At 46.1% G+C, this 144,179-nt stretch overlaps 2 long non-coding RNA genes and 1 pseudogene across 4 annotated transcripts; all 3 read left to right on the top strand.

The window, feature by feature from the left end:
• Window positions 1-81,815: 81,815 nt before the first annotated feature.
• On the top strand, window positions 81,816-83,057 carry LOC101101449 (annotated as a pseudogene).
• Window positions 83,058-87,131: 4,074 nt separating this feature from the next.
• Window positions 87,132-121,775, top strand: LOC123383398. Of its 2 annotated transcripts, XR_006593088.1 has the most exons (6): window positions 87,132-87,313; window positions 111,600-111,684; window positions 115,920-116,060; window positions 119,230-119,501; window positions 119,958-120,121; window positions 121,718-121,775. It is a non-coding gene; the product is annotated as an uncharacterized LOC123383398 (long non-coding RNA). The 2 variants fall into 2 exon arrangements; XR_006593087.1 differs by having other exon boundaries at window positions 115,920-119,501.
• Window positions 121,776-121,786: 11 nt separating this feature from the next.
• LOC123383397 lies at window positions 121,787-143,965 on the top strand. Of its 2 annotated transcripts, none has more exons than XR_006593086.1 (3): window positions 121,787-121,973; window positions 134,792-135,732; window positions 137,316-143,965. It is a non-coding gene; the product is annotated as an uncharacterized LOC123383397 (long non-coding RNA). The 2 variants fall into 2 exon arrangements; XR_006593085.1 differs by lacking the exon at window positions 121,787-121,973 and having other exon boundaries at window positions 133,066-135,055; window positions 135,626-135,732.
• The last annotated feature ends 214 nt before the right edge of the window (window positions 143,966-144,179 follow it).

Below are 144,179 nucleotides of genomic sequence, written 5' to 3'. Positions count from 1 at the left end.
ATTTTGTTGGTATTTTTGTTTTTCCTTTTGCTGCACAGAAGCTTTGTAGTTTGCTGTGGTCCCACTTGTTGATTTTTGTTTTCGTTGTTTGTGCTTTTGGTGTCAAATCCAAAACTCATTGTCGAGACAAATGTCAAGAAGCTTTCTCCCCAATGCTTTCTTGTAGGAGTTTTATAGTTCAGGTCTTATGTGGGAGTCCTTTATCCATTTCTAGTCAATGTGAGTGGCGTAAGATAGGGACCCAATTTCATTCTTTTCCACCACGTTATGTTTCTATTAGACGCTGCTGTCCTAGAGACCTGGGTAGGGACTTAGTCATAGCTGAATCCCCAGCACCGTGCGCTCCAGCACGCAGTGCTAAATTGCTAAATGGAGATGAAAACTCCCAAGCTCTCCAGTCAAAGCGGATTTCTCTTATTTTCCTGAATCCTCACGTAACTTAATATGTTCACTTCCTTATGCCTGATTACACGCAATTTAGAACTTGCTTGGCATAAATTCACGTTATTAATTATGTCATATGTATAAGTGCTGTTGCTACCATTGCACATCCTGTTATTCCTGTTATGCCTAGCACAACGGTACGTACACAGTAGGACCAGATTTAAGTTCCTGTGAAACTGGTGGTGTTTCTAATCCTCTGCCTGTGAACTTTGCTACCACCATAATAAAAGCTCAGTCTATATATGACATGTGAGGCTGACTTACTCGAAGACTATCTTTGACAGAAATGTGGCCCCATGATATTAAATTACCCCATTGAGGGGTGACTGGGTGGCTCCGTTGGTTAAGTGTCTGACTCTGGATTTTGGCTCAGGTCATGATCCTAGGATCATGGGACCGAGCCCCACATCGGGCTCCACACCGAGCATGGAACCTGGTTAAGACTCTCTCTCCTTCTCTCTCTCTCTCTCTCTCTCTCTCTCTCTCTCTCTCTCTCCCCCTATCCTTCTGCTCCTCATGCGTGCTCTCTCTCTCACAAGATGAATTAGCCCATCAAGATATTAATGCATTCAACAAATGTTTGACATCTACTGTGTTCCAGGATTAAGCCCTCATTTACAACCACTAACCCAATTACATTCTTTTTCATGTCTGTTAAAAAACAATGAATAGGGGCGCCTGGGTGGCGCAGTCGGTTAAGCGTCCGACTTCAGCCAGGTCACGATCTCGCGGTCCGGGAGTTCGAGCCCCGCGTCGGGCTCTGGGCTGATGGCTCAGAGCCTGGAGCCTGTTTCCGATTCTGTGTCTCCCTCTCTCTCTGCCCCTCCCCCGTTCATGCTCTGTCTCTCTCTGTCCCAAAAATAAATAAACGTTGAAAAAAAAATTTAAAAATTAAAAAAAAACTCTCTTAAAAAAAATGAATAAAAACATGATAATCCTGAACTCTCATGCTTTTTGTTTTTAGAACCACATACAGTTTTTATTTCCTAAAATGTGCATGTTTCTTTTTTTTTAAGTTTATTTATTTATTTTGTGAGAGAGAGAAAGAGAGAGAGAGAGAGAATGAGTGGGAGAGGGGCAGAGAGAGAGGGGGACAGAGGACCCAAAGTGAGCTCTGTGCTGACAGCAGAGAGCCCGATGCGGGGCTTGAACTCCCCAACCGTGAGATAATGACCCGAGCCAAAGCTGAACGCTTAATCGACTGAGCCACCCAGGAGCCCCAAAATGTGCGTGTTTCTATATTCCTTCTATTCAGAGTTACTTTTTACAAATATATTCATTTTATTCCGTTGTCTTGATTCCCAGTAACATAGATTGGCTCAAAGGAGAAAAGAAGAAATGGGTTGAAGAGCCTTTCTTAAGAGCAAGTCAGAGCTTGGTGGAGGGGATTTAAATGGACTTCATGATCAATAATTTGTCTCAAAGTTTCTCCATTTCTCACTTTCCCCTTAAAAAATGAAAGAGCTACAGTTTGATCTCCACCTTTGACATACAGTAATTTAAACATCAAGGAGAGATTTTAGTAATGGGTTTCACACTTTTGAGGGGGGAAAAAAGGTCAAAGCACTGAATCAAAATAACCTAGATAAACTGCCCGTGGAGTTTACCCGTGAGGTCCAGGGTCTTTGCTCAAAATAAGACTTTACTTAGGTCAACGTATTTCTTTAGAGAGATAATAACCTGATTCGTCGGTTAAGTTGACCAACAAAAAGCCCGTATGTAGACTTTTAAACTTCCCCCAAAGCCCAACATGGCTGAAGTCCTATCTGTTCATCCACAGTCTTCATAGCAAATGCTCTGTGGGGAAAACTTTCTCTGTCCTCTTGTATGTCATGCTCAACTGTCATGTGGTGACTCCCTCAAAGCTTTCATCTACTGTCTGGCTTCAGGGTAGAGACACATATATTTCTGTCCGTTGCGGGTGGCCAACTTGGGACTTGAGAAATCTTTCAATTCTGATTTATTCTTTCTCTATACAACACACACAAAGATGGATGTATACATATTTAATATGGGTATGTAATTCCTAATATGGGTTGGATCTCTGAGAGGCCAGCTTTTTTTTAAGGTTTTTCTTTTTTTAATGAATTAATGAATTTTTTATTTTTTTAGAGAGTGCAAACAGGGGATGGGGGCGGGGGAGAGAGAGAGACAGAGAGAAAGAAAGAGAGAGAGACAGAGAGAGGGGGAGAGAGAATCCCAAGTAAGCTCCATGCTTAGGGTGGAGCCCAACACAGGACTCGATCCCACAGTTGTGAGATCACTACCTGAGCCGAAATCAGGAATCGGATGCTCAACCGACGAAGCCATCCAGACACCCCAAGAGGCCAGCTGAAGACCTACATGACCCTGCGTGATCTGCCTTGGAACTCCTTGCTTCTAGAACTTCAGTTCTTAGCTCTCTTTACTTCCAGGTCATTGCTTCTTGCTACCCTTCAAACATGTCCAACATAGTCATGCTTGTGGTCTTTGCACTTGCTCTCCCTTCTGCTTGGCACGGATACATGGTCCTCCCTATGTCCATAGGATCCCATCCCTCACTTGCTGTAGGTCTCTGGTCGGCTGTCACCTGATTAGTGAGGCTTTCCCCAAATGGCCCCTAGAAAACAGCAACACTGTGCAAACACTCCCCACCCACTTCCCCATTTTGTTATTTTTTTCCAAAGTGCTTAATATTATTTACATGTTCATTTATTACATTTCCCCCCAGGATGCTATAAGGTGCATGAGGACAAACATTTTTTTCACTGTTGTATCTCAAAAACCTAGAATATAGGAGGCACCCAACGATTTTTGCAGAATTACTGAATTTGTAAGTGAACAGATACTATTTAAAGACTTGATTAAACACCTGGGATTAACATTGAAAAAAAAATAATGAGACTGAACTCCAGGCCCTGGATCAAATTTTCAAAAAACATTTTTTTCCTGGGGCACCTGGGTGGCTCAGTTGGTTAAGCACTGGACTTCAGCTCAGGTCACGATCTCACGGTTGATGGGTTTGACCCCCGGGTCGAGCTCTGTGCTAACAACACAGAGCCTGGAGCCTGCTTCGGATTCTGTGTCTCCCCCTCTCTTTCTCTGCCCCTCCCCACTCGTACTCTGTCTCTCTCTCTCTCTCTCAAAGGTACATAAACATTAAAAAATAAAAACAAAAATAATTTTTTTTCCTGACTTCTTCTTCTGCCCCTTCTGCTGTGGACTCAGACTATTTCCTCATACAAAAAAAAAAGAAAGATTTTTAATGACTCAGCCGTGGTCACAATAGCAAGACGGATGTATCTGGGAGGTGTCAAACACCAGGCCAAGCTTAGAGGCACGTTACCTGGAAATTTCCTCATGGAATCAATAGGAACCCAATGAAGAGCCAGAAATGAAGACAGAAGTCACAGGCTGAAAGAAAGAAAATGGCGTCACAAGCCAGAGGGCGGAGGAGGAGATACAAGAAATCATTTGGCAAACGGAACAGTGAAGTGAACGACACAGGTGCTAGGTGCTGGATGAACTAAGCCAGATGGCCCAGGTCCTCTGAATCGAGCAGCCAGAGGAGAAATCACGGGCAACGTATCAAGAACACATCAGTAGGCTAGGACCGGATTACAGAAAGCCAGAATAGACGGGGCATCGTAGGCAGAAACAGACCCCAAACGGAAGCAGAGTTTGACATCTGAGCCTCGTGTGGGGGAATGCTTTAATAAGTAGAGACCTTGCACATGGAGAGACAAAACTCAGATTTGTGGTTACCTAATGTAAGTGGACAGGTCTGCACAACCAAGCACGTATCACAAGACTCCTGCTCCCAGGTGAGAAGCTATCTGTCCTCTGGCTAAGCCTGAAGCTCCCATCTGCTGTGCCCAGGCAGACAAGGCCTGCTCCCCACGAGGTGACAAATGCTCTTGACAGAGAAAATGCAAACTACAGACGAAAACTCCCACATCTTTCCAACACCGTTTCCTAACCTGGCATCCTCATTGTGTGCATAACCACATATCCTCCCTTCCCTCCAATTACAAAAGAAGCAGCACCCGCGCTTTTATCAGAAATCAATCCTGGGGTGCCTGGGTGGCCCCGTCGCTCAGGTGTCCGACTTCGGCCCAGGTCACGATCTCACGGTTTGTGGGTTCGAGCCCCGCGTCGGGCTCTGTGCTGACGGCTCGGAGCCTGGAGCCTGCTTCGGATTCTGTGTCTCCCCCTCTCCCTGCCCCTCTCCCGCTCACGTTCTGTCTCTCTGTCTCTCTCAAAAATGAATAAACATTTTAAAATTTTTTTAAAAAAAGAAATCAATCCTCGTGCACATCTCGTTTCTCCTCTGCAAGGACTTTCACTTTCTCCTTTCCACGATCGGCAGAATTCTAAGATGGCCCCCAAGATTCCTGCCTCCCGGGTGCAAGTGCCCTGTACAATCCCCATCCCTTGAATGTAAGCGAGGCCTGTTAATATGGCAAGTGGTGCTAGGGCAGCTACATTCCGGAAGACTCTTTGATCACCTTACATTACGGAAGACTCCCTTGCAGCAGACTGGAGAGAAGTTCTCCTGTCGCCTTTGAAGAAGTTGGCTGCCATGTTCTGTAAAGGCCACCGGGCTAAGATCTGAGAATGGCCTCTGGTGACTGAGAGCTAACCCCGGCGAACAGCCAGTAAGAAAACGGACACGGCAGTCCTACAACTTCTAGGAACCGAATTCTGCCAAGAATCTGAAGGAGCCTGGAAGCAGATGAGATCACAGCCTCCTCAGACAAGGAGCAGAGGATGGACCCAGCCCGGATTCCTGACGCTTTGGAATTGGACGGTGGGAAGAGTCTGGAAGAAGGTTGAAAAGCATGGCGGAGAAAACCAGAATCACCTTCAATAGCCTGTGAGGAGAAATCTGGACCCCAGGGTCTGCTGCCGGCGAGGGCTCAGAAGGAAGTAAGGAAGACGTAACTGGAAGCTGGTGGAGAGGAGCCGTGGTTACGGAGCGACAGAAAGTTTAGCTAAATTGTGACCAATAGTCGTGTCGAAAGCAGAACTTGTACGTGATAAGCTTGGATGTTTAGCTAAGGAGATTTTTACCTCACATTTTCCTCCCTACATACTTCACGGGTTTCTGCCCCCCTCGCTCCATCAAAACGGCTCTCACTGAGGATATCAGCAACCTTCATGTTTTAGGCTACTCATTTTATTTATTTATTTTGAGAGAGAGAGAATCCCAAGCAGGCTCCGGGCTGCCGGAGCAGAGCCCGACAAGGGGCTCCATCCCGCGAACCATGAGATCGTGACCTGAGCCAAAATGACAAGTAGGATGCTCACCCAACTGAGCCACCCGGGTGCCCCCTGTCCTTTTCTGTTTCTATGCCATGACACTCTTCTGGTTAACACTCTACCTCACCGACCACTGCTTTTTTTTTTTTTTTTTTTTTTTTTAATTACTCCATTACTGTGCCAATGTTCTGTGATTTTGCCCTGGGCCCTTTTCTCCAACTAAACTCTCCAGGTGATTCTTCCATTTTCATAACTTTAAAACCACACCTTGCAACTGAATTCCATTCTCTAACTATCTTCTTGATAGCTCCATGGATGTCTCATAAACGTCCCTAAGTAAACGTCCAAAAGAGAATTCGTAATCTCCCTCAAAGTTGCTCCTGATCCAATCAACAGCGCCTCTACTCGCTGGCCGAAGCCAGTGACCTTCGCGTCGTCCTTGACGGTTCTGTCTCCTACAGTCCCCACCTCCAATCACCTGCCAGCTACTGCAGACTATCCCACAGAGCACATCTCAAGTCTTGCCATCTGTACTACGACTATAGTTCCATTTTCACGCACGCTCTCCCTCCATTCTCCAGAACGGGTCTTCTCACATCTAAATCGGAGGTCACCCCGTGGCTCAGAACATTTGGGAGGCTCCCAATCGCACCTAGGAAAACACCGCAAGGCCTCTGAGACCCTGGAACGGTGTGGCTCCTAACTGCCACTGTGCACTCACTGTGCCGGTCCTCTCTTTGCTCCTCCCACGGCAGCCACGCTAGAACTCCCTTGCTTCGTGGAATGCGTGAAGTTCCTGCTTCTGGGCTATCCACTCTGTGAGACGCCATCTTCCACACCCCTCTTCACCTGCCTCTCTCCTAATCACGTTGTGGAGCTCAGCCAAAATGTCACCGCCCCAGAAAGGCCTTCACCAGATTCCACCTGCCTGTTATCACTTGAGATGGTTCCAAATATATTTTATCAGTAGCACCTTTTCGTGGTTTATTAATTGAGCTGGGGGGAGACCTGATTAATGTCTATCTCCACCACTAGGCCATAAACTAGGGAAGGCTGGGCCTGCCTCTGTCTCACTCATCACCATATCTCTGGTGTCTTCCAGTACCCAATACATAATAGGTGCTCAGGAAATGTGTATGTTTTTAATGTTTATTTTTTTGAAAGAGAGACAGAGCATGAGCAGCAGAGAAGCAGAGAGAGAGGGAGACACAGAATCTGAAGCAGGCTCTGGGCTCTGAGCTGTCAGCACAGAGCCCGAAGCAGGGCTCGAACCCTCGAACTGTGAGATCATGACCTGAGCCAAAGTCAGATGCCTCACTGACTGAGCCACCCAGGCACCCCAGTAAATGTGTATTAAATGAGGCATGGGTAGAGATGTCCAGAAAAGCAAAGGGCCAGACCCTGTGAGCAGTTCTAATAATCCTCACAAATCCTGTGGAGGATTTTCTACCCTTCCAAGTCCCTAAACCCTAGATGAGTTGTTAGTCACTGTTACTTAATTAAAACAGGTCTTGTCCTCATCAAAAATGACACATAAGCGGGGCACCTGGCTGGCTCAGTCGGTGGAGCATATGCAGCCCTTGATCTCAGGGTTGTGAATTCAAGCCACGCGTTGGGTGTAAAGATCACTTAAAAATAAAATCTTTCTGGGGCGCCTGGGTGGCTCAGTCGGTGAAGCGTCCAGCTTTGGCTCAGGTCACGATCTCGCGGTCAGTGAGTTCAAGCCCCGTATCGGGCTCTGGGCTGACGGCTCGGAGCCCAGAGCCTGCTTCGGATTCTGTGTCTCCCTCTCTCTCTGCCCCTAACCCACTCACGCTCCGTCTCTGTCTCTCAAAAATGAACAGCCCTCTTCTGGCAACCTAAATCTTAACATTTTTACCACCATGCGTTTCCCAGAATACATTTAGCACGCATTAACGGTAGGCAGACATATCCACCCTGAGTTGTCCCAATATATCGTGTATCTATGCCTAGGTCTGCAAGGCATAGCAGGAAAGGGCCAATAACATAGTTGAACTCTACAATAGTTTTAGTTACAATTCCCACTCACTGAGCCCCTTCTTCTACAGGAATGTACCTAAGTGTGTGTGCATGTGTGTATGTTTAGAAACGAATATTCCTTTACGATATGTATGTATCTCCCATCATCATCCAGCCCCCTTTCCACTGATGTTGTAGACTGCAAGAATAAGAAGAGAAAGGGGATGTCTCCTCTGAGCCCAGGATGACATTGTCGCTGGCTCAGCCTTAAGAGGTGTACACGCTGGTAAAACCCGAATACACAGATCTATAAAACGGGAAGAATAAATGTAACTGTATCTCTTGTATTTCGTGACCCCGATAATTCTGTTAGTGATGCGGCCGTCACAGTTTGATTAGTATTAAGTAAACAACTTGAAATAAAAGGCAAAGGCGTGTTTTCTAACAATTGCACCAAGGTGAGGTGGCAACCTTTTGTACAATGACAATAACGCTATAGCGAATCTGGCTTTTTTTTTTTTTTTTTTTTCCTGATGCCGCAAGCCCTCGCAGCCAGGCTCTGGAAGGCTATTCGAATAGGTAATTAAGTGCAATCTGTGCACTGACTGGCACGCAAGGTGAGGAGAGAAGGAGCCATACCTGCCAGCGATGTCCTCAGTTGCTGTGACAACAAGATCTGACAGACTGGATGAAACAAGCACAGAGTCCCCGGGCCCCGGCTGCCCACGGTCACAGTCCCAGGTATCTGTGAATGACCCTGGCTCACTTCGCGCTGGGGAACGTCCACCGCAGTTGCCGGACAAACCGCTGCCCCTTTGGACATCGGTAACGTCCTCGTCGCCCCTAAATCAGTGCCAGAAAGTTCCCCGCCCTCTGCCACTCGGCCCGATACCTCCCAGATGCTGGCGATCTTGTTCTGCGCCCAGCGTCGTCCTGCGTTCTCTCACTGGAATATAATCTGCCGGAAGGAAGCCACGAGAATATGCCTACGATCCACACCTAGAAGATACGGAAAATAAGGATTGTGTGCGGTTGTCGGGTGCTAGATGATTTGGTCCCTTTTTACAACGCGTGTTCCATGACGTCATGACGCTGCTTTCCTAAGAAAATAAATACCAGGGGATTTCTCGGTTGGCCCCTATGATGGCAGAGAAAATGCTGTATGTCCATCAGCCCCGAGAAACGCCATTGGAAATGCCCTGTCCGGTCACCCCGTTAGCGCTGTGACCCAGCACATCACAGCCCGCCAAGGGCCTCTAAGAGCTCCGTGCGTGACCATCGCGTGAGCGCTCAGTTTCCTGGGCTGCGGTGGCAGAGAAAGGAAAACAAAACCAGAGTGGGTTGCTGAGGGAGGCCAGGGCTTTATGTCAGCCACCGGCCCCTCCGCTCACACTTCTTCCAAGAATGTTTTCTTGGTAGCACCTCAAAATCATGCACATCGACCTCTCCCCCGCCCATCAAAGCCTTGCCACGTACGCTCAGGGTTCCAGTCATCACAAGGGGACATCAGGTAGTAGCGGGCTGAATACAGAAGTTGATCCCTCGTGCGATCTCCATAGTGCTGTAAGTCGAGCCAAACCCCTTTCAGTAGTGACCACTGAGTGTCCCTAGAAGAGACGGGTTTGTCCGTACGACCTATACGTTTCGTAGCACAGCCTGACACAGCCACTGAGCACACCTGTGCTGAAGGGTAAACTCGCCCGAGAACTTCAGCACCCTTTGTCACCAGGTGATCCGAGAAACGTTCCTGTCCTTCATCCTCCTCTGCGTTAGAGCATCTCTAAACGATGACGCAAGTGGCCAGAGGCTATCAATAGGCCGGAGAGGGCGTCGAGAACTTTTCCGACGCCCCTCCCACTAGGCCCGAGCTGTCGTTTCTACTTCCGCAGCTAGTGGGCTGAACCGACTTGAACTTCTCCGAGCCCCACTTCCCTTAAGCAGGAAAGGCTTGTTGTGATGATTAGAAATGATGTATGCAAACTAGCTAATTACAGACCTGGCTTTCAGTAGGCAATCAATAAATTGTGACTATTTTTATTTTGCTCCTAAGCTAGAATTCCTACTGGGGTGGTACATGCTATGAAAAAGTGGCATAGTCTAGACAAGAGACAAATATCCAACCTTGATTCAAGCCACAACCAGACTCTCGAACGAGGAGCAGACCATCAGCAAATGTTCACAAACGTGTTCTAAGGTGCACGTGGCACCAGTGACCGGAGGAGGTAGGGCTTCTTCAGGGCCTGGTGGAGGGTAAGGCAAGTGACGCGAGATCATGACCTGAGCCAAGGTCAGACGCTTAACCGGCTGAGCCACCCAGGCACCCGGAGAGTGGGTACTTCTTTAAACGGTGTGGCCCAAACACTTCGCCTGCTTCAGCCTTAGTCCAACCCCTGCCCCACCTTCGACCCCGTTTCAGAGCGGGTAGGGGAGAGTGTGCTATGCTGTACGGACTGGCATGGGGGGGAGGTAGACCAGACGAGAGAACACTCTGGCCTGGGTTGTCAGTACTCTGCCTCACAAGAAAAAAAAAAGGAGCATGGAGACGATCAGGGAAGAGAAAGGGTGCAAGTCAAGTGCGCTTAGCAGCGTGCCCATGTAAAAAGACGTCAGGGGAGCCCGGGCCAAGGGAGATGGTCTAAGACCTGTACTCTATCCGTTGCCTCTAGCAGAAAAGGCATGAAAGCAATACCCCAAAAGAGGTGAATAATATAAAGGTATCTGGTTCACAGGTCTCCTGAGATGAATCTATGAGTTTCACTTTACGTTTTATAAAAAACTTGGAACTTCATCGTCTTATCTGTTCATGACAACTCAGACCGGCAGCATCCTACGTACTATTAACGTTTTATAAAAAACTTGGAACTTCATCGTCTTATCTGTTCATGACAACTCAGACCGGCAGCATCCTACGTACTATTATTTTACAGACGAAGCCGGGGCAGAGAGGGGGCTGACACCTCAGTAATGCGACTTTTTAGGAGGGATCACGGTGGAGCGGCGAGGGTTTGTCCTGGAGAAGCTTACTTTTGAGTCCGACGTTCCTTGGGATCCCGGATCCGCAACTATTAGCTCTGTGGCCTCAGGTGGCTGATTGCCCCCTTCCTGTTTCCTTTTCCATAACATCTCGGATGCACAGTACCGAGCTGGCTTGGCTGCAGAGAGCGCTGAATCGGTACAAACTGCCCAGAACCACATCGAGTACACAGCAAGTCCTCAGCCAACACTCTTCTCCTTTTCCTCCTTGGACTCGGTAGCGTACTGATTCCCTGTCTCCCTGCTGATTTGGTCATGAGCCCTTTTCGAGACGACTTGCCCTCCGAATGCAACGGTCAGCTTCTCCAGCCCAAAGACGAATGACAAAAAGAGTCCTCTGTTCGTGAAACCAAATGAGCTAAATGAGAGGGGGGCCCCGGGAGCAGAGCCGCGATGAAGACGAAGCAGACCGTCACGTTCATTGGAAATAAATCAATGCATGAATCAGAGCAATGCAGCTCAGGGACCAGGGTGGGAAGCATTTTTAGAACTGTCACTTTAAAATTATGTTCCCTCCTGCCTTGCGGCTCTCTCAGTGGGCAGATTTTAAAATAGAAACAAGTAACTTTAATTAGGCTCTAATTAGCCCCATAAGTTTGGTGAGCTAGGATAGTTTATTTTAGAAAAAAAATTATAATAACAGACGGAGGATTTTCCAGGCGCCACAACTTTAATTACAATCGCAAACACCTCCAGCGTGCTTACTGGGCCAATTAAATCAGCAGGGCGAAGGCAAAGCTAATGTGCTCTACGCCAGACCCAAGCTATGATGATGGTCTCCACTTGAGTTTGCTTCCAAAGTAATTTGAAAAGCAGATAACTTACAATGCTTACTTAAACAGAAGCAGGGGGTCTTTAAACCGTTGTTAATGCACGATTAACTGGGACCTCGGAGACGGGGGCTCTCCAGATCAATGTTGCTCAAGTGCAGGTGCACGGGCACGCTCCTCTCGTCTTGTTTGCTTCAGCCCACCCACCCCACCCCACCCCACCCTGTGATGGAGCTGCTGGGGCCTTCTTTCTCCCACTGACCCTTGAGCCTTGGTAGGAAATCCAATAATTGACCGGTCCCCAGACAGAAGGAGACCAGAGAGAAACACGGCTCTAGATGCCTTCTGGCACCTTCTGATGCATCCGGGAGCCAGCCTGCAGTGGATTTCCTCCGAACTCAGGGCCATGAGGCCTAGGCCAAGGAAAAATAGTGCCTCTTCCGGTTCCAGTTACGTAGCTAGAAAGGGAAAGAAGGTGAAAGGGGCCGTGCGTTTTCCTGACCAGGTTTGGGAGAATGACAAGGGTCGACATCCGTGTCCAAACTGGCGATTTGACTCCTACCAGGGGTTGAAATGAGAGGTTTACGCAGGTGGGAAAGCGCGTTAGATACGTCCTCAGAAAATGCACCTTCCATAGCATGTGGGAGAAATACATTTGTGGCCTACAAGTATGGGCCTTGGATGTGACGTCAGGAGAGCCTTCCAGTGCCTTCCTTTCACCTCTGCAGAGTTATACTGAAAAAGGGCCACTCCGGCAAGTTACTGATATCATCTGAAATGACCATTTTGACGGGAATAACATAGCAATCAACATGTGGGTGGCCCTGTACACACTGGCCACTGAACACGGGAACGTGTACAATGTCGGGGAGACACCACACGGCGAATGACTCCTTCTATTTTGTTTTTAGTTTTTTCTTGTTTTCCATGGCCTCGCTCATTGATCCGAACCCGGTGCTCCCTGTGATTCACTTATTCATCTAACAAAGAGTTACTTCGGCCCCACCCGGGCGTCTGGCACAGGGCTAGCTTCTGAAGGAACGAAAAGGGATAAGGAAAGGCTCCTCCCCTCGAGGAGCAGGCTACCTGGCCAGAGCGGGATGCAAGGCCTTGGTATCAGGGAAGGAAAAAGAACGGCGGGGGGCACTCGCCAAAGGTCAAAGCTCTGGAAATCAGCACCCCGGTTTAACGAAGAACCAACACCCTGCTCTTTGAAACCATCAGGTCTATCAGGTTCCATGTGAGATCGACAAAATAAAACCACCCTTGGATAAACAGGGGGGAAAAACAAAAAAAGTAACCTGCTCTACCTTTCGAGTCACCAAAGGAAAGAGCCCCAAGGAGCGTAACCTCACCACTGACTGTCACCACTGCTTCTCAGGCCTCCCCTGACTGCGGGAAGAATGACAGCCTCAAAATGGTCTTTCTCTGGTTCCAGGCAACCTCTCATTCCTTCCAAATAATTACAGGAATCCTCGGGAAAGGTCTTACTCTCTTGCACATACTCGGACTACTGAGAGGCCCGCCAGGTTTTCTTTTCGGTTCTCTGGCTCAGGTCATTTCTGCGTCTGGCCCCTGACAACACCAGAAGTGGCCGTGACATTAGTGCGCAAACTTGATATGAATAATCTGAGCAAGAAAAGCATACGGGCAACATTTAAATAAGCGCGTGTCGTGTGCCAGGCGCCGTGCTGAGTGATGTGCACTTGACTCTGAGTCTGGAGCTTATCGAATCCTCACGACAACCCTCTGAAATGGACACTGTTGTTTTCTCCTCTCTCCATGTGAAGAAACTGAGGGTCGGAGAAATAATCTCGCCCAGAATAGGAAGCGGTGGAGCCAAGATCCTAACTCAGAGAATCTAAATCTAGAGCGAGCATTCTGCTGTCAGCAGGTGCTGCTCTTGGCGCACAGACTCCTGAGGACTGACGGTCACCGCTGCTGACGTCGGCGTCGGGAGCCCCGGTGCCCAGCGTTACGGACTGAAGGCGATGACGTCACGACTGCTACCGTTGCCATCACCGTCTGGGCCATCAACATCTGCAGTGAAACACCACCGCTGTCGTCACCGTCACTGAACCAGGTGAAGCCCTTCCGACAGCTTCGTCCTCCCAGAAGAATTAGCCACGAAGTCACAGCAGGAGGACAATGGGAACGACGCACGCCACACTGCTCTTGAAATCGCTGTCCTCTGGGGCAACTGACCTATTGTCTCTGAATCCACGACCTCGTCTCAAATCTTCCTTCTCCCAACAGTTCTTTCCCAGGGAGCTTCTCAACCCCCCACCCCCCAACAGAAAGGCTCCCTAGTGGACCCGCATGACCCTCCTCTAGACGGTACAGATGCTCAGGGGAAGGGGGAGCGGTGGGATTGGAATGCCGTCAGCACTCGGACAGAGACGTTCGAATCTTAGGATCACGTGGAGTTCAGGTTCAAGTCAGAAAAACCCTTCTACCCGACATCGTGTGGTGATTTTGCTGACCGAAATCTGCAAGACCGTACCTCCACCGATGCGGTTTCAAAAGTCCTACCTACGAAAAGGTGCAACTGGATGTGTTTATCATAAAGATCATCTATATTTGAGGTGCTTGGGAGCCACGGCATCTACTTCATGTCGTTTTCTGTGCTTTGACTCCAGGGTTATGCTAAAAGTTAAAAGATAAATTAACAGCACTCACCCTATTATTCGGAAGTCAGTGTTATAAGGTATTGAACCAAACCACATGCCATGATGACATAGTCTTCTTAGCAATTCCTACGTCTTGACCATTGTCACACTCAAAAAAAAAAAAATTCACATAGATTTTCCTTTCTTTTTTTTTTTTTAAATGTTTATCTATTTATTTTGAGGAGGGGCACAGACAGAAAGGGAGAGACGGAATCCCAAGCAGGCTCCGCGTTGTCAGCCTGGAGCCCAACGCAGGGCTCGATCTCACAAACGCTGAGACCATGACCTGAGCCAAGCGATCAAGAGCCAGATGCCTAACGGAGCGTCTGACAACAGTCAGCCACTTAACTGGGTGACTTAGCCACAGTTTAACTCGTTTCATAATGGTACAACGCCTGTCATTTTATTTTTTGTTTCTGTTGTTTCTGGACTTGATGATGTCCTTTCCTTTTTTCTTGTTGGGAAAGTAAATTACATATAGTACCTTCTTTACCCCGTCCCCAATGCCTTGCAATTTCTTGCTCATTCCTTCTATTCGCTGAAATGTATTCATCTCTTTTTTCTTGAAACTCACTAACCACCTGAACTGGTTGCTTCATGCTTGGAACATAGCTTCTTCTACAACATTTTTTAACCTAGATTTTGAAATTATCTTTCTATTTGTATTCTGGGTTTTTCTTTTCTTGTTTGCCTTAATCACATCCTCTTATTCTTTCTTTATCTCCCTCTCTAAGGAATCCTTATTTTCCCTAAAATCCTTCTTCCCAAATTCCCCTGAGCCTATGTGCACTGACTGCCCTAAAGATACACCGCAGAGTCTAAATCCCGGGACTTCTATTCACTCCTCTCAAGAGTTAGAATCACTTTTTTGTTCTGGATCCGTCATCTTCCTTGGTTTACTTCCCTGGTTTGATGGCTTAACTCCCTAAACCTGCCCAGGAAAGAGAGCAGGAGAAGTGAATTTCCCAAGCCCTCGCATATCTGAAAAGTGTCTATATTCGGATTTCACGCTATACTAAAACCTTGGCTGGTGTGACAAAAACCATTAGTAGTCTCTTCTCCCATAATAATAAAATACTGAGCTGGCCACATGGCTGCCTCCCACGTAAGCCAGTATGGACAATGAATGTGAGAAGTATCATATGGCAGCTTCCGGCAATCATCCACGAGAGGCAGTTCACATGAACCATTGGTTCTCTTCTTTGTCAACCCTTCTTTCAGACTGCTGCTGCCCGGGACATGAACGCTATCATCATGTACCATGGAATCAAGGTCGTGCAAAGTAGAGCAACACAATTGGAAAAGCCTAGGCCTCTGAATGCCCTAGCAGCTTTGGGATGCTCACCAGGACTTTTACATAAGACAGAAAGAAACTCAAGTTTCTCAAGCAGCTGCTATGTTGGGGTTTCTGACAAAGCTACCCCTAATCCTGGGCAAAACAGGTTGGGTGTAGAAACATACGATGAAATCATTTTCTCTGAGAACACAGAAAGCATTATTCCACTGATTTCTACCATCCAGTGCTGCTGATCTATAAAAACCAGTTCTCCTCCTTCATATACGACCTGTTTTTCATTCTCTGAGAGCTCCGAGGACCTTATCCTCTGACTTTCTGAACTTCACAGTGGGTCTTTATTCACTCTTCCTGATTTGCAGTCATTAGGCCCTTTCAATGAGAAGATTCACCTTTGAGGCTCAGTTGGTTGAGCGTCCGACTTCAGCTCAGGTCACGATCTCATGGTTCATGGGTTCGAGCCACGCGTCAGACTCGCTGCTGTCCCCATCTCTCTCTGTGCCTCCCCGACTCATGCTCGCTCTCGCTCTCTCTCTCTCCCTCTCAAAAATAAACATTTTAAATAGATAGATGGATAAGATAGATAAAAGATTTATCTCTTCATTCAACTCTAAGATTCCTGTTTTATTTCTAACTCTATTCCTTCCTTTTTATTCTGTCCATTCTCTGTTTCTAAAGGATCCTTTTTTTCTACTAGTCAGATGCAAGACCTCCTGATTTGAGACTCAGTTTCATATTTCTTTCAAAATTTAATCTTTTAAATTCTTCCTGTGTCCGGTCCTTGTACTGAATTGTAAATATGGCGACCACGTTTTCATTTCTAAGAGCTTTCTTGCTCCCTCATTGTACATAGCATCCTGTTCTTGCGTACCGATGCAATTTCTTCTTGAGTCACTCTGTAGTAGTTTTCCATCGACATGTAGTAATACCCCAAACCTTGTGGTCAGGAACAATGAACTCTGATTATCTCATAGTTTTTGTGAGCCAGGCACCCAGGAGCCCCTCAGCTGGGTAGTTTTGGCTTGGGGTCTCTCACAAGGATGCAAGCTCACACACCTGACTATTAGCAGGATTCAGAAGATCTGCTCCCAAGCTCATCCACGTGACTGCTGACAAGCCTCCAGTTTCTTCCCACATGGACCTCTTTCACAGTATGGACGCTGGCTTTCTTCTTCCTGGGGTTGCCTTCCCAACATGGCAGTCGGCTTCCTCCGGAGGAGGGGGTGTCAGTCTGGAGGGTACGGAGGGAGGAATAGAACCCAAAAGGGAAGCCCCGGGCTCTCGTAATTTTTAACCTAATGTTGGAAGGGGCGTGCCATCACTTCTGCCATACTTGCTCACTAGAAAGGATTCACTAAGTTCAGGTCGCATTCAAGGGGAGAGAATATAAAAAGAAATGTGGACATACCTTTACAACCACCACATTCTCTAGGATGCGAATTAGTTTGTTTTTAAATTACCTCCGTTTCCTCCCGAGTCGCCTCCTCATCTTTCATCTAGCTCTTTCTTGGTCCTGCTGCAGACTTTCCGCAAATACCTAGAAATTCAGATTTGGTTCGTTTAAATGGTAAAATGAGAACATGCGAAGGTTGACTCGGTTTGCATGTGGAAGGATTTGGGACTGGCAGATTTTTAAGGTGAATAGTCAGGGCACTGGTTGGTCCCTAATCCCAAAATGACAAGGTCATTGTGCTGAGATACACTCCCCAAAATACCTGCCTTAGTTCTTCTGATACCAATAGTTCAAATATTTTAGGAAAGTCTCTGTTCAAATTGGTGCTTGGAACTAAATTCCCAGCCACCAACTTTACGGGAAGGGAAGGGGAGTGAAGAGGTTGACTCATCTGTGCACAGATTTCCAGCTAATCCTCATCTTGTCAGTCCCTCTGAGGCACCTGCCTATTTCCAGGTCTGGCCTCGTAGGGATGACAGTGCCAGGATTTTGCAAGGAGCCCATTTTCTCCCTTTTCCCAGGAGGTAAACTGCTCTGGAGCAGAGAGTCCTGAAAGTATTACTAACTAGCTTTGTAATCTCAGCAAGGAATTTTCCTACGCTTGTCTCATTTACAAAATCAGAGGGATGGGGGCACCTGGACGGCTCAGTCGGTTGAGCCTCTGACTCCGGCTCAGGTCATGATCTCCTAGTTTGTGGGTTTGAGCCCCACGTCGGGCTCTGTGCTGACAGCTCAGAGCCTGGAGCCTGCTTCGGATTCTGTGTCTCCCTCTCTCTCTGCCCCACCTCCTCCGCCCATGCTCTGTCACTCTCTCTCTCTCTCTCAAAGATAAATAAACATTACAAAAATCAATTAAAAATTAATTTACTTGAATTAAAAAATCAGAGGAATGAACTAATTGAACTTTAAGTTTCTGTACAATAATAGCAATGAAATTCAGCCAGGATTGGAAACTTTTCTGGGAGCTATGCTTCATATATTTTGAAATATAAAAAAATCTAGTACATGGTGAAAAATAAATAAAATGAACTCAAGCTGAGAATATATAAGAAAGGTAGGAACAAGCTTCCAAAAATGGATGGGTCTGTATTTTTTTTTCAGCTTCTGCAAGAAACTTTCCTATTCTTGTTGGTAGAACTCTGCGTGAGAAGCACTGAAACAAATGAAGAGCATTTTCCCCAAAGAAACACAGTTTTTTGAGCATTTCAGTTATTTAGAAGGAGACTATGAAGCTGAGGGATGCCATCATTTTCTTTTAAGGGTATAACTTGGGCTTCTGGGCTTTAAAAGATTCTGGGGAAAGGAGTTCTGGTTAACCTACACTGGTGATATTAAACACACCATTTTCTGATCATTTATACTTTGGATATACTCCTAGCACCCACTCTAATGCTTTAAATGACTTTTCATTTGTAACTGTAAGGTTCGAGTTTGTCCTCTAAATTATGGGTAATGGAAAATCACCCAAATATTTATAATTTTGTTTTCTGGTTATGCGTCACATCAATTTTTTTTTTTTTGAGAGAGGGTGAGTGCACTCGCACGCACACACACACACGTGTGGGGTAGAGACAGAGAGAGAGAGGGAGAGAATCCCAAGCAGGCTCCACACTGTCCGTGCAGAGCCCAATGTGGGGCTCAAACTCACAAACGGTGAGACCGTGACCTGAGCTGAAATCAAGAGTCAGACGCTTAACTGACTGAGCCACCCAGGAGCCCCACACATTAATCATATTTTAAAGCAATATCAATATGATGATTTTGGTTAATGAATCTGAGAGTAAGAGAGATCTCAAGACCTACTCATTGGTACAAACCAAGTTCAAGACTTGGGAAACGCATGGCTGTTTATGGGTAAACATTTATATCAGCCCCAGCAGTTATATTGTCCTGAATTCTGCACAGAGCCCCTTTAAGGATTATTCAGGACAAAAGAACTCAGACAAAAACCAGACCAATTCTTGGGGCGCAGACCTTTGTGTTCTCCTCCACCAGAAATGTATCAGAAAACCTCTGCCTTGCAAAGGGCTTCAGAAGCCATATGTTACAATTACCTTGATCACAAAGTAGACGCTCATTCTTCAATATCATTGCTTTGATAAATCCAGCCAATGAAGGTTCAGCTGTTTCTGAACACACTCTAATTGCTGGCAGATTATGACCTTTATGTAGATGAAACTTGCTCCCTTCCAACTTCCACCCAAAACTGGTTCCCCTTTTGCCCTTTGGCAACATAGCGTTAGTCTGGACTTTTTCCCACGCAACAATTCTGCAAGCACTGCCATATTCCCTGTGAAACTTTGCTTCTCTGGATTAAATAATCCCCATCCTTTCATCTAGTCTTATAAATCTTTGCTACCACCCTCCTCTAGCTGCTCTTGCTTACCCATAAGCTTCTTCGGAAGGGCAGATACTAAGTCAGCACTGGTTTTGTCCAGATCTTACTTTGGGGATCAAAGGAAAGGCAGTACATAGTCCTTATTAGGCCATAATATGGCATATATGGGAGCTTTAGAAGCCATCTGGTATTTCTGGCAGTGATATAAAGGATGTATCACTCCTTCCTTTCTTCCTAAAACATTTTACTGAGGGCCTACCCTGTGCAATAGGGATATAAGGATGAAAAAAACCAGCATCAGAGCTGAAGTCGATAGCCTCAAGTTCTCAGTGTGGCAAGGAACACAACAGATTGGCAGGTAGAAGGAGCCCAGAACTCTCAAACTGTCTCCAAATTTTTATATTTTAGTAGTTAAGCACAGGCAGATTTTTGGAAGTTTGTTTTGTTTTATTTTTACTGAGGCACAGAGATCCAGGTATTAGAAGCCCAGACTGTGGTACAACAGAAGGAAACCTTAACTGAGAGTCAAATGACCTGGGTCTAGGTCCAGGCCCCGCCATCAACTGACTGTGTGATCTCCGACATATTAATTTACCTGTATGGACATCAGCTTTCCCACGTACACATGTGAAAAAGCAGCAAACTTCATTACTTGTTTGAAGATGAGGACCCAGACCACATGAACTTTAGAAGTCCAGTCCAACTTTAAGACAGAAGTTTCTTGGTGTGCCCGGGTGGCTCAGTCAGTTGACCACCCAACTCCCGGTTCCTGCTCAGGTCATGATCGCACAATTCGTGGGGCTGAGCCCCCAGTTGGCCTCTGTGCTCATGCGCGGAGCCTACTTAGGATTCTCTCTCTCTCTCTCTCTCTCTCTCTCTCTCTCGATACAGGTTTCTTTTCTGTATCTTTTCTGCTTTCAAGAACGTATTGGAGAGGCAGGTATAGAGAAGGATAAGAGGCTTCGGCAAGAGGGAGAGGAAGAAAGTAAGCTCCTGGCTGTTTAAAGTGTGCCGGACGCTTAGACTATAGAAAAGAAGGAAAGAGGATTTCAAGCAGGCCTTGCAGAGTAACCGGCCTGCCTTATTAGGCGAATAAAGAAAGCAAGCATTTACGACTAAAGCCCTCTACTGGGGGGACACAAACATCAGCGCAAAGCTCACTGGGTTGGCGACAATTCCAATGGCAGATAGAGCAAAGTTCGGAGAGAGAAAAGTTCAACAAAACAAGCATAAAGGTGATACAGTAGTGCCCTCCCCCACCCCCCCTGCCCAACACACACAAATCAGGAATTCCTGGGTAATATGTCCTTCCCTCTTCATGTAACTTGACCCTTAAGACCCAGCTTAAATTCACCTTCCATTCTGTGGTTTGTGCTGAGCAGCCCACACAGAATTTTCCACATTGCCTCTGTTGTCACTCAAGCTCCGCCATGGCCCTGGTCACCGTGTCTTGCAGTCATCTGCACATATGTCCGTTTTCCCCATTTGCTTGTGACTTTCTAAGGAAATGCTTCATTTCAGAATCCCCTGGGTCTTGAACTGTGTAGGACCTAAAGTAGGTTGTCAGTGAATGACTTTTAATTTGACCTCAGGGAAGGGTCAAATACCAGTTCTAACAATCTCTAAGAACTTTCCTTTAAGGGAAATTTGGATATGACTATAGGAGGAAGTTAATGACATTAACCGTAGCCAGGTTGAGTTTCATAGAACACCAGAAAGTTTGCGACCCTACTAGAGGGAGTTCTAGGCTGACACTTATCTCTGTCCTTGCTCTGTTCACCAGGGGTTTCACGTGAACCTCTGGAGGGTAACAGATTGACCCTCAAAGGGTGGAAATGTCGGAATCATCCCAGCACTGAACTGAGTGAAAGCATTTCACTCAGAAGTTTACACTGAGTACAGGGACATCTCTACCTTTACCACTGGAGCGCCCACTCACTTCCTCCCTTGTCTAAGAGGTTCAAGAAACCTAGGAAAAGCCCAGGAATTAGGAGGCAAGGAAAATTCAACCAGACACAGGATACATCCTTTTTGGTCGCAAAATGCTCTCTCTGCACAGCGCCTACCTTCCTAACCACGACACCAACACACACACATGTACCCCTGTAACTGCTACAGAGCGTTCTGATGGTTTCATGAGGCCATGCAAAAACTGAAGATAGGAGCTCTTTCGTAATACTTTTCTAGTATCCTCCACGATGCCCACAGACCACTTCGGAGGCCATCTAGTTCATGCATTTTTTAGTGCGGTCCCAAATATGGTCATACTAAATTCACAGGTGCCAGGAATTCTCCGAAACTCTCTGCTCTCTTTTGTCCCTACCCCCCACCCCCCACATCCTGAGGAGGTCAGAGGGGAGGACGGAACTAGAGACTAGATTTAATTCAATCCAATAAACTCATACCTATCCATGATCTGGACGATCCCTTTAGGTAGTTGTCTCTCTGGCCAAATCTTGGGTTGAAAGCCCATTGCCGTGCTATGGACCCGACCCCAAATGGAATTTCAAGTGAGCAATGACTTTTAAGTTCTAACAGGTATTAGCACTTCCCCAGAAGTCAAGCGACAATAAGGCAGTGAAATCTGTAGAGATAGACCTCTTTCAAAATATTTCAAAAATCTGTTATATTTTTGTTATGTTTCCATTCACTCATTCGCATGTACTAAGCACCTGTTGCATGACCCACCCCTCCCAGATTCAGACGACACATAAATACACAAGGTAGACAAGATCCTGCCCCCGAGAAGAGCACAGACAGTGACGAAGAGACAAGCAAACAGAAAAATTCACTATAGTGCAAGAAGTCCCAGACAAGTCCCAGACAAAGGATTTACTACTCAGAGAAAGCACGCGATAGATATATCGCATGTTTGATGTGGAAATGCCCTTCAAGATCCTCTGGTCTGGTGATTCTCAAAGCTGGCACCTCATCAGGATCATTCATCACTCAGGAATTGTAAACTCAGACATAGTCCCTAGACTCCACTCCAGATACTGAATCAGAATATCTGGGGACTGGACCCAAAGATTTCACGTTTTATAACACTTCTCAGATGATCATGGTGCCAGTCCACAGTCTCGTGTTTGGGAATCACTGACCTGGTCTAGAGGTTTGCAAACTATTTTTAGATCCAGAAACTGTGTGCTAACTAAAAGAGAAGAAACGTTCCTGCCACTCCTGATACCCAAAAGGAATGAGTCCACATGTGCCCCCAAAGACACGCACACGAATGTTCATTAAGAACTCCGCGCATTCCTGCCACACACTATAAACAACCCAGATGCCCACAGCAGTGGAATGACTAAATAAACCATGATGTAGTCATATGATAAAATGCGGAACTACTACTTAGCAACGGAAAAGAATGAACTTCCTGTACAGGAAATGACTTGGATGAAACTCACAGACGTTATTGGAGCAAAAGAAGCCAGACACACAAATGAGTACCTGCTGATTTATTCCATTTATATGAAACTCCGAAATAGGCCTAACAAAGCTATGGTAATGCCGGTGGAAATAGTAGCTACCTTGGGGTTGGCGGGCAGGAAGCCTGGGGGAGAGGGGTGGTGGTATTGGAGCTTGACCGGGAAGAAGGCGTAAGGGAAACTGAAGAGATCAAAACGTGGGGCACCCGGGTGGCTCAGTAGGCTAAGCATCCAACTCTTGATTTCACCTGAAGTCACGGTCTCACACGTCGTGAGATCGATCGCCGCGTCGGGCTTTGTGCTGACAGTGCGGAGCCTGCTTAGGATTCTGTCTCTCCCTCTCTCTGCCCCTCCCCTGCTCGCTCGCTCTCTCTCTCTCTCTCTCTCTCTCTCAAAATAAATAAATAAACATTAAAACAAGAGAGAGATAAAAATGTTCTGTGCCCTGAACTGGGTAGTAGAGGGGTGTGTTCATGTTGTAAAAATTCATTGAGCTGTACGCTTACGATTCGTGGACGTTACTGTATACGGCTTATGCCACAGTGAAAGTTTAAAACCCAGCAAGACACAATCACCTCCCAAGGCAGCGTGAGTGAGCACAGCAGAGACGACAGACGTGCTCTGACTGAAACGCAATATATAAATCCAATTAGCCCTCCTCACTGTTCAGATGAAGGCATTGACTTCCAGAGAGGGGGTGTGCTTCAGAACCAGGGCAGGGCAGAATCAGGAGGGAAGATGTATCTGCCACAAGTAACTACATCAGAAATCCATTAGACATAAAATGGGAAAAACAAAACAAAACAAAACAAAACATTGCGATTGTTGCTGTGACCCAAGACCAGGCAAGATGGAAGCAAAGAAGGCCAGGTCAGAACGCTCCCTTCGGAGCACCTGTTCGTTCCCTGGATCGAATCCCCACCTCCATTCCATTTGCACTGTTGCAAAGCCACATTCATTCAATTTCCGCTAATTGGGACGTAATGATAATTTAGATAGATGCTCAACTGAAGTTACCTATTACTCAGCAACTCTTTCTTCAAAGATTAGGCAAACGAGCGGTAGAAACACAATTAGAGGCAGTATGTTTGTGATACTCAAGAAAAAAAAAAATAAGCAGGTTTCAAGTAACACCAAGCACATTAGAAATGCCTGACAAACCCGTCATCCTTCAAGTCCGGGTTCAAGTACTGCCTGTTTCCTGTGGCTTTCACTGACACAGCGCGTGTTGCCGACAGCTGCCTTGCCCATATTCCCCAGCAATTGGATCCTCCCTCCATCTAAACATTCTCCTCCTCCTCATCTAATAATTTCTTAAATCCTTGGCCTCCTTTGCTAGCTTGTGAGCCCTGAGAAACCCTTGCTCTGGTCAGTGAACAGGGAGTATCAGATGTGACTAAAACAAAGGGCAAAAATGGGGGTCGGGGTATCTGGACATGAGCTCAAGATGAAAAGTTGAGGCTTGACTCTAAATCTGGGTCTAAACTTCCAGGTTTGCAAAAAAGAAAAAAAAAAGAATCAGATACAGCAGAGTGGCAGAAAAGACCAAGTAGTTCCTTATGGCTCCAATATAGGGCAGAGGTGGAGCGGGGAGGAAGGAGGAAGGAGGAGGCAGGTAGTCTCAGGTAGTCAAGGGCCGGGACAGAAAGGATATTGTGCATCCCGTGAGGACTTTGTCCGCAGCAACGTGGGGACCCACTGAAGGCTTTTGAAGCCGGGACGCGAAATCACCAGAGTTCTGGACGTTTTTGAGGAGGGCACCTTTTGGGACGAGCACTGGGTATTGTACAGAAACCAATCTGACAATAAATTTCAAATTAAAAAATAAAAAAATCATGAATTCTAGTTACTTAACATGTAGTGTAATATTGGTTTCCGGAGTCGAATTTAGTGAGTCATCACTTATATACGATGCCCAGTGCTCATCCCGACAAGTGCCCTCCTCAATGCCCATCACCCATTTGGCCCATCCCCCCCCACCTCCCCTCCAGCCACCCTCAGTTGGTTCTCTATAGTTAAGAGTCTTTTATGGTTTGCCTCCCTCTCTTTTGTCCCCCTTCCCCCATGTTCATCTGTTCTGTTTCTTAAATTCCACATATGAGGGAAATCATATGGTATTTGTCTTTCTCTGACTGACTTGTTTCACTTAGCCTAATACACTCTAGCCCCATCCACGTCATTGCAAATGGCAAGATTCCATTCTCTTGTTTTAACTTTTTAATGTTTATTTATTTGTTTTTATTTTTTTTTTAATGTTTGTTTATTTTTGAGAGAGACAGAGACAGAACTTGAGCGGGGGAGGGACAGAGAGAGAGGGAGACCCAGAATCCGAAGCAGGCTCCAGGCTCCGAGCCGTCAGCACAGAGCCCGACGCGGAGCTCGAACCCACGAACCGTGAGATAGGACCTGAGCCGAAGTCAGACGCTCAACCGACTGAATCACCCAGGCGCCCCACGATTTCATTCTTTTTGATAGCTGAGCAATATTCCATTGTTTGTATATACTACATCTTTCTCCATTCATCAGTCGATGGACGTTTGGACTCTTTCCATAGTTTGTTTATCGCTGATCATGCTGCTATAAACTTTGGGGTCCATGTGTCCCTTCAAATCGGTTTTTTTTTGTATCTTTTGTGTAAATACCGAGCAGTGCAATTGCCAAGTCATAGGGTAGTTCTATTTTTAACTCTGTGGAACCTCCCTACTGTTTTCCAGAGTGGCCGCCCCAGTCTGCATTCCCACCAACAGCGCAAGAGGGTTCCCGTTTCTCCACCTCCTCGCCAGCATCTGCAGTCTCCGGATTTGTTCATTGTAGCCACTCTGACCGACGTGAGGTGGTTTCGATTTGTATTTCCCTGATGAGGAGCCCCGTTGGGCAAATCGTCAGATTTCTGTTTAAAAGCTTCCCTGTCACCAATTGTGAAGTGAGGAGATGCAGTGTGGACACGAGTAGGCCAGTAGGGGTCGCTGGGGGTCTTCCTTAGGGTGCCAGGAGGGGTGATGGCCGCAGGAAGGTGCCTTCCAAGGGTATCTAGGAGGCGGAGCCACTAAGACCTTTCTGGCTGCCACCACAAGGATGGATGCTAACTTTTCAGCTGACACACGCACGGGCCAAGTGTGTGTTACATAAAAATGTTTACCTGATAAACCGGGAAGGGCATCTGGCTGGCTCGGAGTTCAAGCCCTACGGTGAGCGTAGAGGTTACTTTAAGAAAAAAATAAATTAATTAAAGGGGCGCCTGGCTGGCTCAGTCGGAGGAACAGGCAACTCTTGGTCTTGGGGTTGTGAGTTCCAGCCCGACGTTGGGTGGAGAGGTTACTTAAAATGTCAAATCCTTAAAAATAAAAAAAATTTTAACCCCCCCCAAAAAAAATAAAATAAAAGTAAGTAAATAAATAAATGATGAACACGAGGACTGGTGTCTGTCTTTGTTATTGGTTCTCTGTTTAGCTTCAACCCCGTCTGCCCGGGGACAGAGCCCTTCTCTGACCTTGACCCCATGGCCGGAAGATCAGACCCTAAACTTCACACCCTCAAGTAAGAGCATGTGCCAGACTCCACACAGTTTGGATCTAGCCCTCCTGCGCTCCAGGCTGGATGCACACAGATGCCCGCAAGAAGCTTCCAGGCTGTTGAGAGGTGGGGGGTAGATACATAAACCAGCAAGATACGGTGCAAGAGAAGGTACTTCTTATCCACACCTCCCTCCGTTGGTCTGCTCATCCATCCGTTCAACAAACATATCTGAGTATCAATCTGCTAATTGCCGTTTTATATGTTGGGGGCAGATGTGCATAAAATAATGGCGTTCAGGCCCTGTGTCGAGAGGCTCTCGGTTCCCTGGTCCCACTGATCCCGTTCCTGATTTCCTCCATTTTCCACACGTCCACATCCAAGTCCTCAATGAGCTTTGTGACCGAGTCTTTCTAAGACACACAGTACACATCTAAGATCCTCTGTTTCTTTTCTTTTTTTTTTTTCAACGTTTATTTATTTTTTTGGGAGAGAGACAGAGCATGAACGGGGGAGGGGCAGAGAGAGAGGGAGACACAGAATCGGAAACAGGCTCCAGGCTCCGAGCCGTCAGCCCAGAGCCTGACGCGGGGCTCGAACTCACGGACCGCGAGATAAGATCCTCTGTTTCTGACATCACAACTCAGGCTAACATGAGAGGAGACACGGCAAAAATGTGAAGGGAAACCTGACATCAGAGCAAAGTACACAGAAATAACAGTCTCATAAAATATTCATTACGTATAAATGTGCTCTGGGATTCTTACTCCATCTGGAAGACCTGGATCTCTCAGGGGGAGCATTTTTACCTCAGATTTTTCTGCGAGAGAAACACGTATGCAATCTGTGTACTTTTCCAGTGCCTTTCCTCACATATGCTCTAAGGGCTCTGACTTGCCTTTGGAGTCCATAGACCCCTTCGCAGGTTTGCAGCATTTCCAAAAATCGGGAGACTCTCCAAAACCAAACTGGATTTCAGGACCTGTAGGCGGCATTGACGGGTACAGATGTGTGGTATCTAGAATAGGGTCCCTGTCAGGCCCATCGATTTCACTCATGTCACTAAACTATGAGGATACGACAAATTTTCCTGGTTCGCTCCACTCAACTCCAGAAACTCGGTCCTACTTTTACCTTAAAATTAAACTCAACTTAGAGGCTCCGTGGAGGGTGAGAAAGCACCAGAGAAACATCATGATCGACGAACACAAGCGAAGCATCTACTAGACCGTTACATCCCCCCTCAGTTGTGGCATAGACCATGGAGATTTCTAAGTTCCCCAAACTCAAGGTTGACTAGGACCGTGGTAGGTACTCAAAAGAAACCCACGAACCATGTCATCTTCTGAGAAGGTAAATCCTGTCTCGTTCACGTAGCGTCCGTGAGAAGTCAGCACACACACTGAATTGACACGGGGAGCCCATACAAGGAACATCTGACCAGACGCGAGGGTGGAAGATAGCCTGGACGAGCCAAGAAGAACGTTAGCTACCATTTATCTCGTGCTTCCCGCGTGCCAAGCACATTTTCTTAATTAACCCTCGCAATAGACCTGGCCCGCTGGTGGTATCAGCATCAACATCATCACCATCACCACCATTTTATGCGTGAGGAATCTGAGGCCCGTTGAGGCACAATAACCTGCCCAAGTCCACGCGCAGCTAAGCGGCAGAGCCATAATTCGAACCCAGGTCCGTTTGACTCCAGAAGCCCTTCACCACGATTCGCGGTCTCTTAACAAGAAAGCCCGTTTTTTATACTTCCAACACCGACGTCAAGAAAATTCAAGAGTTCCAGCGAAACCAGTCCGAAGGTGGTCATGGTGCGCGGTGGGGAGCCATGGCGAGACCAGCCCGCGGGTGGGGATGTTCTGTCATTGACACAATGGTGGGGAGCCGAAGCACACGCTGAGAAGGGGAAAGCCGGTCTGACTGGTGAACGCGGTCCCGTGGCTTCTGACCTCGCCCTGCCGTTCCCAGCTCCTTTCGGCTGGGCCCACTTGTCCCCGACCCGCAAGGTTAGCCCCGTTCGGCACCTGGGCCGGTGTCCGGGACGAAGGAAACACGGCTGTCTTGAGTTCACATGTGTTACTCCAATAATCAGTCCTTGCTGACGTGAATGCTTGAGAAGACAGCATGGGTAAGGTAAATAGAAGGCACCTGAGCGGCTCAGCTGGTTAAGCGTCCGACTTCAGTTCAGGTCATGATCTCACAGCTCGTGGGTTCGAGCCCCACGTCGGGCTCCGTGCTGACCACTCGGAGCCTGAAGCCTGCTTCCGATTCTGTGTCTCCCTCTCCCTCTGCCCCTCCCCCACTTGCCCTCCGTGTCTCTCTCTTTCAAAAATAAATAGACATTAAAAAAATTGTTTTTTAAGTGGAAGAGAAAGGAAGAAGCAATCAGAGCGATCCAATACGAGGACTGAACTCTCCTTTGCTAGCTTTGAAGACAGAGGAAGGGCACCATGAGCCAAGGAAAGCAGGCAGCCTCTAGAAGCTGGAAAAGGCCACCGGAGGGATTCTCCGCTAGAGCCTCCAGAAGGATCGTCGCCCTGCCACCGTTTTTACTTTTTAACTCAGTGATACTACTGATCTCCAGAACTGTAAGATAATAAATTTGTACTGTTTAAGCCACTTTGTAACACTGTGCTCCCGTAGCAATAGAAAACCAACACACCATCCTACTACTCACCGACACGATGGCGAAGAAACTCCTAGTTAATTACGAAACCAGGTCAACTTCAAGTTTAGAGGCACATGTTCAGTGTGAGCCCACCATGGAAGAGGGCCAGTCCCGGCCCTTTAGAGTTCAGAGCTGAAGCAGTGTAGAGGGACACAATCTACAGCCCCTCCAGACGCCATCAAGACAAGATGGTACCTCGGTCGGTTCGAGGTTTTTCATAGATTTCAGTGTAAGTCTATTCTCGTCAAGCCAACGGGATGCTGTGTGGGGTTTCCGAGTTGAGCCTTTTGCTTCTGGGATCGGAGCTCTTCAGGTGACCCACAGTGAAGTGAGGGAGCAGGTTTCTAGGCCTCACGACGGCACTTTACCAAGACAAGCGCGAAGACCAGAAAGTTCTGCATGTCAGCATCAGTGATGAGGAAGGTTCTGCTAAACACCGCACGTTTCCATCCCAGTTATAGACACAGGAAATTAGGGAAGCTGAGAGAAGACTTCATTTAGAATACAAAGTTAAAAGGAAAAAAAGCAAAATAGAAAATGTGCCCCAAAAGACAGAAAATGAATTGAAACAAGTCAATTTAAGACCCATTAGATCCTTGTTCGTATCGTTGCAGGATTCTGAAGTTGGTTGCATTAAAATATCCCTGAACTTTGAAGGATCTCAGGTTTCCAAAATAATTTATGTTGACATCAATCCTAATCTCTTCGCAGAGATTTCAGCTCCCCAAAAAAGTTCTTTATCGGGGAGAGGAAAACCTCACTCTGAGGAGGCTGAGAACAGGGCTGCCGGGGAAATGGGCCTGCGCGGGGCTCTGTGACTCTACCGACTGACTCAACACGTGGCAGAAATGACGCGCTTGATTTCCGCAGGGAGAAGAGGACTTGACTTCTGAAAGCCCTCCCTGCCGGCCGCCAACAGCACACCCAGTGAAGCCCTGTGGCGCCATCAGCTTGGAGCAGTGGGCAGAGGCGAGGATGGATTTTTTTTTTTAGTTTATTTATTTTGAGACAGAGTTTTTTTTTTTTTTTTAGTTTGTTTATTTTGAGACAGACAGCACAAGCAAGGGAGGGGCAGAGAGAAGGAGAGACACAGAGTCGTTGGCCTTGTAGGTCAGCCCGCCGCTTCCCACCTCCTAGGACAGTCTCCCGCGGTCAGTGCCAAACCCCACAAGCTCCAAACTCAGGGGACTTGAAGCGCGTCGGAGGCAGAAAAGGTCAAGTGCGAAGAACAGCTACACAAGCTAGAGCCGGAGAAATGTCACCGTCCGTAAACACTCCTTGTTTACCTAGCAATTGGGGATTGACCATAATGCCTTGGTTTTCGAGTTCAAGCTGGGGTGACCCAGCCCCTCGCTATGCAAAGCAGGGCCCCTGGACCAGCCGCATCATTCCCACCTGAGAGCCTGATGGAAAGGCCGAATCCCATCCCCGCTCCAGACCTGCTGCATCAGGACCTGCCCGTTAACAAGATCCTCAGGTGATTCACGTGCACATTAGGGCAAAAGAAGAACTGAACGAGTCTATTCCTCTCTTGGTGTAGATGGGGAAACTGAGGCCCAAAGCCGGGAAGGGACCAGTTCAAGGCACCTAGGACAGTTTTTAACAGAGCCAGGATTACAACTCAGGTCTCATGGTTTCCAGTTTTATAAAACTCATCCTTTTCTTCTTGTTTTGTTTCCAAAGTTTTGAATAGCATTTGATCATCTTAAAACAGAATTATTCTAAAATATCTCATCCATTACCTTACCTTCAGAGAAATCTGAAGTAAATGGAACTTTTCATGATGATTCAGCGTCCCCATCGCTGTTTGACTCTGCACTGTTTTTTATTTTTATTCTTTTAACGTTTTGAAAGAGAGAGAGTGCGAGAAGGGGAGGGGCAGAGGGAGAGGGGGACAGAGGAGCCCAAAGCGGGGCCCGAACTCACGAACCGTGAGATCATGACCTGAGCCAAAGTCGTATGCTCGACCGACTGAGCCACCCAGGTGTCCCTCGGCACCGTTTTTTTTAAATATATTTTTATTTTTTTAGTTGATTTATTTTGAGACAGAGAGCACAAGCAAGGGAGGGGCAGAGAGAAGGAGAGACAGAATCCCAAGCAGGCTCCACGCCATCAGCTCAGAGCCTGGTGCAAGGCTCGAACTCACAAACTGCAAGATCACGACCCGGGCTGAGATCGAGAGTGAGACATGTAACCAGCTGAGCCATCCGGGCGCCACTGCACTGTTTTTTCAAATTCTTCTGTCTCCTTATGACTACCAGCTACAGGACGTAGCTTACTATAGTGATAGGAGACTGGGCTTTGCAGTCCTACAGACCTGGGTTCAAATCTGGATTCTGCCGCTCCCAGGCCGTGCTATCGTGGTTAAGTCATTTAACCTGTGTGAAACTTTGGTCACCTGTAGAATGGGGTAACACTACTCCTCCACAGGCCTGTTGTAAGGAGTCCTTAAAGTAGCACATGCACAGCCCTTAGCACGGGGCTTAACGTGGAATGAAAAGTCATCAGACTTTGGCTCTCACGGCTGTACAGCTAATGCTGACTAGCAGCCCTGGGAAGGCTTAGGGGGAGCAGCACGCCCTGGGACAGTCATTGTCCCTAATGCTGTCCTTTTTTCTTTTTCCTTCCAGCCACTCAGCTTCCGCTCTGGATGAATGAGGTCGACAGATTGTCACCTTCATATGTCAGCAGTGGGAACCCCAGCAGAAATGGAACAAGGGGAGCCCCATTTCGATCTACCCGCCATGCACCTGAGTAAGTCGGAGCTTTTGTGTCCTGACCTGCACAGTAGCATCCACTCAGTCCTCCTCAGAGGGTGGAGGGCTGAAAACCAAAGGGTAGATGATGAAGGCATATGTTGCTTTAAACGCCGGAATCTTCGAACGCCGGCACTGGGAAGGCTCCCTAGGAATGGCCTAGTTCCACCTGCTCATCTTACAGATAAAGAAACTGAGGGGCACCTGGGTGGCTCAGTCGGTTGGGCGTCCGACTTCGGCTCAGGTCATGATCTCTCACGGTCTGTGGGTTCGAGCCCCGCGGCGGGCTCTGTGCCGACAGCTCTCAGAGCCTGGAGCCTGTTTCAGATTGTGTCTCCCTCAGTCTCTGCCCCTATCTTGCTCACGCTCGTTCTCAAAAATAAGTAAACATTAAAAAAAGAAAGAAAGAAAGAAACTGAGCCCAAGAGAATGAGTGTCACAAGTATCAGAGCCAGGGGCAAATAACAGTGAACGTGCTAAGAAAGAGCTTACTGCTGGGGGGGAGGTCTTATAAACCGATCGCATTAAATCTGCACAGTTTTCTTAGGTACTACTATTGCTCCCATTTCAGAAGTACGGAAATTGAGGCACAGAGAGCTTAAAAAACGCATCCAAGACAACACTGCCGGGAGGTGTAAGAGCCACGATTTCGGTCCAGGCCTGGCCTCTCCGCAGCCTAGGCCTCCGCATGGGGTCCGGCTCCCTGCCCGCGCTGGGCTCGGCGATCCAGAACTAACGGCGCGGGAAGGGGAGAGTCACGGCCGGCGGACGCGCGCTCTGCGAGGTCGCACCGCCCCCGGTGATTCCGTTTGGGACCCCGCTCCCGACCTGCTGAGTCTTAAGGCTGGACTCAGGCTCAAGGTTGGAGCTCTGTTTCGGAGCTGCTTGTCCCAAACTTGGTCGAGCCTTAGAATTGTCGGCTCCTTGACATACTGCCTGAAGTACAAGTATCCGTTCCCAAGGCACCCGAGGGCCACAAGCTCCAGGGTTGCGATCAACGTCTTTGAACATGATTCCCTCGTCGCCTCGCCCGGGCTTCCCCACAGGAGCTGTGAACTCACGGCCCGCAGCTTCCCGCAATAACGCAGAGTATCACTAAGGGCCCGAGGATGAGCGTCCGTGGGACCCGGAGCAAGTCGCCTTGGCTCTCTGGGCCTCCGGTGCCCGACGCTGTGACCTCCCACCCCAGCCCAGTGGGGGCGGAGGGCTTATCTGGGCTACGATCGACCGACAGGCCTCACTCGGACACAGCACGGATCGTTCGTTCTGTGTTACCAGTGCTCCTTTCACTGTTGCTTCTCTGCCCGCCGCCCCAGAGATTCCCTGAGGTTACAGACCGTGTCGTATCCATTTCTGCATCCCTGGGGCCTAACGTGGTGCTCAGCGCGCGGCCGGTGACAAGAAATTGTCTTGAATTTTCCCGAATGACGTAGGAAACAAGCCACAGGATTTCTCCAAAGCAGAACTGAATTTGTTGCGCTTATCTCTGGATATAAAAATCACACAGCGCTGCATAGGGAAAACCAGAAAATAAACACAGAGAGAGAAGTGGCCATGACAACAGGGGATCTGAGGTCTCAGGAAGAAGGAGCGAGGTTGGGACTTAAGACAGAACTGGACTCAGGGCGCCTGGCTGGCTCAGTAGACGGAGGATGCGACTCTTGATCTCAGGGCCGTGAGTTCAAGCCCCGCACGGGGTGTAGAGATTACTTTAAAAAATAAAACTTAAACAAAAATTGGGAAAAAAAAAAAAAAAAAACAAGACGGAGCTGGGATCGATCTGTCGTGGAGAACAGCACTGACCCCTCCTCATGGTCATAATTTCTCAGTTCGTGTCTTTTCTTACTAAAATAGGGGTGGAAGACAGGGCATAACATGATGATACTTTCTGGAAGCTTCTGGTAAAGTAACTCCTGAATTCTGTGGAATTTCAATGGGGCGGGATCCATACCACAAAGTATTAGGATTAGAATTCTGCTTTTGTGTCCATTACTATGCCGAGTACACAGAATCCCAAGATGAACGCGATTTACCTTCCTGATGGGTTCAGGGTCCATGGGAGGCATGATGATTTTGACAGAGAAATAGAATTCTAAGACTAACATAGTAACTGTTAGAGCAGAATGAAAACTGGGGGCACCTGGGTGACTCAGTCAGTTAAGCTTCTGACTCTTGTATCTCGGCTCAGGTCATGATCTCATGGTTTGTGGGATGGAGCCCTGCATTGGGCTCTGTCCTGACCAGAGTCTCTTTGGGATTCTCTCTCTCCCTCCCTCTCTCTCTCTCTCTCTGCCCCTTCCCCACTTGCTCTCTGTCTCAAAATAAATGAATAAACTTTTTTTAAATTTTTAATGTTTATTTATATGTGAGAGAGACAGACAGACAGACAGTGCTTGAGCAGGGGACTGGCACACAGAGAGACAGAGACACAGACAGAATCTGAAGCAGGCTCTAGGCTCCGAGCTGTCAGCACAGAGCCCGACACGGGGCTCGAACTCACAAGCCGTGAGATCATGACCTGAGGCGAAGTCGGACGCTCAACCGACTGAGCCCCCAGGCGCCCCAAGAATAGTTTCTTAAAATTGGGAAGCGATTGAGAAGTTATGAGGTATCTGGGTTAGCTAGGGAGACAGTATAGACAAAAAAAAGTTTAGTTTCATCAGTGAACTAGTTCAAATAACACCCGTTGAATCCCAACTGCAAACTGGTCACGTTAGCAAGTCATTTCCAATACAGTAATGTGGGGAGCCGGGCCCCGGTGCCAGGCTGAGACCGGGTCGAGCAACGTTCCCTGTTGACTCAAGCCAACCCGGTGGTTCCCCCTCCCATTCCCCCACTTTCAAGGGCATACGAAAGCCTTGTCAAGGCTGAGAGAGTTAATTCCTGAAGCCTGTGGTCTGCAGGTGTCGGCAGTAATGCTACCTCCCTTTTTCTACCCCGAGTCAGATAGACACAAACATGGGAACTGTGTTTTGCTAGCAATCTATCAACAAGGTCTTGTGACCCGTTCACAAGGTTCACAAGGTATATAGAACTAAATGTTTTGGCTGGCAGTGATCATGTGAAACCTGTTTATTCTTAGAATGACCTGATCCATAAGAGTCTTATATTATAAAAGATTGTGTACAGCAATAAAGCCGTCACTTGGGCCATCAGCCCAGGGGACTCTCCTGTTCCCAAACTTTCTCTCTTTTTTCTTGCATTCCCCTACCCTCAGGACCCTGACCTCGGTGTTTGTCGCGCCGGTCGCGACACAGTAAATATCAAATTCCTGATCCTCTGATGCAAAATGATCCAACCCTGACTCTTCTCTTCTAAGAAAGCAAACCTCCTTCCTGGAAGAAACACCTAGGAAATGTCTGGATCTACTCTCTTGAAGCCAAGTGTATTATTAGCTTTCCATTGCTCCCTAACAAATAATTAGACCTTACTGGCTTAAAACACAGTAAGCAAAACAGAAAACCCCAGATAAGGGTTGAACAAAACGGACGTTTGTCTCTCACAAAAAAGAAGTCTAGAAGCAGGAAGTCCAAGATTAGCACGGTATGTCCAAGAGCAATAGGGACCCAGTCCCCTAGTGTCTTCTCTGTTCCACCACATTAGCTCTTGGGTTTCCATCTTCAAGTCATTTCGTGCCAGTAAGGCTGCTGACACTCCGGCCATTTGGACTACATCCCATGCAGCAGGAAGAAAGACTAGTCGGAAGGCAAAAAGGCTCACTTCTGTGTTGAGACAGCCCCCTTCAAAACTCTGTCTTGGGGTGCCTGGGTAGCTCAGTTGGCCCAATCGGCTCAGGTCATGATCTCACGGTTTGGGAGTTCGAGCCCCGCGTCGGGCTCTGTACTGACGGCTCAGAGCCTGGAGCCTGCTTTAGATTCTCTGTCTCCCTTTCTCTCTCTACCCCTCCCCTGCTCGTGTTCTCTCTCTCCAAAAAATAAACATTAAAAAACAATTTTCTTAAACAATGCTTTTATTATCTCACAATTTCCGTAGATCCGAAATCCAAAGGCCGTCCATCTGGCCGTCTGCCTCAGGTCTCATCGGGCTGAAATCCAGGTGACAGCCAGAACTGAGGTCTCTTCAGAAGATCTACTGGGGAAAGTTGTCCCTCCAAGACCCTCCGTTGGTGGCAGAATTCATCTCCTTATTATTTAGAATTAAGGTCCCCAGATTTTTGCTGCCTGTATGTTCTGTCCCCTGACTCTCTCCCAACCTGACAGCTTGTTTCCTCAAGGCCGGCACTGGAAAGAAAGTTTCTCTGACCGAAAGGAGGGTCTGGTCACTCATTTTTTTTTTTAATTTTTTAATGTTCATTTATTTTTTCAGAGAGAGCGTGAGCCGGAGAGGGGCAGAGAGAGAGGGAGACACAGAATCCGAGGCGGGCTCCAGGCTCTGAGCTGTGGGCACAGAGCCCGACGCGGGGCTCGAACTCACAAACTGCGAGATCACGACCTGAGCTGAAGTCAGACGCTTCGCCGACTGAGCCACTCAGGCGCCCCCGGTCACTCTTTTAAAGGCTTTTGCCTGATGAATTCAGCCGCTCAGGATAATCTCCTGTATGATACAGGCACGAAGAGCCGGAGGCAGGGGTCACTGGGGACACCTCAGGGTCAACCCACCACCCCAAGTTCTGCTCTCGGACGTGCTCAATAACTCCCAGAACAAACGCATCGCGGATTCGAACAAAGCTAACTGGGTACGAACCCAGTAACCTTGCTTTGTTTCTGCACGCGATTATCTCGATGAGTGTCCACTCATACCAATCTGTAAATCTCTAGTGTCTAACAAAACCTGTTGCTCAGTTCAACGGAAGGCAAGAGTAGACGTTTGAGGTGATAAAAAGCTTCTCCTTCAGCCCCAGTCAGCCTCCAAGGTGGAGCCCCAGCTTCGCGTCACTGAAAGTCGCCCTCCAAACCGCAAGGATGACAGGCACCACGTGACAAAGGAAGCAGTGACCACAGTTAACCAAATGGGAAAATTCACGAATGCAAAAGGAGGGAGGGGTCTGGAGATCGCCATTCAAAGTCGTAGTGCTTTTTGAAGAGACGGGACTTCCTTGTGCTTGAAAATACTTAGTAAGACCGCACATGCACGTGGAGATCCAAGATAGACTTTTTATTTATTTGCTTATTTATTTATTTACTTTTTTAATGTTCGTTTATGTCTCAAAAAAAATGTTTTTAATGCTTATTTTGTTTTTGACAGAGAGAGACAGAGTGCAAGCGGGGGAGGGGCAGAGAGAGAGGGAGAATCCGAAGCAGGCTCCAGGTTCTGAGCTGTCAGCACACAGCCCGACGCGGGGCTCGAACTCACCGACCGCGAGGTCATGACCTGAGCCGAAGTCTGACGCTTAACTGACTGAGCCACCCTGGTGTCCCAGTGTTTGTTTATTTTTGACAGAGAGAGAGAAAGACAGAGCGCGGGAGGAGAAACAGACATGCTGGAAGCCGAGCTGTCCCAGCCTGAGTGGCAGGGCCCGGGCCGTGGACGGATTGGTGACTGCGGGGCGGCCCACGGACAGGGAAGCTTCTCGTCCTCCCGCTTTTAGGTAATTTGGCCTTAAAACTACCTGGGGTATTGTCTGTTGGGGAATTGTTCTCGACAGGCCCTCCGGGAAAAGAACCGTTAGGGAAGAAAATAAGGTTCCGCAAGAAATTGAGCGGCCTTACGTTTAGCCCTTGCCATCCCCTATGGAGACTCCTCTACTTACAGGAAGGAGGGCCTCATGCAGTTGCCAGCAAAGGGGCCTGTAAAGGAGAGACATAGATTTGAAAGCCTCACTCTGGCAACTAAGGAGTGTATCTCTGGGCACAGGTGACTTCAACCCTAGGCCCACCTGGCCCCCCGGAAGCATTCCAGATGATGACTGAACCTAGTGGGTTAAGCTATAGAATGGTTCACTGGTCCCTAGGTGCATTGTCTCTCTGAGAATGTATGAGGCGTGGGTTTCTAAGGCTTTTTCGGCCCCTTTCTGGCACCTGGGACCGAGGCGAACACATTGTTCTTCTGCCTCATGTGGTCAGGAGGTCATGTCCCTGTCACTGTTCCACTATAGGTGTTGAGAAACGGAGGGCCTTTCACAAGAACAGCAAAGCAAATGCTTTGTAGATTATAGATAAACGCAGATGCATAATGGAATAATGTAAGAAATTAATCAATAATCAAAGGGTATGCGGGAAAGTTAGGGGAAAATCGCCATGTTCTTTCTTAAAGGTTGATGACACATAGGAACATTTTCAAAGGTAGGTAATGTTAGAAGAACATAGAGCTGGACTCCGGCACAGAGAGAGAGGGAGACACAGAATCCGCAGCAGGCTCCAGGCTCCGTGCTGTCAGCGCAGAGCCCGACATGGGGCTCGAACCCACAAACCGTGAGATCATGACCTGAGCCGAAGTCGGACACTAAATCGACTGAGCCACCCAAGCGCCCCAAAGACAGTCTTTATCGATACTGAGATTTTCCAGAGGATGCTCCTCCGAAATTATTATCTCAGGCATGGAGTCACTAGGAAAATTCTCATGTTACACATACAGGAGAAGTATCACCCAAAACGGTGATGTAAATATAAAGCCATGAAACAAAACTGAGATTGTGCTTTAAAAGCAAGAATCCTGCTTCCATTAAAAAATATGCCTCGGGGACGCCTGGCTGGCTCAGTGGGAGGAGGATGTGACTCTTGATCTCCAGATCTGGGTTGTGAGTTCCAGCCCCACAGTGGGTGTAGATGATGAAGTTTTAGGGGGATGGGGGGATGGTGGGAGGTCCGGAGCCGATGGCCAAGAAAGAATTCTTGAAGACGTCTTTGTTGCAATAAGGTGATTTTATTAAAGCGGGGGGACAGGACCCGTGGGCAGGAAGAGCTGCACTGCGGTGGTGACGGGTAACTCATTATATACCTCGGGTGGGGAAGGGGTCAGGGATAGAGTACGTCTTTAAGGAATTCTGGAAGCCAGGTTTCCAGGACCTGGAGGGGCTAGCTGTTGCTAGGGAAACGCCATTTATTATCATTTAATAAAACCTTAATGGGGTGCCTGGGTGGCTCAGTCGGTTGAGCATCCGACTTCAGCTCGGGTCATGATCTCACAGTCCGTGGGTTCGAGCCCCGCATCGGGCTCTGGGCTGACAGCTCAGAGCCTGGAGCCTGCTTCGGATTCTGTGTCTCCCTCTCTCTCTGCCCCCTCCCCTGCTCATGCTCTGTCTCTCTCTGTCTCAAAAATCAATAAAAACATTAAAAAAATTTTTTTTAAAAACCTTAGTCACGAGACCCTTCAGATGTATATCAGGGGCCATAAGCTTGGGGGTATGATTGCCTGCACATATCTTGGGGCAGCGGAGATAAAGGAAGGAGGGTTACAGAGTCCCCGAGGTTGGGATAATGTTGAGCTAAGGTTCTCTTTTGCCCCCAGCAAAGTGTCATCCCTGAGGCAGCTGAGCTCCTAGAGGGAGGTCACTCTGCCGGTCTCAAGGACTTGTCCATGGGCTGTAGGCAGTAAGGGTATTTAATTTTTCATTTGCCTTACTTTCTCACATCACCGTGGCAAGCACTTAAACCCCTTTCCTTTGTTCTGGGGTAGCCAGGAGTGTCTGAAGAATGTCACACATATTCCACTGGGGGTGGGGGGTGGGGGGGATGCCAGCCTATATCCTGCCCTCAGCTTGACCCATCCTCCCTCATCACGGAGATTACTTAAATAAACAAATAAAAATTGAAAAATGACTCCCGAGGCAAGGGAAACAGATGCAAAAGTAAACTATTGGGACTATATCAAAATAAAAAGCTTCTGCATGGCGATGGAAATAATCAACAAAACTAAAAGGCAACCTACGGAATGGGAGAAGGTATTTGCAAATGACACATTTGATAAAGGCTTAGTATCCAAAACACAGAAGGAACTTATACAACGCAACACCAAAAAACCAAATATTACAATTACAAAATGGGCAGACGACAAGAACAGACACGTCTCCAAAGAAGACATCCAGATGGCCAAGAGATACACGAAAAGATACGCAACATCATCGGTCATCAGGGAAATGCAAATCGCAACTACGGTGAGAGATCACCTCACACCTGTCAGAATGGCTAAAATCAACAACACAAGGAACAAGAGGTGTTGATGAGGATGTGGGGGAAAGGAACGCTCTTGCACGGTTGATGGGAATGCAAACTGGGGCGGCCACCGTGGAAAACAGTATGGACCTTCCTCAAAAGGTTAAAAAAGAGAACCACAATATGACCCAGTAATTCCACTACTAAGTATTTAGCCAAAGAACGTGACGACACTCATTTAAAAGGATATATGCACCCCTCTATGTATTGCAGCATTAATAACAGTAGCCAAGTTATCAAAGCATTCCAAGTGTCTATCAATAAATGAATATGGATAAACAAGATGTGGTATGTATTTCACATACACATACACACACATACACACACATGCACACACGCGGGAATATGATTCAGCCATAAATAAGAATGAAATCTTGCCATTAACAACATTGATGGATCAAGAGAGTATAATGCTAAGCGAAGTAAGCCAGTCAGAGAAAGACAAATACCATATGATCTCACTCATATGTGGAATTTAAGAAACAAAACAAACGAGGGGCGCCTGGGTGGCTCAGCTGGTCAAGCGTGCGACTTCGGCTCAGGTCATGATCTCTCGGCTCGTGAGTTCGAGCCCCACATCAGGCTTGCTGCTCTCAGCACGGGGCCTGCTTCAGATCCCCTGTCACCCTCTCTCTCTGCCCCTCTGCCGCTCGTGCTCTCTCTCCCTCCCTTTCTCAAAATAAACATTAAAAAAAAAAGAAACAAACGAGCAAAGAAAAAAAGAGAGAGAGAGAGAGAGAGAGAAACCAAAAAACAGACTCCTAACAACTGAGAACAAATTGGTACCTACCAGAGGGTAGATGGGTGGATGATGGGTAAGATAGCTGAAGGAGATTAAAAGCACCCTTATGGTGATGAGCACCGAGTAATGTATAAAATTGTTGGATCACGATATGGTACACCTGGACCTAACGTAACACTGTACGTTAACGATACTGGAATTAAAAGTAGACAGTATGAAACAGGTCAAGACCGTTTTAAAAGTTTTTTTTTTTTAACCTTTATGTATTTATTTTGAGAGAGAGTGCGCACGTGCACGAGCAGGGGAGTGACGAGACAGAGGGGGAGAGAGAATCCCAAGCAGGCTCTGCCCTGTCACCACAGAGCCCGAGGCGGGGCCCGATCTCCAGAACGGTGAGATCCTGACCCGACCGGAAATCAAGAGTCAGATGCTCAACCAACTGAACCCCCCAGGTGCCCAGGTCAGGTCAAACTCTTTTTGAATGGCATCACAAATTCCTCTAAGTACCTATACACAGCCTCAGAATCGTCCCGTTTCCATTGCACGGCTGATTTACTGTCAAAGGCACACGTGCTTGAGAAGGAAGATGTTCCATGCCGTGCCTTGGGCTGTATCTTCCCGCCAACCAATGACAATTCTAGAGAAGTGGCCCAAGACCTTTGTCTACAAATAAAAAGGATATAGCGTGCCTGGCAGAGGACCTGACACATGGTACATACTGAATAAATATTCTTTGAGTGAAGGGAGGGAGGAAAGAAGGAAGGGAGGGAGGGAGGGATTCTAAAGTCAGACGAACCTAAGTTCCAATTCTGTTCTGCACCTCACACACTCTGACACGTGAGCCAAATTATTTAACCTCTGGGTCTTCATTTCCACGCCTATAACCCCATGCCTATAAATTGCAAATAGCAAGAACTCCCTCGTGCTGTGAGTGTGAACTGCAGAAACAGACCCCTGGGTTTTATTCCCAGCTCTCACACACACTCACAGCTCCTCCTGGGTTCTCCGCTGACCGCAGAACCCGCCTCGTAGGCTTGGTGCACAAGCGACACGGGACACTACTTACCAAGGTGTCAGGGAAGGGCCTGCCCAGCTCGTGTTCCCAGCATGTTACTGGCGTTGCCCTGGCTAAACCCTGCTAATGACTCCAAGTAACATTAGCAGGCTGGTGTGGTGGCTGTTCAAGAAATGCCGTCTTGGGGCGCCCGGGTGGCTCAGTCGGTTGAGCGTCCGACTTCGGCGCAGGTCATGATCTCACGGTTCGTGGGTTCGAGCCCCGCGTCGGGCTCTGTGCTGACGGCTCGGAGCCTGGAGCCTGCTGCGGATTCTGTGTCTCCCTCTCCATCCGCCCCTCCACTACTCATGCTCGCTCTCTCTCCCTCTCTCTCTCTCTCTCTCTCTCAAAAATAAACATAAAAAAAAAAAGAAATGCCATCTACATTCCCAGTCTGGTAGTGGTACTCTCTCCTTATCTACCGAGTAGAGAAACCCCCCCCTCCTCTTCCTCTTCAAACTGGACACCGCAAATGATCACTGGTTAGATGGGATACCCCAAATTACTGCTGTTCAAATTCCTTTTTTTTTAAGTCATGAAACCATTTCCTCAAAGGTAAGTCTATGAAGGAGATATATAAGATCAACACATAAAAGCGGCTGCTTGGTTCGAAGCTGGGAGGTGGCACAGGCCCCTGGCCTCTACCTTAACCCTCCCCCTCCCCTACTTCGTCCCTCTCTCCTTCTTCTCCTCTCTCTCCTTCCCTTTCTCTCCCCCCACCCTTTCACTTTCTCTGTCTCTCTGTCTCTCTCTCTCAGGTGCACACGCACACACAGGCACACACGTGCGCACACACACAGACACACTGCCCCTCTGAGGAAACTCCAGGGTTCTGAGCAGCATGAGTTTGATAATCCCAACATTAGTCGTTCTTTAACATGGCAGATTGTCAGAATCGTATACAGATAGCTGGGACATGGGACCACCACAAACAGCCATTCAGCAGGTCTGGCCTGCTCTAGTGATGTCCCCTACGACCGTCAACATCCAAAGTAGAGGCTGAGCTGCCGGAGTCCACCAGGAAACTGCGATAGCTCCCCCCGTACAAGGAAGGTACCAAGACTAATGGAGATGCCGCCAACAACATTCGCCACTCTTTTCCCTACTGGCAGAGTCCGGATTCTGTTCAAGTGCCCGTTCCTCCCCTATGGGATTCGGGAGACAGAAGACCCCTCATCCGTCCCCAGAAGAAAATCCTAATTGTTCTAAACCATAACCATGGTCCATTCTTCTTGCTAGGAATCAGATCTGGACCGAAGATGTGAAATAATTCTGCCAATGCGGAGAAATGGGCTGAGGAATTTCTGGGAAAGGTCCTTCTACTACTAAGAGAAAAACTGAGCAAAAGACAGTTCCTCTTCCTCCACTGACCTCAGCCTGGATACGCAGCTACGTGACGGCAGCCATCTTGTGGCTGTGAGGTGCGCTTACCTACGGCAAAGCCACAGCACTGAGATGGCGGAGTGAAGGATGGAAAGGCCCAGTGCCCTCGAGGATATCACAGAACTTTCAGATTAGCAGGGAGCTTCCTTTCCTCGAGATTTCTTCTTGCGTAGGCTAACTGTTCTTTTTATTGTTTAGGCTACCGTCTCTCAAAGAGTATCACCATCATCATGTTAGAAATGTGAATTCTTGGGCCCCAACCCAAAACCACTGACCCTGAAACTCTTGGGGTTTGAGGCCAGGTTTCTGCATTTTAACAAGCCCTCGGGGAGCGTTGATGGATACTCAGGTCTGAGGACCACTGAGCACCAAGCCATTTTGAGTTGGTTTCTCTTTTTATTTTTTTCCTTTTTTTTTTTTTCCTATACATTCCTAGTGCTCATCACAATAAGTGTATTCTTTTTTTATTTTATTCTTAAGTCATCTCTACACCCAACGTGGGGCTCAAACTCAACCCCAACATCAAGAGTCGCACGCTCTACGGACTGAGGCAGCCAGGTACCCTTTGACTCATCTTACTCATAGCCCCCACCCACCCACCCCTGGAAATCACCAGTTTGTACTCTATAGTTAAGAGTCTGGCTTTTGGTTTGTCTTTTTCTTTGTTCCTTTTATTTCTTAAATTCCACATTTGAATAAAATCATGTGGTGTTTGTCTTCCTCTGACTTATTTCACTTATCATTACACCTTTGGATCCATTCATGTTGCAAATGATAAGATCTCATTCTTGTTTATTGCTGAGTAATATTCACATTAACAAGAGAAAGAATAGAAACATGATCATTTCAATAGATGCAGAAAAAGCATTTGACAAAGTACAACATTCATTCATGATAAAAAAAACAAACTCTCAAAATAGGTTTAGAGGGAATATACTTCAACATAATAAAGGCCATATATGAAAAACCCATAGCTAACATCACACTCAATGGTGAAAAATTGAGAACTTCTCCTCGAAGACCAGGAACAAAACAAGAATGTCCGCTCTCACCACTATACTAGTGCAAGTCCTAGCCACAACAATCAGAAAAGAAAAGAAATAAGTCATCCATATTGGTAAGGAAGAAGTAAAACTGTCAGTATTCACAGATGACATGATACTATATATAGAATACCCTCAAGACTCTAGCAAAAAACACTAAAACTGATCAATGAATTCTGTAAGGTCACAAGATACAATATCAATATACAGAAATCTGTTGCCTTTCTTTTTTGTTATTATTTTTTTTAATTTATTTATTTTGAGAGAGAGAGAGCAGGGGAAGGGCAGAGAGAGAGAGAGAGAGAGAGAGAGAGAGAGAGAGAGAGAATCCCAAGCAGGCTCCACACTGTCAGCACAGACCCTGTTGTGGGGCTCGGACCCATGAACCGTGGAATCATGACCTGAGCCAAAACCACGAGTCAGACGCTTAACCAATTGAGTCACCCAGGTGCCCCAGAAATCGGTTGCATTCCTATACACCAATAATGAAGCAGCAGAAAGAGAAATCAAGGAATCGATCCCATTTCCAATTGCACCAAAAACCGTAAGATACCTAGGAATAAACCTAACCAAAGTGGTAAAAGATTTGTACACTGAAAACTATAGAAAGCTTATGCAAGAAATTGAAGAAGACACAAAGAAATGGAAAAGCAATCCATGCTCATGGATTAGAAGAACGAACATTGTTAAAATGTCGATACTACCCAAAGCAATCTACACGTTGAATGCAATTCCTATCAAAATAGCACCATCATTCTTCTCAGCGCTAGAACAAACAATTCTAAAATTTGTATAGAACCACAAAAGACCCCAAATAGCCAAAGCAATCTTGAAAAAGAAGAGTTGGCTTTTCTTTTACTTATAGTCCAGAATCTTAACTGATACGAAAATCTCTATAAAATTTCAGTCTATGATCATTCTTTTAATTTTCTTATGTTTATTTTATTTTTGAGAGAGAGACAGAGCACAAGCAGGGGAGGGGCAGAGAGAGAGAGAGGGAGACACAGAATCCGAGGCAGGCTCCAGGCTCTGAGCTGTCCGCACAGAGCCCGATGCAGGACTCGAACTCAAGAACTGTGAGATCGTGACCTGAGCCGAAGTCGGACACCCGACCAACCGAGCCACCCGGGCGCCCCTATCCTTTTTTTAATTCTTTTAATTGTTATGCACTCGTTGATGGTACCCCCTCTGCCTAGGGCTTAGATCTGCGTTCATAGGCCTCCTCTCCCACGCTACTCTCCCTTCTCTGGACTTCTCATGGGCCTTCACAGGCCCGTGACTCTGAGCCAAACGCAGTAAGTCTTAATCTTCCTCCATCCCTGCCTCCTTCAGGCTGGGGGCCTCCACTCGCAATCCCTCCTGAACGGAAACTTCCCAGAGGCCTGCGCCGTCCTTCAGAAATGGCTCGACGTGAAAACCTTTACTACACAGACGTCGGATTTTGAGTCTCGGTCACAACAACTCTTTTTTTTTTTATAGCAACCCTTTCACACAAGTGTTGTCACCCTATGTGTCACATGAGAAAAACCCTGAGGTTCTGAAAAGATAGGACATTTTCAAATTTCAGTCCGTTAACAAGGTACGGAGCCTGGGTTCGGGCTTACATCTTCTGGACTCCAATGACTGTTGTTTCGCGGGCAGCTGTGCCATGACTGGGAAGGGCTCCCTGCATAGCATTGTGGCCATTTCTGTCGCCGGGAATGTAGAGCAGTCCAAAGTGACAAAGGGGTCCAGGACCTGCCTGCCACCCAATCACCTAGGATACCATTCAGGAACATCTCCAGCATTCGGCATGCTTTTAAACAAAGTTACTGCAGTCAGAGACTCCTCTCTGCGGTCTAGAACTAAAGGTGGTTGAACTGATCAACCAAGAGGCTAACAGCACAGACCACTTAGAGGTTCTGGCAATTTAATACGTTTAAAGACTATGAAATGCAGGGATGCCTGGCTGCCTCAGTCAGTCAGGGCATGCGACTCTTCATCTCGGGGTTGTGAGTTCGAGACCCATGTTGGTCATAGAAGTTAGTTTCTTAAAAAAGACTATGAAATATCTACAACTCTGAAGCCACAAACAGGTGTTATGCACAGTATCCGCTTCGACTCCGATTGCGACCTACAGGAGGAAGTCACTCGTTGAATAACTCACTCCACGTCTTGGGGACGAACTCTTCATTCTTTGAAATATGGCCCTAACGTCCTTTGAAAAAAAAATAAGGCAATTGAGACTCAGTTAAAGGAGGATGCCCTGTGACAGCTGCCTTTTCTCTCTTTCTCCACCCTCCCGGCATCATGCACATTTAACAGAGAGGCAGCAAGTCAGAAGACTTGGCATCAGAAGACTTTGGTTGGATTTCCAGCCCTGCCACTTACAATCACTAGTAGGACCTCTAGGACAGCTCACTTAACCTCACTGGGCCTCGGTCTTCTCATCTGGAGGATGGGGATTATAATCCCACTACCACCCTCATAGATCTTTTATTTGGGAGAGTACCAAAAGAGATAATACATCTACAAATACCTAACCAGTGGTGATGCAGTGGGTTGGCATTAACCATTAATAACAATAAGTTTCTGGGGGTGCCTGGGTAGCTCAGTCGGTTGAGTGTCCAACTCTTGATTTCAGCCCGGGGTCATGAGACGGAGCCCCATGGAGCCTGCTTGAGATTCTCTTTCAATGTCTCTCTGTGCCCCCCTCTCTCTCCCACCCCTTTCTCCCGCTCGTGCTCTCACTCTAATAAAAAAAAAAATAAGTTTGTGTATGTTGAGTGTTCACTCCTTGCCAGACACTGTGTTTACATGCGTTATTCCTCCTCACAATAATCCGACGATGACTATTTTATTATCTTCTCCATCTCACAGATGAAGAAACAGACTCAGGTTAAATAGTACCTTCCTGAAGCACGTGACAGACAACGCCAGTTCAACACCAAGACTGTCTTGATTCCAAAGACAAATACGTGAGTAGTATTATTGTGCCCATTTTACAGATGAGAAAAGCCAAAAGCTTAAAGGCAGGTGATGTAACCTGCCAAAAAGTCACTTTGTGAACACCTGGGTTTCAAGTATCGATCTATATCTGGCTCCTTGTTCCTATTTTCACAAACATGGCACTAGTCTTAGCAACACCTGGGGATTCTTTACATCAAAGTTTTGTTGCGAAGTTTTGCTTAAAGATAGAGGGAACAAAGGGTGTGGTGGTATCTACCTAAAGTATAAAATGCATGGGGCACCTGGGTGGCTCGGTCAGTTAAGCATCCGGCTTCCACTCGGGTCACGGTCTCATGGTTTGTGAGTTCGAGCCCCACGTCGGGCTCCGTGCGGACAGCTCGGAGCCTGGAGCCTGCTTCGGATTCTGTGTCTCCCTCTCTCTGCCCCTTCCCTGCTCATGCTTTATCTCTCTCTGTCTCTCAAAAAGGAATAAACGTTAAAAAAAAATTTTTTAATTAAAAAAAATAAAGTATAAAATGCAAGTGGGGGGTGCCTGGGTGACTCAGTTGGTTGAGTGTCCAACTCTTGATTTCGGCTCAGGTCATGATCTCCTAGTTCATGAGGTCAAACCTCACGTCAGGTTCCGCGCTGACACTGTGGAGCCTGCTGGGAACTCTCTCTCGGTCTTTCTCTCTCTGCCCCTACCCCCCTTTCAAATTAAGTAAATAAACTTTGAAAAAAATTTAAAAAATAATAAAAGAAATAAAATGCAAGTGGCCAACCTAGCTAGAAAATATAGGCTTACTGACTTTTTCACAGATTGAAATATTCTTTTCCAGTACATAGAAGGCTGGTGCCTGCTGTCCCAAAAGGTCCGGACTATGGATTGTCAGATGAGTGTCCTGCTTTCTTCCATATGTGTTATAGTCGGGAGCCGACCCTTACTTGAAACCAGTGAGCACCTGTTCCCACACTGTTCGCCTGGTAAGCATTCCCGGCATCGACATGTACCGAGACGTTTCACTCACGTAAACAGCATCTGTCCATTTGATTTGCTGGCTGGCGCGCAGCGCCGGAGACCCCTCCTCCTTCCCGCTGCTCTGGGGACGAGACCACAGACCGAGCCCTCCCTTCTTGCTCATCCGCCAAGTTCGGGCCCCTCCGTAGCCGCTGGTCACAGGGCCCTCCCGGTTATCTTGTCTACTCCTTCACCTGTTTTTCACTCCAGCCCCCCAGGAAGGCCACTCCTCTTCAACGCAAGGGTCAGACCGTGTCCCCACGGCCCCTCCCACAGCAAGGTGCCCCACCACAGGCTGGCTGATTCACACCCGCGCCCGGCGGTGGCCCGTGGGGACCGGAAACCCTTTCTATGGCACTGCCGCTGTGCTGACGAGCTGCTTGTGGGTGGTAGACGCTCGCTCATTTCTGGATTGGGTCACTCATGGTCCTGTAGGGAAACAGGTCAGTAGGGACGGCTGGCACGCTGCCAGAATGGACACAAACATAGAGACCCCGATCTGAGGAGAAGCAGAGACGAGCAGAGAGGATATGAGGACAGGAACGCCGGGTCATGATCCCAGGGCCGTAGGATCAAGCCCTCGTCAGGCTCTGTGCTGCGTGTGAAGTCCGCTTAAGCTTCTCTCTCTCTCTCTCTCTCTCTCTCTCTCTCTCTCTCTCTCTCGGCACCTGGGTGGCTCGGTCGGTTAAGCGTCTGACTTCGGCTCAGGTCATGATCTCACGGTTCATGAGTTCGAGCCCCGCATCAGGCTCTGCAGGAACAGCGCAGAGCCTCCCGGGGATTCTCTCGGTCTCCGCCCCTCCTTCACTTTCTCTCCCTCCCTCCCCCTCTGCCCCTTCCCGCCAAAACACTTTCTGGAACCAGACAGGTCTGAATGCAAAGCCTTAGTTTTCTACTAACTCAGAGACTCCGGGCAAGTCCCTTCCCGCGGTTTCCACCTTCGCAACGTGGAGACGGCCCTACTCCCCAAAGTTAACTCGAGGGACTAGAGGAGATGAAAGGGACACGAGAGTCCCGGCACATAGGTCGGGATCCACACTTGGTTGTTCACGTTCCTTTCTTTCCTTCCTGTGAGCGGCAGAGCCAGGGCGGGACGAGAGAGGACGCAGCCTCCCGCAGGGGGAGGACAGCCAGGGGAGGACAGCCAGGGGAGGCCGACCGACCGCTGCACGGCCCCGCCCGGAAGCTGCCCTCTCGGGCCTCGGCTCCCTCACCCGCCGGGCAAACCTCGGACTCGTGCTCCGCGGCAGGTGCTTCAGCGCGGACCTGCACGTAGGTTTTTCATACGGCAACCGACACTTGCAAATTCTTGTGTCTACCGTACTTGAGGGTGCTCGCAACGTTCTCTGCAGAGCAGGAGAAGCTCTATTAGTGCACGCGTGCTGGAGACCAGGATCGGGGAGGAATAGGAAGGAAGAGAAGGCAAAGAGGGTTAAAAAGAATCACAGAGGGGCGCCTGGATGGCTCAGTCGGTCAAGCGTCCGACTTCAGTCCAGGTCGTGATCTCACGGTTCGTGGGTTCGAGCCCCACATTGGGACTCTCTGCCGTCCACACAGAGCCTGCTTCAGATCCTCCGTCCTCCTCTCTCTCTCCGCCCCTCCCCTGCTCATTCTCTCTCTCTCTCTCAAAATAAATGAATAAACTTAAACAAAGAAAAAAGAAAAAGAATCACAGATTTGAGCATTCATTTAGCCCTAGGAAATCACCACAACAAACCAAAGAAAATGAAAAACAAACAGTGAAGGCTTTTGGAACGGCCCTTGCATTTGTCGGAGGGTAGAGCGTACTTAGACCCTTTTCAACACCTCCTTCAAATTTCCAGATACTTCACGTAATCACTGGATGATATGTAATCCTTTACAACAACTGTCTCATTAAATCTAAATTAACTGCTTAAGATACTTAAAATGTGATCAGTGTTGCGCTGTATCTTGTTCCTTCTATGGCTTAAAATCATGCAGATTTGTTTAGGGTACATTTCTGCCCCAGTGAATCTGACAAGAAGAGGTTCTTTCATTTATGACGTGCCACTGGTGAGCCTGACAACTGTGTATTGTAGAAAGAGAAGTCTCAAGAGGCAAACTCATAGCTCAGAAGACGACGAGTCATCCGACATATTTAAAAGGGGATTTGAAATAGACCAACCCACCCATCAACATGGTTAGGATTAGTGACAGAGCATGACTCAATTTACAAATAAAACTTTCCTCTCTTTTTTCCTCTTTGTTCAAACTGAGGTATCTGCCACAAAAGCATTCAAATTAAGACACAAGAAATTTGGGTAGCCGTGTGTGCCCATGAGGTCATACGAAACTCATTATGTCTGTGTCTGGGGAAATCATGTATCTTTCGGCATTAATAAAATTAAAACACTTACGGCTTTATGATAAATCATTTAATCAGGCTATAGTTGCAAAAACTTACGTTTTAATTGTACTATTAAAGGCACCTTTTAATTGATGTGCCTGCTTAAAGTGAACAATGCTAGTGACAGAGTTCTAGAAACAATTAAGATAATCCTGTCGAAATGAATAGAAATGGCATATTCTTAGCCCAAAATGCCTGCTGGAATCCAGGGTTCTCTTCTCTTGTTTTCCTTTCCCTATTCTTCTCAAAGGTCAGCTAAGCTGTGCGGAGGAAGAGATCGAAGGTACGGGTCAAATTCGGGGGTGAGGATGTGCGGCTCCCCCACTTTCTCCGGTGCCATAGTATATTCCGTTAGAGCTAAAAGGTGACCTAACTCTCTAGGAAGAAAAGACTGTCATAATTAAGCCAGGGATATTCTCTCAAGGATAAAGCTCCATAGATTTTCAATTCAAGCTCCGGAAGGCCACCCAGTTCCAGCACAAGAGTGGCACCATTTGACATGAGTAGCGTCCTTCTGCAAGCGCTACAACATTTATGGTTCTTTTATTCTCCGAAGTGTTTTTAGAGGACGGGTGTGTTCGGCAGGACATGCATTCCATGTCCTTTATTAAGCACTTACTATCTATCAGGAAATGAGCTAAGGGCTATGCTTATATTACCTCCTAAAACCTTTAAAGCAGTCCTGTAGGAAGGTGGGGCAGAGCTCGTGGACTGCCTGTCAAATGTCCATTCTTCCTTGTTGCTTCATAAACAGAAATAAGATTTTATTGGGGGCAGCACTGTCACCAACTAAACGCGTTTCCTAGCTTCCCCTGCAGCTATGCGTGGCCATGCTAAGTTCCGGTCAATTACACGTAACTGGAAGTATTAGGATTATGTCAGACTTCAAGACAGACTTTTTTTAGTGTTTATTTATTTTTGAGAGACACAGAGACGGAGCGCAAGCAGGGGAGGGGCAGAGAGAGAGGGAGTCACAGAATCCGAAGCAGGCTCCAAGCTCGGAGCCTGACACGGGGCTCGAACTCACCAACCATGAGATCATGACCTCAGCCGATTGGACACTTAACCAACTGAGCTACCCAGGCACCCCAAGACAGAGTTTTGAAGGGGGCTGTCTCAACACAGAAGTGAGCCTTTTGGCCTTCCGACTAGTCTTTCTTCCTGCTGCATGGAATGTAGTCCAAATGGCTGGAGTGTCAGCAGCTTCATTGGACCATAAAATGAGCTAATGTGGTGGAACAGAGAAGACACTAGGGGACTGGGTCCCTATTGCTCTAGGACATGCCATGCTAGTCTTGGACTTCCTGCTTCTAGACTTCTTTCTCATGAGAGAGAAACGTCCATTTTGTTCAACTGTTATTTTGGGTTTTCTGTTTTATGAAGTCCAACCTAATCGACCCTAACTAATGCGGGAGGATACTGTCGTCGCTCTTAGTTTACAGATTGGAAAAGTGATGTTTATAGAGAGGTTCATTACTCGCCTAAGGCCCTAGAGCTACTAAATGGTGAAGCAGAGCTTTGAATACAAGTATGATTTGTCTGTGTGCAGTGTGTGGGATGCATGTACATGTGAGCATATACATCTACGTGTTGTTTCAAGCGAATATTAGTTACATTCATATTCTATATTCTACATTTATATTCTATATTAGTTCTACATTTATATTCTATATTCTGTATATATTCTATATATATATTCTATATTCTATAAACCTATATTCTATATATTCTACATTATGTTCTATATTCTACATATATATTCTATAGAATATAGAATATATACCCTCATCCGTAAAAGAAATGACATAGTTAACATTTATTGGGCACCTAGAATGTATCAGACATGTTAAGTTCTTCTCATCCATTCTAGGTGCCCAATAAATGTTAACTATGTCGTTTTCTTTTGAACATTTTTTAAATGTTTATTCATTTCTGAGAGAGAGAGACAGAGAGAACAGGGAAGGGGCAGACAGAGAGGGAGACAGAAGATCTGACGCAGGGTCTGCACTGACAGCACTGAGCCTGACGTGGGGCTCGACCTCACGAACCACGAGATCACGACCTGAGCTGAAGTCAGACACTCAATTGACTGAGCCACCCGGATGCCCCAAGAAAATGCTATCGTTTTCTACTGTAGAAATGAAGAAAATAAGAATCAGAGAGATGAAGTAGCTTGCCCAAGCCCTCGCAGCTAGGAAACAGCGGAGTCAGCACTCCCACTCAAGTCTGTCCAACACGTTGCACCTTCGCGGAAACTGTATTGTTAACGTTGTCTGGCTATAGCACCCACGTAAGAGCAGGAAATGTGCATCTCTCATGGCCTTGGGGTCTGGCAGCCAAGAGACGTTGGCGGTCCCCACAATGGAGACAATACATATAGGTGTTCTGATCCCTAAGAGACAAACCAATTCAGATGATATCATTTGTGTGTTTAGGACCCACCGACGGCTTCTCATCGCCTTCAGAATCAAAGTCAGGGTCTTTACCCAGAACTGGACAGCCTTGCCTCATCTAGTATTATTCTACTCCTGGCTCGATACGTCACAGCCACGCTGTCTTCGTATGTTTCATACTAGTCAAGCTCATTCTGGCCTCAAGACCTCGAAGTTTCTGTTCCCTATGCCTGTACTTGTCTTCCCACACCATTCTCACGTGGCTTTTTTGTTTTTTTCCTTTTTACCATTCACATCTCTGCTAAATGCCACTTTCTCAGAGAGTTATTTCCCTGCAAATCTTGTCTAAAGCAGGTACGGTCAATTCTGTCACTCATTTTCATTATCTGGTATTATCTGGCTTATTCATAAGGCCCATCAAACTTAATTACCAGAACGGCTGGTTCCTCTCTAACTAATCTTTTATGCAACGCTAATTCACTCAGCAAACATGTACTGAGTGTCTCTTGTGGGCCGGTTCACCTGATTCCTTTGCACTTTATGACGGTTGAACTTGGGAGACTAAGGGAAGATAATGATGATGGACACCTCTGTCTTATTGCAGATATAACCGTCAGGTCTCCCTTCAAGAAATTCTTTTATATTAGAACATCACCCTGCACAAGATTCTGCAAGGTTTGGAGTTTTGTTCATTTCCCTGCCCTTTCTCTTTCATGATAAAAGATACACACTTGCCAGATAATCACTAAGGAAGGAAGATGGGGAATCTGGGGTCGGGAGTTGGATGTAGTTCCTAAGTGAGGACTAAATCCGTGGCCTCGTGCTCTAGAGTCTAAGAAAATGAGTCACACGGTATTCATGCTTTCAAAGAAGATGCTGTTAAGAAACCTGTTTCCATCTGGAGCCCAGGTGTCCTTTCTTACAGCATAGGTACAGTTCTTACATTACATGCTTTCACGATTAGGGCACTTATACCCTGGCTGCTGAAAACAGTCATGATTGCCATTGTTCGTAGATATCATCATCTATAAAACCAGAATAGAGTTTGGAGGGGACAAAGGAGGAGATCATTATCATTCCAGGTACTAGCCTGTTCTTTTTTCTTTTTTTAATAGTTACTTTTTTTTTTTAACATTTATTTTTGAGACAGAGAGAGACAGAGCATGAACGGGGGAGGGGCAGAGAGAGAGGGAGACACAGAATCGGAAACAGGCTCCAGGCTCCGAGCCATCAGCCCAGAGCCTGACGCGGGGCTCGAACCCACAGACCGCGAGATCGTGACCTGGCTGAAGTCGGACGCTTAACCGACTGCACCACCCAGGCGCCCCTTTAATAGTTACTTTTGAGAGAGCACAATCATGGAGGGGCAGGGGGGGGTGGACAGAGGATCTGAAGCGGGCTCTGCGCTGACAAGCTGACAGCACAGAACCCGATGCAAGGCTCCAACTCACGAACCACGAGATCATGACCTGAGCCAAAATCGGACGCTCAAGTGACTGAGCCACCCAGGCGCCCCTAGCCTGTCCTTTTATTTAATCAAATGTTTTCTTCTGGGGCACCTGGGTGGCTCAGTCAGTTAAGCGTCTGACTCTTGATTTCGGCTCAGTGTTCCTGAGATCGAGCCCCACGTCAACGTCTGCCCTGACAGCACGGAACCTGCTTGGGATTCTTTCTTCTTCTCTCTCTGCCCCTCCCCTGCTGGCTTGCACGCGCTGTCTCAAAATAAATAATTTTTAAAAATGTTTTATTTTGATATAATTGCACATTGACATTCAGTTATATGAAATAACACCGAAGCATCCTGGGTACCCTTCACCCAGGTTCCTTCAACAGTAGTATCTTTTAGGAACTGCTACAATAACATTGTATCATTGTCCCATCAGGTATTGATAAAAATCAAGCGTATTTTTTTTCTCTCCTAGTGTTCTGGAATTAAGCTACCGTCCATATAGGTCGAGACGGAACAGCCTTACTTGTAAGATGAGGATTGCCTTAGCCCATAATGCCAGTGCTGTTTTGAATTCCTAACTAACACAGTCTACACTGGAGGTGTGAGATTAAAAACAAGCATGTCAGCAGTACATAAAACAGTAGCTATTTTATCAGAACACCACACTGGGACCAGGACTTCCAGTCTCTGTAGAAGTGAAACATTTATCCAATTATCGTTTCATAAGTTTGTCCAATTATGTATGTTTAAGGTTAAAAGTAATTCCCCTAAATTTTAAACACACACACACACACACACACACACACACCAAACAAAATAATAAAGCAACAGTTGTATTGGACATATTTTCTTTTTTTTTTTTTTTTAGTGTTTATTTTCGAGAGACAGAGCACGAGTGAGGGAGGAGTAGAGACAGAGAGAGGGAGACACAGAATCCTAAGCAGGCTCCAGGCTCTGGGCTGTCAGCACAGAGCCCAAAGCAGGGCTCAAACCCACAAACGGGGAGATCATGACCTGAGCTGAAGTTGGACGCTTAACCACTGAGCCACCCAGGCGCCCCGAGACATATTTTCTTGACTACGAGTTCCATGAGGAAAGAGACTGTGTCTGTCTTATTCACTGCCATCGCCCCAGTGTGGTGCCTGGCCCATAATAGGTGATCATTACATAAATGTTAAAAGACTTTTTTGAACAAATAACTACCTCATCAGCAAGTCACAATTTTAAGTATATTAAGGGGCTAATAATTGCTAGAGAAGATATAATGAGATCTCTTTTTCACACTTAATTGCAATAGTTTCCTTAAAAATACATAGCACAAATTCCTATATTCCAATAAGGAGAATTAGGCAATCTGCCTTAATGTAATTTAGAGCCATGATGCTCTAAATTACAGAAAAGAAATGTTAATCAGTCTACACTAGCCTTTTAATACAATTTGAGAGAAACAAGGTATACGTTTCACTCCTCCATCAGCTGGGAAAATGTTGATATGTAACAGCTTAGGTCCACACAAGTTTCTTGACCCATTTTTAACATCTTAGCTGCCAACTCACAAAACAAACATCTAGACAAAGACCCCAAGTACTGCCCTGCCTCACAAACGAACTCTCTGTGCTCTTGTGTGAGTGGCCTAAGGCTTTGAGGCATCTCTCTTGATGCCTATTTAGAAGTAAAACCTGAGAATGTTGAGAATAAAAACTTGTTACCATGGCTATTAATATGATTGTTGATTACTTTTTTCTTTTACATTGATTTCGTTTTACACACAATATATGATTTTAATGATGAGTCATTGGAATCTGTACTTTTTTTCAAGTCTGTTTATTTTGTGTGAGAGAGAGAGCACGAGAGTGTGAGCGGTGGAGGAAAAGAGAGGGAGGGAGGGAGAGAGAATTCCAAGCAGGCTCCACGCTGTCAGCGCAGAGCCCGATGCGGGGCTTGAACTCACAAACCATGAGATCATGACCTGAGCTGAAATCAAGAATCAGATGCTCAGCTGAGTGAGCCACCCAGGCACCCCAGAATCTATGTTGTTTTTATTTTTTTATTTTTTTTTAATGTTTATTTGTTTTTGACAGAGAGAGAGAGTGCCAGCAGCCGGGACACAGAGAGGGAGACACAGAATCCAAAGCAGGCTCCAGGCTCTGAACGGTCAGCACAGAGCCTGAAGCGGGGCTCAAACCCACAAACCACGAACCTGAGCCGAAGTCGATCACTCAACAGACTGAGCCACCCAGGTGACCCAAATCTATACTGTTTTTAACATTTATAAATAATTTTACCAATGAACACTTTTGCTGATATCCATTTTTATTTATTTTTAAAAAAAAATTTTTTTTGAGAGAGAGCAAGTGAGCATGCATGCCAGCAGGGGAGGGGCAGAGAGAGAGGGAGAGAATCCCAAACAGGCTCTGTGCTGTCAGGAAGGAGCCTGAGATAGGGCCTGATACCATGAACCATGAGATCATGACCTGAGCCAAAATCGAGTCTGACGCTCAACAAACCGAGCCACCCAGGTGCCCCGATATCCCCTTTGAAGCATATTAGTTTTCAGGGGGGCGTGGTCTCAGGCATTGGAGCATCTGACTCTTGATTTGGGCTCAGGTCACGATCTCAGTGTCATGGGATGTGGCTTTCTGTGGGGCCCCACGCTGAGCGTGGAGCCTGCTTAAGATTCTCTCTCTCTCTCTCTCTCTCTCTCCCTCTCTCTCTAATTTAAAAAAAATATCACAGTGCTCATAATCTTGAAATTTCTATGTGATGCCAATTTAGTCAAACAACTCATTGATTTAGGAGAAATTAGGTAAATGAGTTGCTTGACTGAGTTCAGGTGTTACCACGATCATTATTTTCACTCCGTATTTTCTCAAGCATCTCTAGAGTGCTTTACGCTAAAGGTGACCATAAGATTTATGTTTTTGTAAGTGAAAGCAGGTGCTATGAATAAGCACACTGGGACAACAGGCATATAGTGGGACTGTCACAGGCAAACCAGGACGTACGGTTGCCCTATTTATAGTTTACAGAGCGCTTTCACTCACATACTGTCCTAGGTCACGTTCTCCCAGAAGCACATGCTGAGCCAAGGATTTCAGCACAAGTGATTTAGTAAGGAAGTGGTCCCAGGAGAAAAGAGTAGGAGAGCTGGAGGAAGCAGGACAGGGAAGGAGAAGGAAGCCACCCAAGGGTGCCATTCCAAGTAAAGGCCCCATTTCATCCTGATGTCAAGGGGAACATTGGAGAAACAATGACACTTCAGAGTATATCCCACATCCAGGCAAAAATATTGGGCCTTTGTCCTCCCACACCAGCCAACCCTCGTCCCTGGGGAACCCCCGGCAGAGACGGTACCAGTCGCGGGTGTTTCTAGCTCTTCAAACTGGCAGGGCAGTCCCAGTACCCAAGTGTAATCCTCGGGACGTTGCAAAGCAGGCAGAAACTTTACTTTAGGGGCACCTGGCTGGCTCAGTCAGTTAAGCGTCTGACTCTCTCTTTCGGTTCAGATCATGATCTCAAGGTTTGTGGGTTCAAGCCCTGCGTGAGGCTCCACGCTGACAGTGCAGAGCCTGCTTCAGATTCTGTCTCCCTCTCTCTCTGTCCCTTCCCCACTTGTGCACGCGCGGGCGCTCTCTCTCTCTCTCTCTCAATAAATAAAAATAAACCTTAAAAAGCTAGCATTCAAAAAAACCAACCAAACAAAAAACTTTAAATACGTGAAAACGACTGTGAGTCAACTTAAAGAGACTTGTCCAGGATCACACAGCATATCATCAGCAGAGCTAGGATTTAAACCCAGGTCCCTGGCCTTAAGATGGATAGAGTTTCTACTTTGTAATACCTACCAGGAAGTGACAATAAACAAGTCTATCGTATGTGTAGTCCTTAGTAGAAAACATTATTAAAGAAGCAATGGTTCGTGAAAGTCTGGGTACCCAGGCTTGGTATCATGACATTTACATGTTTCCTTTTATAGGCACATTTTTCTAGCTAAAACTATGAGCTTGAGACAAAATCGTTTATATTAACGGTTAATGAGGAAAGTTAGGGTATTATTCAGGGTTGTCCAGAGAAACAGAACCAAGCGAATATACACATATAAAGAGATTTATTATAAAGAATTGGCTCACACACTTGAGGACACTGACAAGTCCCAAGATCGGCAGGGGGAGTGGGCAAGCGGGAGGCCCAGGAGAGCGGATTACAGTCAGAAGGCCAGCGAGCTAGAGACCCTAGGAGAGCCCGTATTTCAGTGTGAGCCCCAAGGCAGGAGAAAAACGTGTCCTAATTCGAAGGCAGCCAGGCAGGAGGAATTCTTTCTCACTCAGGAGAGGATCAGTCTTTGTGCCGTATTTAGGCCTTCAGAGCACTGGATGAGGCGCACCGGCTTTAGGGAGCGAAATCTGCTTCACTCAGTCTAGCGATTTAAATGCTAATCTTATCCAAAAACATCCTCATAGAAACACCCAGAAAAGAATGTTTGACCAAATATCTGGGCACCCTGTGGCCTAGTGAAGTTGACACGTTAAACTAACCATCACAGTAGGGGCGCCTGGGTGGCCCGGCAGGTTGAGCGTCCGACTTCGGCTCAGGTCATGATCTCTCACATCAGGCTCACTGCTGTCAGCCTGTCAGCACAGAGCCCGCTTCAGATCCTCTGTCACCCTCTCTCTGCCCCTCCCCTGTTTGCGCTGTCCCCAAAACTAAATATTTAAAAAATAAAAATTAATAAAAAGTAATTACCCATCAAAAGTGAGTATTGCCCAGATGCCACGTGCATGATTATAAAGAAAAACATCATTAAAAGAAATTGAATTCCGGAGCGCCCGGGTGGCTCAGTCGGTTAAGTGTCCAAGTTTGGTTCAGGTCATGATCTCGTGGTTCACGAGTTCGAGCCCCGCGTCGGGCTCTGTGCTGACAGCTTGGAGCCTGGAGCCTGCTTCGGATTCTGTGTCTCCCTCTTTCTCAGCCCCTCCCCATCTCACACTCTGTCTCTCAAAAATAAATAAACGTTAAAAAAAAAAAGAAATTGAATTCCAACTTAATTTCTAAGCACTTTTCATTTAGCTTCCTAAATTTGAATACACACGCGTGTGCGTGCGCACACACACACACACACACATTTTTCTTCCTGTGATATGCTTGTATTAGGAACTATTTCTATATCATTTCATTAAAATTCCATGTGCTTTTTCAGAACCTATTCTTTTAGGACTTTTTTTTCTTTTTTTCAGTTAACGTATAGCCTCTTATGTGTTAGAAGTGGTTTTATAAATAAATGGCATAGACTTTGATACTATCTTTTTATGATAAGGAGAAGACGGGAGATAATCAGGATTTTTGTTCACAAATCATTGTTTTAGCGCAGTCTTGTTTAGGGCAGAAATTGTTTTTGATGTTTAGATCTACTTAAATACATAAGGCCCTGTTTCTATAAGGGGAAACCACAACTGGATTTATTGGGGGAAAGTAAAATTGTTCCTTTGAACTGAGCTGTTTAATTCAGCCAAATTACAAGGTCACAAAACTAGTAAGCAATATAGCTGACATTCAACCCAGCTCTTACCCACTACTCTTACCCTCTACTATCTCCTAAAACAGAGTGTTTGCTTATGTGCATTACAATCAAAGGTTTCATTTATGCTTAGCATTTTCTTTTTCTTTTTCTTTTTTTTATGCTTAGCATTTAAAAAAAATTTTTTTTAACATTTATGTATTTTTGAGACAGAGAGCATGAACAGGGGAGGGTCAGAGAAAGAGGGAGACACAGAATCTGAAACAGGCTCCAGGCTCCGAGCCGTCAGCACAGAGCCCGACACGGGGCTCGAACCCACGGACCGCGAGATCATGACCTGAGCCGAAGTTGGCCGCTTAACCGACTGAGCCACCCAGGCGCCCCAATATGCTTAGCATTTTTATTCAACTACATCTCCTTGGGGTGCCTGGGTGGCCCAGTGGGTTGAGCTTCCAACTTCGGCTCAGGTCATGATCTTTCAGTTCGTGACTTCAAGCCCCGAAGCGAGCTCTGTGCTGACAGCTCAGAGCCTGGAGCCTGCTTTGGATTCTGTGTCTCTCTCTCTCTCTCTCTCTCTCTGCCCCTCCCCCACTCATTCTCAGTCTCTCAGTCTCTCAAAAATAAATAAAAAACTTAAAATAAAATAAAATAAAAATGTAAACTACCTCTCCTTGCCTCCTCTTCCTATTAAAATCTTTGGAAGCTCAACACAAAAGCCAGCTCCTCAGGGCGTCTGGGTGGCTTAGTTGGTCAAGCCTCCTCCAACTTCGGCTCAGGTCATGATCTCGTGGTTCGTGAGTTCAAGCCCCGCATCGGGCTCTGTGCTGACCACTTGGAGCCTGGAGCCTGCTTCTGATTCTGTGTCTGCCTGTCTCTCTGCCCCTCCCCCATTCGTGCTCTGTCTCTCTCTCTTTCTCAAAAATAAATTAAGATTTAAAAAAAAAAGCCAGCTCCTCAAAGAAATCTTCCCTAATACAGTAAAACCTCGGTTTGTGAACATAAATCACTCCAGAAATTTGCTTGTCAACCAAAGCACCCGTATATCAAAGCAAATTTCGAGAACCATTGGCTCAGTTGTGATCATGTGACGTTCAGCGTCACATACTACTCGTATCGCAAGGCATCGTTCGTTTATCAAGTTACAACTCATTAGAAATGTTTGCTCGTCTTGCGGAACACTTGCAGAACAGGTTACTAGTAATCCAAGGTTTTACCGTACCCAGTTGGAATGCCTCTCTACTTCTTTGGCTTTTTCCACACCATCTTGCATGGGTTTCCATCAAGCTCATTGTTTGATTTCATATCTGTTTCCCCTGCTGGATGGGGAGACCCCTGTGAATTCACAGAATCTATCACCACATCCTGTATATAGGTGTTCAATAACTACTGAGTGGATGCTTCTCAACAAGTTTACACAGGGGGCAGAGGAATAACCAGCAGCTTGCTCCTCAATGCTACAGAACCACGGGATGGGAGCTCAAAGACCTGGGTTTGGGTCCTACTCTAACGACTTCCCACCTCTGAGCCTGGGACTTGAGACGATTCACTGCATCGCTTTGAGTTTATTTTTTTTTTTTAAGTTTTATTTATTTTAGTAATCTCTGCACTCAACGCGGGGCTCAAATTCACAACCCTGAGATCACGAGTTGCGCACTCTTCCGACTGAGCCAGCAAGGTGCCCCACTTTGAGTTTACTTTAAAATGAAGAGCGGGGCACCTGGGTGGCTCAGTCGGTTGGGCGACCGACTTCAGCTCAGCTCATGATCTCGCAATCCGTGAGTTCGAGCCCCGCGTCGGGCTCTGTGCCGAGAGCTCAGAGCCTGGAGCCTGTTTCAGATTCTGTGTCTCCCTCTCTCTCTGACACTCCCCCGTTCATGCTCTCTCTCTGTCTCAAAAATAAATAAAGGTAAAAAAAAATTTTTTTTAAATAAATAAAAAATAAAATGAAGAGCTTACACAGGACGCTGTCCCATTCCCTTCTTATTCCAACTATGATACAACACCTTACTTCTCTCCTTCCATCTTCCCTCTTTCCTTCCTTTCTCCAAGCACTTACTGAGTATCTGCTATGTACCGAGGCCTTCAAGACACATTTCATTCATGACCTCATTCATTTAACGGGAATATATCCATTTTGTGACTCTCCACCATTTCAAGGTATGTTGTTTCCTGAATCATTGGGGTGGGATTCAGTGGAGGGGTGAGAATCTCTTTAGTTTTTCGTAAGCAGAGGCTAGGAACAGAGGCAATGAGTAGAGGCTAGAAACAGACAGCAACGAGCTGTCCTCGAATCTGTAGTGTTTCAGAAAATCAGCCATCTTGGTTGGTTTTTTTTGTTTTGTTTTGTTTTCTTTTGTTTCCCTCACAGTTTAGGAATAAATGTCTGGACAGACCGAGAGAGAAAACTCCAGGAAAAAAATGTAATGACTCAATTCCGTTATTGTGGCCCTGGCATAACACTGGTTATATTGGAAGGTTCACCTCTGTTTCATTTCCAAAAGTCACTGTGCTAGACAGGTGCCACCTCCATCCTCTAGTTACTTGGGCTCATGAAACCAAGACCCATGAAGAGACGGTTACAGTGAAAATGTCAGGATCGTGGTCATTTTGTTATTAAAATGAACCAGATTTGAAGCCAGTATGATTTTTCACTTCCCACATTTGCAAGGATTCTTAAAGAACAATAATGCCCAATTTGGCAGGCAGGGTAAAACCAGCACTCATGGGTACCGCTCAGGAGACTATAAATTGCCATTATCATTCTGAGGGGAAATTTTAGAAAATCTATTCAAACCTTAAAAAGCTCCAAATTGGGGCGCCTGGGTGGCTCAGTCGGTTAAGCGTCCGACTTCGGCTCAGGTCACGATCTCGCGGTCCGTGAGTCCGAGCCCCGCATCGGGCTCTGTGCCGACAGCTCAGAGCCTGGAGCCTGTTTCAGATTCTGTGTCTCCCTCTCTCTCTGACCCTCCCCCGTTCATGCTCTGTCTCTCTCTGTCTCAAAAATAAATAAATGTTAAAAAAAAATTAAAAAATAAAAATAAAAAAAATAAAAATAAAAAGCTCCAAATTCTTTGACCCAGTCATTTGATTTCTAGGAATTTAACTTAACATTACCACGAGGGGCACCTGGCTGGCTCTGTTGGTGGAGCATCCGACACTTGATCTTGGGGTTGTGACTTTGAGCCCCACGTTGGGTGTTAGAGCTTACTTAAAAATAAAATCTGAAAAAAAGACAATTACCGTGAATTTCCACAGAGACTTACGTATAATGATATCCATCAAATAACAGGAACAATGGAATTGAAACACCATACAATTGCCAAATCACGGTATATCCACACAATACTCTTCGATATACCTATGTCAGTGAGGATACGATGGATCATTCTGCCGTAACAAATGAACCTAGACAACCCAGTGGCTTATCAAAATAAAGGTCTATTTCTCCCCTGTGCTGCGTGTTCAACATGGAGTGGCAGGAATCTCAGCGCCACACAGACATTTTGAGACAAAGGCGGATGGAAAATCCATCACAGAATGACCCCGTCACTGGGCAGAAAAAGAAATACGTTGGTGGATGGCCCACGCCAAGTCTCCTACACTTTGGCCTAGAAGTTTATTCCTGATTTTTGTGGCTTTTTTCTGAAAGAGGGCACAAGTGAGCGAGGGGCAGAGAAAGAGAGAGAGAGAGAGAAAATCAGGGCTCATCCAATGCGGGACTCAAACTCACAAACCGTGAGATCGTGTCCTGAGCCAAAGTCAGATGCTTAGCCCACTGAGCCACCCAGGCGCCCTGTCCTTTTTTCTTATACGCAAAGGCCAGAGTTAACCAGGTAGCCCTCTCTAACAGCCCAGGGTAAGTGGAAAAGCGAGCTTAATCTGTTGAACGTAACTTCAGGTTTATAAAAAAAAAATATCATGTTCCTTTTTTACTTAACACACTGTTGAAAATATTCTTTAGTTAAGCGGTTCACTTTTATAAAAACATTGTTTTTGAATAATTATCCTTTGGCTTTTGAGATCCAGTTTAAACGTCTCTTTGTCTTTATTAGTATTCACCGTAGTCAGACACCATGGAGGTACTGAGGATACAGACGTGGACTTGATGACCCTTACCCTCCACAAGTTCACAGTCAAATGAGGGAGAAAAGTGCACAAACTCAATTGCAAGGCAGCACTGGTACCGTGACGTGACACGTGACGGGTGTGCCAAAGGGAAGGAGGGTTCGAGAATGCTAACAATGGGAAGATATTTGTACAGCAGCTTATAACATAAAAGGTCCCCAAAAGGTCTTGGGTTTTAAAACCTACCTTTTTTTTTTAAGCTGCCTTACTTCCAGCCTGGTAAGATTTTAGAAACCTCATCTACACAAGTGATGAAGTTTTAGGGTGATGGGGGGGGCAGTTTGGCACCAACGGTCAAGAAAGAATTCTTGAAGACGTCTTTGGTGCAAAAAGGTGAGGTCTATTAAAGCAGAGGGACAGGACCCGTGGGCACGAAGAGCTGCCCTGGGGTGGTGACGGGTAACTCGTTATATACCCTCGGGTGGGGAAGGGGTCAGGGATAGAGTAAGTGTCTAAGGAATTCTGGAAGCCAGGTTTCCAGGACCTGGAGGGGCTAGATGATGTTAGGAAAACGCCATTCATTACCGTTTAGTGAAACCTCAATCATGAGCCCCTTCAGGTGTAGATCAGGGGCCGTAAGCTTGGAGTATGACTGCCTGCATATATCTTGGGGGAGCTGAGAGGAAGGAATTTTTATAGTCAAAGGAGACTTACAGGATCCCGGGGGGTCAGGATAATGTTAAGCCAAGATTCCCTTTTGCCCCCAGCAAAGTGTCCTCATCGAGGCTGCTGAGCTCCTAGAGGAAGGTCACTCTGCCAGTTTCAAGGACTCGTCAGTGGGCTGTAGGCAGTAAGGGAATTTCATTTTTCACTTGCCTTAGTTTCCCACATCACCATGGCGAGCGCTGAAACCCCTTCCATCTTGATGAGGGTGATATTAGGGCTCCAGGAAACGGAGTCTATGGGTTTCTGGGGATCAGGCTATGGATCAGATTGCCTCTTTCCCGCGGTTTACCAAGTTCTCCGTAAACCGAAGGAGACTCCTGTCCTGCAGGACTGTGATCTCTATCAGTCAACCAGCTGCTTTCTTTCCTTTCCCCTGTTCTTGGGCAGCCGGGAGAGTCTGAGGCATATCACACGTTTCCCACCTGGGGAGGGGTGTGCTGTTAGCCTGTACTTTGTCCTCAGCTTGCCCCAGGCTCCCTGGTCACAAGTAACTGGGGACTAGATTAGACACGTGCCCTAAAGCTAGGGTCGAGGAGTCCTAGGATAGAGCCGCAAGTACCCAGCTGGGCTTTACCCTGGATCCCGCACCACATGCCTAGTCTCTAATGATACCTACTTAGCTTCTTCACTGGACCAATTTTGAACCCCAACACGTAAGGCTTAGGCTCTTAGAAGGCCTGCTGGTTGTGCCTGCTACCTTTTTTTTTTTTAAGGTTTTATCTTTAAGTAATCTGTACACCCAACGTGGGTGTACTCGTGGGTGTACTTGAACTCACAACCCTGAGATCAGGAGTCGCATGCTCTACTGAGTGAGCCAGTCAGGCGCCCCCAGGTCCCTGCTATCTTGTCATTTCCACCAGAATGTGCATAGCTCAGATATCAGTATCAGCCCCAACTGAACACAAATTCACTGCGTCGTCTTGGGAAACCGTGACTTGGACCACTGACTGCGTTTGGGGGTAATAGGCAGAGAAGGTCAATTCTTTCGGAGGATCTCACCCCTTGTAGAGCCAGCATACCCCTCAATTCAAGCCATCTTGGCTATACCATCGTTCTCAACTGTTCCTTACGAGACCAGAGGTGTGACTTGTGACCAGCGTCCCATTAATATTTCTCGTCTTCGCCAAACACATTTACAGCCATTTCAGGGTAATGGCTTATTAAACTGGCACGATAATGATTTCTGAACACAGACTGTGTTCACAAGAAATGTGAAATCGTTTCCATCTATAAAATGTGATTATCTTTAGATTGCTCATTTCGGAGAAAAACATTCTGTGCTTAGCACAATGAGAGATTACCCCGCAACTCCTTACTGTTTCTAATGGTTAATGATGCAAACTAATAATGCCCCAGCATGGCATTCATCATTTCAAGATGGATAGTGTAAGTGGGAAAATGTTGCCAACTTAATAAAACATATATAAAATATTAGTTCAGGCGGCTGTTGCAAAAAACAACAACAAAAGAAATGCAGCTGGATTAACAGGAACTGACTACACACATTTTTCTTGAGTTGGTGGAGAAAAGTAGCTTCACGGCCACAACCATCAGGTCGAGAGGTCAGTATTTCTCTTGTACTTTTTTTTGTATCTTGAAAAAATTTTGTTCACGTTTGTATTTATTTTTCAGAGAGAAGCAGAGACAGACCGTGAGCGGGGCAGGGGCAGAGAGAAAGGGAGAAGAATCCCCAGCGGGCTCCAGGCTCCAAGCTGTCCGCACAGAGCCCGCCACAGGGCTGGAACTCAAAAACCATGAGATCGTGACCCGAGCCGAAGTTGGACGCTTAATCGACTGAGCCACCCAGGCGCCCCAGAAGTTAGTATTTCTGAAGTATTTAACTGCATAATAAGCACACGGAGCCTGCTAACATTTGCACGAATGGCAGTCCATTCAGGATTTCGAGACCAAAAAGAAGCGTACAAAAAGTGTGTGTGTGTGTGTGTGTGTGTGTGTGTGTGGAACAGCTAGCTATCCAATAGACTAACAGTAATAAACGTTCATGGGCAATAATTTTATACAATAACATAGAACATTAGGTTTCGATTTTTGAAAGACAATTTGCTTATGGAGTTTTTCTGGATTAAAAGCAAAACTAATGTTTTATGCATTCAGATTTAAATGTAAAGAAAGGCATTTATTTCAGTCTCGGGAATATGCTTCAGGTTATTTTTTAAATCTTTCTTAGGGGCGCCTGGGTGGCTCAGTCGGTTAAGCGGCCGACTTCGGCTCAGGTCATGATCTCGCGGTCCGTGAGTTCGAGCCCCGCGTCGGGCTCTGTGCTGACAGCTCAGAGCCTGGAGCCTGTTTCAGATTCTGTGTCTCCCTCTCTCTGACCCTCCCCCGTTCATGCTCTGTCTCTCTCTGTCTCAAAAATAAATAAACGTTAAAAAAAAATTTTTTTTTAAATCTTTCTTTTAACATCACCAAATTATACTCTAAAGCAGAGGTCTGCAAACCCCAGCCTACAGGCCAAATCCAGCCTACCACCGGCTTGAAGTTTTAGTAGAATACAGCCGTGCCCGTTTGCTTATGTATTTTTTTCCTCACGTTACGACAGCAGCGTTGAACCCTTGTGACAGAGTCCAGACGACCCGACCCACAAAGCTCAAGACATTTACTATTTGGCCCTTTACAGAACAAAGCCTGCTGGTCGGTCCCTCCTCTAGAGCTGCATGGTCTAGTAGGTAGGCGCTAGCCACAGGTGACTATTTACATGTAAATTAATTAAAATGAAATAAAATGTAAAACTCAGGTCCTCAGTCACCTTACCAGCACCATTGTCACCAGCGAGAGTCTGTTAGGAACGCCCAATGTGGGCTTCCTACCGAACAAGATCTCCAGGCGATTCCTGTGCATATTAACAACTGAGATACCAGTTCCAGAGGCACGAGGAAGAGGGCAAAACGAAAGGGAGCGGATGACTTAGTAAGGAGAGGAAAGTGCCATCGTCTAAGGGGAATAAACCACAGAAAAGTCCCCCACCACAAGACTCTGCTAACTAACCACCTGGCCTTCCCGAGCACCTGCTGTGCGCAGGCCCCAGACACCGAGCACTGTACATGGGGGGGTGGGGGTGGGGGCATCCTGGCCAACGTCCAGAAAGGCCAAGGCCTTTAACTCTTGTGTTGTTGTTGCCGTGACCACTGCCGGTAGTTTTAAGGCTCCTGATGATGTCATGGTCTGAGGGCAGCTACACAGAATGAAAGCCTGGAAGAGGTGCCACTCTAAGGCCTCCCTGTGCTGAGGGACTATGTGCACATATGTGGCTGAAGGCAGACCGAGGAGCTATTTCTTGGTGTTGGGGTGTCTTCAACCCAGGGCTCAGTTTCTGTCCCTTTCCCCCAACTCCGCGGAGAGCAGTGGGTCCGTAAGACTAAACTAGCGGGAATGCCTTCTGGCTTTTGTTTTGTTTATTTCTGGGTTCAAAATACTAAGACTAAGGAGGAGTGAGTGAAGTCTTCAAAGAAGTCTATTCTGCAAAGGATCCCGGTGCCAGAGGCCAAGACCGATGCATAGGAGTAAGGAGGATGCAGGTGTCCACTATCCAGATAGGTCCACTATCCAGAGGGCCTGGGTGTCACAGCTGAAGGCCAGGGGACCCGCCCACTCTGCAAGGGGTCCCGGCACAGGGCTCTGTTGGACCAGTGATTTTCAACCAGGCGGACAAAAGAGAGTCACTGGAGGTGGGCGTGAGGGTGGAGGAGGGAGCAGTTTCTGTAGTCCAAGAAAGCAAATTATGAAATGATCTTCACCTAGGAATTTAGAAATTTTAAGTCACCATCAAGGACGTGGAGAGATATTTGTGTTTCTTCAAACGCGGTATGAATTTTAAAATGTTACAAGTCTTTTTTAGGTAGAGGTGGAAATGGCTTCACGGGGTTATCCTCGTGACCTTGGTGAAGTCGCTCTGGTCCAAGGTCTAACACTTGGCATTGAGGACTCAGAAACCTGAGTGAGTCACATACGGAGGGCAGAGGTGAATCCACTCATCGCTCAAGAGTGCACTTGTGTTAATCAAGCTCACAAGCATAATGTATAAACCCAAATGCCAATTTATTAATGTAGAATGAGAAATATGTCACAGGAATGAAATCGTTGGCACAGCTAGTTCATTTTCCTCCTTTTCTCCCTATCGGTATTTCTACCTATAATTCAAAGTATGATCTGAATGTCAATTTAACATACAGGGAGACTTACTGTCACAGGTCCCAGATCAGTTTAAGAACAGCATATTCTTTCTCTCCTTCGGCAAACATACATTTGAATCCAAACCTTAATCAAGTGATTGTTTTGTGATGTTTCATGGAGTCAGCTAAAGATAACCGTTTGTATTGCTTCCGCGGTATGAACTACTTGCTAAAGAAATAGGAAAACATGCTCCTGTCATTGCTTTCATTTGTGCATTTACCCGTTCATTCAACATACGTATCTACCATGCACCAGGCTCTCCCTAATAGGCATTAGGCTATGCAAGTGTGAACGAAACAGGCCCCAAACCAAACTATTCTCACGGAGCTTATATTTTAGATAGACAATAACATAAAGGGAGACCAAGCTGGGAAGGGAGATGGAGACTGGTGTGGGGGGTGGATTTTGCACCGGTGCTCAGATAAGGGTTCAAAGATCAGCTTTTCCTGGCTTCCTTAGCTAGCCATCTCCTTCCCCCATGTAATGCATGACCCATTCTTACTTGAGCGGCATTCAACGGTGTGAGTGAAATCCTGAAGTCTGAAAAGCTATTCTGTCTCTTTAAGGAAATTCTCAACCTTGCTGGCGGTCTAGAATCCCTTGGGGAGCTTTTAATAAAACACCTGGGCCCCACCCTGGTTCAATGAAATAAGAACGTCTGGTGGCCAGCCTGGGGCATCAGTAGTTTTTAAAAGCTCCCCAGGTGATTCTAATATGCTGCCAGAGCTGAGAATCTCAGCTCTAAGGTGACTTTGCTTTGATACAATGTATGTTGAGCTCAAAGTTTAATTCCTCAAAGGCAATTTTCCTATTTTGGGTGCAACATACCTTGCTCCTCCAAATTCTTCTGCGGGAAAATAAAGTCTATGCTCTTTAAACCGCTACGTGCAGAACAAAGAGTTTTGATGGCTATGGCTCAATACCCTTTTATCAATTTCTAAAACAGGATCGGAAAAGACGTACCGAAGAATCATTGAAAAACATGAAGTTGAAAAATAGAAAAATAAAAACGCTCTCCAAAACTAGGATCTCCCCTTCCTGGCAGATTTCTTCCTACCAATAATAACAGCTCCCACTCTTGGTTCAGCAGGCTCCTCGGTATTAAAGGTTGCACCTCTTTCTCCCTTGGAGACCAGAAGATTGAGTTAGTAATCTAGCTGCAGTCGCATTTAGCTATTGATTTGTTTCAGCTCCAAGACAGGCACTGCGTGGAGAATTACAGCACTTGGTTGCTGGGGACTGAGGAGATTTCCACAGACCTTCTACCAGGGAGACTGTTTACAGGAAATTCACAAAGCTCTAATGCAGACTACTGGCGGCTAATTGCGTAATTAATACAGCATAGACCAGATCTGTGTCACAGAAGCGCAGTGCAAGGGTTCCGTGTGAACCAGAGCTTCAGAAAGGAAATGTTGCTGATATACATACGAAAGCAATGGGAAATAGGGCGGTGGAACTGGCCGAACAGCTTATCACGCTACCTGGTCGATCTGGACCTTGCCAACGATGGCATGAGCTAGGAGACCCCAAATTTGATTCACCCCAAAACTAACACCTGTCAAGATGTGCTCATGAGAAAGTTGACATTTAGAACCTGGCTTGGCTTCTCCTGGGATATGCGGGGGTTGGGGGGTAAAGGGAAAGCTCTCCTTCAGAGGAACAACAGAAAGCATGGCCCGCCGAATTTCACCGAGAACAGGCACAGCAGAGAGGAAAACAATGGGACCTTCAAGTACAACAGCCACGCCTTGAGGCTCTCCTCGCCTCAGGTTTATTGCCTTTGTCCCTTCCCTTGAAAAGAATTTTTGCTCCAAAATGTAGAGAGGAAGAAACAACTGGTTTGGCTCCGGGTCACATGTCATGAAAGCATCTTCTGGGTGCCCCAGTGGACAAGATTACCCCTCTGTCAAAATGGGGGGGGGGATCTAGTTGGAGATTCCTACAACAACTCCCCACTCTACTCTGGGCCCTCGAGTCATCTGAACGAAAGGGGGAGAGAGGGCAGAGGAAACACGTGTGTTACGTGCTCACAGTGTGCCAGACGTTGGACTTCCGTTGATGTAATCTGTGGTGGGTTGACTAGGGCCCCCTCCCAAGTTCATTGCCCATCCAGAACCTCAGAATGTGACCTGATTTAAAAATGAGGTCTTTGCAGATATCATTGGCTAAGGACCTTAAGACGATAGGACACTGGAATAAGGGTGATCCCCTGATTGAATGACTGTCGTCCTCTTAAGAAGAGGAGCGGACACGGAGGCAGAGGCTGATGTTCTGGGACCGCCCCAAGCGGGAAGGCAGGAGGTGGCATTCTCCCTGAGAGCCTTCGGAAGGCTCTGCATGGCCCTGCTGACCCCTTGGTTTTGGACTTCCGGCCTCTAGATCTGTGAGAGAAGAAATTTCCGCCGTTGTAGGCCATCTAGCTTGAGGTAATTGGTCAGCGTGGCCCTAGGAAACGACTACACCATCCAGTCCCAAAACAAACGCATGAGGAACACCTGTTTATCCTCTTTCCAGTAGGTGAGGAAGCTGAAGCCAAGGCAGTGGTGGAAAACAATTGAAATTCCTACCTGTCGGGCCCTAAGGCTTCTTCCCTTTTCAGTAACAGACTCCCGCTTGTGGAATAAGAAAAAAGCCTTATCAATTGCCTTCGGAGCCTGCCCCTCTCAAGCTTTAATGTGCATACGAATCAGGAGGGGGGGGAGGGGGGGCTTCTTAAAATGCAGCTGCTGAGTCCCTAGGTCTGGAAGGTGCCAAATAGTCGACATTTCCAACATGGTCCGAGGGGCAGCACTTAGGTAGCACTTTAGACAGCAAGGACCTAAACTGGTGGCCAGAAAAGTATTTCTGCGAAGAGTCAAGATTGGAATACACCGGTTCCCCCCCTCCATCCACGGGGGACACCTTCCAGCGGACCCCCGGCGGCTGCCTCACACCGCAGAGAAGATCAAACCCTATCCAGACCGCTTTCGCCTATATATGCATACCTATGATAAATTTAGAAGTTAAGCACAACAAGCGATCAAGCATAATACCCAACAACAATTACACTGTGATAAAAGTAATGTGAATGTGGTCTCTCTCTCTCTCAAAAGATCTCACCGTACTGTACTCACCCTTCTTTCCGTGATGATGCGAGGCCATAAAATGCCTGCGTGACGAGGTGAAGGCCGAAGGCAGTGTGACGCAGCGTGAGGCTGCTGTTGACCTTCTGACCTTCTGACCTCTGACCCCGCAGGAGGATTGTCTGCTATTGGCCACTCCACCGTGGGAAGCTGAAGCCGCCCAGAGCAAAACCTTGGCCGAGGAAGGCTCTGGCACTTTGGGTTTGGCGGCCTTCCGGTCTCCATTGCGGCTCCTCAACCCCGCCATCGGAGCTTCAAAGCACAGAAACAATATGTAAATGGGCGGACATGGCTGGGTCTCATTAAAACTGTTCGTAGATGTCAAATTTTCCATTTCTCTTCATTTTCATGTGCCCTGAAATATTATTCTTCCCGTTTTTAACCACTAAAACACGTAGAAAAAAAATTCTGAGCTTGTGGGCAATCACAAAAGATGTGGCTTGCTGGGTTTGGCCTACAGTGCATGGTTTGCTGACCCCTAGTCTAAATTATTCATTAATACCTGGTTGCTGCATGGTATGGAAGGGATTCTCTCATTTTTAAAGAAGGCAGCATATACGAAAAACGCCGTGGTGGGACTGGAAGAACCCTGGGGTAGGGATGAGAACACCGACGTTTCAGGGGTGCCCGGGTGGCTCAGTCGGTGGAGCATCTGACTTCGGCTCAGGTCATGATCTCGTGGTTTGTGAGTTCGGGCCCTGCGTCTTGCTCGCTGCTGTCTGTGTAAAGCCTGCTTCAGATCCTCCTCTCTCCCCCTCTCTCTGCCCCTTCCTCTCTCTCTCTCTCTCTCTCTCTCTCTCTCTGTCTCAAACATAGATGAAACATTTAAGAAAAAAAGGTTTAAAGAAAATCCACGTTTTAAACACCACCTGCTCTCCTTATTAGCACATGACTTCTCTGACCTGCCTCCTTTTTTCATTTCTTCACTGGAGTTGATAATAAAACCTGCCCTTCTTATCTTCCTGGGTTGATTGCTGGTTACACCGCAAAAGAGATTCCTTAACTCCCCTTTCTTCCTGTTCTCCCACCCCTGGCTTTCCGCAGTTTTGCATATGAATTTACTCCCTTCAGGCAAATTAGCCGAGATGAGAACATTAATTTAAGAGGACTTGTGTCAACATCAATCTTAGAAAAAAGGTGTCAGTGTGCTTTGAAGGCCTGTGCGCCATGAAATTAAAACCACTGGAAATAGATACACATACGCCTGCAACAAACAAACGCCAGGCCAGAGAGGCCTCTGAGAGGGTACAGGGAACGGTGGCGAGGTGGCCGGGGAAGGGGAAGGGATTATGGGGGCTGCGAGGCAGAAACAGGCAAAGGGAATCGGGAATATAAGGAAATGAAGCCAGAAACAAGGGTGGAGGCTGAGGACGCAATCCTTCCGTTATCAGCACTGGGGCCTACATCCCTGGGGAGACGACTCTGTGTGTACAACTTGGGTACACCATATGCATTTGAACCCGACATTCCCATTCCGAAGTCGCCTTTCGGAGCCTGCAGAAGCTTAACTCAGATTAACACTTTCTTCCGATGAAGTTCATCTTGATTACGTTCCTCCGCCGCTGGCCAGCCACAAAAACAACTCAGGACACATCTGACCCACATGAATTAATTGCTCAGAGATAACCTCTAATTTGGAGGTCTACCTCTTATTTTGGCTGGTGGGAAGTAAACAAGGCATGGTAGCCAGGTCAAAGAAAGACAGCTTATACTCCAGTTTCTAGTAGTAAGAGAAATTTGACCCTGGAGCGTGGGGGAGAAGTGATTATTCTAGCTGGGGCCAAGGGAGCCAAGCTAATGGAACACAGACCAGGCAGAGAACAGGTCTCACATTCGGTTCAGCAAGCCTTTCCAGAGCACTTATCATGCATCGGGCACAGCGCCACACCTCATCTCCATTAATGGGTTGAAAGAGAAGAACATGGCTCATCTCCCCCAAGGAGCTTATGGTCTAGAATGAGAGACAGCCATGCCAATAAATAACCGTAATAGAATACGTAACATACGATGAAAATAAAAACATCCAGAGGTGCCTGGGTGGCTCAGTCAGTGAAGCGTCTGACCTCGGCTCAGGTCATGATCTCCCAGTTTGTAGGTTCGAGCCCCACGTTGGGCTGGAGCCCGCTTCCGATTCCGTGTCTCCCCCTCTCCCTCCCCCTCCCCTGCTTGTGCTCTGTCTCTGTCTCTCAAAAATAAACGTTAAAAATTCTTTCAACGTTTATTTATTTTGGGGACAGAGAGAGACAGAGCATGAACGGGGGAGGGGCAGAGAGAGAGGGAGACACAGAATCGGAAACAGGCTCCAGGCTCTGAGCCATCAGCCCAGAGCCCGACGCGTGGCTCGAACTCACGGACCGCGAGATCGTGACCTGGCTGAAGTTGGACGCTTAACCGACTGCGCCACCCAGGCGCCCCAAACGTTAAAAATTCTTAACAAAAAAAAAAAAGTTAAGAAAAAAACCAAAACATATATACAAGGTTCAGCGACAGGAGTGCATAGAGGTGACTGATCCTAGCCGGGGTCGAGGGAGCGAGGCTGATGGGACACAGGCCAGGCAGAGAACCCCCAAGGAAGGTTTTGAAAAAGAACAGCTAGTGCGCGCAGCGGGCTTATTTCGTGCCAGGCCACCAGTCAGTCTCTGCCACTGGCCTGGACCGAAGACCCATACCTGCAGGAGGTGTGGATCAGCCCCGTCGGGCTACGCGTGCCCCAAAGGCCCACTGTCTTGAAGAGAACGGCAGAGACAGAACGAGAATGAATGAAACGACGGGGAAGCAGAACCGGAACAGAAGAGATGGGCCGAGCAAGCGAGAGAGAGGAGAAAGGCTGACGGCTCAAATGGGTGTTGACAAGGTTGCTCTCGGTCACGTGGTCTTCGATCGCCCGGCGCCTGGAAGCCACTCACAGTCGGCCTCGGAGACAATCGTATTGGCACAACTGTGGTGTATTTCCAACAGCAAGCCGCCCCCCAATAGCTGATTGGACCACGTAACCCACCTTCAGCCCTGTGGATGCCAAGGCAGTGAGTCAAACATGCTCAGCGAGACGCAGCATGAAACCAACAGTGGCAAATTGAAGCCTGGGTCCCCCGAGCGTTTTCCAGGGCCTGCCTGATGTCTGTGACGCCCCGCCGTCCTCGCCCCCCTCGGACTCCAGAAGATGCCTCGGTATCTCGCCGAGAACTTCCCTGGGCCTTGGCCGGTGGTATTTCGAGGTAGAGATTTCCGTTAGTTGCAACCAAAAGAATCTTACTTAAAGCGGAAAAGAGGAACCTGGGCAATCGTTTTTCAGGAGGCTGACTTTTCAGCGGGCCGGCATGTTCCTGAGCGAAGCTTTTGTTTCACTCACAGCAGCGTATTCTGACTTGGCAAAACCTGGCAGACGACACAATTTTTTCACAGAGGGGTATAATGTTAAAGAATAAGAACTTAAGTGCTTTGGGTAATATGATTTAACATTTCTCATTTCTCTTTTTAGATCCCCGTTATAGGACTGCGGGTTTTAACAATTGCAGGTTAAAGAGAGAGGCAAGCAAGAGGCAGTCATATAGTAAAGATTCCTTTGTGTATGAAACTCAACCGAACGTGCTCGATTCAACCACTTAAAGGCTCCTTTTTCCCCATGATGTTTGCCCATGAAACAACCAGACCCAGTTGCCACTTGAGGAAAGCTCCCCCAAGTACTAGAGGGATTTTCACATGTGTTCAGTTTTTCCCGAAGGTCCTCATTGTGTCCTGTGTGTAGTACGAACAATGGAGAGAGAAGAATCTTTGAGATTGGCTTTGGAACCCGTACTCAGGCATGTGAGAGTGTATCCAGGTCTGCTGGAAGCTGAGGCTCTTTATTCCACCTCGTTCCGTGTGCCTCGTAGGGCACGTTGCGGGAGTAGGTAAGGTCCTAAAAATGAAAATGCCGTGTCATCTAACATCGCGTAAGGATGAGGAATTAGAGGAGAAAACGGGTAGGGTTGATGGGGAAACGGGCACCTGCCGACTCATCTGACGTCTCCTTTAGCCTGCAGAACAATCCTGCGCCTCGGTATTTTCACTCCTCATGTTACAGATGACAAAATGGAGGCGTGTTAAGGCTCTTAAATTACGTCAATAATCATAACAGATAAAACAGCTTTCCCATGCTAAAATGTTATTTTCCATGTCTCAACATGGGTAGCTAGGAGAACCCTTGAGCACCGCGATTCGATAATGAGTTATTCCATGATGGAATCAACTAATGAGCATCCACGCTGTCCCCCGCATCGAGCACCCCCTCTGTGCTACTCCAGCCGTGGGAGCTGATTCCAAATTGCCCGTGTGGATGCGAAAGCTTGTTCAACTGATTCAGAGACGAGTCAAGTTACAGGACAGGGCCTTCGATTCTTAAATAAGAGGATAAAGGAAGATAATGCCACACGTCTGCGAACCTTCCCAGCATGCCTATTTGTTCTCAATCGTGTCTGCACGAAAGGTACCCAGCAGAGCAAGCGAGTGGCGATTGAAATCCATCCACAGTTCTGCTCACCAAGCCTGGCACAATGGCCTGGAGCTACCTCCTCCCAGAAGGGGCATTTTTCTGCCAGTCTGCACAAGGGCACCAGTCACCGAGTTCTGTGCCCCATGGAGCCGCATATGCCCGGGAAGGGTGGCTTCTATGGATTCACGGTACCCTTGCAAAGGCACCCTATCGATGAGTGGCTCCCCATTTCTTTCAAAGGCACATGCTTTTCTGTTTTTTTGTTTTTTGATCCCTGCCCCCCCCCCCGCCCACCAAAGCACAGCCTAATCCCAGAGTAAAAGCATCTCTTGTGCAAGGAAAAAACAAAAACAAAAAAAAAACGTCTGTGTGTCGTTCATACCTGTCAGGCATCCCCAAAATAAGATTTTCAATACAAGAGGCTGATCTTTGGAGCCGGCAAAATCACAGAAACCTAACTGCAGAGACAAAGGCTGTCCTTTGCTTCTGTTACCTCGTAAGAAGCCACTCGACATGGGCCTACGTGAAAGGGGACAAGTCCTCTGCGATGACACTCTGCTCCTCTTGTGCAAGGCTCTGTGAGACAGCCCTTGATCCTACCCATGGAGCACATTGTAAGGCTCTGAGTCTGTCCTTTACTTAGGAATTTGAAGTGTGGTGGGGCTGGGAAAGGCAAGAACAAACCTTGGGGAGATAGAGGCAGCCCTCCAGATCGAGACTCTCTAGATGGGACACCAAAGTGTCAGTTTTCCTTATGGTATTGGTCTTTCATGACCAGCTCTTGTCTATCCTAATGACAGCTTTAATAGACCTTTGCTCCTGACTGACTTTAAAAATATATACATAAGGGGCACCTGGGTGGCTCAGTCGGTTGAGTGACCGATTTCGGCTCGGGTCATGATCTCACAGTTCATGAGTTCGAGCCCCGCCTTGGGCTCTTTGCTGACAGCTCAGAGCCTGGAGCCCGCTTCTGATTCTGTGTCTCCTCTCTCCCTGTGCCCCTCCCCACCCACGATCTGTCTCTCTCTCTCTCTCTCAAAACTAAATAAACATTAAAAAATGTTTTTGAAAAAAAAGTTAAATAAAAATACATACATAGAGGTGATTCTCATCCATTGTTATGAACTGCATGTTTGTATCCCCCCAGATTTCATATGTTTAACTCCTACTGTCCAATATGATGATATCGGGAAGAGGGGCCTTTGCGAGATAATTAGGTCGTGAGGGTAGAGCCTTCATGATAGGATGCGTGCCCTCACCAGAAGACCTTGCTTCCTCTCTGTTCTCCACCATGTGAGAATACAAGAAGAAAATGGCCATCTGCGAACCAAGAAGCAGGCCTTTACCAGTCCCTGGGGTCGCCATCACTTTGATCTTGAACTTCCTCGGAAACAGGAGAAATAAAAGCTTGTTGCTTAAGCCACTCACTCTGCTGTTATCAGTTATAGCAGCTAGAACTCAGACATCCATATTGTAATCTACTTTATGTGGGAGGGAGCAGGTAACCAGGGCGTTGAATATTGCGCGTAACCGCAGCACGACTATGGGAATGTGGTACTTACATGACGTGCAGGAAACGTTGAACACAGCAGGCTTGAGATCGCCATCTTTGGGCTGCTTGGCAGAGTTGGCCATTGGCTGGAATCTGGGAGCTCGTATTTGGGGAGGGTTCCCACCGGTCCCTAATTGACAGTATTGGCTCGCTGGGCCTGAACTGTTTGTACAAACGCTATGGTTAATGCCGAACATCTGCTTTCCTTCTGGGAATCTAGAATGCTGGTACATGCCGGGCCAAGGGGACCTCCAATACCAGCCCATTACAAGCTTTGAACACTGAATCTCTAATGAGCTTCCCTGGCAGACGATAGTCTCCACGTGTTGTCACAATTTCAGGCGGGAGGAATTACCGGCATCCTCTGGGATGAGCGGATGGCTCCTCTGGGAGAGAGCTCTTTGACAGCGTTCCAGGTTTCCTCTAGACATGGCACCCATGCTACTCTCCCCTTTGCTAATTTTGCTTTGTATCTTTTCACTACAGGAAGTCATCGCTGTGAGGAAGAACGTATGCTGAGTCCTGTGAGCCATCCTACCAAATCATTGAACTGGGGGTGGTCTTGGGGACCCTCAACATATGTAAGCACCAAGTGTCACGGGGGTCAGAAGGAAGGAAACAAAAGAGATCTGCTGACCTAAACAACCAAATACACACACACACACACACACACACACACACACACACACTACCTTTGGGGGCGTCTGGCTATCTCAGTCTGTAGACCGTGCAACTCTGGATCATAGGGTTGTAAGTTCGAGCCCCATGTTGGGTGTGGAGATTACTTAAAAATAAAATCTCGAGGGGCCCCTGGGTGGCTCAGTGGGTTAAGCTTCCGACTCGTGGTTTCGGCTCTCCCCTGCTCATGCGCTCTTTCAAAATAAGTAAAGCTTTAAAAATTTAAAATAAATAAATAAATAAGCAAATAAATAAATAAAAACTTAAAACAATTCTTTCAAGCCACTGAATACATGTTCATTTCTATCCTGTTTATTCTTTAAATGTTTAGAAGTAGCTTACAATAAGAATATGAATAATAATACAGCATGATCTCATTATGTAAAAATATACACATGGGCCTAGGGAAAAAGACTGGGAGGAATACATCAAAACATTAACAGTTGTTTTCTCCAGATGAAGTGATAGAATCCTAATGCTTAGTTTTTTTCTTTCTCTTGCGTTGAACTGTATTTTCCACATTTTCTACAATGAGCACATATTGCTTTTATAATGAGACTAAAAAAAGATTACATAAATTGAATGTTAAACATAATTAAGAATAGGAAAATCAGACAAAATACACAAAAATGCAGGAAGCCATGACTAAGAGAAAAACATTGAAAATAGAGGTACAGACTGTCGGGGCGCCTGGGTGGCTCAGCCGGTTAAGCGTCTGGCTCTTGATTTCAGCTCAGGTCCCGCTCTCACTGTTTGTGAGTTTGAGCCCCATGTCCGGCTGCACACTGACAGTGCAGGGCCTGCTTGGGATTCTCTCTCCCTCTCTCTCTGACTCTCCCCCACTCTCTCTCAATATAAATAAACATTAAAAACGAAATAAAATTTAAAAAAGAAAATAGAGGTATAGACTGTAAAGATCTCTAAAACTGAACATTTCTGCCCTCACATTTGACTCTGAGTTCCATGACAATGAAGACAAAATAGAAACATAGTTCAGTCATCAAGAGAGCACAGTATTTCTATCACCGTATATCAAATAATCACAAACTCAGTGGCTTAAAACAATATCTGTGTATTAGCTCACAGTTCTATAGGTTAGAAGTCTGGCTGGGTTCCTGGTGGCAGAATTTCATTCCCTGTCCTTTGTTGGACTGAGATCTCAATTTCCTTGCTAAATGGACTCCTCTCTCTTTAAGCAAGCAATAGTGTATCAAATCTGTCTTGTGCTTCAAATCTCTAACTTCTCTGCCTCTAACTTTAGATTTAAAGAGCTCATGTGATTAGGTCAGGACCACTCAGAGAATCTACCTTTGTTAAGATCAACTGTTCATAGGGATGTCTGGGTGGCTCAGTTGGTCAAGTGTCTGACTTTAGCTCAGGTCATGATCTCACGGTCTGTGGGTTCGAGCCCCGCGTCGGGCTCTGTGCTGACAGCTCAGACTGGAGCCTGCTTGGGATTCTGTGTGTGTGTCTCTCTCTGCCTCTCTCTCTCTCTCTCTCTCTCTCTGTCTCAAAAAATGAACATTAAAGAAAATCAACTGTTCATATAACATAACTGAATCATAGGAAAGAAATCTATCATATTCACAATCTCTGGGTTACACAGGAAGTGTACATTCACCACCAGGGTGTGGAGAATCTTGGGGACTCATTTAGAGTTCTGCCTTCACATAGCATGTATAATTTTGTATATTTTGGAAAAGATGGAATTTAACCACTTTGCACGCATGCATAGTCTCTCCCCTCATTCTATGCCCAGAGGAAGTCCTAGGGGGATGCACCCAGCGGCTTGTGTGAACACCCAATACATTCAAATGCTCAATCCTAATGTTTTATCTTTTAAGGAAATACACTGAAAACAAGCTGCAAAAGAGGGAGAAATCGGCTGGAGACGGCAGGAAGGACAGGTGCTCTGGGGCAGAATGGAAAATGATTGACACAGGACACAGCCACAGGTTGGGGGAAATGCAAACTTAATCAAGAGTCCAGGGATGCCTGGGTGGCTCGATCGGTTAAGAATCCGACTTCAGGGGCGCCTGGGTGGCGCAGTCGGTTAAGCGTCCAACTTCAGCCAGGTCACGATCTCGCAGTCCGTGAGTTCGAGCCCCGCGTCAGGCTCTGGGCTGATGGCTCAGAGCCTGGAGCCTGTTTCCGATTCTGTGTCTCCCTCTCTCTCTGCCCCTCCCCCGTTCATGCTCTGTCTCTCTCTGTCCCAAAAATAAATAAAAAGTTGAAAAAAAAAAAAAAGAATCCGACTTCAGCCCATGATCTTGTGGTCCATGGCTTGTGCATGCTCTCTCTCTCTCTCTCTCTCAAAAATAAATAAACATTAAAAAAAAGAGGTCTCAAACCAGATTTTCAAGGCTTTGCCCCTACCCTCTACCTAGTTCTGTGGACTTTGATAATTCCCTTTCTTCCCCCATATAGGCCTAGTTTTCTTGTCCTTTCTTTTCCTTTTTTTTTTTTCTTGTATAAGGAACAGTCTAAATGATAGATCCAAGTGATGTCTCAGCTTCCTACTTTGGACTACTGCATAGAAGTCAATGGTAATTGTGCCTTGTTTTCCAAAGTCTGTTTCAGAGTCCAGAAGAATTGGTGTCACCTAGGAGCTTGTTGCAAATACAGTTTCAGGGGCGCCTGGATGGCTCAGTTGGTTAAGCGTCCAGCTCCTGATTTCAGCTCAAGTCATGATCTCGCGGTTTGTGAGTCCAAGCCCCACATTGGGCTCCAACACTGGCAGTGCAGAGCCTGCTTGGGATTCTCTCTTTCCCACTCTCCCTCTGCCCCATTCATGTTCTCTCTCTCTAAAATAAATAAATAAACTTAAAAAGAAAGAAATAAAGTTTCAGGCCCCCAGACCTACTAGATCAGAACCTGCTTTACAAGCAGATCACTGCATGATTCCTGAAAGCTTCAGAAGGGGTACTTCAGAGCCTTACTGCTCCCTTTGTGAATTCTGCTGCACAGACTCACCGAAGTCCCAAGGGCCTGGGACCTGTAGCCCTCTGGTGTGCCCCTTCCCTTACTTCCACCTCCTCAAAAATGAAAAGCGCTGCTAATCGACATGGAACTGGGGTCGTGGCTATAAGCTCAGCTCACTTTAAGAAGCTACGATCGGGGCGCCTGGGTGGCTCAGTCGGTTGAGCGGCCGACTTCAGCTCAGGTCATGATCTCACGGTCTGTGGGTTCGAGCCTCGCATCGGGCTCTGTGCTGACAGCTCACAGTCTGGAGCCTGCTTCCGATTCTGTGTCTCCCTCTCTCTCTGCCCCTCGCCTGCTTGCTCTCTGTCTCTCCCTCAAAAATAATAAACATTTAAAAAAATTTATAAAAAAAAAAGAAGCTACAATCAAGGCTCTCTTCTCCCCGTCCAACAGACAGCCGCATCTTCTCGTGCAGGGCCAGCCATGTCCCCGACACACGATGGTGAAGGTCAAATTAAATGGATTTGTCATATTGGGTGCCTGGTCACCAGGGCTGCTTTTAACCCTGGCGAAGTGGATATTATCACCGTCCATGACCCCTTCATTGACCTCAACTACATAGTCTACATGTTCCAGTATGATTCCACCCACAGCAAATTCCACAACACGGTCAAGGCTGAGAATAAGAAACTTGTCATCAGTGGAAGGCCCATCTCCATCTTCCAGGAGCAAGATCCCACCAACATCAAATAGGGTGATGCTGGTGCCGAGTATTGTGGAGTCCGGTGGGGTCTTGACCACCATGGAGAAGGCTGGGGCTCACTTGAAGGGTGGGGCCAAGAGGGTCATCATCTCTGCCCCTTCTGCTGATACCCCCACATCCGTGATGGGTGTGAACCAAGAGAAGTACGACAACTCCCTCAAGAATGCCAGCAATGCCTCCTACGCCACCAACTGCTTGGCCCTTCTGGCCAAGGTCATCCGTGACAACTTTGGCATCATGGAGGGACTCATGACCACAGTCCATGCCACCACTGCCACCCAGAAGACTGCGGAGGGCCCCTCTGGGAAGCTGTGGTGTGATGGTGACGGGCTGCCCAGAACACCATCCTTGCTTCTACTAGCACTGCCAAGGCTGTGGGCAAGGTCATCCCTGAGCCGAATGAGAAGCTCACTGGTGTGGCCTCCCGGGTCCCCACCGCCAACGTGTCCATCGTGGACCTGACCTGCCACCTGGACAAAGCTGCCAAATACTATGATATTAAGAAGGTGGTGAAGCAGGGAGACCTGGTTGGCTCAGTCAGTTAAGTGTCTGACTCTTGAATTCAGCTCGGGTCATGATCTCGTGGTTTCCGAGATCAATCCCTGTGTCGGGCTCAGCAATGATAGTGTAGGGTCTGCTTGGGATTCTCTTTCTCTCTCTCTCTCTGCCCCTCCCCTGCTCATGCTTGCTCTCTGTCTCTGAAAATAAATAAATAAGCTTAAAAACAAAGAGAAGGTGGTGAAGGAGGCATCAAAGGACCCCCTCAAGGACATCCTGGGGTACACTGAGGACCAGGTTGTCTCTCGTGACTTTAACAGCGACACTCACTCTTCCACCTTCCATGCTGAGGCTGGCATTGCCCTCAATGACTGCTTTCTCAAGCTCATTTTCTGGGATGACAATGAATTTGGCTACAGAAACCGGGTGGTGGACCTTATGGTCCAGATGGCCTCCAAGGAGTAGGAGCTCCCTGGACCACCAGTCCCAGCAAGAGCAAGAGGAAGAGAGAGGCCCTCCCTTCTGGGGAGTCCTTGCTCTAACTCATCATCCCCCAACACATTGAGAATCTCCCGACCTTACATAGTTTCCATCCCAGACCCCCTGAAGAAGGGGAGGGGCTTGGGGAACCCTACTTTATCATGTACCATCAATAAAGTATACTGTACCCAGCCAAAACAAAAACAAAAACAAGAGAACATCTTGCTATAGGCAAGATGTTCCTAAAATTCATATGGAAATGCAAAGGACCCAGGGCTACCAAAAAAGAACCTTGGAAGACTCAAATTTCCCAATGTCAAAACTTGCTACAAAACTCCAGTAATCAAGAAGATCATCCAGGGGAGCCTAGGTGGCTCAGTCGGTTAAGCATCTGACTTTGCCTCAAGTCATGATCTTGGGGTTCATGAGCTCCAGCCCTGCTTTGGGTGAGTTTGAGCCCAACTCCAGGCTCCAACCCTCTGTTCTTCCCCGTCTCCCTCTGTTTATGCACCTCGCAGGATTCTCTTTCTGTGCCCCTTGCTCACTCATCATGCTCTCTCTTTCTCTAAAATACATAAATAAAGAGATAGGTTGGTAGGTAGGTAGGTAGGTAGATAGATAGATAGATAGATAGATAGATAAAAGATCATCCAATGGGGAAGGAATAGACTTTTCAAGAAATGGCACTGGAACAATTAGATATCCACATGTTAGAGAATGAGTTTGGTCTCCTACCTCACACTATAATCAGAAATTAATTAGGGACACGTGGGTGGCTCAGGCAGTTAAGTGTCCAACGTCAGCTCAGGTCACGATCTCACGGTTTGTGAGTTTGAGCCCTGCATCAGGCTCTCTGCTGTCAGTGCAGAGCCTGCTTCTGATCCTCTGTCTCACTCTCTCTCTCTCTGGCCCTCCCCTGCTTGTGCTCTCTCTCAAAAATAAATAAACATTAAAACAAAAAAGATCTACTCTCTTAAAAAATTAATTAAAAATGGATCAAAAATTGAGGCACCCGGTTGGCTCACTCGGTAGAGCATTCAACTCTTGATTTGGGGGCCATTAGTTCAAGCCCCACATTGGGCATAGAGCCTACTTAATAAAAAAAAAGGATCAGAAACCTAAATGGAAGAGCTGAAACTATAAAACTCTTAGAAGTAAACATAGGGGTGAATCTGAATGACTTTGGATTTGGCAATGATTTCCTAAATTTGACACCCAAATCACAGGCAGCAAAAGAAAAAAATAGATATATTAGGCTTGATAATATTTAAAACTTTTGTGCATTGGGGCACCTGGGTGGCACAGTTGGTTAAGTGTCCGACTCTTGGTTTTGGCTCAGGTCATGATCTCACGGTTTCATGAATTCAAGCCCCATGTCGGGCTCTGTGCTGCCAGTGAGGAGTCTGCTTGGGATTTTCTCTCTCTTCCTCTCGTTCTGCCCCTACCCCACATGGCACTGTCTCTGTCTCTCTCAAAAGAAATAAACTTAAAAAATAAAACTTAAAAAAGTAAAATGAAACTTTTGTGCATTGACGAACACTATCAAGAGAGTGAAAAGACAACCCACAAATGGGAGAAATGTTTGCAAATCACATATGTGGTAAGGGTTTAATAGCCGGAATATATAAAGAACTCTCATAGCTCACCAACAGAAAGAAAAACAACCCAGTTGGAACTTGGGCAAAGGATTTGAATAGACATCGCTCCAAAAGAGATACGGAAATGTCCAATAAGCCAATGCCAAGACGCTCCACACCATTAGCTATTAAGGAGTTGTAAATCAAAACTACAATGAGGTAACGCTTCACACCCACCGGGACAGTTAATAAAAAAAAAGAAGCTGAAAAACAACAAGCGTTGGCAAAGATGAGGAGAAATTGGAACCCTCCTACGCTGCGTACGGTGAGAATGTAAAATGGCGCCCCCTAGGTGGAAAATTGTTTGGCGGTTTATCAAAAGGTTAAACACACAATTACCACGTGACCCAGCAAGGAAACTCGCTGATATGTACCCAAAATAATCGAAAACATATTTGCATGCCCAAAAATATGTTCACAAATGTTCATAGCAGCATAATCCACGGTAGCCCACAAAAGTGGAAACCCCACAAATGTCCGTCAATGGATGGACGGATGAACAAAAAATGGCCTATCTGCAGAATGGAATATGATTCAGCCACAAAAAGGAGCGTACTACGTCATGGATGTTGCATGTGGCAGCTACGCCACGACGTAGATGAACCTCGACAACGTTATGCTAGGTGAAATAAGTCAGAGACGAAAGGACACATATTAATTCCATTTATATGAAGCATCCAGAGTAGGCAGGTTCATACAGATGGAAAGCTTAATAAGGTAATAGAAAAAGTGGGGAGAGGGGGTCAGAATAGGGACTGGCTGCTAATTGGGACAGGTTTTTTGGGGGGAGGTGGGGTGGTAGAAAGTTCTAGAATTCGACAGGGGGGATAGCTATATGACATAGTCCATATACTGAGAACCACTCAATTGGCCACATTAAAATGGTAAGTTTAATGCTACAAGAACTATACCTCAATAATAAAATAAATATATGAAAAGTAAACCACGGGGCCTGCTTCCAGATTCTGGTCCTCTGACCTCAGGTATCAAGAGGTCAAGCTAGAATCTCTCCTCACTACACACTGAGGGATGAGGGAGAAGGGAAGCAGCATGTAATTAATTTAGAAGAAATGAGATTAAATCACAGCACGAAATGGGGTGACGAAATGTCTCCCCACTCAGAGGGGATGTATCAACCGTAAAAACGAAAGTTTTATCTTCTTTAGGGACAGAGGCAAATAGCAAATTCTGCTTCTCTCAAAGTGTCAGCTGGTCGTGACCTAAAGAAAGGAATCAATCATCCTGTTGTTTGGTCTCCAAGCCAGGTGACAGAAAGGGTGCTTTTAAAAGGGTTCACCTGATTAGGTCAGGCCCACCCAACAAATCCTCCCTTTTGAGTGACTTATCAACCGATCAGGGATCTTACATCTGAAAAATCCTTTCATCCTTGCCATATAATATAACATAATCACAGGAGTGCTATCACATCATATTCACAGGCCCTGCCCACACTCAAGGGGAGAACATTATACAGCTTGTGTATATCAGGGGCAGGAACTTAAACATTTTACAATTCAGTATATTACAGACCCCTTAATTTTACTTAAGGGACCACACTTCTCCCTTCAGTTCATGAGCTTTGGTGGGGCTGATCCCAATCCCCACCATTCCCTGATTTTACAGAAAATTCAGTAATGAGCTGTTTTTTTGTATAATACTAGATAGATCGTGTATTGTTTTATTCTAATTATTCGTTTTTATGTTTGTAATCTTGCCCCATGCTAGAATGTAAGCACCATGAGAGCAGGGACCTTATAGATCTTGTTCAATTTTCTGTCCTCTGAACCTCTTTGCTTTATATTGGGGGATAATTGCACCCAAATATATATGTTTTTGGTAAATATCAGGGAACATTTGTCAAATGAGGTTTCTCCATTTTCATAGGAGAAAGGAAGCTTCCAGAATAGAATTGTCCTTGAATTATACAGCTAGCAAATGTTTCTGAAGAGACAATCTCTTCAAAACAAAGAATAATAGTAACCACTTCTATAACAATATGTGCCAGGCCCTGGGATCACTTGGTACTCCAAACCACTCTAAGGTGTACTTAGCGGGGAGGTGAGGAGGGCTAACAAATAACATTGTCTTCTTGTATGTACATTTCACAGCTCCAAGCCGTCCGTGGTCTCCTCTGCAAGTGGCTCTTGCAAGCCTCCCGGACCTCAGAATGTGTATTTGCCTCCGGAGTGCAAGCGAGGGGAGAGAAAAATGTTACACGAGGCAGCCAAACAATTCTAGCGGCCAGCTCGGCAGTGCAAGAGAGTGGGTAGAACTTGTTCCCCAGTTTTGAATCAAAACAAGCCCTCCTGGACGGTGGGGGAGGGCGTGCGGCTGCCCACGCCAGGGGGCGTTGGTGGGGGGGGGGGGGGTTCACGCTCTTCCCATTTCATTGGCCAGGACTCGGCCACGTGACCCAATCTACGGGCTGTAGGTGGGACTGTCTCGCGCTTCGGCTTGAAAAAGAGCCAACGGTCGTCGGCGTCGTCGTCCTCGTCGGTCCTCGTGAGGACACCGTTGTTCTGGTGGCCAGACCGGTGATCGTGCTGATGGGACCTGCGGAACCCCTCGCAGCCCCGGCCACGTGGGGGGAGAAGTTGGTTTCGGGTGAGTCGAAAAAATGAGGAAAGAAGCTTTATTTCTTTCGTAAGCCTGCTATGCTGTTCTATGGGTGGACGCGGTTCCTTTTCTCTTTGCCTTTTTGTTCTTTTGGCCTTTTTGGCGGGGGGCGGAGGGGGGTTGTGTGTTTTGTCGTGTCCGTCAGGATAGAGCCCTGCAGCCCCCCCCCCCCGGAGCTCGGTGCCTCATTTCCCTAGAAACTGGGGGGGGGGGACTCTGGTCCCCCCCGCCTTTTCACCTCGGGGGTGAAGCTCCTCGAGGCCGGGCTTTGCCGTTAGAAGCGTGGCCCACGTGACTTGTGCATTTCAGAGCTTTGCCGGAGACACCGTAGTTGTGAAATTCGAGTTCTTCTCGTGGAATGTTCGCTTGAACGACGGAAGTTCAAAAGCGCGAACGTTGCGACTTGGCCAGGAACAGCAAGGAACTCTTTGCAGATGTTTAGACAAGGTCTGAAAAAGCGCGGCGTTTTAACAGGGTGTGTGGCGTTGCAAGGAAAACTTAAAACCTAGCGAGGGCAGATTCAGGTCGGCTGAGATACATTGGAAACTGACAATCTTGAGGCGAATTTCTCTCCCCTTAATACCAAAGGAGGAACTGCCTTCAACTCTGAAGGTGGTTTCATGTTTTACTTTTAAACTCTGGCCTGGGGAACGATTTCGAACCTTCAAGTGGCCAGGTAGTGCAAGAAAAAGCGTCTTTTTACCCAGATTTCAGTTGCGCGTTTTACTTTTACTCCGTCGTCTTCGTCAGCTACTCTCCCATCGTTCCGAACCGCTTGAGAGCCCCCTTGTGTGTCTCAGTGGCCCCTTGTGCTGCTAAATAGAAAGTGTGTGTTTCCTAGAAGCAGGGATAGTCACAGAGAGATTGATTATACCTACGTAGTGCCTGACGCAGCCAAGGGAAAGAAGCCACAGCATTTTTAACGGCTGTTGTTGTAAGCCCCGCTCTATTGTATGGGACCTCTTTCTCTTTTCCTTTTCTTTTTGTAGGTGTAACTTTTATTTTCTTAAAAACGTTTATTTTTGAGAGAGCGCAAGAGAGAGGGCGAGCGGGGGAGGGGGAGAGGGAGACGGGGAGAGAGAACCCCAAGCAGGCTCCCCACTGTGAGCAGTGAGCCTGACCGGAGGTTCGAACTCCTAAACCTCCTAAACCGTGAGATCGGGACCTGAGCTGAAGACCTGCAGACTGAGCCACCCAAGCTCCCCTAAATTTTAGTTTTTAAGGTAATCCCTAGAGCCAATGTGGGGCTTCGACCCAGGACCCTGACATTGAGTTGCAGACTCCACTGATTTGAGCCAGTCGGGAACCCCTCTCTCTTTTCTCTTCAGCTGGACTAATTGCCCTTGAAGGCAAGGAACATAGCTGATTATCTTGGAATCCCTATGCCTGTAATATTGCATGTGCCTGTGATTTTTTAAAAATTATTATATTGGCTAATGGTGGAAGGATTGCAAATGTGAATTTTCTTTACATGACCAACAGGAATACGTTTTGTTTGTATTAGTAATTTCTAGGTTAAGTGTTTCACGATCAGAGAGCCGTTCATGGTATTCCTCCTTTGTGAAGTGTATTGATATTTTCTTGCAACTTAATCTGCGATCCGTTTTTGTGAATATGCCATGTACAATTGAAAAGTCTTGTGTATGATCCGAGTTGAGAGCTTTGCACACATTCATAAGTTCTGCCTTGTTGATTATATTGTTAAGGTGTTCGTTCTTCTTACTCATTTTTTGTCGGTTTGATCGGACTTGTAGGGAGTTGAGTATTCTTGGTGTGTTTGTTTCAGTGTCCTTGCAACTTACGTAGTTTTACTTCATTAAGGATACTGCTTTTTTTTTTTTTGTAATATTCTTAAATGTTGTGTCATCTTTCTGCATAGTGGCGTTTAATATAAAAACTGTCCCTCTTTTGTTTGCCTTGAAACTTGAATTTTCCTTTGGGGATACCAGGATATCTGCTTTTTTGTTTCTATTTTTCTCTTTCCATCATTCCTGTTGCATTTGTCTGACATACCTTTGTCCCATCGTTTGTATTTTAGCTTTCTTGAGTCACCGTTTGAGGTGTGTGTCTTATATACAAGAGAGTTGGGTTTTGTTCTGTGAGTGAAATTGAAAATGGTGTTCTTTTACTAATCCAGGAAAGCCCATTTCCATTTAAGTTTTTGAAATAAGTTTATTTTATATTTTGTCAGTCTTTTATAATTGTGTGTTTTATTTGCTAGGTTTCTTTAGAAGGCCTGTATCCTTTGCTCTCTAATTTGACACACGCGTATTTTTGGTATTTAGGAAAGTTTGCATTTTTGTTCTAGTGGTTATCTTGCTACTTATACCTTTTCTTTTCTAAAGGTTTTATTTTTAAGTAATCTCTACGCCTCGCGTGGAGCTCGAACTCACTACCCCAAGATCAAGAGTTGAGTTGCATGCTGTAGTGACTGAGCCACCCAGGTGCCTGTATCCTTTTTTCAAAAAGAGATTTTTTGGGGGGCACCTGGGTGGCTCAGTTAAGTGTCCCACTTCAGCTCAAGTCATGATCTCAGGGTTTGGGAGTTTGAGCCCTGAGTCAGGCTCTGTCCTGACAGCTCAGATCCTGGAGCCTGCTTCAGATTCTGTCTCTTGGTCTACCTCTGTCTCTGTCTCTCTCTCTCTCTCTCTGCCTGCCCCCCCTTCTCTCTCTCTGTGCCCCTCCCCTGCTTGTACTCTGTTTCTCTCAAAAATAAGTGTTAAAAAAAAGTGAAGTTTTTTTTTTGTTAAATAATCTCTACACCCAACATGTGGCTTGAACTCCCGACCCTGACCTCCAGTCCCATGCTCTTCCCACTGAGGCAGCCAGGCAAATGTTTATTCATCTTTGGGAGAAAATGTGAGTGGGGGAGGGGCAGAAAAAGAGGGGGACAGAGGTTCTGAAGAAGGCTCTGTACTAACTGCAGCGAACCTGATACGGGGCTCGAACCCACAAACCACAAGATGGTCACCTGAGCTTAAGTGCACCGACTGAGCCACCTAGCCGTCCTGACATTTATACCTTTTTAAGGTACGCCCAGCTTATTTTCTTGTTGAACTCGCTGAGGTCTGCTTTATTGGTTTTTTTTTCCTTAATTTTTTAGTTTACGTCCAAGTTAGCATATAGTGCAACAATGCTTTCAGGAGTAGATTCCTTTATGCCCCTTACCCATCTCCCTGACCTATCGTTTTTTAATTAGTATCATAACTTCCGCCTATTCCATTCTTTCGCTTTCCCTTATCCCGTTTATTAGTTGCGTTGCTTTTACTTTGTCAAAACGTACCACCTCTATAGACGAGTCTTTCACTCTCTCCATCCCCCATTTGTTTGGTTCTTTGAATCTGTATGCTCCGTCGTCCCATCTACTCATTGATCAAAATGCTTTACTGCCCGTCGTCTGGCCGAATTTTTCCAGCTAGCTCTCGGGCGGAAGAAGCTCGTCTTGCCAGACGCGAGTTGGCAAACTTTTTCTCCGGCAGGCCACGTAATGAGTATATTAGGCCTTGCACGTCACACGGTCTCTGGTATACTACTCAGCTCTGTGGTAATCTCTACACAGCATAAAAGCTACTAGAGACAGTAAACAAATGAGTGTAGATGTATTCCCATAAAACTATCTGTAAACACTGAAATTTAACTTGCTTATAATTTTCTCCGGTTGTGTTAATGCTTTTGATTTTCTTGTAGCCCATTAAAAACGCAGGAAACCGTTTTTACTTAGCTCAGTCCCCAAAAAACAGGACAGGTTGGATGTGGTCCATGAGCATAATTTGCCAACATTTGTTCTAGGAGATTCCTCAGAAAGGGATCACGGGTACAGAATTCCCTAAGCTTTTGTATGTTGAAAATGTGTGTGTGTGCGTGTGTATGTTGTTAATAGCCTTGATACTTGAAGGCAGCATTATTGGAGATAAATTCCTTGGTTTTATGCTTCCTTTTACTGAACGTTACAAATGCTGCTCCATTTTTGAGTTGCTTCATATGTTGTTTTTGAATGTCTGATACCCGTTTAATTCTTTGCGTCTGTATGTTACTTGATCTTTTTGCCTGGAGGCCTTTGACATTCTGTCTTTACCTTTGAAATCTGACAGTTGAAAGACTGTAACCTGGTGTTGACTCTATTCTCAATGTATAGGTAGAGAGAGGTCTTTTTTTGTTTCTGGAAAATTTTCTTGGGTTATAATTTAAAATTTTTTTTCAATATTTATTTTCTTTGGGACAGAGAGAGACAGAGCATAACGGGGGAGGGGCAGAGAGAGAGGGAGACACAGAATCGGAAACAGGCTCCAGGCTCTGAGCCATCAGCCCAGAGCCTGACGCGGGGCTCGATCTCACGGACCGCGAGATCGTGACCTGGCTGAAGTTGGATGCTTAACCGACTGCGCCACCCAGGCGCCCCAAGGGTTATAATTTTAAAAAATTGTTTTAAATGTTTTTTTTCTTTTTGAGAGAGAGAGACAGAGCACAAGTGGGTTGTGGAGCGAGAGAGGGGAACAGAGATCGAGAGGGAGACACAGAATCTGAGGCAGGTTCCAGGCTCCGCGCTGTCCGCATAGAGCCCGACGCAGGGCTTGAAGCCATGAACCACGCATGAGATCATGACCTGAGCCAAAGTCAGACGCTTCACTGACTGAGCCACCCAGATGCTCCTTGTGTTATAATCTTAAAGTCCTAGCTTTGTTCTGTTGATTATCGTTTCACTGGGACTGCAGTAATATGTCATTCCTTTTTTGTCTTCTATTTTCATTATTTTCTCTGCCACCCTTTTCACTTTCCTATCACCTTTTCATTCTATTGGTTGTTTTCCTGCCCCTTAATATTTATCAGTGCCCTCTGTTAAATTTTACTGCGGTCTATTCTCACTTGGCGCCTTGTAATTTATTCTTCATTTGTAAAATAACTTTGTATTTTTCTTCCATTTATTTATCGTGTCAGGGAGAGAGTGTGCATGCATGAGCGCGTGCAGTGTGTGTGTGAGTGGAGGAGGGGTGGAGAGAGAGAATCCCAAGCAGCTCCACGGGGTCCACACGGAGCCTGATGCGGGGCCCCGTGAGCCGTGGGACCGGGACCTGAGCCGAGATCAAGACTTGGATGAGTAACCCACTGAGCCACCCAGGTACCCCTCGAGGCAATTTTTTAAAAATTTCACCACATGTCCATTTGTGTCTATTGAATTAAATACCAACGTAAATTAAATTATTGAATTAAATTATCTTATGTTATTTGTTTTTTGCTGTATGATTGTTTTTCAGGGGTCGGGGTTACCTCAGTTGATACGTATTAAATTGAATTTCTAAGATTTTTGCAAAATTCTGTATGTACCGGTTAGTCACCTTCTCGTTCATTTTTGTGGCATTGTGTATTTTACAGGATTTCTAGCTGAGTGACACACTCTTCTGTCAGTATGGCAAAGTCCAGATACTCTAGTGGATTTCTTTATTTTGGTTGATGTGGGGAGATCGTGTTTTCTTTGATTTTATGGGTCTCTTGTCTTGCATGACCCTAAATTTTTCTGTTTTGCTTCTTTGCCACTTTAACCAATTGCCTGTGGATGTTTTTCCCTTCCTTTTAACTTTTTTTTCCTCTCTTAGAAGCTATGGGTTTTGAAGACTGCTCCTTCAAATTGCATGTACTTAAGTCCTCTCCCTATCATCTATGTTCAGATACCTGTTTTTTTAGTAATTTTCAGACAGGATGAATTTATGCTTTATCACCGTGTTTTGGGATCCACCTTAGGCCTGGTTGCTGTTTCCTCTCCTTTCTCTTTGCTTGGTTTTGGTGGAAGCTGCTTTTTTCCTTCTTGTTTTTATGTGTTCGAAGGAAACATTAGAAGATAGAGGCCTAGGTGGCCCTGGTTGTCTCAGCTACATTAGAAGGCCCTAAAAATGGCTGCACTTCGAAAGGAAGGCTTCTTTTACTTCCGTTACGGGAGAGGAAACATTGTTAAAACACGATCTGTATTTTTGCAAAGACCGCTGCTAACGTGCTGTCAAGGTCAAAGATACCTGAATGATTTCAATTTATGGTAAGCCACACCACTCTGAGAAACCCAAAGTAGATCGTTGATGACTTCATGGAATCTTTTAAAACTCAGGCTGTTTGTCTACATTTGCTTCCGTCGTCTGGATACCGCCAGAAACTTTACTTTGGGGTTAGGACAGTATGAGTAATCCATGCTGTTGAGTCACGTACAATTAATGTGATTATAAAAGTTAGACTGAGGGTTTTTTTCCTAAATTCCTGGTAATGTCAAATGATAAACAAGTCACCTGAAGTGTCAATCATTTGAGAAAAGTTTCTGCAGTCATTTTAGTGCTACTGGGAATGTTACAGATAAAAAATGCCTATTCTATGAGTGGAATAGAATATTACCAATTAAGATGCTGGCTTTTGTAACTAGTAGATAACATGTTACTGCCATCAGATACCAAACCAAATAAATAATAGTTTCCTAATGGTTGCGGCCTTAACGTAGTGGTTCAGTGATGATGTCTGTTTACGTGATCTGCTTGTACTCTTACAGCTCCCTGGAAGCGAAGTAACCCCTTTGCAAATCAGCTGGATTAGAGATTCCAAGAAAGCAGTACAGTTAATGTACAATCTGTAATTGATATTGTGTTGTACTTAAAAGGGATATTCTGAGCCACTCTATGCGAAAATAAGACCTAGCTGGCAATTTGTCTTTGAAAGTTCTGTATCTGATAGATCTTTAAAATAGGAATCAAGTAAATTAAGTCTGTATTCGTTCACTCATGCACAAATTACTAAGAATTTGCCCTTTGGGAAGTTGCATTAATTCTTTTCTTGCCTAACTGATGATTTATGCGACGCTCCTCTTTTTTAAAGTTTTATTTAAGCAATTTCTGCACCCAACATGGGGCTTGAACTCCTAACCCTGAGATCGAGTCACATGCTGTGCTGACTGAGCCAGCCAGGTGTCCCTTCCTTGCTGGACCTGTAGTTTTAGCTATGCTATTTTCCACTGTGGTTAACCCCAGAGAGATTTATCCTGACACACAGACCCCCCAGCTGGCTTCGCTACTAACTCCGGTGTGCAACATCAGCTGAGCTCTGTTGTGTGTCTTTGTGCGCCCCCTCCCTCTCTTGTTCTACCACACTTTCTCTTCCACACCCACACTCTTTTCAAGCCTCCTCACTGTTAGAACCGCCTGTCTCACTGTCCTTGGGTCGTACTTCTGCTTCAATCAGGTATGCTGTCCCCCGACTCTACAACAGTCCCTGTGCTTCCCCATCATCATGCTCTCACTCTTGCTGGTCCCTCAGGCAGCATTAGCTACCCTTATCATCTCTGCAAAAGGCTGTAAATCCTTCCAGTCCAGCTGAAATGCTCCCTTCTTTATGAAGCCCAGCCACGACTCCATACTCAAAAAACTTTCCATTTGTCTAACACATTTTTAAAATGTTTAGTTTTATTTTTGAAAAAGAGAGAGAGAGAGGAGACAGAATCTGAAGTAGGCTCCGGGCTCTGAGCTGTTAGCGCACAGCCTGATGCAGGGCTTGAACCCACGAACGGTGAGATCATGACCTGGGCGAAAGTCAGATGGTTAGGTGACCGAGCCACCCAGGTGCCTCTCTAATACTTTGTTTATACTTCTTGTGTGGTATTTCTGTTATTGGACCTTATAGCTGGTAATCGTGTTTCCATAGGTACATTATCTTAAACCATGCTGTGAACCCTTTGATGGTGAGGATAGTCTTCTGGTTTTTCTTTGTATCCTTAGCACCTGATTTAAGGAATGGCTCACACTAGATATTTATTAAGAAAGAGGAACAATAGCAAATCGTGATCATATTAAAAGCTGGTGCATTAGTTCAGCTAATAAATAACAGTGACTTGGACAACGGGAATAGTGGTGGGTACCTGCAACATTCTGGTAATTCTAAAATACATCTCTATATTGATAAGCACAGAGCTTTCGGCAAAATTAAAGAGCAGTACTATTGAACATGATCTTACAGGGGTGCCTGGCTGGCTCACTCAGAAGAGCATGTTGTCTCTTGATCTCGGCGTTAGGAGTTTGAGCCCCACGTTGGGTGTAGAGATTACTTCAGTGAGTGAATGAATAAACCAACTAACATGATCTCCAACATCCCACGTGTTCTAAATCCCATCTACCATGCTTTCTCTTGTTATCTCCCTTATAGCTATAATGGTTTATTTTTAGGTCGTTCATTCATTCATTCATTCAGTATTTACTTAGCACCTACTCTGTCTGAAGCATTTTAAGTATTGGGTCTATACTTGTCAAGTAATGAAAGCTGCCATTAGAGCAAAGGCTTCGTATGTCCTATTTGACGATGGGTTTATCCAGATGAAACGCCCTCATAAGTTGAGGAAGATCTTTAGTCTTTTGAAGAACTCCCTTCGTATTAATCTATCCTTTATATATAGGATATTTTTATTTGTACTTACGCATGTATATTTATATATATATCCATGTATCCTTCCTGTGGCTCTTTCTACTTACTAAAAATTATTTTCAAGTTTTTTTTTTTTTTTTTTGAGAGAGGGTGCATGCGAGTGTGGCAAGGGCAGAGAGAGTCCCAAGCAGGCTCCATGCTGTGAACGCAGAGCCCAATGAGGGGCTCAGTCCCACGACCCTGGGATCATGAGCTGAGCTGAAATCGAGAGTCGGATGCTTAACCCACTGAACCACACAGGTGCCCCTAAAAATGACTACTTTTCAATTTATTTTAATTTTTTTATTAAAAAAAGTTTTTAATGTTTATTTTTGAGACAGAGAGAGAGACCGAGCATTAGCAGGGAGGGGCAGAGAGAAGAGGGAGACACAGAATCGGAAGCAGGCTCCAGGCTCCGAGCTGTCAGTGCAGAGCCCCATGTGGGGTCGGTTTGGACCGTGAGATCATGACCTGAGCCAAAGTCGGGCTCTCAACTGACTGAGCCACCCAGGTGCCCCTAAATATTATTTTTAAAATTCCATTAATGATTTATTTTCCTTGTAAAAATATCTGTATAACTACCATCAGTGCCCTTCCAAAGAAGTAATTGTTGCTTTAAGTTTAATGTTAATCATTCTAGAACATTTCCTATGTGCTGAGATACTCAGAAAATGTGGTATTTTGTGTACGGGATTTTCACAAAAATGATATTATATTCTCCATGTATTCTGGAACTTGTTTTTTTACTCAGCATATCTGGGGTGGGTGTATGCATATATATCCACTCCTCTATTGATGAACCTTTCAGTTATTGAGAATTTGTAGCTAATATACAGATGCTGTATATTTCTATTGTGCAAGTGTGCTAGAATTTCTCTAGGTTATAAATTACAAAGTACAATCGACGGGTCCCTTATTCTTACTGTGTACTGAATTGTGGGGGGATTGGCTTATCTCTTCATACACTGGACTGTAAGCTGCCTGTTAATAGTAGCCATCTCTGTGTACCCGGGGCTTGGAACAGAGCCCTGGGACAGGGACCTACTAGACAGATGAATGAAAGGGAAGTCCTGGAATCGTATATGTTGACACCATTCCCTCTGCGAGCTTTCTTTCACAAGCCTTCCGTGTGTGCGTGTGGATCTACTGACAGCCAGGCCAGAAACTGGAACCCCGTTTCCTGCTCTCCGACTAGTCTAACTTCTATCCTCTTCCTTTCTTCCTTATTCTACTCCTTTTTTCCCCTTCTGTACCTAAATCCTTAGCTCCTCTAACCCACCTCTGCTTTCTCCACTTGCTTCTTTCCTGAGTTGGGAGTTGCTGAAGCTGAACGAGTGAACCTTAATCAAAATATCCGTGCATTTTGACGTCCACCTCTAGAAATCTTCCTGATACCACAGTGGTGGTACATGTGGCCCTATTTTTATATTGCCCTGATATTTCAAGGCAGATTGGGATAATTTCCATCACACGTGCCAAGTTCCCCTCCCCCATTATGGTCACATTCTGTGAAGATCCTTCCACTTATTGCCTCCGTCATAGGGACATGAGTCCTAAAAAGAATGAGACAGATGACTAGGGAACAGTATACTCACAATAAGCACTAATTCCACTCCAGAGAAGAATAATTCAAGAAAGAATTTTTCCTTCCCACATAGGTTGTTTAGAGTAAGGAGTTTAGCTGTCTAAATGACGAAAAGAGGCGAGTAGAGTTACATGGTTGTGCTTTCCGTGCAAGTTCTCTAGCAGCTTCCTAACCTGCAGTTACCTCATGCCCTAGAGCAGGAGCAGGAAAACTGTGCCCCCTCCCCCAGCCATATCTACCCCACTGCCTGGCTCTGTAAGTAAAATTGTATCCGGAGGCCAAATGCTCGTTCGTTTATGGTACTCTCTGTGGCTGCTTTCTCGAGACAGAGGGTGGAGTTGCTGGAACAGAGATGGCCTTGTGGCTCACGGAGCCGAAACTATTTACTCACTGGTCCTTTCCGTGTGCAGTCTGCGGACCCCTGCCCTATAGAAAGAGCAAGTGGCAGTGACGATTCCGCAACTGCTCCAAGAAGGCGGGGATCGGCAGACTCGCTTCTGTGGTAATTGGGCCACGCAGCCGTTTCTCTAGCTCCAGTGCTTTCTGTCCTGCCTCTAATCCTTCATCCTTGTTATGCTGCCACAGTAGTCTCGGGACGATACTGGGCTCCTTTTTGCCAGAACTCTGTGTTGCAGGGCCCCCTCTTGTCACACCTCTTTCTCAACCGACTGCCCCTGAATCCCCAACATCGTCTCCTTGTTCACGTAGGTTAAATCTGAACATGGCCTCCTCTCAGGCAGCGAGGTCCTGCCTCTGTGCATCTGCTCAAGCAGCTTTTTTGTTTTCTTTAAATGTCCTTCTTACCCTCTAGATGACATCATGAAATCTTGCGCATTCTCTAAAACCCAACTCCAGAATCTTATTTCTCTATGACTCTTCTTAGCAACTCAGTCTACAGAAATGGGTCAATTCTGTTTTTTAAAGTTAATTTACTTTGAGAGAGAGAGGGAAGGGCAGAGAGAGAGAGAGAGAGAGAGAGAGAGAGAGAGAGAGAAAGAGAAAATCTCAAGCAGTCCCTGCACCATCAGCCCAGAGGCCAGCATGGTGCTGAAACCCACGAACTGTGAGATCCTGACCTGAGCCGAGATCAGGAGTCCAAACTCAATGGACTGAGCCGCCCAGGTGCCCTTAGATCAGTTCTAAGGACGATTCTTGAAGCATACGGCTTCTGGTAGCCTTACAGATGCCAATCAATAGTTTTTGTTGGTATGGGGGCTGCCTGGCTGGTTCAGTCGTGGAGCATGGGACTCGATCTCGGGGTCGTGAGTTTGAGCCCCATGTTGGGCATAGAAATTACTTAAAAAATAGTTTTTGTGGGTACGGTCTCTTGTTCTCCTTTATATCAACGGGGTTCCCCCCTCCCCCGAGGCTGAGGGGCCCGGAGGCTTTTATTTCTCAGCTGGTCCACAGGGAAGTGGCGGGTCCAGTACGGGGCCACCTTGGGCGGGGAGCACCTCACCGGGCCCTTGGCCTGTGGCCGCAGCTGCCTCCCTCTGCTCCTGCCTGGTCTTCCGCCGGAGCAGCCACCGCTCTCGCTCAGACTCCTCCGTGTGCCTCACGTAACCGAGATGCTCCCGGGAGTCCCAGTCTCGCTACTCGTGCTCGCGGGCCGGGACACTGGCGACGCGGTCACGCTTGCACTTGAGCGGCCAGATGAGGTAGCGGGCGCGGCGGTCTCCCCGTTGGAGCACCAGGGGCGCGTCCTTCGTCTGCCGTGGCCGCCGTCTCGTGCTCCTCGAGTCCAGGGAAGGGGCATCCACGCGGACGGGCTCCCTGGATGGACCGCACGGGTGCCGCCACGGCTGTGGTCTCTGCAAGCTTCTGCAGGCCGGCTACGTGTGTGCGTTTCAACGCGACACGAAATGTAACGTCCTGTGTTCTCGGCTATCACCGCTCTAAACAAGTGGCAGGAGAGGGTCTGTTTTCACTTGGAGAGATTTCAGGGACGACGACTAGGTAGTATTTTTCCAGAAGAGCAGAACACATTGTGAGAAAAAAAGTTTTTCTTGTCAGTCTAGCAACTTCCACCTTCTCCTGTAAAAATTCATTTCCCCAGTCCATACTTAAGTCAGAATCGCGAAGAAGAAAAATGCCACTTTAATGAGAAGGAAATCGAATGAACTACGAACATTAACATTTGCAGAATTAGATGGATAGTAAAGAACATCAATCCAATTGAGTACGTTTTTAGGAAATCATGATTTCCTAGGTCTACATACGACCAGAATATCTTGAAAAACAAATTGGTACATAAACGCGCTGTCAGGAAGATTCTATATTCTCACTCCCACAGTTCTGCTTCTTAAGCCCAAACGGAATATTTCACTATGGCAACGTAAAGGAAATTACTCCGCCTCAGATTGAAATGGGAAGATTCTAGCATATATGTGGTACAGTAAGCCAAGATCTAACTACGAGTGCTCAGCGGCAAAATCTTTTGTTGACTGTTGTTTCTGGTTCTTGTGGAAAAGTCCCCTTCCGTCTCACGGCCGGTCCCACCTTTCCATCTCCTCTGCTCTCTCGTTAACTACAAGGCACCTCTACTGACCTTTCTTTGGTGTGAGCGTGTCCTACGAGTTGCGTGCTAAAAACGTATTGGTTATTTATCTGAACTGCAGATTGAACCGAGCACCCCGTCTCTTGTATCTGGCAGCCGTACTTTCTGAACTGGTTCAGGTTCAGGTTCCTGAACTTTCTGAGCGTGGCCAGGTTCCTGGTGCCGGGACTGGGTAGCCAGGGGCATACTCCTCCCCTGCAGCCAGGCCCGGAAGACCTGCCAGAGGCTAGACCCTTCCCCCTCGGCATCCTCGCCCTTGCTAGATCACGGCCGTGCTCTGTACTTGGTATCACTACACCATCAGTCCCTCTCTGGGCTTGAGGCCGCTGCCCTGGGTTTAGCTTCATCACCTTTTGCCTGCCGTCTTTGTGGTCGCTTCCCGAGTGGTCTTCGCTCTTCCTCGTCTCCTTTTCCATTCATCTCCCTTCGCTCCCCGCCCACCTCTTCGACCTTTCCTTCTTTTTTTTCCAGCGTTTTCTTGCACCGTACCTCCTTCTCCTCCTCCTCCCTTGCGTGTTATTTTCCAGCCACGCTTGTTCTGCGAACGTGCCATCTTCTTTCTCGTCTCTGCCTGGATTCCAGTGACCTAGAACAAATGCCCCCCACACCCGCCTGAAACCACACTCCCACTCCGCTCCACCTGCTGAGCGCTTGACTTTTAAGAATCAACTTGAAGGTCTCGACCACTAAAAGCTGTTTCGTACTGCCGTGTGCTCTCTCGGATAATGGTATGAGGCTCCGGCACACATCTCCCATACACTGAGCCTTTCTAAGAACACAGGGAAGTGGGTTAGCGTTCGTTTGTCTGGGGAAACCACAGTGGTAGATGGCTTTATAGGGCGCATGCTGTTTCGTCCACGTAACAAAGTCATCCATGCCAAAATCGGAGCACCTTTTTGCTAGGGCTTAGGTCAGGAGCCAGGAAATCGGCTGAGGGTCCAGGGGCCAAGCTGATTCAGCAGGAGGGAGGAGATGCGAGATTGGGGGAAAATCTTGATCCTCCTCGCTTCGGTTTTGGTCATATCTTGTTTCGTATTAATTGTGGCATTTGTTCTTGTTTTTCCTTTTACTTGGAACCGGGAGGCTAGACCACCATTTCGGGGAAGCTGGAAAATCCTGAAAAATTGAGATAGGTACCCAACCTTGTGTTAATAAAATAACTGCCAGTGTGAATAGCACAGAAGAGAAATCCATCATTTTTTTAGTGTGTATGCTTACAAAATTCTATAGACCGTTAACGTCAGGAAGAAGTAGGCCAATCTACAGAAGTCAAAGGAAAGTCACCCCTCAGATTTTAAAAGCAGCTGCCTTTAGTTGGAAACATGGCTTTAAAAAACAACTCTTGGTAAAACTTAGTGATTCTTTGTATGTCTGTTACTAAGCACCATTAAATGTTGGCTTCCCCAGACAACCTTTTAAGAATTAGGTCATAGGTGTGTGCTCTATTCCCCTAATAAGGCTTTTGGGTAACCTCTAAAGCAGTGGTTCTCCATAAGAGACTCTTAACGATAGAGAACAAATCGAGGGTTGATGGGGGGGGGGGGATGGGCTAGATGGGCGATGGGCATTCAGGAAGGCACTTGCGGGGATGAGCTCTGGATGTTGTATGGAAGTGATGAATCACTAAATTCTACTGAAACCAATAGCGCACTGTGTGTTAATTAATTAGAATTTAAATAAAAACCTGAAAAAAAAAAAGCAGGGGTTCTCCACCTCAGTTGCGTGTTAAAATCACAAGCGGAGCACTTATCAAACACTGTTATCTGGGAACCAGATTCTAGAGATTCTAATGTAAGAAGTCTGGGGGTGGGGCCCCAGGCATTGGCATTTTTTTCAAAGACCTCCCTCCCTCTGCCCCCCAGGTAATTCTTACGTGCAGCCAGGGGGAGATGCACAGATTTCTTTCAGTACTTGACCTCTCTTACGGAGACTTCACCTTTTACTTTGTATAAAGTGTACTGTATATATAAAGCGTTCCTTTCCCAAGAACAAGCGGAGCTGGACGCAAGGCTGTAGGCTCCTTGGATGTAGTTGCAGCGGGACTTTCTCCCGTGTCTGCTCAGTCAGGTCTGTAGGTAGCCAGAGTCTATAGCCCGTGGCCCAGATAGCTGAAAGTCCTGTCGTACACCTATAGAATGTGCTGCGGATATGTCATCAGGAGAATTCATAGAGGACAGTCCACCCATAAGATGTGACTATACATGGGACTAAAAGTGTTTGCGCTTTCCGTCCCGAGAAGGATGCTTTTAGGAACAAAAAGACTTGGAATTCAACCGTGCTGCTTTTATTCAGAATGTCCTGTATTCCCAAAGGACGAGTGGATTCCAAAGTTCTTCAATAGTTACAGTTGTATTTATCCTATATTGAGCCACAACTATAGAATTTACAGTCACAATTGCTACCAAGTACGTCATTTCCATGTTTACGTTTTTCCCTTTACCTTTTGTATAAATGGCGGTAAGAACGAATTGGAGCGAATGTCTCTCTCGGGTCTGTCATTTGGCATTAAATAGTGGCGGTCTAAAACAGGATTTTACACTAGTGATTGAAAGCCCCGGGGCATCCTGCTTAGGAATGCGTTGGAAACAGCGTCTCCATCTTCAGCAAAAATTATGAAGGAATTCTGGGGAGTCACTGCTGACATGAAACTCTTCTGGAAGGGTGGTATGTTTCAGGATTTATAAACTGACCTATAAATAGCAGTTGGGAAAACGGTCTAGCAGCAGCCGTAACACTGATAAGCTAAATAAAAGCATCAGGATTTCTGAAACCTGGGAGCTCCTTTTTATAGCGGTGGGAGATGATTGCTTTCATCATGGTTCCACTTCTTACCTATTTATTCTATAGTTTCGTGGACCCAGGCCCCACATCCTTTTGTGTTGTCCTGGAAACAGGCTTCCTTAGAGTGGGAAACAGCAAACATACATTAATTAAGTGGGCTCCTTCCCTTACTTGTGAGGCTCCAGACAAAGAATATAACTTTACCACTAACACGATATACTGTGAGCGTCTCTCTGAATTCTGAAGTGCTCATCTATTCCCGTAGTGGCTCCTTGATTGCCGTGGGTGTGCACAGGAAGCTTGGGTGTTTAGAGCGGGGCTCCATCAGGAATCCCCTTTGCCCACCCCTCCTGTTGGTAAATGGGCTCGCCTCTGTGGACAGCAAGTCAGAGCTTCAGCCTCCCGTGAAATGGATTCGTTGTAGGAAGCCACTGTGGTATAAGGAGGGAGCATGTAGAAGACTGGGTAGAGAGATGTTCATTGGGGGACTCTGGTTAAATGTGGCCCCAGTAGTCCTTTGAAGTTACTTTGTGGCCAGTGATAGGAGGAGATCGATAGATACATAGATAGATATATAGATAGAGGATCTTTTCACATCACAAAATAGGGTTTTACATGTAATCTGTTGGTTTGATTGCAGAGAAGAAACACTGCTAAAGTTAACCAGCATAATCTATGGCTAGGGGGTTTCTGATGGGCGGGGCCAGAACAGAGGGACTGGGAGGGAAGCTTCCCCTTCATTTTTAGTATTTTAAGCATGAGTACTATATTCAGGAGGGCAGTACTTGGTGCTACAAGCAGAGGGAAATCAGACTCCTCAGCTTCTCTTGTCAGCCACTGAGGGAATGTCGACCTTAGTGTTGCGTTAAGTTTGTTAATGTATTTATATTTCTGTGTCTGAAGTACTCAGGAGATCCGTGCTGAGGGTGAGGGTAAGATCACCATCTGGGGTGGTGAAATAGGTACTCCCCAACATCATACTTACTAAGCCAAGCAGGATACTCTTTCAGTTTTTAATCTGGTCCTTCTGAGCCGGAACCAGAAATGTGGATTTCTGATGGAGTGATGGTTGCTGTTTGCATGTCATGTCTTGAAAATTATCTCATGGTAAAAATACCACCCCCCCCCCCCACAAAACAGTCACAGATTCGTAGATTCTCCCAGTGTGAGCCCATGGGGTTACTGCTGGATTTATCTGGGATCTGTAGCTTCTTCCCTCGAGAGGTCTTGGGTGTTCCTTTTTCCCCTTTCATGCTGTGTGCCACTGCAATAGCCTTTTTAAAAATTTTCATTGACGTGTAATTTATATGTAACTATAACTATCAGACAAGTTGTTGGGACTGGTTACAGAAGAAGGATCAAAGGTGAATTTTTTAAACGTGACATTGCTTGGTTCACGTTAAATAAAAGTTAAAAAATTCATCTCCTGAGCTTGCTGAAATTTCCACAAAATCTTCTCTTCCATTTCCATTACGATACCTCAATGAGACTTGCTTCCGTATTGCAGTTTTAGGTTTTTAGGTTTTCCAAAACTGTGCTAAAATGTGCATAACATTTGCCACGTCGACCATTTATTTTTTATTTCTTTATTTTAGAGAGAGTGGGGAGCACAGGCAGGGAGGGAGGCAAAGGGAGAGGGAGAGAGAATCCTAAGCAGGCTCCACGCTCGGCATGGAGCTTGACACAGGGCTTTATCCCACAACCCTGGGATCGTGACCTGAGCCCAAACCGAGAGGAGGACGCTCAACCGACTGAGCCACCCAGGCGCCCCCATCTTAACCACTTTGGAGTGTACAGCTCCGTGGCGCTCAGGACGTTGACACGGTCGTGCATCCTTCACCTCGGCCATCTCTAGAACTTCTGTCATCCTGCAAAACTGAAATCCGTACCCAGTAAACACTAATTCCTTGATTCTCCCTCCCCCTAGCCCCTGGCACCCACCATCTACTTTCTGTCTCCCATGAATTGGACTCCTCTGGGTACTGTATGTGAGTGGAATCCTACAGTTCTTGTCCTTTTGTTGTGACTGGCTTATTTCATTTAGTGTAATGTCCTTAAGGTTCCTTTATGTTGTAGCAGGTGCCAGAATTCCCCTTCCTTTTAAGGCTGAATAATAATCCATTGTATGTATGGAGCACATTCTCTTTGTTCATTCATCGGTCAGTGGACATTTGGGTTGCTTCCACCTTTTGGCTATCGTGAGTAATGCTGTTATGAACACGGGTATACAGAGATCCGTTCAAGTTCTGTTTTCATTTCTTTTGGACATACACTCAGAATTGTTCAATCATACGGTAATTCCATATTTAATTTTTTGAGGGTCCACCATACTGTTTTCTGCGGTGGCTATGCCATTTTATATTCCCATCAGCAGTGCACGAGGGTTTCAACTTCTGAACATTCTCACCAACACCCGTTATTCCTTGTCTTTTTTTAATAACAGCCATCCTAATGGGTGTGAGATGGTATTTCCTTGTGGTTTGGAATGGTGCTTACTGGACATTCATATATGTATCTTCTTTGGAGAAATGTCTATTCAAGTCCTTTGCCTATTTTTGAATTGGGTTGTTTGTTTTTTGGATGTGGAGTCCTGCAAGTTCTTTATTCTGGACGTTAACCCCTTATCAGGTACATGATTGACAAATATTTCCTCCCATTCCATGGGTTGCCTTTTCACTTTGTTAGTATCCTTTTGTTTTTGTTTTATTTTATTTTCACGTTTACCTATTATTTTTGAGACAGAGAGAGAGCATGAACAGGGGAGGGGCAGAGAGAGAGGGAGGCAGAGAGCGAATCCCAGGTAGACTCCGTGCCATCAGCGCGACATGGGGCTGGAAGTCACTCATTGGGAGATCATGACCTGAGCTGAACTCGGCATCCGACGCTTAACCCGCTGAGCCACCCAGGCACCTAACTGATAGTGTCCTTTGATGCATAACTACAGTAGCTTCAGTATGCCCTGCTATACCTCGTCTTTATGCTTCTCTCCCTCCTTCCCCCTTCTCTCCGCCTTCCTCCTCCCTCACATCTCCCCATCCCTCCTCTCTGTCCCTCTTTCTCTTCTCTCAGCCTCCCTCCACCCTCCCACCTCTTCCACATGTGGAGTCTCTACACATTTGTCCTCTTTCCTCAAGTCTCACTTCCTCTGTCGTCTTTCATTTTGGGTTGAAAGCTTGAAGTAGACACGGTGACAGATGTTTGCTATCAATCCTTGAGCTTTGACAGTTTGCGTAACTACCATATTTGCACCGCCGTCGCTTTTTTTCTGCGAGGAGCCGTAAGCCCTGTCGGGCTGGCTCAGTTTGCTGAGTGAAAGAAGGCCGTAGCAGTGGCTTTCCAGCACTGCACGGACTGCAGGTCTCGTGTGCAGTGCTTCCCAAGTGTAATATTTCGCCACCGTGGGGGATCTGAGAAGGTGGTGGGAAGGGGGCAGAAGGATCTCCACGGGCTGGCTGTTGCGGAGCTATCTTCGAAGGTAGTATAAGGGAACGGACCCCGAGAGGGTAGTAGGGACCCCGAGGGGTAGCAGGGAACCGCACTGAATTTCCCCCGGAGACAAATCTGTGACGAGGCCTGGGTTAGGGTTTCCTGTGCAAATCGCCTGTTGTGGACCACGTGACTAGTCCACAGTGGAAGCAGAGGTGGCTCTTGCCATTGGATGCTGCGAGTGTTAGTAGGACGGGCAGCAGAACTACTTTGGGGACACAGAACATCCAGAAAACCTGCAAAAACTTCCGGAAAGCATAGCAACCAATAAACGTGAGTATTCTTCTTTCTGATAGGAGCTTTATTGTAAAACTACACACATAACAAAAAGGACTTTTACTAAAAGGGCAACAAGAAAAGCACACAGAGGTGCCTTTTGAATAAGTTATTATCCATTTGTTCATGTCTCTCCTGGCATTAGTATTTATTTTGCGCAAATCCTATGAACCGGACGGTTTTTCACTCCAGAAGGAGTTTTCTTTTCTTTTCTTGCATTATTAATGATACACTTTATTAGCCATATATCAACATCATGGACACATTTTTTACCGAAGGGAGAGTGGCTTTGGTGTGAAGGAAAAGGCAGCTCTGGTCTCCTGGCAGCGGCCCCATTTTTCCCTGTTGCCCCAGGAGGGCGTTCCGTTTTCCTGCCGTGATTTCTCGCAAAGGGGGTTGTGAATTTCTCCCGCTTCCTTTTCCTTCCTTTTCGACGGAAGTCGAGAAGACCCCTGCCCTCGGGGAAATGGGGCTGGGCATCTGGGGATTTGCCAGGCTGGCTTTCCAGCAGGTCCTCATCCAGCAGCTAGAGCTGGGCCTCGGCCTGGGAGCCGGAGCCACCTGCTTTTGTATTCACCGGCAGTGTAGGCCGAGCACCTCCAGGGAAAATCTCCTTCTGAAAAGGTCTGTTGGTATCACATGGAAGATTTCCAGGAAGGCAGAAATAAGTCAAGTTGTGTTGTTTTAGTCCCTCACAAACGTGTTGCTTTCTCCACGTTTTGCATCTTTTTTCTTAAAGGCTCCGTCTTGTTGGCTCCTTAATGAAGGGGTTATGCCATCATCGTGGTTGAAAGTTTAATTTCCCATTATCCTGAGGGATGTACTCTTCCAAATCATCCTCCTGCCAGTGCAGTCAGGGGAGTTACAACTGCATTTTGGAATTACTGTGTTTGGTAAATGTCCCTTTAGGGTTTCGGTTGTGCAAAAAAGGCAGGAAAAAAACAAAGTGGCTGTCAGAACACCATGTTCAGTGCTCCAGAAAAGGTCCTTTACCACCTTACTTAATTCTTAAAACTAAAGTATGAAGGAATAGAATCACGAGCAGAAACTTGCCTCCTAAAGACCGAATAGATAATTTTTTTTATTTAATCTGAATCTTTTTCTATTTAAAAAAAGTTTTTAAAAGATTCTTTTTGAGAGAGAGAGAGAGAGAGAGATGGCGTGAGAAGGGGAGGGGCAGAGAGAGAGAGAGGGACAGGGGATCCCAAGCAGGCTCTGTGCTGAGAGACAGAGAGCCCGATGTGGGGCTCGAACTCACGAACCGTGACATCATGACCTTAGCCGAAGTTGGACGCTTCACTAACCGAGCCGCACAGGTGCCCCGATATTGCCTGAATTCTAAATGCTTAACTATCCTTTCCAGATTCTGCTCAGGGGTGCTAATTAATTACCCTTTATCCTTTGGCCATACTGAAGTCAAGAAAGTCATTTCGTGTTAGCCACCAAGACAGTCGCCTTAGTCTGGGAGTCCAAAGACGTAGGTTACTGTGTAGATCCCATGCAGTGCTCATAGAATAGTCTGGAAGCACGCGGACTTGAGTATTAACAGTGATTGTTTCCGGGTAGTGGGATTATGGATTTTTTTTCCCTTGTACTTTTTTGTCTTTCCCTAAATTGTTCACAGTGAGCAAGCATGGTTTTCATATTTTTCTTAATGAGGGTTTCCCCCAGAATCCAGAGCCTGAGACAAGGGCTCACATGTAGTGCTCTTTGGGGAGGTGGCCTTAGAGAAAAGGAGTGGAAGATGAGAGAATGGTAAACAAGGAAGGAATTACCATTGGGTTAGTGGAGTCTCAGTGCCCGTGGACCCCCCAGGAGACCTAGAGAATACATTGCACGGTTATCTTCTGGAAGGGGGATGAGAGGGGCATTCATCCACCAGCTTCTCTGCTCCATCAGTCACTGGTTGCCTTATGTGGTGCTAACTTCATAGAAATTCTATGTTTGAACATGTGTAAGTGCCGAACAGGCGTTCACAGATGCCTGTGCCGTGACAGCATCTAAAAGCCCTGGGGCCCAGAGCCAGAGGTCTCAAAAGATGACTGAAAAGAGTGCTCACCACGGCAAGGGCTGGAGTAAAAGGTAGGCCTACAGGATGCGAGGCACAAGAGGTTCCAATATAAAAATGCAAACGTAGTAGACCTTCTCATTTTGCAAACAAAACTCTTAGATGTTTGCTGCTTCATGTGAAAACAGGAGATTTTTTTTGTTTGTGAAATATGCCCTTGTGTTATTTTTCTATTACTGCTGTAACGTTACTACTAATAATTTGGGTTGTTTTACTGGGTTAAAAAGACACCCGCTTAACCTTGAAGACATGATGCTAAGTGAAATAAGCCAGACACAAAAGGACAAATACTGTACAATTCCCCTTGGATGAGGTACCCAGAGCAGTCCAACACAGAGCCACCAAGTAGAGCACAGGTTACTGGGGGCCGACGGGGAGGGGACGACGAACAGTTACGGTCTAATGAAAAAATTCTGAAGATGGGTAGTGGAGATAGTTGCACAACAGTGTAAATGTACTTGATACTACTGACGTAAGTGCTGAAAATGGTAAATGATATGTATATTTTACCCCAATAAAAAAGAAACCCTCTTATTTATGATCTCGCAGCTCTGTCAGTTTGAAGTCAGGGTACAACATGGCTCAACTGGATCCTCAGATTAGAATCTCCTAAGGCCCAAATCAAGATGTCAGTAGGGCTCTGTTCCTTTCTGATGACTCCCGGGATTAATCTTCCAAGTTCATTTAGTTTGTTGGCCAAAATCAGTTCCTTGTGTTTATAGGACTGAAGTCCTGTTACCTGGCTGTCTGATGTTGGTCAGTACTGTTAGTCATGTGACTACAGGTCACATGGGTGTCCTTTTCCTACGAGTCTTGATAATATCTTTGTGTTTGTGTCCAGTTTCCCCTTTTTATGGGGATACTAGTCAAATTGGATTAGGGCCCATGTCATTTTAACTTGGTTATCTCAGACAAGATCCTATTTGCAAATGATGTCACATTCTAAGATACTAGAGGTTAGGACTTCGGCATCTAGACAGAGTTCAACCCAGAACACCAGGTAACATAACATATTTTCAAGGTTTAGGGATTATGATGTGGACTTTTTTTTTTTTTTTTTTGATGTGGCCATCTTTTTTTTTTTAACGTTTATTTATTTTTGAGAAAGGGATAGAGCACACGAGCATGAGCAGGGGAGAGGCAGAGAGAAGAGGGAGGCATAGAATCTGAAGCAGGCTTCAGGCTCCAAGCTGTCAGCTCCTAGCCGAACGCGGGCTCCAACCCATGAACCGTGAGATCGTGACCTGAGCTGAAGTCGGACGCTTTACTGACTGAGCCCCCCAGGCGCCCCTGATGTAGACATCTTTTGAGGGGAGGGGCATATCTTGTTAATCACACTTCCATGCTCTCCCGTATGAATGAATATCTGTTAGACTAATCCTCAGAATGGTCACACTATTTTTGATTTGTTAGCACTTTGTGAATGTTGAGTTTATTGATCCAGAATACATTTATTCTGGGAATTAATTCTGGGGAATTAACATCTGAAAAAAAGATGTTCACAAGTGCATGTAATTAGCCAAGAAATTTCTGGAGATAAGAGTTAATGTTTTCTGATTATTTATCAGCTATTATCCTATTGCATAGGGCTATATTTAAGACCTATATTGTAAAGATTTCACCTAAAAAGCTTTATTTAATGCAGTATTTTAAATACTTAGGTAAATGGTAATCTGTTTCCTCACTTTCAAAGTTCTTTTATTACATCAGGATCTCTTTTTTTTTATTTTTTTAATGTTTATGTATTTTTGAGAGAGAGACACGCACAGTGTGAGCAGGAGAGGGGCAGAGAGAGAGGGAGACACAGAATCTGAAGCAGGCTCCAGACTCTGAGCTGTCAGCACAGAGCCCGATGCGGGCTTCGAACTCACAAACTGTGAGATCATGACCTGAGCCGAAGCAGGATGCCTAACCACCTAACCGACTGAGCCACCCAGGCGCCCCAGGATCTCTTTAAATTAAGAGTCAAACTTAAAGGCTTTCAGTATTCATTCCTACCTTTTTTTCTTTCTTTAGAAGTACTTTTCTCCTTCCCTTATCTTTTCCTTTATTCATTCATTTATTTATATGTTAATTCAGCAGCCATTTACCAGCCCTCTCAGTACCAGGTATATTATAGGTCCTGACTTCTCCCTGGCCTCAGGTGGTTCACAGTATACTTATCCTCTTCCAGTCTGTTCTCTGTATTGTCTTCCCAAGGAGACCCTCGTCGGTGAAACCCCTTGTCTCCCTCTTCCACCTTCTACAACCCCCAGCACGGTACTTGCTCTAATATGACCGTGGATTTTTCCTATCCTGTTCAATTTAATCAGTTTAGTTGGTAGTCTTTAGGATTTCACCTTTATTTTTTTTTTTAAGTTTTATTTATTTTTTAGTAATCTCTATACCTAACACGGGGCCGGATGTCATGACTCCCAAGATCAAGAGTTGCATGCTTTTCTGACTGAGCCAGCCAGGTGCCCCTAGGATTTTCATCTTCAAATGGCATAGACACCAACTGTGCCCTGCGTCCTTTCCTCCTGGGCTAACTTTTCAACCCCGTTACTGCTGTGGCAAGCAGCTGCATGCCTCGGAGCGACTCACCTCAGCTGGGCCTTAGAACTTTCCTTTCCACATAGGCTTGGTGCTGCTGCTGAGTGGTAAGCCTTCCGCAGCTTGCTGGCCCGTTTGTATCACAAATAGGGTTAGCAGGTAAAATACAGGACTCACAGTTCAATTCATATTTCATATGAGAGACAACTTTTTTTGTATGGCTCAGTGTATGGGACAGACTTACGCTAAAATACACTTACGGTTTATGTGAAATTCAAACGTAACTGGGCACCTTCTCTTCTGCTTTTCTAAATCTGGCACCTTTAATTGTAGTGCCGGAGGTGTGGAGGAGCTCGTACCCACCAGGCACAAACTTTGACCAGTGGAAGACGGTATCTGGTAGATACGCGGCCTGGTGCTGTCCCTTAGATGGACGGTTGTAAGATACGTTCTCAGAAGATCTCCACAGGATCAAGCCCTGCCTGACCACAGCCATGAGTAGCTTATTAACGAACCCTTGGTTTGGGTTTTCACCTTCTCCTGTTTCTCTCTTCCTCGTCCTCTCCAGGACCTTGGGATCACTACCTGCACGCTGATTCTTCTCTCTACCTCTGGTTTTGGAGGAAACCCAAGGGATAAGCATCTTCTTTTCCGTGAGTATACTCAGGCTCCAGGTACAATGCCTAGTATACTTGTGAGCCAGCTTGAAATGCTAATTTTTTTAATGTTTGTTTATCATTGAGAGAGATAGAGCTCAGGAGCGCGAGCAGGGGAGGAGCAGAGAGAGAGGGAGACGCAGAACCTGAAACAGGCTCCAGGCTCTGAGCTGTCAGCACAGAGCCCGACGCGGGGCTCGAACTCACAAACCATGAGATCATGACCTGAGCTGAAGTCGGACGCTCAACTGACTGAGCCACCCAGGTGCCCCCTGAAATGCTAATTTTGAGGCAAACCATAAGAGGCTCTGAAAAACTGAGAAGAAACTGAGGGTTGATGGGGGGGGGGTGGGAGGGAAGGGAAAGTGGGTGATGGGCATGGAGGAGGGCACCTGTGGGGATGAGCACTGGGTGTTGTATAGAAACCAATTTGACAAAAAAATTTCATATTAAAAAGAAATGCTAATTTTGTTAGAGTAGTGGGGAAATACGTGTCATAGCCTTTGTCCATTTCTGGCATTTAAGCATATCTAAACATATTTGGTGAAATGAAGGAATAGGCCTGAGAGAAATCAATGGGGGGAAAGAATCCAGGGAATATTCACATCTGGGTTCTAATACAAAGTGTCTTGGAAGAAATTGATCAGGGGGTTGAGATAGTATACTGCACATACGTTTTTACCTCTTCCGTCCTCCAAAATCCTGTTGAAATACCAGGCATGAAATCTTTTTAAAGATGGATCCATAGTGGGACGCCTGGGTGGCTCATTTGTTTAAGCATCTGACTTCAGCTCAGGTCATGATCTCCTGGTTCGTGGGTTCAAGCCCCACGTCGGGCTCTGTGCTGACAGCTCGGAGCCTGGAGCCTGCTTCAGATTCTGTGTCTCCCTCTCTCTGACCGTCTCCAGCTCGTGCTCTCTCTCTCTCTCTCTCTCTCTCTCTCTCTCTCCGCGCCCCCTCTCTCTCAAAAATAAACATTAGAAAAAAAAGAATGGATCCATAGTAGCATTGAAAAATAAGAAAGACTACTTCTAGGAGATCAGGTATTTTGAGTAATTTATACAAGATAGAAAAAACAGAAGATGCTATATTGACTAAGGAACTAGAGCAGGGGAAAACGCAAAGCAACCATAGGAAAGGGCTACCACAAAATGTGCACATATTTCTTCTCAGTTCCAAGCTTGAATAATAGATAAAAAAGATGAGGCATGGGTGCTGGGTGGTAATACAAACACTACAGTTTTCTTCAGAAACAGCTAGGCCAGGGGTGCCTGGGTGGCTCAGTTAGTGAAGCGTCCGACTTCGGCTCAGGTCACGATCTCGCGGTGTGTCAGTTCGAGCCCTGTCTCAGGCTCTGCATTAACCGCCCGGAGCCTGGATCCTGCTTCGGCTTGTCTGTCTTGTGCTCTCTCTTTCTCAAAAATAAATAAATATTATTTATTAATTGGTTAAAAAAAAAGGAACAACTAGGCCAGCTGGACACCTCTCCTTCTGCCGTGTATCGGTTTGTCTATCTGCCAACCTATCAGGCTGGCATGAGAGCTGTTTTCCTAATAAATAGCACTGATGACACTAATTTGGGGGGAAAAAGGAAAGTTTTGGTTTTACCTCGCACCACGTACGCACACACACACAAATCTAGTTGTAGTGAAGATGCGCACATTGTCAAGGTACAAATACTACAGAAGAATCTATAACATCACCTTTATAATATTTGAGGTTAAGACCTTCCTAAGAAATATCTGAAGTCCAGAAGCCATAAAGCCTAAAAAGAAAGGAGAAAGGGAGGAAGAAAAGAAGAAAGTAATTCGACATATTTACATCAAAATTAAAATTTCTGCATGGCAGAATTCATTATCATAAGCAAAGTTAAAAGACAACTGGCAAGGTTGGAGAAAACATGTAAGACACAGGGTTAATGTTACTAGTCTACATGCCCATTGCCCCAATAAACAAAATGACAACACGGGGAGCCTGGGTGGCTCAGTCAGTTAAGCGTCTGACTCTTGAGTCTGGCTCAGGTTGTGATCTCCTGGTTCGTGAGTTTGAGCCCCACATTGGGCTCTGCGCTGACAGGATGGAGCCTGCTTGGGATTCTCTCTCTCCCTTTCTTTCTGCCCCTCCCCCACTCTCAGTCTCTCAAGATAAATAAGCTTAAAAGGTGGGGGTGCCTGGGTGGCTCAGTCGGTTAAGCGTCTAGCTCTTGGTTTTGGCTCAGGTCATGATCTCGAGGTTCGTGAGTTCAAACCCCGCATCAGGTTATGGAGCCTGCGTGGGATTCTCTCTCTCTGCCCCTCCCCTGCTCAGTCTCTCTCTCAAAATAAACTTAAAAAAAAAAAAAATGACAACACGACAGAAAAAAGTCGGCAAAGGATATCGTAGTCGACTCTCCGCAATGATCTGTTTTGTTTCCCTGTAGGAGAGTTAATGCTTTACCATCCTGGCAAACTCAGACAGGGCCATATGATTTGTTTGGGTCAGTGAAATGTGTCAGAGGCAGAAGCTTTAAAACTTGGCGTTGAATTTGCCATGTTCTGTTTGCCGTCTGTCACAGCAACTGGAGATATTCTGGATAGCGGCTGCTCACAACCAACCCAGGATTGAAATAGAGCGTGCATGAAAAAGAAATCTTTGTTTTAAACCACTGAGATTGAGGGGTTGACACCATGGCTTAGCCTTCCCTATCCTGGCCCATACAGAAATCCGTATCCGAATAGAAGTGCCATTGCAACAAAATCTATGAAATACAGGGCATTGATTTCAAGGTTGTGTTCTTGACAGTGAGGAAACAGTTAGAAGCTAGGTTAGTGAGAACAAGTCACGTAGTAGAAAAAGTTTTAGGGGCGCCTGGGTGGCGCAGTCGGTTAAGCGTCCGACTTCAGCCAGGTCACGATCTCGCAGTCTGGGAGTTCGAGCCCCGCGTCGGGCTCTGGGCTGATGGCTCAGAGCCTGGAGCCTGTTTCCGATTCTGTGTCTCCCTCTCTCTCTGGCCCTCCCCCGTTCATGCTCTGTCTCTCTCTGTCCCAAAAATAAATAAACGTTGGAAAAAAAAAAAATTAAAAAAAAAAAAAAAAAAAAAAGAAAAAGTTTTAGCAAAATTGTAATCTACAGTAGCCTGAAAGGCAGATATAATGAGCTTGTAGTTTTAGGGGGAGAGATTGAAAAATAGAATATTAGTTTCACATATTGGTAACTTTTGTCTGTGTTTCTCAAGTTATTAAAAAGAAATGAGCTTAGATAAGGTAATTAGCTAGTTGTTGAACATAAATGGAAGACAATTGAGAGTTTATAAAGGATGGGCCTTCAGGGTTGACAGTGAGTTTTTAAACTTTAAATAGTGTGAAATAAAGTTTTTGAGCAATAAAGGCAAATTTAATTTCAAGATTTACACCAAGGAAAAATCAAAAGATATGGCCTCCTTCGTACTACTGTTAAAATCTTTAAATCCTTTTAACCTAATTATCTCAAGTGTAAGTATCAAATTAAGGATATAATCCTCACATCCATTATTAAAAATACTCAACAGAGGGATGCCTGGCCAGCTCAGTCAGTGGAACGTGTGGCTCTTGACCTTAGTGTTGTGGGTTAGAGCTCCACATTGGATGTAGAGATTACTTAAAAATACAATCTTTAAAAAAAAGAATTTAATTTTGGAATTGGGGACTTGTCAGGAGACTGGTCTCACAAGTGCAATTTCAGCAAGAATGGGTGAATGGGTGAATTATATTCACTGTGACACTAAGCACTGTCTTTGTGAGTCTTTCTTTTAATCTTCAAACTGGTCCGTTTCTCTTTCTATGCATAGGAAACATTCCCCCACCCCCTAAGGGATACAGCCCTAAATTCGATATACTTGCTGTCTCTAGCTCAAAGTCCAAGCTCTCAGGATGATGTGTAGTATTCTTTATCTGGTCCAGGTGTGATCTCTTTCTGTCTGGCAGCCGATGGGTTAAAAGAGAAGTCACCTGCCCACATTCATCCTTAACTAACATGCGCATAGTTGCGATAAACATTTTAGTAGTAGATGGTAATTGGTGTTCGGGATTTCCCCTTTCTTTCCTATCCTTAACAATAGTTGCCTACGGACAGAGTGGATTTCTCGACCCCACGGACGCGGTTTGTGCCTTGCTTTGGCTAATGGAATGTGCGCAGATACAACTTCGTGCCATACCGGACTTGAGGTTTTGAATGTGTTTGTGGGGCTTCGCTTTCACTCTTGTGCTCTGTTCCAGCCCTGTGATAAGCACGTCGGTAGCTGCTCGATAACTGCCGCTTCTTCACCCTCCGTCCCAGAGTTAGACATGTTGAGTGGACCACAGTGTGACCCATAGCCTGGAGCAGAACCCCAGCGGGCCACGGCTGACCACAAACCTGTAAGTGAGAAAGGAATGCATCTTTTTGCAAGCTACGAATACACGCAGGCTTTTTAACTACAGCAAGAGTTAACGCAGTTCTCATTTAGAAAGGGGAAGAATGGGAGACACAGAACAGTCTGGGCTGTGATCATTTTAAAATCCCCTTGGAAGATGCCGTGAAGTTTCTCTACTCTTGGCCCTGGGAAAGTTCCTTGATCAGACTCTGATTCTGCACTCTGAGAGAACTCCCTTGTTCCTTGACCTCCGTGGCTCATGGATCTACCCTTGGGGGAGGGGGTGTTCCTTGTTCATTGTTCTCCTTGGCCACATCTGAGATGAGTTTTGGGGAGAAATCTCTCGTTTGGTGCTGCAGAGCCTTTGAAGTTGCCCTGCTACTCATGGAAAGTTGGAGGACCCGGGTTTGTTTTTTTTGTCTACGGTAGTCCAGGGCATTTCAGTCTCGACTTACAGTTTCTTTAACAGTATAATTACCTCCAAATTTAGTAATCTATTTTTACATAGTTCCGTGCGCTGCAACGACAAAGTTTTTTCTGGACATAATTCTCAAATATCTTTTCTTTCTTTACCCCCGTACCTCTCTCAAATTATGGCTAAAAATACTTAGAACAACGTGTGGAAAGACCGCCCCCTTAATTTGGTCTCTGTCTGGAGTCACTTTGAGAAGTTTTAGTAGGCAAAACTTCATTTGTGTCCTGCACCCACATGGTTTTTCCAACTTTGCAAGGCCCTTGTTTTCTGGGTCCACCTGTATCCTTTTATTTCTCTTCAGAAACCAACCACTTCTTTCGTGGGTCATCTTTTTCACATAATATCCTCCCAAACAGAGTCAATACAACCTAACGCGTGCTGCTAACATTTTGCATTTCATCCTCATCCATTATAATACCGACTATGGTAACGTCACCATCTGTACTGATAGAACCAAATGTTTTGCCATTAACTGGAATAGACCTTTAGTCATCCAGCCCGTTTGGGTCTCCTTGCCATCAAGCTGCCCGACCCCTAAGGCAGTGCTGCATATTTTCTTGTTTCATCCATTTCGGGCATCAGTTGCTGTATTCAGTGAGATTAGGCTTTAGAGTGAACACCTTGGAGGGGCACCTGCATAGCTCAGTCGGTTAAGCGTCTGACTTTTTGATTTTGGCTCAGGTTGTGATCTTAACAGTTCATGAGTTCGAGCCCTGCACTGGGCACTGTGCTGGCAGTGCAGAGTCTGCTTGGGATTCTCTCTCGTCCTCTGTCTCTGCCCCTCCCCCGCTCGAGCTCTTTTTCTCTCTCAAAATACACGAATCATCATTAAAAACATGTTCTTTAAATGCATATCTTGGCAGTTGTGAGTACAAAAGTGTCTGAAGAGACCGAAGCAAAAATGACCGTTTAGGAGGATAATGTTCTTATTGAAGCACAAGTTTTATGTAGGTCCTACCTACGGATACTGTATCAAAACCAAGTCCAACAGATTTCCCAGTCAGTTGTTTTCAGTTATTGCTGTCTGTAAAATAGTGACGTCTTGCTCTCCTGATAACTAAGATGAACGAGAAACTTGGTAATGAATCATGCCGTTTGGACAGCCTGTTATTTCTATCATCATACAAATGAAATAGATTGTTTATGATTGACCAGAGTAACAACTGAAAATTTAATGAATCTGCCGCAGTCTTGTCACTTCAAACATGAAAGGCAGTCTGTGGAGAGAACATTCTTGCTTAGTTTCAGTGTAAGGAATTCGGCAGTCAGCACGAGCTCCTCTGGTTAGAAATGCAAACACAGGACCCTTGGGGCAAACACTTGCTCACTTGCTGTTTGAATCCCCCTCAGGACCAATTTCAAGCCCAATAAAATATATGATTTTGACATTAATAGAAAATACACATTAACAAACACTCAGGTCAAGGAGATCTATGAAATGCTGCTTAATTTTGAGGCAGGAGCCTGTAATACAGATGCATTAGGCAGAGTGAATGTTTTCAGTGACCAGGCCTTTTTCCTCAGTATCCGTAAAAAGAGCCCAATAGAGAAACCATTCTTCCAAAGAGTAGAATGCGGACTCTCAGGACCTGGGCTCCCAATTTGAGGCATTCAGTCGAAAATGAGGAGTTCATCGTATACCCAAAAAGAAAAATCACTCCAGATTCCCGTCCTGTGGTTTTGACTCCAGGCGCTGCTGTTTGGAGCAAGTCAATTCTGTTAAAATAATTTCGGGAATATCGTTCCTTTGTCACTAAGAAACGTGTTCAGCTGTGTTCACAATGCGCTGTTTTACTTAAAGGTGATACCCATGTAAGTATTTGTGACCAAAAAGGAAAGCGGCAGAAAAAAAGAAAGAGATGGACTAGCTTCCACCAGAAGGTCTGTAGTTGCCCCTGGCTGTGTGGGGTCTCTGGAAACCAAACTCTGAGGTGGATTGTATGCAGGAAGTTGACTGGTGAGTGTTCTCAGATCAGCACCTGTGGGGGTGTGAAGGCAGGAAGGCGGCAGAAGGAGACTTGGTGCAATCAAAACAAAGGTTTCGTTGTGACACCTCGGAAGATTCTGGAGCTGAAATATCCCTGCAGGTTTATCCCCAACTGGGGTTAGGGCCCGGACCGTTATTACCCTTCCCACAACTTTCCTCCCACTACTCCCCATGCCCCACCCCGTAAGCAGCCCTCTCCATCTCGACCAGTCATTGAATACAGACCGCCCGAGAGGAAGAGCTGCAATTTGGGGGCAGGTTATCTCTCCAGTTGTGGGAAGTCTCTGGAAATTGACTCCGTGAGAAAAACCAGTCACCAACCCTCCCAACAGCGGAGGAGATGAGTGTTCCTTCCAGTCCTGGAAGTGGGTAGGCGAGGCGGTGCCCCCGGTGCCCCATAATGTCCACTGCGCTTCTCCATCTGGCAGATACGCTGTTAACTGCTGTATGATTTGTTTTAAAGTTCTCTCTGCACCCAACGTGGGGCTTGAACTCACAACCTGGAGATCAAGAATCACCCGCTCTACCCACTGAGCCAGCCAGGTGCCCCCACTGTAGAATTTATTGTGCGGGCCTGTGTTGGGGGGCGGAGAGGGGGGGATGAGAGAGGTGGTAACGGAGATGGTGGAGGTGGCTAGGGAGGGATTGGAGCCAGATACAGGATTTTTTCCTCCTATGGAATCAAATAGCATCAGTTTCCTTATTGTTTAGCTTCTTCAGCAGCAGATGAAGCCGTCAACGTCCGTTCATTTAAATGTATCTAAGAAGATTCCCCAGACTTCAGAGCTGGGAGGAACCTTGAAGATCTTTCCGTGAAAAGCCCCAGAGATGTTCAAAGGCCAACATGAGAAGTTAGACTCGGGCTTCGTGCGCATGCTTGATGGCTGAGGCATGACAAGTGTGGCTGATACGGAAAGGTGATGGTCATCGTGGCAACCATCTTCCCCATCTTTTATTCTAAAAGGACTGGGGACTCTGTTCAGGTATGGGGACGAGGCAGTATGCTGAGCAGGGCTAGGAGTAGGTAAAGTGACTGAATCACCTGGGGCACAAACCCTAAGGACGCCCTCATTCTCCAGATCGGAGGAGGGGCGGCACACGCTAAGAGGCACTCCAGGCTCAAAGCCTGTTGTAAGTGCAGGGCCTGGAGGGAGAGTCGGTGCCGCCTCTCTTCCTTTTTTTGTTTTTACCCTCGAGTCTTCACTTAACCTTCCCCTCTTCCTCTTCCTGGCCCTGGTGCTGAGAGGATGGGCCTTTCTCCCTCTGGAGGGAGGAAACCCGTTCCCCTTCTGTAGAGGTTGGTTCGGCGCAGAGCATGCCGCCCAGTACAGGTCGGGGAGACGGGAGAGGGTGTCAGCTGCGGGTCTCCCCGGAAAGGGTTTTCTTCTTCCTAAAAAGGAGACGCTGAAGGGGCAATTTCCGTTTCGATCTTCGGACAGAGTCCGAGGAAGACGTGATGCTTGAAGCTGTTCTAGCCATCTTGCGACTACGAGGGGACGGACCGGCTCTTGAATGCCACGTGGTATCGAGGAAGCCCTGGTTCTTGATGCGGTGCTGCTGCATGAACCGGCTCTGGAACTGCCTTCCTCGAGACTTCCGGGAGGTAAGATAAACGGCGACGGTTTAAGTCCTTTGTAAGCAAATGTTTTGTTACTTACCGCCCGAATTATCCTACGTATCGAGAGGGATCTTTTTCTAGCCCTTGAAGGTGAGTTTTCTTCCTTCTCTTTATGAAGACTGATCCTCATGAGCATGATTCTCTTTCGCCATCAAAACTGTCTTTTTAAGATAGTTTTCAAATTAGCTGCTATCTCACTTTATTTTATTTATTCTTTTTTTTTTTTTTTTTTTCTAATACGTCTTTACTTTTGGGAGAGTGCAAGCCGGGGAGGGCGACAGAGGATCTGAAGCAGGCTCTGCGCTGACTGTCTGGGGTATGGGGAGGAGGCGGTCTGCTGAGCGGGGCTGGCACTAGGTAAAGTGACTGAATCACCTGGGGCACAAAACCTGAGGACGCAGGGCTTGAACCCTTGAGCAGTGAGATCGTGACCTGTGCCGAAGTCGGATGCTTAGCTGACGGAGCCACCCAGACGCCCCTGAGATTTTATTTTTTTAAGTAATCTCTCTACCCAACGTGGGGCTGTAATTCCAACCACCAGAGGTCAAGAGTCGTACGTTGTACCAGACCAGCCAGGCACCCCCAGAACTCTCTTCTGTTAACAGATGCGTTAACCTGGAAAGTGTTAGAATTTGTCAGTGTCCTGAGTTGATATCCCTATTCCTCCATTTACTAGCTATGAGACCTCGGGATAGTGACTTCACTGCTCTCGGCCTTATTTTTCTCATTTGTGCGATTTAGATCCTACTAGTACTTAACCTCAGAGGGTGGTCGTGAGGTATATTGAGATAATACATGTGAGAGCTTAACTTGGTGCCTCGTAAATAGTAAGGAATCAGTACATGCTATGAATCATTAGTCTTTAATAGCTATTAATCCCCTCTCTGGAACGTTTACTTAGTAGAGACACGTAGAGGATTTTGTTATCTTTTGGCCGCAGGCATCCACTTACACTAACAGGAAATAGCCATTTGAGGCTCTACCCTTCCCCTATTTGTTCATTTGGCTCAGGTGACATCCCATCCCATAACTCGGTTGGCAAAGCCTGCGACAGTGGACTGAACCGTCAGCCACATCCCATTCGACCCATATGCCAATAGTAATTATTCAGATTTGGGCGTGCAGTGAAATAAAAGGCAATGAGATACGATGCCTGGGAGATCTTGGGAAGATACTGTCTTTCCCACTGGTCCTGAACCTAACAGATGAACGTTTTAGAGCTGTTGCCACCGTCTTGTTAACATGTTGCTCCAGAGCCTGCAGTGAGGACAACAGAGGGCAGAACCAGGAAACTGAGGAGGGGGTTTGCACCTAGGTGGCTCAGTCTGTTGAGCGTCCAACTCTTGGTTTCAGTTCAGGTCCTGATCTCGTGGGTTTGAGCCCTGCATCAGGCTCTGTACTGGGAATGCGGAGACGGTTTCGGATTCTCTCTCTGTCTCTCTCTCTCTCTCTCTCTCTCTCTCTCTCTTTCTCTGCCCCTCCCCTACTTGTGCTGTCTCTGTCTCTGTCAAAATAAATAAAAAAACTGAAAAAAAAAGAACCAAGAAATTGGATCCTGATGACATCCATTATTTTTTTTAGGCTTATTTATTTTTGAGAGAGAGAGAAAGCACAAGTGGGAGAGGGACAGAGAGAGAGGGAGAGAGAGAATCCCAAGCAGGCCCCGTGCTGCCAGCGCACAGCCTGACACGGGGCTGTAGCCCATGAACTGCAAGATCACGGCCTGAGCGGAAGTCAGACGTTAAACCAACTGAGCCACCCAGACGCCCCGTGATGTCCATTATTTTACCGTGAATCCAGCCATGCTGTAAGACCCCCTTACTCCTGAACTTGGCAGGTATGTGAGCCGACGAGTTCTGCTTTTGCTGAACACCGTTTGGGTTGGTTTGCTTTCGTTCATGGCAAAGGGAATCCAAACTCCTATAAGAAACTCGTATTACAAACTCCTGTTATTTTGAAGGTGAAACATCCTAACTGTCACTTTTGAGTGGATTGTGATTGAAAGACCGTTTTGCACGTGTGTAGTAAGGTCTACTCTCTGATTCCCACTCCCTGAGGTGGCCTGCATCCACTTGTACTATGAAGGGCTATAGAAACTGCAGGGACTACTGTATCTTCCTTGAAGAACTTCATCAAGTTTCTTGCCTTGTGATTGCCTTGGCTTCATTCATTTGTAGCATGTATATAACCCACTTCGTGGCGATGCCTTCAGGATGAGATGAGATCGTATATGTAAGTGCTACTCATGCTCTTGTCCTCTTACTCCTGTGTTTCAGGATGCTCAGAGAGTCTAGGCCAGGCAGGACAGATTTTACCCCTTAGAGCAGCCCAGTTGCGAGGGACCAGGTCCTCATTTACCTGAGGCTCTTGCCGTTGAGTGCGTCTGGTAGGAGGAGGGAGAACGTGGTCTCTGCCAGGCGGCTCTTCCGGAGCACATAGAGCCACAGAGCAGGGGCACAGGCGTGGATGAGTAAATGGCAGCCCGATCTAAGGCTGGCACAGTGGAGGGTGGTCTGGCGGGGATGTGGGGGAGGGGAGGCGGTGGGCTGCCAGGGGAAACTGGGAGCATGTGGAATGGCAGAGGGAAGGAAGCAGGGAGTCCACCCGAGAGGAAGAAGGCCAGAGGGACGGGAATGAGAGGAAGGAAGAGCATAGAGAAGTAAATGAAGGCAGAGCACACAGAGTGGAGGGGACCCACTCCCTCAGGTTGTTTCAGCAGTGTAGTCACTCCGTGCGATCATCATGGACTTGAGGCTTGGCGGAAGGCGGGAAGAACTCCCAGGGGGTACAGAGCTGGACCTGACTGGCGATTAATATATAAATGTAAACTCTTTTGATATCATTATCAGTAATCGTTCTTTTTGTTTCTAGAACGCTTTTCTGTCAGTTCCGCATTTGCACAAAGATGGTGTCGTTCAGTCCCCACTGCATCTCCGTTAAGGAAGCAGGACTGGGATTAGGATCTCCATTTTGCAAGGAAGGGGCCAAAGGTTAATGTTTTACAAGGTTGCCTAGCTTGTGTGTGGTAGTTTTGGATCTTAGTTCGTCCTTCCTTCGGGTTTGTGGAACTGCCCTTCATTAAACATGGCCTTAGTCTCCATTGTTCCCTAACTGGTGTACCTGACCTCAGTCTCTTCCTCCCTCCAGGGTATCCTCTTCCCTGTGACTCAAATGGTCTTTTTTTTTTTTTAATTAAAAAAATTTCTTTAAATGTTTCTTTATTTTTGAGAGAGAGAGAGCAGGGGAGGGGAAGAGAGAGAGGGAGACAGAGGATCTGAAGCAGACTCGGCACTGATGGCAGCGTCCCATATGGGGCTTGAACTCCCAAACTGTCAGATCGTGGCCTGAGCTGAAGTCAGATGCTTAACCGAGTGAGCCACCTAGGCGCCCCCCTCCCGCAGTGGTCTTTCTAATCGCGCCGCTTCTCGGCTCAGACATACGAGTGGCTTCCTGTTGCCCGCAGAGTAAGGGCTGAAGTGCAACACTGCACTCAGTGTGTTCGTCATTTGCAGTCCATTGACCTTTCCAAGTTCGTTCTCAGACTTCGAATGCTGTGTTGTCCCCACTCACCACCCCCTGCTCCAGCCACGAAGGAGTATTAGTTTCCGAACACACCTTGTCCTTTGGAACCTCTGTACCTGGGATATGCTTTTTTCATTGCCAGAAGCATCACTCGTCCTCTTCGTTGTCTGCCAAAAATCCCATTCACCTGGGAACATCTGAAGAGTTGGCCTCAGCTGGAAACTCGCCAGATGTCACAGGCCGGTCACACAGGGTCATCACGAAGATCAACTTGCCTCTGCCCTTCTAAGGACACGATCTAGGATACTCTGGTACCTACGGTTGATAAAACCAGGCAGTTTCCCCATTGAAAGGGAGAGGAAGTACCACCCCCTACACACACCACCAGCGTGATTATCCAAAGAAAAATCTGAGAAAATGGTGTGTGTATATAGATGACATTAACTGGGGATCTTTTGTTTAAGAATCACCAGAAGAGCTCAGAAGAACAGAAGTTTGGTGCTTCCCTCAAGAATGTGAAAAGGCAGGGGATGTGGTCTCAGAGACCAAAACGTAGGTCTAGAAAACCGAGTGATAACAACGAATGGGTGACCTGGTAGCCAGTGATAACGATTTTACTGGGTAACTTTGCCAGCAGTGAATCCAACCCGGTAGGAGCTTTAATGTGAAGACTGGCAGAAAGCCAGCTCTTTCCTGCCTTATTTCCCCTTCCGTGTCGGTTGGCACCTTGGACGGGCTGCTGCCTGAGGTGGCGCAAGGGGGAAGGCACTGAGGCCGTATGACCAAGATTGGCCCTCTCAGGACCTGGTCCAACTGGGAGGGGATTTCTACCCAAACCAGTGTAGCCAGAAGCAGAACCTGAATCCCGGGTGAAGAGGCACCAAGAAGACCGTGCCCAGACATCTCGTCTGAAGTACAGTCAAAAGAGGCAGTGAGCGCAGAAGGTGTTTGGAAATCACGTGGATTGAAAATAATGGAATAGTTCAGAGCCAAGGCTGTGAACAGCAAGGGAGGACCTGAGTCCCTTCTTTGAAGCCTAGAGCAGTCACGAAGACCAGAGGGTAAACATCCCTAGGCATCCTTTGCCAGTTTTCATGCTGTAGCCTTTCCGTCATGAAATGGCCACTGGCCCCCAGACAGAGGGGCTAGGGTTTCATTGCTTCGGCCAGTTCTTCCGTTTGAAAACTGTCTGCCCTGTCATTATTGTTGAGTCAGGCTCAGCATGATTTGGACCGATTTGTAGTTGAATTTAGAAATCACTGATGGTTACTTTGAACTCAGAAGATCCTGCCCGCTGGGCCGCACTAGTTTTGTGGCCCGTCGGTCAGAAGGCAGAAACATCCAGAAAGCCAGGCCACACAGTAATGTTCTCTTTAATGTAATCGACAGAATTGATAACAACAGATTAGAGTTTCGTTATAATGTTTTCCAGGGTAACTGACAATCCACAGGAGCTTTCACGCTTGTTTCATAATGTGCAGTCTTTGTCAGAAGAAGCAGGTGGCATGCAGTTTAATACAAGCACATTTCTTCTTAGCAAACACTTTCCCCTCTGCCGGGAGTAATTCTGAGTTCAATTTAGCCTGACCACACCTGACCCAAGCTGGCATGATGGTTTTGATCAGAACGTGGATTCTGGTTTTCTTTTTTGTTTCTGTTTTTTTTGTTTTTGCCCCCAGCGCGTAGGAAATTAGAGGTAGATGCATTTTATTTTGCAGTCCTAGGTTATCTCACTTTGCCCTTGTTGATCAGTGTTCCCGCTCCATGTGTCTTAGAAAATCACAGTGTAGCAAGTAAAGAAAAAAGAGAAAGCTTTGAATAAATCATAAAATATACTGATCTGCAGTACAGTCGAGATGATATTAACACACTCACAATGACTTGTTTATCTCTGCTTTTTACACTGACGACCAGATCAGCTGCATTTAAAAATTTTTTTCTTTCCTTTCTATGCCGTTTTTGAACTTTCTTACTCTTTTTTCACTTAAATTCAAAGAGTTTTAGCATCAACCTCATTTTTCTTTGTCATTTTCATGTTGCCTTTAGAAAGAATGTTCCTCTTTGCAGGCTGAAGGTGTGAGGGGCTTGCACTGGGAGTCTTTGGGTTGGGATTTTTATTTATTTATTTATTTATTTATTTATTTATTTATTTATTTATTTATTTATTTTATTTAAATGTTTTAGTTTTTGACAGAGAGTGAAAGAGAGCACAAGTGGGAGAGGTGCAGAGAGAGAGGGGACAGAGAATCTAAAGTGGCTCTGCACTGACAGCAAAGAGCCCAATGTGGGCTTTGAGATCACGAACTGAGGCGAATTTGGACGCCAAACTGACTGAGCCACCCAGGCGCCCTTGTTTGTTTATTTTTTATTTTTTAATAACGATTTTTTCATGTTAATTTGCAGAGAGACAGAGTGCGAGCAGGGGAGGGACAAAGAGAGAGAGAGGGAGAGAGAATCTCAAGCAGGCTCCGGGCTGACAGTGGCAAGATGCGGGGCTCAGTCCCATGAACTGTGAGATCATGACCTGCGCCGAAATCAAGATAGGGACGCTCAGTTGACTGAGCCACCCAGGTGCCCTGGGACTTCCCAATTCCAATGTTCAGCCATGGTCTTGACAGGAGCAATTCTCTGTCTTCCTGTTGTTTACAGGTTCGTACCATCCTGAATAATCCTTTAAAGGGGGCACGGTATAATTCCACCTCTTGGCATCCTCGTTTCCGTATCTGAGAATAAGAGGGTTAGATGGAAAATCTCCTAAGTTCCTGGGTCCGCGACACCAGCTCTGGTCTCTCCTGGCGAGACAGCAGCTCGTACTGCCTTTATGCGGCGCTGCTATTTCCTCGCAAAAGTAATTGGGGCTCTGTATTACTTAATCACTGTAATTGTTAGAGCAGTGGGGCACCGTACTTCCTAAAGCGTCCAGACCCCTTTTCCAAGCGTTGGCATCTATACTCGGATCTGTGTGTACTGACTTGCATAGCTTGCCTCTGCAGCCACTCCAGGGAAGCACGTTTTCTTTTCAATGCTTATTTGTTCTCTGTCCCTTTTGTGTCTTTACAAGCTGCGTTTTACTTCTTTCTTGGGCTTTTTCTGACCTCTCTGAAGCTATCGCTGTGTCTTTGTTTTCTTCCTTGGGGATTTGCCCAGCCTCCACTTTGGGTCGTTCCCCCTTTTGATTGCCAGTGCCTCGCGCCGGGTCTGTTGTTGCTATTAGGAGCTGGGACGGAAAAGGAGGCGAGTTGCTGAGTGATGCAGCTGCCGACTGCCGTTAGTACCAGAACCCTTTGTCTTTAATATTCTTCATTTATGCCCGGTCCACGATGATGGCTCAGGTCCGGGGAAGTAAGCCTGGGATGCACTGCCAATTGCTCTTCATCCTACCTTGCTTGCGTAGTTTTTAAATCCCTTTCTTGCTCTCTATATGACCATGGATCTGGAGTCTAATATTCCCTCCTGTACTGCATTTCCTACCAAGACATTTTTTTTCCATTCATACTTTGTTTCCATTTTCAACCGCTCTGTGACCTTCTCACAGAGACGAGATTGGAAACGTGGCTTTTTTTCTCTTACCATTAGGCAGGTCTCTGCCTATGTGAGCCTGTTTCCTTCTACATAAAATGTGGTTGATGATACTTTTGTCATATTATCCACGGGAGGATTAAATGAGATGTCTGTGAAAATGCCTAGCACATTCCTGACACTTCGTGGGGTTCAGTAGGTGTACCTACCCCCCTCCCCTGTCCACTGCCTCCCCCTCTTTATTTTGCGACGTATACATAAGCACAATGGGTTGTTTTCATGGTTTTGCAAACCGTGTCTCTCCGTCGGGCCCGGAAGCTTTGCTTCAATAGGTTTTTCTAGCATATTCGGAAAGGCTTCCGTAGCCACCCAAGTAAAACTAGAGTCTGTTCCCAGAAGTCCGTTTGTGTCACCGGTTGCTATGGATACCGACGGCTCAGCCCGTATTACCTGGTTCTCCGTGGCTTCCCTAAACATGATAGACTTCCATGGACTAATTACTCCCTTCCAGTTCTTCTTCAGATACTCTTAATTCCTTTCTTCTACCCCTTGTATTCGGAAGGAAGCAGTCCTCGTTCCTCCTTTCCTCTCACGTTTTCTCAAGCAAACGCCGTCTGTCATCTTGCTTCCTGCGCCAACAAGCCACTCCACGTTCAGACCTCGGCACCTGGGCCGTTCATCAACTCTAGTTCACAGTATTTCAGGACCGTTGCAAAGTCTCGTCTATCCTTTCTCTGTTCGCTTTTCTTCCAAAGGCAGCTTCGGCTTCTGAGGCATCCTTCTTGCTGTCACGTGCTAGCCTTCCAGATTCCTAGCTCCGGTTCTCCCTCGGTGGCTCAGCTTCTCGGCCATAACCACAGTTGCCAACCATGTAGAATTGTCCACGATTCTCACGATCTCTGCGCATTCACGATGCCTCTTTTCCACCTAGTGAGAGCTAAACCTCATGCACTGGACTGTGCTCTTAATAGAGGGAGTGTAACTTTTTACAGTTCTCTCCTTATCCTACCCTTATCCCCAGTTCAGGAGACTCGGCGCTTCTAAAGACAGTTGCTGAAATGATTCCAGCCCTATCTGTATGTCACCTACTCTTCTTTTTTTTTTTTTTTGGTGTATCATTTTTTCCATGCAGTTCTATAAAGTTTACATTACGAGACAGAGTCCCCATACATCTTGGAGGCTGTACTCAGATACCTGCTGGGCAGACCTGATAGGAATACTGAGACTCAGAACCAGAAATTTCCTTTGAAATTTTCCAAGCCTGATCTTTCCTCTAGAGTAACACTCTGATTTTTGGTAAATGGTTATCTGACCTCTAGAGATTTCCAAGTCCTTTTTCTCATTTAGGTCCTTTTGGCCTATTCTAACTGGTGTAGAGTTTATTTGAATGTCAGGAAAAAATCTACCATATTACAATTTTCACCCAGTGAGCTAGGATCCAGTTTGTCCCTCTTGAATCACAGCCACTCCGTTCTTTTTGCATAATACTCCCTTAAATAGTTGAAGACATTAATATTGCCCCTGCTGATTTCTGTCTTTTCTGGACAGCTTCAGTTTTTCCATTGCCAAAGATTCCAGACTCTCTACCGTCCTGACCATTTACCACATTTACCTCCAGATGTAATCTAGCATGTCAGCATTTCAGAATGTGGAATTAAACACTAAGTCAAAGCATTAGGGAAGGCCTGGTCCTCACACAGTAGACTGTCATTTCTCTTGTTACGCATACGGTGCTTCTTCTGATGTAATGTAAAATCATAATCACTACTCAGCAATTTTGTCGCACTGTTGACTATTCTGGGCTTGCAGAAAATGATAAATCTTTAAAAACAACAGTTCTTGGGGGCGCCTGGGTGGCGCAGTCGGTTAAGCGTCCGACTTCAGCCAGGTCACGATCTCACGGTCCGTGGGTTCGAGCCCCGCGTCGGGCTCTGGGCTGATGGCTCAGAGCCTGGAGCCTGTTTCCGATTCTGTGTCTCCCTCTCTCTCTGCCCCTCCCCTGTTCATGCTCTGTCTCTCTCTGTCTCAAAAATAAATAAACGTTAAAAAAATTAAGAAAAACAGTTCTTGGTTGGTCAAATATCCTTATTTCCAGACTTAGGCAATACTACTGCTTGTTTTATTTCATTTTGGTCCAGTTACTGGGTTCACATTTAGTTATGTTAACTTTTGCATTGCTAAATTTACTGTTCTATCATTTTAGCCCATGGAGGTAATTTTGGATCCTGTTTGCTTTCATGTAAATTTAAAAAGAGTAACCTTCACAACTTGTTTTTATTTTGCGAAACAAATACCATTTTTGGGGGGGTATTTTTGTTTACGTCATTATATTGTCACAGTATGTTGCCGTCTGTCATACTTTATTTAACTTGGGAAAGCCTGTTTAAAGACTGCTTTTATAGACCTATAGGGATTAGACTCTCTTTTGAAAGCTCAACATTTGTGTCTGAAAGTAAAGTCAACCCACCACTTATAAACAACCTGCCACTATAGCCAAAACCTATGAAAGAAAAGAGAGGAGGTAGCATTCATAAAATCAGAATTGATTTCTTTTCACAAAACAGATAAACATGTCACCCAAATAACTAAAGTGCCAAGGAAGGATGTCTTGAGTCTGGCTCCAGACCCAATTAGTTTGAATCCCAGCTGTTTCATTCCCTTGGTGGGTCACATTGGGCCATTTGATTATCCTCTGTGTCACTTCATCTAAAAACGGTAGCCCCCCAGTACTGTGGAGGGGATTACGTGAGTTAATAGCTGTAGAAGAGCCCGGCCTCCAGATAACCTAGCATATAGTTGGTACTCACTGTGTGTTGTAGTGAACTAAACAGACTCTGTCTTTTCAAATTCATGATTCGTCATCACCTCCACGAAGCCTTGAGATTCCTCTCTGTTCTTGATATTTAAATTCCATTAGCACACTGCAATTTTTGTGTACAGTGATGAGCATACTCCCTGAAAGCCTCTCTCATTTACCCCCTATGTCCTGGACTGCACACACAGTTCCATTGGAATCAAATAGAACAATACCCGACAAGAGCAGATGCTGGTGTTGAGTACATTTCCAGGCTACAGAGTTCTGGCATATGGAGAGCCAATGTGAAAATGAAGGCTGACCTGATCTGAAAGGAAGGCTGTCTGCTAGAGGGAATCCTGGTGGGCTTTGGCTTGAGAATCTCCTAACCCATTTCTTGTCTCCCCAGTATACTTCGGAAAGGTGCCTTTGGACAGAAAGTGAGCAGAGGGGGTTTGCTCAGGTCAATGTCGTTTGGAAAACGTTTTGTTTTTATCCCTTGTGACTCACTTGTGCGTTTACCTGCTTTCAGCTGCTAGTGGCTGCTCCAAGCCTGGGCGGTTACCCATCACCCTCACAGCATTTTGACCTCTTATTGACCTCCCAGTTGAAGGTATAGTCCTCAAGCTGTGTGACCCCCTATACTTCTTGAGCGCAGCTCTTCAGTGGGAAATCCGTGTAACATGTAGGTAAGCCTTAAGGCCCTGGAATCAAACAAGGTCATCTAGATTTAAATATGGAGTGTGTTACCTCTGAGCCTCCATTTCTTCATCTGTAAAATGGGGATACTCACTGTGCTCGCTTTTAAGAGTTACCGTGATTGATTGGTGATTGATTGAAGTGATAATACGGTATCTGCTACGGAATAAGTACTCAATCACTGTTGTCACTGTTAGTATTTTACATAATTATCTTGTCTCCTACAACTTAGTTTTAGTTTTACTTCTGAAATAAAATGTATGAGCCACACCGGGGAGATTGGTTAGTATGTTCTTCAATTACCTTTTTTTTTTTGTTGGCTTGTTTTTAAGTTCAGAGAAAGACCGAGCACATGTGAGAGGAGGAGAGGGGCACAGGAAGAGAGGCAGGCAGGCTCCATGCTCAGTGCGGAGCCTGACACAGGGCTCGATCCTGTGACCCTGAGATCACGACGTGGGCCAAAATCAAGAGTCGATTGAGCCACCCAGGCGTCCCAGTTACATTTCTTAGATTTAAATTTTTGTTATTTTATTTTATTTTATTTTATTTGAGGGCGAGCGGGCATGTGAGTGAGGGAGGGGCAGGGAGGAAGGGAGACAGAGGATAGGAAGCACGCTCAGCACTGAGAGCGCAGAGGCGCCACGTGGGGCTCTAACTCACGAGCTGCAAGATCGTGACCTGAGCTGAAATCGAAGAGTCAGACATTCAATCGACTGAGCCACCCAGGCGACCCTCAATTACCTCCTTTTAAAAAAGAAATTAGTAATTCTTGTTCTCCCATGAGAAGATACGGTCCAAAATAAATTAATGAATGTATTTAATTAAGAAGAATAGACTGGCAGTAGCATCTGAGGTGGACAGGACCAGACAGAGGCTGAAGATAGGGAGAACTATTAGATCACTCTTGATTTTGTGTATGTGGCGAGAGGCAGTGGGGATGGAAAGAAAGGTGAGGATAAACCTAAGAGTTGCTGTTGGGTGAGCAAGACTAGAATAGCCGATTGAATTGAGGGAATCAAATGAACGCCAGTTAGAGCTCAGGTAATGGGGAAGATAGATATGCCAGTAAGAGATACAGAAACACCAGAAGAGGAGCGGCTTGAGAGTTAATGCATTTTGGCGTGTTGAGTTTCATGATCAGCATACACATGAATCCCGGGGCCGAGCGGAGGCTGGTGATTGCAGAGATGTTGTCTAGGACAAGTATGGAGAAAAGAGTGCAGAGGACATAGGGCTGAACCTTGGCTGGGCTACTGACCCAGATTTGGCTGGAGATAGTATATTTACTAAAGAAGTGGCAGGGTTCCAGAGACTTCTGTGTCCTGGTATCTAAGGGACGCTGGAGCTAAAGGAAGAACTTGCGATACTACAGAGATATCAAGGCGCTTGTGGGCCAGGAAAGGAAAGCATGGTTAGACTCCCTGTGCCAGGACTGGTGATGGGACAGGGAAGAGAGAGAGAAACTGGCAGTTGCCCAACGATGCACTGAATGTAAGGGGTACGTGTTTTGCGGTCAAGGAGAACTGGGCTCAGACCCGGGCTTTGTTGCTTGTGATGGGGCCATTACCTTCTTAGCCTCAAATGCCATTTCCGTAAGACATGGATAATAGAAGTACCTGTTCTGCAGGGTTGTTGTGTAGACTCAAGGAGATAGTCATGTAAAGCACATAGAAAGGTCCTTGATTTTCTGTAACCTCTCAGTAAATTGTTGGCATTTTCCTTGAAGACGTGGAGCATATATTCGACTCTGGTGGTTGTGACTTTCAGATGTCGGGCTGCAGAATGGACACTGGTGATCCAGGAAAAGATCCTTTGTGGATTGTGGCCTGGGCATCCCCTTCTACACACTAGGTGCATGTGATAGATGATGAGAAGAGAGGAAAGAGAAATGTAGCTAAAATTAAATTTTCTTACAACTGGAAGCCCACTGATCAATCCCTGAGGCTTGCAGAGTGTATGACCTTCCTCAAGGAACTCATGGCTGCCTTGATGTTGAGGTTTCATTACAGACTAAAAGCAATCTTAACAATATCTAGGCCCTCAAGGTCCTGGAAACCTTGCTTTCAAATTCCTTAGAGGCTTACATTATCCTTAACCCCCACTAACCAAAAAGTATATTATCAGTCACTTCTTACAATCCCAGCACAGTTCTTTTTTAAAAATTGTATTAGGGGTGCCTACTCAGTTGCTTGAACATCTGACTCTTGATTTTGGCTCACGTCATGATCTTGTGGTTCGTGAGTTTGAGCCCCGCTTCGGGCTCTGTGCTTGCTGTCCGTGCGGAGCCTGCTTGGGATTCTGTCTCCTTCTCTCTCTCTGCCTCTCCCCCACTTGTTCTCTCTCTCTCTCTCTCTCTCTCTCTCTCTCTCTCTCTCTCTCTCTCACAAAATACACTTAAAAAAGTCTTTTAAACGTTTTTTATTTATCTTTTTATTTAAGTCAACTCTACCCCCAGTGTGGGGCTCCAACTCATGACACCCTGAGTCACATGCTCTACTGACTGAGCCAGCCCAGCAGTCTTTCTGCTCTGGTTCCTTTCCCCCAGGCTGTAATGAAAGCACCATTTTGCACTGAAAACATCTCAAGATTTGTTTCTTGACCATTTGCTTGGTGGCCCCACGTCCTCAAACATCTTGCTTTTTAGGAAAATTCCTGAAATAGCCACTTACTCAAGTCTTCCACATTCTACATTAAATTTTAGTTTTGTGTTCATATTATTCCTGTACAAATACTGCTGTAGAGTTCATTCTTTTTTGTTTTAAGTTTATTTAAGTAATCTCTGCACCCACCATGGGGCTCGAAATCACAACCTCAAGATGAAGAATGGCACGCTCTTCTGACTGAGCCAGCCAGGCGCCCCTGAAGACTTTATTCTAGGCATTTTAGGTTTTCTCACGGTCACAAATAGCTCCTTTTTTTTCCCCCCACACTGTGCTTTCTGATGGAGTTTTGTTTGTCTGTAAGTAAAATACTGATTTTCTATATAGTTCATAGATTTGTTGCACTTAACAGATACCTATTTAACATTTACTTTGTGCCAGACATGTTCTAAGTTTTTAATTTTAAAGCTTTTTCTGTTCACTGCTGTGTCCTCAGGGCCTAAAACAGATAATGCCATCTGTGCTTTTGATATGGTGCATTGTTAGAGCACGCCAGAATCCTTAAGTGCTAGACGTTGCCAGGTAGATAAGGCAGGCCCATGCTCTGGGGCCCTTTCCTCCCTGGACACCGACCTGGGTTCTCGAGCTCCGGTTGGGCACCTGGACCTTCAGGCAAACGATTTGATATGACTTTGCCGCCAACTGGTGCAGGCTGGCCCTGGCAGGTACGCTCCGGGGACCATGGTGATGGACTGGCAGTGTAACGGCAGAGAGTAAACCTGGCTGGCTAGGTAGCAGGTTTCCTCATAGCCCTCTTCCCAGCAGTTCTAGAGTTTTCACAGAGGTTTAGGGCCGCCTGGGTGGCTCAGTCAGTTAAGCGTCTGACCCTTGATTTCGGCTGAGGTCATGGTCTCACTGTTTGTGAGTTTGAGCCCCCACACTGGGCTCTGTGCTGACAGGGTGGAGCCTGCTTGGGATTCTCTCTCTGCCTCTCTCTTTGCCCCTCCCCTGCTCACACGCTCTCTCTTTCTCTCTCAAAATAAATCAACTTAAAAAAAACCCATATATTTAAATAGCAAGTCTAGATACTGTCGGTGAATGTATTTTGTCAGACACACCCTTAACTGTGTACTCACTTAACGGCTTTCTTACTTCATCCCTGCTGGAATTCATAGAACTCTAAGTACGTATTGCATCTACTTCAAAAGGATGGCTGCCTTCCAAGAGTAACTGAGCAAGTCCGCTTGTGATCAGTAACCATCCTCTGGGAAACAAAGCTGTCTCTGGCCACCTATGCATGTCCATTTCACAGGGGTTTGTCGCAACTCTTGGCTTAAAACACTCTTGGATCTTGCAACTGAAGACCAACATGCTTTCCTCCTTTCAAACTATGCTGGGTCCATCCTAGTCAAAATTTTTATGTTCTAATATTTTACAGTTCTAAACGTAAAATTTAAAAACCGTTAGGCTGCATCGTTTGGTTGTATAGGGGCAGAAAACTTTTCCCTTCTTCTCTTGTAGGTTCTTTGGCTGGTTTAATAATTAATTGACACAAAACAGATCAACAGAAGAAAAACATACAACATTTTAAAATTAAATCTAATTTTGCACCCTGAAGAATGTAAAACTCAAAGAAGTGACCAAAGCAAGCAGCTTTTAGACAAAGAAACAATACATTTGGGAAGAATTGAGAAGACAAAGAAATTTGGATTTGGGTAGTAAATTAGTGAGGAAATAACAAGATTTGTTTATATAGCCCTCTCTACCCTAACTTCGTTATTTCGGGTAAGAATGCCTTCTATTCTCCTGATACAAAGAGGATACTTTTCACATGGCATATTTATTTCTTGCTTTCAGGGGAACAAAGGAGGATCAGAGTGTTCTTCTTGCACTGGTTGTTTCCTAAGTAACTTTATTTCAAAATAACCAATGTGCCAAAATGGCATATTTTGGGGTGGCGGAGTGCGCTCCCCTTCAGTTGTGTGGTGTGTAAAAGTGACACTTTGCACACTTTATCACCGTGTCCTGCTGTTTCTCCAGCACTTCTTCGTTAATACACGTTCTGATGACCTCACAGTCAGCGTGTGAGCCCGGACCTCATTGGGCCAATTATTTCAACTTTAAAATGCCAATGAGTGCTTGGTATGGTAAATGTCTTTCATTAGCCTTGCCTTTTCAAATTTTATCAGAATACGTACGTATGCGTGTCTACTTCGGGATGAATGAACACCACTTTGTCAAATGTGAAGACATTTGTGCGTGAGACTTTAGTGCAATTACCGTAAAATGTACATTAAGCTTAGGGAAAAAAAAAAAACCACGCTTCATTAACAAATATCAAATGTTCCCTTTCAGTAATTGTTGGTTCGAAACCTGGAGGGTTCCCACGTGAAATCTGAAACTGGCCTCCATATTCGGAGGGCAAGGATGGATGGAAGCAAGAGGCAGGCCACTCCAGATCGGTAGGTGGCAGGTTTAACCAGCAAGAGGACTTATTATAAGACTCGTCTTAGGCAGCTGTAAAATGAGTACATCTTCATGGCCCGCCCAGAATCCTAAAGGTTTACGTGGGGGCTCTGTCATGTCTACTGTCCAGGCGGGCTCCCCGCCACCTTCTTCTCTCAAGGTTGTCTTCCTTGAAAACCGCTTCCACCGCGGGGAGGGAGAGGGTGAGGAGCCGTCAGTTGCCCGTTTCCCAGACCAGCTCACAGGTCGACCAGAGGTCATGTTCTCTCGATGACCTTCTCCAGAAAGGAATAGGAATACACATCTGTTCATTCAGGTGTCTTCTTGTATGACTTAGGAAATATTTGTAGTTTTCCTTATAGGATTCTAACAACTCAATAGGATTGTTCTTGTGCATTTGATTTTTTTTCCTTTCACGTATGACTGTATACGTGATCGTATATAGGACTTACATACGTGATATGTGCGTATAAATGAAGTATGTATTATTATACATTAATATTCTGTATTCTTGGTCTACAATTGGTTTCTACCTACCTGATTTCACTAAGTAGTTTTCATAGTGTGTTATTTTGGTTTTTCGATTCAGAGAATATCCCCTAGGAATTTGCATTTTGTTACTCAAACGAAGTGGCTACCGTCCACTTAGAGATTTTTAAAAAGCTTTTTATCCCTCTCTCTCTGCCCCTCCCCCGTTCATGCTCTGTCTCTCTCTGTCCCAAAAATAAATAAACGTTGAAAAAAAAATTAAAAAAAGGGGGCGCCTGGGTGGCGCAGTCGGTTAAGCATCCGACTTCAGCCACGTCACGATCTCGCGGTCCGTGAGTTCGAGCCCCGCATCAGGCTCTGGGCTGATGGCTCAGAGCCTGGAGCCTGTTTCCGATTCTGTGTCTCCCTCTCTCTCTGCCCCTCCCCCGTTCATGCTCTGTCTCTCTCTGTCCCCAAAATAAATAAACGTTGAAAAAAAAAATTAAAAAAAAATAAAAATAAAAAGCTTTTTATAGATGAGATCCCACCTTCTCATTCCCACGGAGTGCTACACGTGCCCGGGTGGGATGACCGAAGCCACAGCCTCTCCCAAATCAAACGCCAAATGCCCGGGAACACGTTTGGTCGTGGTGAACGCCAACACTGCCCTCGGCGGGCCTTAAATCGCAAGTGTTCGAGGGACAGGTCACCCAGCACTCACATACTAGAAGGGGAGTGGGTTTTGGATACAAAAACAGTGACGTTACTGGTAAGTCTCGGCTTTAGAACTGGAATCCTGTCTTGGTAATGTCACCCCTCGGCCTGTTGGTTGGTTTACAGTGGAGCAGAGTACAGCAGGCCCTCGAACGACAGGTTTGAACCGTGTGGGTCCTCTGACGTGTGGCTTCTTTTCACTATGGTACAGTAGTATTTTCTCTCCCTTACGATTTTCTTCACGTTTTCTTCCCTTTTACTTTATGGTAAACATACACTAATACATACGATACGCAAAACATATTTTAAAATCCACTGTGTTGTCAGTAACTTATTCAAGGGTCAACTGTCTTTTCAAGTAGGTTCACTCTTTATTTTTCTTTATTTTTTTTTGAAGGTTCACCCTTGATCTGTGTGCGCACTCTGCCAGGGAGGTGGTGTCATGATTACATCTGTTGCATGGGCGGCCGTGGTCAAGGTTCCAGAAGAGAATCCTCAGAGCGCAATGGAAAAAGCACTCCATAAATCCTCACAGCCCTTCTGTGTAGCAGGTATCATTTTCTTCCTGATTCGATGAAACATTAAAATTGGAGCTCTTCAGGTAGTAGAGTAAATATGGGACATTTGTTTCCCCACAATTTTAGAATTAAATTATTTTGACGAGAGGAGTTACGCTGCTCAAATGCCTAGAGAAAGAGTACAAAGATTTAAAAGGCCTTTGAGGATTTCTGGAGCCTCTGCTCCCCGCCCCCCCCCCAGTCCCCCTTTAAGGCATCCGTTGTTAAAGCCGATCTGATAAGCAAAGTTACTTACGTATGTGCATATGCACAACCACACCTCTTAATTCCGCCCTGCTTCTTGCTATACCCTCATTTCCACCTCAACTCTTGGGGAGACAGCGCATCTATACCGGCACACAGGTAATCTTTAAGAATTCTTCCTTTTTAAAAACAGCGGTCAGGCTCTGTATTTGAACTTCTCTAATTTTTGTCGTCTTACTTGAGATGCGCTATAGAAATCCTGCAGACCAGCGATTGTAGCTTTACAGGCATACCTCGGCGGCGGTATTGAGGTATCCTGACCACCCACGATAAGCAAATCTCGCAATAAAAAGAGTCCGATGTTTTTGGTTTCCCGGTGCACGTAAAAGTTACGTTTACTCTATACTGTAGCCTAGTGAGTGTGCAGCAGTATTCTGTCTAAAATAATGTACATACCTTAATTTAAAAAGACTTCACTGCTCAAAGTGCTAATAACCATCATCTGAGCTTTCAGTGAGTTGTAACGATTGATCACAGATCACCGTGACAAATGGAACAATAATGAAAAAGTTTGAAATATTGTGAGAATTACCAAAATGTGACACAAAGACCCAGTGAGCAAGTGATGTTGAAAAAATGGCAGTAACAAACTTGTGTGATGCAGGGTTGCCACACACTTTTAGTCGGTAAAAACCACAGCGGCAGCACACACACACACACACACTCCGCAGTATCTGTGATGTGCAACAAAGCGAAGTGCGGTAAAACGAGGCACGCCTGTATTCCATTTTGAAGTGCAGCGTTCTAACCTGTGTATAACGTATTGAGTGTCAGTTGAGAATTGCGGATTTAACAGTTCAGTTTTTCCACAAATATCTAATTTCCCCGGCAGCATTTTATCTTCGACTTCTTTCCGACTCCGTCAATACTCGACCCAAATCCATATAGTTTGAATTTGGTAGTTTTATAACTCCGTTTTAGTATCTAGGATGAGAAATGTCTCTCGTTGCCCCTTAATTTCACTTTATGAATGAGTTCCCCAAAGCTGAGCTGCCACTAATAGACAGGTGGCTGTTTAAATTTGAATTTATTTTAAACTAAATAAAATTGAATTTCACTTCCACACTTAAAAGCCACTTGTGGCTAGTGGCTGCTGTCTCGGGCAGCGCGAATGTAGCGTGTTTTTGTCACTGCAGAAGGTGCCCTTGGCCAGCACTGCCCTCAGTGTCACATACTTTGGGATTTTTTTAGTATATTTACTGCTCTCAACTGCAAAGGAGATAAAAATCGGCATCTTCAATAACTGAGTCTTGCCATACGGAACTGTGGGTCTATTGATTTGAGGTTTTGTTAAATTTCCTCAGCATCGTTTTGTAGCTGTTTTTTTTTTTCTTTTTTTTTTTTTTTTTCTGTAGCTTCTTGGTACTTTTATAATTACTGATGTGCTCCGTTTCCAATCTGGACAGATTCACCCCTGCGTAGGCAACCTGACTATCCCCGCTTAGGGGAGGGCCCGTACTGATGCCCGAATCTAGTGTGGACACGATGGGCACTTCCAGCCCAGAACTCCCCGGGCTCAAGCCTGCCTCCCAGTAGTAGGACTGCCGGCACGCACCGCCCTTCTGACCTTATCGTTACTGCTATTATTCTTATTATTAATTGGTCCTTACTGCTCTTGGCATTTACTGTTCAAAGAGCAGGTGTTCACTGATTTGTAGAGAGGAGAGAATTTGAGACCTAGAGAAATGGAGGGACTTGGTAAAGGCACACCATGAGCTCCCATGTATTTCGTTACGTGTGTTCGTTGATACTTTCCTTGAAAAATACGACTGTTGGACGTTCTAACTGGCGGAATGCCGCAAAGGCTGACGAGCGGATCCTGAGCGGTCGCCCCCAGGCTGGCCGTCCCTCCACTGCCCCTCTCCGGTGTGATTTGGTGCCCCTGTCTGGCCTTCCAAGCAGCGCCCCGCAGCTCTTCTCCGGCCTTCCCGAGCTGGGAAACACACCCGCAAGGGCAGATGTCCTCCTCTCTGCCCCTCGTCGCAGTGGGGGCGCCTAGTCCTGCACATGGCTTCTGCAGCTGGCTCTCATCTCTCAGGAGAACCCCATGGACATCCCTCCAGGGGCACGTTTTTATGCCTCATGTTTTATTCCTAACCTTTTGCGGTTTTGTACGAATCTCAATATTCGTTCTAGTTGTGAAAAATGCTGGTGGTGTGTTGATCGGGATTTTGCATTAAACCCGTAGATTGCTTTGGGTGGTGTAGACATGTTAACAATACACTTCGTGCTTTACTGTGTAACTTCTGATCCTGTGTAGAATTTTTTTAGACTTTTCTGATAAAAAGTTTTTGGATTTTTTTCGACTTTTCTGATAAAAGGTTTCTGGATTTTGGGGGACATTTTAGTGAGATGTGAGGATTAATTTATCCCCTGGTGCCCGAGCGTCACCCACAAACGTCCAGTTTGCCCTGTGTCAGATGAGCTGTTGATTCTGATCCCAGAATCTGCGTCTACACCCAAGCCTCCCAGGAAACAGTTTAAATGTCTTCATTTTACAGCATCATTTGCTGTGGCAAATGGCCCTCATTCCTCTGCTTCTGTGGGGTAATTTCTGGAAATTTTTCCCCGATTGATCGTTGCAGGTGAGCTTTAATGTTGTCTGGTGCCATGATTGTTGGAAAGGCGATGCCTTCTGTAGAATTTCTGTTGAGCACAGTAGACCCCCGCCAGACAGGGCCCTGCACGTTCGTCCGCTGGTTTCAAACTCCCAGTGCGAGTTTTGAGGATTTCTTCATTCACGTTCTGGACAAATGTCAGTTGTGTTTTACTAGAATGTCTGCATTCGCCTCTGCTGTTGTGAAGACCTGTCTGCAGTGCTCAGTGCTTGGGGAGTGCTCATCTGCCTGTTTCCCCAGTGGGCCTTGCTGACCCATCCTTGGAGTCGTTAGGGCTTTTCATTCTATATCCTTGAGTTTTCAGGGGATAATTGTATCTTTTATGTGGGATGCACTGCAAAACTTGAACCGTGACAGAATCTGTGTCTTCACCAACAGAGGAGGGCTGTATGGGGCCAACACGGTGCCTCGGATTGCGGCCCAGCCCGGAGGGGTCCCCCGGCTTCCACTGCTGTCCCCCTCTCTTTGCACTTGGGCTTGTAGCTCCTGGGCGGACATCGTAGGGGCCTTTCCGCACAGGAATGGCACCGAGAAGGTCCCCGCCACCAGCACCCCCAGGGTTGTCCAGACACCCGTGTGAAAAAGAATGGTCTTGAAGACTTGATGATGAAATCAAGCCTCGAAGGGGCTTATTTCAGGTATTCCCAGCCTGGTAAGGTGGGTTCTTAGTAAGAGAGCACGGATGTAAAGTGTTTAGTTAGACCTAGAAACAGTGCTATGATCACAGTGCCGGTTCCCGATTTACAAAACTTGCCACATTGGCTGGCTCACTTTGTCCTCATGATGAAAACGTACAAAGTGGTAATACAATACTATTACGTGTGCACGTGGTAGATTTAGGTAATTCACAGCATATAAATGTGTACATTCAGCAGAGTATGAGATCATCCTCGTCAGAACGCTTCCTGCAAGGTCCGAGTGTTCAGCAGACGTTGGATAGTGCGTGTTTCTCCTAACTCCTCTCTCTTCCTTTCTTCCAGGCTCTTCCCGCCCCCCCCCCCCCCCGCCGGCTTCTCATCTCCCTTTCCCGAATCTCCCTCTCTTAGCTTTCTCTTCCTTCCCTCTCCTAACTTCTCTCCCATTTCCCACCCCCCACTTCCCTCCCAAAGTCCCCCCCACCCCCCTTCCATATTCTGCATTCGTAGCCTAGTGCCTCTAGTAACGTGCAGTTGTCCACAGTCAAATCTATACTATTGAAGGTACACTAGGCGTGCTTTCGGGCTTTTAAGGTAATCATTTTATTCTTTATTTGATTTCAAGATTTTAAGCTCATGTGAGATGCAGTTGTTTGGATCAGAATGAGAATTGCAGTCTACTTTTCCCTCCCAATATAGAACTTGCTCATTATCCTTCGAACCCTACTTTCTTCACCTTGAACTCTCTAAACTCTTGAGCCCTTAACCACACCACCCTATTCTTTCTTTTTTTTTTTTTTAAGTTGATGTATGTGAGATAGCACACAAGGACTGGGGGAAGAGGCAGAGGGAGAGAGAGAATCCCAAGTAGGCTCTACGCTCGGTGCGGAGCAGGATATGGGGCTCGATCTCGTGATCCTGTGATCATGACCTCAGCCAGTCACCTCCTGAGCCACCCAGGCGCCCCCTCGCTTGCTTGTGTTCTTTCTTTTTTTTCCTAAAGTAAGCTCTACACCCGACATGGGGCTCAAACTCCGTGACCCTGACTCACCCTGACGTCAAGCGTCACGCGCTCTACTGGCAGAGCCAGCCAGGCCCCCCCCAACTTATTCTTACTTGTAGCAGGCGGTGCCGTTTCTTTGTTTCTTTTTCACCTCGCATGGAGATTTTTCGTACAATTTCGAGTAAATCATGAGTTAATTTGGGAGAAATTATTTAGAGTACTGACGCTCCCCACCCAGACTCAGGTGTATACGTCAATTTAATTAACCCACCTTTTAGAACCTCTGTAAATCCTTCCGGTATATGAATCCTTCATAGAGGTTCTCTACAGTCCCTGTTAAGATTCTAACCAAGGAATTTATTTTCTACATTTTTTCCTCACCCCGGTGTGTGGTTCCATGATCACATTTTCATTTGATCATCATTGCTATATAGAGAAGTCACTGCTGTTCTTAAGTGTTATGTGTGTATGGGTTTTTTTTTTGGGGGGGGGCTTTCTCTCCAGTTCTCAAAACTTTGCAGTTGATTCTCTCGCTCCTTGTGGTTTGCTAGCAATAGAATTTTGGAGTCTGCTGTGCCACAAGAGCCAACCCCCAAACCGTGTCTCCTGATCGTAGGAGCTGTAGAGTAGTGTACTGGCAAAGCCAGGCAGGGTTCCCGCTTTCTGGACCAGGATACCCTGTAGAACCTCTGCTCGGAGACCTGGCCGAGACCTGACCTAGACTCGACCGTATCCTCAGGGAAATAATTCCTGGAGCTTTGAAGCTGCAGCTCAAGTACTGCTCTGATAGCCATGTGCAACCCAAAGTCACTAGGGGTCTCTAGGTAAAAAGAACAGAGCTTGAACTTTTGGGATTGAATTCAGCTAGTTAGCATAAAACCTAATTCCTGCTACAAAGGAATGTAGTTTATACTTAGGAAAGGGAGAGAGAGAGATGGGTAGGTTACTGTTACCTAAGAAATAACCAAATGTTACGATGATTAGCCCAGAAGTTCATGTGCTGCCTTGCAGGTGACAAGATGACTTTCACGTATTGTGCCTCTTTTCATTCCAAATGTGTGATAGGAGTAATAATTTTGTTTTTGATGGTGTTTGTGGGGCGGGACAGAGATTTAAGAATGAGTATAAAGGCCCAGCCCTCTCTGACCGCTACATCAGCATACCCTCAATGTTAATTGCTAATTAGGGTATGCATAAACATCTCCAGTTTTAGAAATGGGGAATCTGGGGGACTTGGAGAGAGTAAGAAGTATGTTTAAGGTCTTACAGAGATTTGCACTGGTTTGCTTTCAATTTTTTCTTGATTTTTTTTCCTGTCAGTTATAAATTAATTTTTGCATATTAAGTATGAGAAGCAAGACACATCAGGAAAAAAACTTCTCTTCCTGCCGTCCCCACTCAGAATAACACTCCCGATTTCGATGGTAAACACTCAGGAACGTTTCCACAACTTTTTTCGTACTGAAGCAAACACATTGTTCTCCACAGATGTGCATGGATAGATCTTTCTATGTATCTGATTATGGTTCTATATGTATTTTGTGTTGCCCATTTTTTCCTACGTAAATGGGATTACGGTACATATATGGTTCTACAGTAATGTTGTTCTCACCAATACCTCATTGACCTGCCTTGTATCAGTAAGTTTTGGTCATTATATCTTCAAATTCAACTTTTGAGTTTCCTTGAGGCGAGGCGGGGATAGTTGCTCCAGTTCTTAAGGAAGAGGAGAGAACAGTTGTGGGGGGACGTGGTGAGCCATAGGTGAGCGACTCGGTTGAGGGGTGCGGAAGATCACAGAAAGGCCTCTTTCTAAGGCAAGGGTTTTGCTTGCATTTTATCCTGAGTGATGAGAAGCTATTGAAGGATTTTGAGTAGAAGATAAGCTTGTTCTGACTTTAATTTAATTTATTTTAATTTTATATTTAATTTTATATTTAATTTTATTTTATATTTTATTTTATTTTAACATTTACTCACTTTTTTTTTTCAACGTTTATTTTTGGGACAGAGAGAGACAGAGCATGAACGGGGGAGGGGCAGAGAGAGAGGGAGACACAGAATCGGAAACAGGCTCCAGGCTCTGAGCCATCAGCCCAGAGCCCGACGCGGGGCTCGAACTCACGGACCGCGAGATCGTGACCTGGCTGAAGTCGGACGCTTAACCGACTGCGCCACCCAGGC

The sequence above is a fragment of the Felis catus genome, chromosome X (genome assembly GCF_018350175.1).
Source record: "Felis catus isolate Fca126 chromosome X, F.catus_Fca126_mat1.0, whole genome shotgun sequence".
NCBI lineage: Eukaryota > Metazoa > Chordata > Mammalia > Carnivora > Felidae > Felis > Felis catus.
The sequence above is the reverse complement of the archived record's forward strand: the minus strand, read 5'-3'. Positions and strand labels throughout refer to the sequence as shown.